This window comes from Xyrauchen texanus, chromosome 10 (genome assembly GCF_025860055.1).
Source record: "Xyrauchen texanus isolate HMW12.3.18 chromosome 10, RBS_HiC_50CHRs, whole genome shotgun sequence".
NCBI lineage: Eukaryota > Metazoa > Chordata > Actinopteri > Cypriniformes > Catostomidae > Xyrauchen > Xyrauchen texanus.
In genome coordinates this window covers 45618337-45753763 of record NC_068285.1, presented here as the reverse complement: position 1 = coordinate 45753763, position 135427 = coordinate 45618337, and the positions used below count along the sequence as shown (strand labels likewise).

Here is a 135427-nt window from a genome sequence, read left to right as displayed (position 1 = left end):
CAAACCGGCATATAGCATTTAGACCGGAATCAGTGTCTAGTGAAGAAGCAACTTCGATGTGCACTGCACGAATTGCTAAGCAAGTGAATATAACGCCATATTTCTTGACTAGGGTTCTTCTACGTTTAATCATGAATGGCCCAAAGTAATCTACACATACTCTGGTAAAAGGTAGATCATCTGGCAACACCCTGTCTGATGGTAAGTCTGCCATTATTTGTTTTCCTGTTGAGGAATGTAAACGACGATAATTAACACATCTTGCCAGCATTTTTCTGATTGCAGATTTTGCACCAGGTATCCAGTATTTTTGTTGCAGTGTTGAAATCATGTGATTTCTACCACCGTGTCCTGTTTTCTCATGAACATTCTGGAGGATTAAGTTGGTGACATGAAGATCCTTTGGTATAAGCATAGGTCGCTTACTTTCTTCTGGCATAGCAGCATTGCTAAGTCTTCCACCGACATGTAAAACTCCATTGTGCAACTTGGGGTTTAATCTGTAGATCGAACTGCCTCTCTTTGTTGCATGTCCACTTTGCAGTGCTGAAATCTCCTCAGTGAACTTCTCTCTTTGACAGTATTTCACTATTTCAAGCTCAGCCTCTTTCAAATCATCAACAGAAATGTTGCTTCCTTTCCATTTAGCTTTAAAATCTTGCATCTTTTTGTCCACAATCTGCTTGCTTTTACTTGAGTTGGTTAAAGTCTCTGCAGCAGTAAGAGTCTTTCTCTTTTGCACAAGTTCCAACAGCATGGTTTTCAATTTTAGCATCCACGCTACAATGCGCTGAAGCTTTATCCAAGAGGAGAAATGATTCATCAGTTGTCTAACTGAACTGTTATTGTGTTGGGCTTGTATTGAATTGACCAACACTGACCTCTTGATCTCTGTGTGGAACTCAGGATTTCTGATGAATTTTCTTTTCAAATTCAGAGCCCGTTGTTCAGCCATCACTCGATTATTTGGCATCTGAGTAGCCTTGTTCTTCAAAGGCAGGCACAAGCTGTAATGACCATCTACAAGTTTAGCTGACTCGGACATCATTTTCATAAATCGGTGGTCTTCCTTGGACATTTCCAGCTGATCATCCCTTTCTGCTTCAGGAAAATCCTGCTTGAATTGCTGTTGCCACAAGTCTTCTAATCTGGCTACTGATATGCGATTTACAGATACTTGAACATTCCTTCCTTTTCTTGTGACGTCATTACTGTTCCTGAGGGGTCCATTAACTGTCCAGCCCAACTTGGTTCTTACCGCAAAAGGTCCATTGTCTTTACTATTAATAACCTGCCAAGGCTCCATGACTTCAGGCACATTAGATCCTATTAGCAATCCGATTTCTGCTTTGATGCTAGGTAGACAAACCTCTTTAAGATATGGCCATCTCTCCAAATCCTTTTGCTGTGGAATGTTCCCCTTGTGAACTGGAATTGTTCTCTGTGTGAAAACATCTGGAAGTTGAATGAATGTATCACCATCTAGCCTACTAATCTCCAACCCAGACACTATGTGAGTTCTGACTTGTTTTTCATCCCCCATTGTTCTCAGAAGTATATCAGTCTTTCTTCCATTCACATTTGGTTCAGACATCAAAGCTTCAGTACAGAAAGTATCTGAACTACCTGGGTCGAGAAAGGCGTACGTTTTGACCAGATGCGTGCCTTTCATTGTCTTGACCTGTACAGGAACAATTGACAAAGTACAGTCATTCTCACAAAAATCTATGACTTCACTGTTGTCCTTTTCTGCACAAATGAATGCACTTGTAACAGACTGTCTATCACAGTTATCCATTCTATCTTCCTGAGGATGTGGAATTTCCTTTGGTTTCATATGCAGTATGGTTGGATGAGGCAAAGAACATTCACTGCAGCTAAGTCTTTCTTTGCATTGTTTACTCATGTGACCATGCTTTAAACAGCCAAAACACAAGCCCTTGCTTCGCAAAAAGTCAATTTTCTCCTGATGTGTCTTGCTTCTCAAACTTCTATAAGATTCCAGATTGTGTTGCAGTCCTTTACAAAGAAGACATGATTTTGTCTGGCTGCTTCGATGTTTATTTTGTGATCTTTGAACTGAAAGTCTCTCGTCATCTTCAACCTTTCTGTCAATTGGTACAGCACTAGTCGTGAAGACCCTTTTGTTACAGCCTTTTTGTAAGCACTTGCTTCTGCATGTAACTTATCTTGTCCTTTTGTTGTTGAACTATCCTTTATGTATCCAAACACTGGATGAAGAGAAATCTTTGCTTGCTTGCTAATGAAATCAACTAAATCTTTGAACTTCACTCTAGCATTTTGCTTCTCTTGTTTTTCACATGCCACAGATCACCATTTTTCTCTTAATTTGTATGGAAGTTTCACCACAATGGCTCTCAGATTTGCTGCGTTATCCATCTCTTCCATGTAAGTTATATCTGACATTGCATTGCAGCATCCTGACAGAAACAATGAAAAGGAGTGAAGTGCTTCTCCATCTTCTGGCTTGATAGAGGGCCAATGTAGAGCTTTGTTCATATATGCTACTGCAATCTGATACTCATTTCCAAAATGCTCTCTCAGAAGCTGCTTTGCCTTAAGATAGCCTTCAGCTGGGTTCATATGTAGACAACTACGAATCAATTCCTTCGGCTTTCCAATTGTGTACTGTTCCATGAAGTACAAACTGTCCTTATCATAATCAGTACGATCCTCAACACCATGTTCGAAGGCCCGAATGAACAGCTTATAATCAAGAGGATCTCCTTTGAAAATGGGTATGTCAGTTGAAGGAAGCATGGACATTTTTTGATGCTTCACTACGCACTCAGTGATATTGGCTTGCCGCTCCAGGGCATTACATAATGTATCAACTACGTCTCCCTGTCTACTTGAAGAAAGCTCCCTTGGGATGGATTTATTAGTTGACTGTGGCCATAGAGGTTGAAACACATTATCAAGCAGACTTTCTTGTTTCAGTTCATCTTCATGAGCTGTTATTCTACCTGACTCCAGATCTATTTCGTTGTGACATACAGATGAAGACCGACTGCTTTCATATTGCTTAATAACTTTCATTTTAATAAATTAAATGAAATAATCATTAATAAATCTTTCACATGAGGAGGCTCTTGGTTCAAACCATGTATGCTGGTCCTTTGCATAATCTTCATCAGACATAAATTCCTCAATAGCATGATTCAGCTGACAGAAATCTTTGTATTCAGTTTCTAATTTAGTTCGAACAGTGTCAAAATGTGCAGCATCATCCATTAATTGTTCAATTTCCTTAGATTTACTTGTGAGCTGAGCTAGTTTAGTTTTCCTTGATTGCACAAGTCTTTGCAACTTTTCTTCCTTTGCTTTCTCAGTCATTTTTACTGATCTTTTAGTACGAGTACAATCCTCAGTTTTCTTCATAATATCATCACTTATTTAAGCTCCAACATCAAATCAAGTCATTGTACTTATATTATTTATTGAACTGTTCAGTCACGTTTCATTTTTTACCTCAGAAATCTTCCTGGATTAAATAGCGCCGTTAGATCGCATGTAGATAATCGCGCACCTCAGAGGTAATCCTTGCACTTCCTTATCCGACGAAACTCCACCTGGCATACACTTCAAGATCCATTGTTCCTTAAAAACATCTATATATCTTCGTGTCAAACACGTCCTTATCCATCTGGAGTTAGTTTTCTTTACTAATGTGAGTGCGCATCATAAGAATTTCAGTCAACTCGCTCCGTGTCCAACAAAAAACAATTCACATGCACCGTTTTCTTCATGTAAATTCTTCCTTTAATCCAGACTCGTTAGTAAATCAAACAAAGAAAAGAAAGGAAACAAAATATAATCTTAAATCCTAAATATCACGGATGCGGTAAAGAAAACTGTGCGACTCCACTCGATTTCCTATAAAGGACGCATAATCACTTACAGTCGCAATTCTTAAAGGGCCAGTGCACAATTTTTACATAATAACATATTTCAATGTAAATATAGAGAATATTTATCTAATTAGTACACACAAAGAAAGAAAGTTACAATCAAAACACAAATATTCAAATATTGAAATGCAACACATAATATGCAATAATTGTCACTGAACAAAAGCAAAATTAGGCTCCTACAGTGCTCACATTGTTGTAATTAACTTGCGCGCTGTGTTTATGGGCGTGCACTGTTTTGTCCAACATTTAACGCTATAGATTGCCAACAGTGTTTGAGCCCCATCTGTTTAGGTGCACATTTGCCCTATAAACAGGTGAAACTTGAAAAATTAGAATATCGTGCAAAAGTTCATTCATTTCAGTAATTCAACTTAAAAGGTGAAACTAATATATTATATAGACTCATTACAAGCAAAGTAAGATATTTCAAGCCTTTATTTGATATCATTTTTATGATTATGGCTTACAGCTTATGAAAACCCCAAATTCAGAATCTCAGAAAATTAGAATATTGTGAAAAGGTTCAGTATTGTAGGCTCAAAGTGTCACACTCTAATCAGCTAATTAATCCAAAACACCTGCAAAGGGTTCCTGAGCCTTTAAATGGTCTCTCAGTCTGGTTCAGTTGAATTCACAATCATGGGGAAGACTGCTGACCTGACAGTTGTGCAGAAAACCATCACTGACACCCTCCACAAGGAGGGAAAGCCTCAAAAGGTAATTGCAAAAGAAGTTGGATGTTCTCAAAGTGCTGTATCAAAGCACATTAATAGAAAGTTAAGTGGAAGGGAAAAGTGTGGAAGAAAAAGGTGCACAAGCAGCAGGGATGACCGTAGCCTGGAGAGGATTGTCAGGAAAAGGCCATTCAAATGTGTGGGGAGCTTCACAAGGAGTGGACTGAGGCTGGAGTTACTGCATCAAGAGCCACCACACACAGACGGGTCCTGGACATGGGCTTCAAATGTCAAACGTCTTACCTGGGCTAAAGAAAAAAGAACTGGTCTGTTGCTCAGTGGTCCAAAGTCCTCTTTTCTGATGAGAGCAAATTTTGCATCTCATTTGGAAACCAAGGTCCCAGAGTCTGGAGGAAGAATGGAGAGGCACACAATCCAAGATGCTTGAAGTCCAGTGTGAAGTTTCCACAGTCTGTGTTGGTTTGGGGAGCCATGTCATCGGCTGGTGTTAGTCCACTGTGCTTTATTAAGTCCAGAGTCAATGCAGCCGTCTACGGGACATTTTAGAGCACTTCATGCTTCCTTCAGCAGACAAGCTTTATGGAGATGCTGACTTCATTTTCCAGCAGGACTTGGCACCTGCCCACACTGCCAAAAGTACCAAAACCTGGTTCAATGACCATGGTATTACTGTGCTTGATTGGCCATCAAACTTGCCTGACCTGAACCCCATAGAGAATCTATGGGGCATTGCTAAGAGAAAGATGAGAGACATGAGACCAAACAATGCAGAAGAGCTGAAGGCCGCTATTGAAGCATCTTGGTCTTCCATAACCCCTCAGCAGTGCCACAGGCTGATAGCATCCATGCCACGCCACATTGAGGCAGTAATTAATGCAAAAGGGGCCCAAACCAAGTACTGAGTACATATGCATGATTATACTTTTCAGAGGGCCGACATTTCTGTATTTAAAATCCTTTTTTTTATTGATTTCATGTAATATTCTAATTTTCTGAGATTCTGAATTTGGGGTTTTCATAAGCTGTAAGCCATAATCATAAAAATTATATCAAATAAAGGCTTGAAATATCTTACTTTGCTTGTAATGAGTCTATATAATATATTAGTTTCACCTTTTAAGTTGAATTACTGAAATTAATGAACTTTTGCACGATATTCAAATTTTTCGAGTTTCACCTGTAAGCTCCGGTACCATATCTTCAGAATTTTCATCCTTCTTGATCAGCCCTCTCTTCGCCATTGATGGACACCTTCCAGCAGATGGGATTTCCCTGCAGATGCATCAGGACATACTTCGCCTGACTCTCAGCACCTGCAGCGAAAGACTCACCCGCCCTCTCTAGTATTCTGGTGAAGAGTTTCTCCAGCTCATCACCGGCAAAGGGTTCTTGTGTGTACGTGTCTTTTTAAAGATCTCATATGGCAAGTGTTCCTGTGAGTGACACATCAGGCCAACATGAGAGCTGTGTTTGCTGCCTGGGCTGCACCCATGCCGTAGCACCTCTCATGGGGACAGACTGACCTCACTGTGACAATATGGGTCACACTCCAGCACCCTCCCGACTGCTTCCTCTTTGTAAATTCTCGAGGGACCACATGAGGAAGCTTGGTGGTGCCACAAGGTAGAGATGGAAGAACAAAAGGAGGATATCGTGCCGGCACAAGCCCCATGAGCCCCTTGATCTTCCCAAGCAGCGTCTTCACCAGTGCAGTACGCACGTGACAATCTCCAGCACACAGTGTTGTCATATTCGGCAGGTCTGACGATGGTAATGATGCCGTGTCCCTCGTAGCAACGGACATGGGAGAATGGTCTATGGAGAATGTTGCAGCCCCTCCCCCAGCATTGATACGAGCTACTCCGTTTCATTGCGCGGGCGGTTGAGGAGCTCAGCCTTGAGTGGTCGCCTCCTATCGAGCTGTATGAATGATTCCTGCACACCACCCACCGTCAAAAGACCGAGGTTCGGAAAGTACTGTCGTTCTTTCATGAGGTTCACACGGAGCTTACTGATACCTGGTGCATGCACTACTCTGCGCATACCCACATCAGAGTGGCTGCCGTCCGCAGGCATATTTTAATATCTTTGTACTGTGAGGCAAGTAGCGCTGTCAGTCCCCAGCAGGAAGAATCCCCCTATAAATATAGTGTTTATAGGAATCTAGAGCTCCTGCCTGTTCTATTATGTTTTGACTTTTTATTGCAACATTTCCTTGCATTGCTAGAATAGTGTGCGTACCTCGTAGTGGCTGCTCAGTGCACAAATTGTACCACATCACAGGCTGGTCTTGAGATTTGCGTTTGAGGGGACGACATATCAATTCAAAGTCCTTCCCTTCGGATTGTCTCTGGCCTCGTGCACATTCATGAAATGTGTCAATGCTCCGCTCGACCCTTTGAAGATGAACGGTATGCACATTCTGAATCACCTCGACAATTGGCTATTACTGGCCCGATCAGAGACTCTGCTATGTGAGCACAGAGACTTGATTCTTCACCATTTGAACAGTCAAGGTCTCTATATCTACTGGGCGAAAAGCACACTTTCTCCCAGCCAACAAATTACCTTTTTGGGAGTTTGACTCGACTTCGTGAGCATGCGTGTGCACCTCACGAGTGAGAACGTCTGGACCATTCATCATTGTCTGTCTCAGCTAAAACTGGGGAAAGCATTTCCACTGAAGTCTTTTCAGAAAATGCTGGCTTTATGGCAGCAGGTTCCGCCATCATTCGCATGGTTTTTTACACATGAGACCTCTCCAGTGCTGGCTGAAACACCACTTACCGCATCACACCTGGTGCCGGGGGCGCATGCGTGTCACCATGACTCACTGTCTGGCTGCTCTAGCACATGAACAGCTCCAAACCTTTATCAGCAAGGTGTTATGCTGGGTCAGGTTTTCAGACGGAAAGTGGTGACCATGGATACATCCAACACGGGTTGGGGCGCACTGTGCAATGGGTGCCTGGCTTTTGGCACTTGGACGGGTGCGAAACAGGCATGGCATAAACTCCATGGAAATGCTAGCCATCTTCTAGGCTGTGAAGGCTTTCCATTCTGACAGTGAATCATTACTTTCTGATTCAGTCAGACAATATGTCAGCTGTAGCGTACATAAATTGTCAGGGTGACACTCGATCGCTACCAATGATGAGCCTGGCACAACACCTCCTCATGTGGTGCATGTGCCATCTCCTTCCCCTGTGCACGACATATGTTCCAGGCCATCTGAACTGCGGAGCGGACATGCTGTCGCTTCATCCACAGAAGGTTCTGAGGATTTTTGGAAATACCGCTGAGGAGAGATCTGCTCTCTCAAATGCAGGGCATGATTAGGCATCCCCAGCCAGACCTGTGGAACCTTCACTTATGGCCTCTGAATGGAGCACAGCAAACAAGACAGAATAGGCTCAGTCTTTAACAAACACCATTTTGCAGGCAAGAGCGCCATCTACGAGTTGCCTCTATGCACAAAATAGGCGTGTGTTTGTGGATTGGTGCTCTTCATGCCGCAAAAACCCAGTGAATTGCTCAATAACGGAGATCCTTACATTCCTTCAAGAGTGATTAGATGCAGGTCTTAGTTTAAGGTCTGTGTAGCAACCATCTCGGCATTTCATGTCCCAGAGGCTGACTCTTCAATAGGCAGACATGATCTGTTCATAAAGTTCCTTAGGGGAGTGAGGCCCACCTCAACCTGCTATGCTTTCATCATGGGACATAAATCTGGTGCTGAGGGCGCTCACGAACCATTGGAATCTATTGAGTTTTATGTACTTTCTTTAAAGGTTACACTGCTGTTGGCTCTGACCTCAGTTAAATGGGTTAGTGATATACAGGCACTGTTGGTTAACATTTCATGTCTGGAATTCGGTCTGGGGCTTTCGAAAGCCACCATCAACCCAAAAAAAGCTACTTGCCTTTAGGGCTCAGATAGTCCATCTACAAGCTTTCTTTTCTCCACCGTTTAAGTCAGATGAGGAGCAGTTAGCGCATTTATTATGTCTTGTATGGGCATTACTCAAGTATGTGGAGCACACCTGCCAGCTTAAACTGTCTGATCAGCACTTTGTTTGTTATGGAGTATGCACAAAAGACATGTCTGTTTCCAAACAAAGGCTCTCTCACTGGATCATTGATGTGATCGCCGTAGCTTATGAATCACAGGGAGTTCGATACCCTATTGGCATAAAAGTGCATTCAACTAGAGGCATGGCCTCCTCATGGGCATGAACAAACGCTGTATCCCTACAGGATATATGCCTCACAGGAGGATGGTCTTCGCAGAACACGTTTGCGAGGTTTTATAACCTGTTCATTGCTTCACAAGTCTTCTCTGTCTAGAGAGCTTACTATTCCAACATCCAGCGGGCGAGCCCAAGCTCTTTATTATGGGAAGGATACCTGTTATCATTTTAATACAGCTGCCTGTGTAGGCTGCTCTCTAATTTACTCCCACTTGAAGTCACAAGCACTTCCAGTAGAATAAAGCCTCCCTTCTTACTTCTGGGTTAAATTATTCTTATTACTCATATAGATCCTCAGATTAAGATTAACTTCCTGTCTGGTTTTCAGCATGTGGAGGTATTCATTTTCATGCACTCTTGATGGGCCTGTGACCTTTTATACATATTGTTCTAAGTGTTCATACCCTGGTAAATCTTGGGGTATGATGCTACGTAGTGTGGCGTGAAGGGACTCCGTTCCTCAAAGTGTTTAACTGCAATGTTGAGTGAACTGAATCGATAGGGAACATCACAAGTTACACATGTAACCTCAGTTCCCTGAGATGAAGGGAACGAGACATTGCAAACTTGACCGCACTGCTACTTCAGAGTTTTGAGGTATGAGTGATGCGTTCTTGTCCCTCAGTCAGAAAATTCTGAAGAAATGGTGTTTCAGTGCCCACTTATATAGAGCAAATGTGCACCTAAAAGGGCATCATAATATTGGCGTTATGATACAAGTGCTTCAATTAGGTAATGGAAAGGAATTCCTCAAATCGTTTTGCTGCAATGTATCATTCCCTTCATCTAAGGGAACTGAGGTTGCATGTGTAACTGGAGATGTTTTCATTATCAGTTTGCAATAAAATGCATATTTATAGACGCAATAAAATGTGCTCACCCAAAATTAACTAACTTATGCTTTGGAGAAGAGTTCAAGAGTGAACTATGACATAGTCTTTCTAGCAAGTCAGTCAGACATCTTTGGAACTCTCCTGGGAGACTATTTCCAGTCATGCCAGTACAGCTCCTATCTACTTGAATGGAGAAAGACCAAAATCTTAAATATGGTTGGTCAAGATTACGATCAAAGAACATGTTTAAAATCAGGAATAAAATCTGGCAATACTGGTATCATTTATTGTGATTCTTTACCACATATATACACAAAAAAAAAGAAAAAAATTCCTGACTTGTATAGCTTATGTGCATGTGCATTCTAGAGTTGACTGACAGGTGATGTAAGTATCTAAAAGGTGAATGGCTCCTTTAATTGTAAGGTGGGACTTCCTTTTTACATCTGTTGACCATAGTGTGCTCAGAGCTGCTTGGTTGAGCGTTCCAATTTCTCCCATTAATTTTAGAATTGAAGTGGCCCATCTCTGCTAAATAATCTGTGACTGTGCCCAGATAAGCTTAAAAACGTGCGCTCCTCTGGAACCGGACCACTGATTGATGACCGCTGATGCTGTTGCATGTGTTGAATGGAGTTAAACTCACCACTGAGTTTTGCACAGAGAGAGTTACCGCAATTTCATTGATGTCATTTAGAGGGTCAGATAAAAGTGATTGACGAGCCTCATTGAATCACTGACTTACATGAAATAAAAACATTACATCATACTGGGAGATTCTGAGATGTGGTGGTATGCAAGAAAATCTCAAGTACTCTAAGTTAGTTCTCTAGGTACTGCGTATACCGATGAGTACCTGCCCACTTCAAGCACTGATTGAAAACTAAATATATGATAAGTCACTGATTAAGCATGTTCCTTTTCTGAATTAGGCTACATGTACTGTCATGCTGTTTGGAAACCTGTAGTATAAGAAGTGGTGGGACTTTACTGTCAATCACATGACTAAGTCATACAAAACTAACACACCATTGTCACTTCTCCAAACTTCCTCTTATTCCTTTTTCCTTCCTTTAGTCTTTTAACTTGACTTTGACTGTGTTATGTCTTAAAACTATTTAAGAAACATTATTATTTGGAACATACTGCTCACAGCACCACCAATGACTCAAACATTTCAATATTCTACACAAATTAATATTCTAGACCAGAATCTTTCACACACTGTAAATAAATTATAGAACATAGCATTTGATAGTTAATAATCAAAGTCGATGATGTTTATCTCTACTGAGTTGCACATGAGGAATGCTGATGGGTGGCTTTCTTGGAGAGCTGTAGTGCCAAACAAATCAGAGTCCTCTTATGAAACAAACACGTCAATACTTTGTAATATTATCTTGCACATAAGCACAAGAGCTGCTGACTAGTTTGACCGGTTTACCAAAGACCTGAAATGGTGATGAACTTGCACCTGTTTACATTTATCTTCAACAATTCACTGATGTCTGCTACGTTTACACCTCTCATCCACACTAGAACTCTCTCCATAATCACATACTTTGAAAACGGATTAATTTAAGAAACTGAAAATAGAGCACAGTGGATGATTAAATCCATTATCACATATTTGGATGTGTTAATCCAAAACACCACTTCTGTGTTTTCAGAACTTGAATTCCTAACCCAAACCCCATCGCCAAAAATAACCTTATAGTTCCACACCTTACCCTACTCCGAGCATAAATATAACCATGATATTCTTGTTGTCCACCCTGATGTGTAATACGAAAGAAAGCAAGACTTCCAGATTCTGAACATGCATAAGTGAAGCCCCTTCTTATGCTACATGTTTCCAAACAGCATGACAGTACATGTGGCCTAATTCAGAAAAGGAACAGGCTTAATCATATGTATGAAGTTCACCTTGTAGTATTGTGACGAATTCTCATGAGACTATACTGTCAAAGTTTATCTTCAGAAACTAGTTATTTTGATGCCTAAACTCATTTACATTTACATTTATGCATTTGGCAGACGCTTTTATCCAAAGCAACTTACAGTGCACTTATTACAGGGACAATCCCCCCAGAGCAACCTGGAGTTAAGTGCCTTGCTCAAGGGCCCAACAGTGGCATCTTGGTGGTGCTGGGGCTTGAACCCCCGACCTTCTGGTCAGTAACCCTGAGCCTCTACCACTGAACCACCACTGCCCCCAAACTCCCTCCCTTGGAACATTGTTTTGCAACATTTTTAACATTATTGCTAAAAAATCTAGTTTGCTATGGAGATAATTAATGGGATCACACCACTAGATTATTAATATACATGATCTATTTACCACACATATTTGTGGTAATTTCAAAGCTGCTGGAGTCCTTCAAGTTTCTAAATGAAACAACAGTTTAAGATTTATGATTATGAGTTAATTTATGAAAGAGATAAACAATCCTGCACAAAACAAAATATCATGTGATAACATCTAACTTGTTTTATTCAGGTTAAAAATATGATTTAACATCACTGAATCAACCTGAATACATTAGGAGTTCTACATGATAGCTGGCAGAATTTGATGTGTGGTTTAAGGATTATACCCAAAGTCTTCAACTGAAATGACTAATGCATTAAGAAACATTGGGGTACATCAATGGAATTCTGCAAGAATGTACTCACTAAACTTGGTTTATTTAAGGCTGATTTAATTATTCACCAAAACATAGAACTAGAAGATATCTGCAGTGTGAATTGAGAGATGCATATAGTACTTTAAGTCAAATCATTTTTATTTATCATAATACACGTATTTTCAAAGCATCTTATATTTACAGAAGATCATTTTGTAATGTCTGTAATTTTTTTAATAGGTAAATTGTTAATAGAATTCTGAATTTATAGATTTAACCAAAAAAAAAAACGTAATTGAGTCCATACATCCATTTTCTTCTGCTCATCCGGGTCAATGTCATGGTGATAGCAGACTCAGCAGGACAGCCCATACATCCTTTTCCTCAGTCACATCCTCCAGTTCCTGGGGATCCCAAGGTGTTCCCTGGCCAGCCAAGAGATATAATCTCTCCAGCATATTCTGCGTCTCTCCCGGGGTCTCTTTCCAGTTGGACATGCCAGGAACACTGCCCTAGGAAGGCATCAAGGAGGTATCCTGATTAGATGCCTGAACCAACTCAACTGGCTCAATTCAACACGGAGGAGCAGTGGCTCTACTCCAAGCCTCTCATGGATGTCTGAGCTCCTCACCCTATCTCTTAGGGTGAGCCCAGCCACCCTGCATAGAAAGCTAATTTTGTCTGCTTATATCTTATTCTCTTGGTCACTACTCAAAGCTCATAGGTGAGAGGCGGAACATTTATCGCGTTGTAAATTGAAAGATTCACCCACAGACTCCGCTCCCTCTTCACAACCATGGTTTGGCACAACGACCATATTACTGCCACCGCTGCACTGATCCGCCCATCTATCTCATGCTCCAGTTTACCCTCACTCATGAACAAGAACCCGAGATACTTCAACTGCTCCACTTGGGTAAACAGCTCACTCCCTAACTGGAGGGGACAATCCACCCTTTTCCAACAGAGAAACATGGCCTCAGATTAGGAGGGGCTGACTCTCATACCAATCGCTTCACGCTCAACCACAAACCGCTTCAGTGCACGCTGGAGATAACAGTCTGGCAATGCCATCAAGACAAGATCATCCACGAATGGCAGAGATGCAACCCTGAAGCCCCCAAACTGGACACACTCCAATCCTCGCCTGCACCTTGAAATCCTGTCCATGAATATAACAAACAGGATAGGTGGCATGCGACAGCCTTGGCGTAGTCCAACACCCACTGGGAACTTGACTTACTGCCGAGAATGCAGACACATCTCTCGCACCATTTGTCCAGGGACCAGATGGCACACATCGATGGCCCGGTACACCATACTCCATCAGTGACCTCCAACAAGACACACCGGGGGATGCGGTCATGAGACATTTTTGTCTACCTCAGTGACTTCAGGCACAGAAATGGGCCAAGACTCCTTTGAGTAATCTGTCCCTGCCTCCTCCATAGAGAATGTGTCAGTCTGGTTCAAATGTTCCTCACAGTGCTCTTTCCACCACCCGACTATAACGCCAGGCAAGGTTAGCGGTCCTCCATCCTGGCGAACTACAGCCTGTACAAAGTCTTGTCTCCCCTGCCTAAGCAGTCTAACAGAACCTCTTTGTGGTCGACCAAAAGTCCTTCTTCATTGCCTCCTCAAATTCTTCCCACACCCGAGTTTGTGCTTCTACAACCTACGCAGTCCTTCTGGCCTGATGGTACCTATCAGCTGAATCAGGAGTCTGAGTCCGAGTTTCATGGGCTAACCAATCCTGAAAGGCCTTCTCTTAAGCCTGATGGCTTTCTTCACTGCTTGTGTCCACCAGCTGGTTCTTGGGATGCCACCACAACAGGCACCAACATCGCTTCCATGATGGAGGCTTTAAACAGGGTCCATTCAGACTCCATGTTCACAGCCCCCTCGGGAATTGGGAAAAGCTCCTTCGGAGGTGGTAGTTAAAGATTTTCTGGAGAGAAGACTCTGTCAGATGTTCCCAATTCACCCTCACAATTCACTTATGCTTGCCAGTTCTGTCCGGCAACATGGTGTTAGTTATTTAAAATCCATGACTAGCACAGAAGTCCAAAAACAAAGCACTGCTCAGGTTCAGATCAGGCAGTTTTCCCAATCACTAACCTTCTGGTTTCTCCATTATTGCTAACATGGGCATTGAAGTCACCCAGAAGAACTATGGAGTCCCAGAGGGGACAACTTCCATGGCACCACTCATGGTCTCCAATATGGCTGTATACTCCAAACTGTGACATGGTAAAGAGGCACAGACTGCAGCTAGAGCCTTCCCTCTGCAACACAAAGTTGTACTGAGGCGACCCTCTAATCTACCAGGCTAAACTCCAAAATTGTGACATGCCCGCTTGGTGCCTCCCACTCTGGGCAACTCCAGAGAAGGAGAGTGTCCAACCCCCATCTAGGAGTATTGTCCCAGAGCCAGAAATGTGCGTTGAAGTGAGGCCAACTATATATAGTTGGTATTGGTCAACTTCCCATTCCCATTCTGGCTCCTTCCCCACCAGTGAGTTACATTCTATATACCAAAAGCCAGTTTTCATGGTGAAGGTCCAGTCTGCACAGGCCTACGCCTTTGTCTGCCACCTGTTGGGTATTGCACCTGTCCCCTATTTTCCTCTTTGCAGGTGGTGAGCCCACAAGGAGGTGACCAAATGTTGTTCTTACAGGGTGAGTGGCTGAGCCCTGTGGGTCAAAGCCCGGCCACAAGGCGCTCGCCTATGAGCTCCTCTCCCAGGCCTGGCTCCAGAAGAAGGCCCCGGTTTCCCTAATCCAAGCAAAGTGACTCTTCTGCTGCATGATGACCATATAATTGGGGGGGAGGTTGGATTGCTCTTTGTCTTGGTCGGGACCAATTTGCCAAGGGAGGCCCTACCAGGAGCTAATGCTCCAGACATTCTTTCACATTTTGAAAATGAAAGTGAATGAGGGAGAGTAAATGATAAAAGAACTTTAATTTGGGGATGAACTATAAATTTTGTTTAATGTCACCACAATGTATTTTTTAAATAGAGGGACAAGTAGGAGTAGAAATACATTTTGTGGTAATCATTGTGCTACAAATGCTGTCAATTGAGCTAACTGTACTTGTGAAAGTAAAACAATAAACATATGTTACTTATTTTATGTCTGACAAAAACTTAAAATTGATTGAGTTAATTCAATAAGGGTCAAACTTCCCATATTTTTTAAATTGCAGCTTTTGGATGTTTTGTGTTCTTTTTATGACAAGGTTCGTCACTGTGGGCAAGTAAGTCCCAACCTCCATGAATAAATGTGTCTGTCATATGTTTCACAGCCATTTCAAGATAGGGACAACAGTTAAAAGTGTTAAAACAGATTTAGCTTTTATGTTTATTTTGGGGAAAGGAAGAATGAATGCTATCATACAAAATGAATTAAAAAGAACAAAAGTTAACATTCAAAAATAAATGTTAACTTTAGAGAATTTAATCAAATTATTACACATTTTATAGTTTGTTTTATGTGTCAACACAAAACTGAAACCAAAACAAATGTGTTAGATAATGAATTCTGATTTAATGACCTATTCAAATTCTTTCTCTTTTGTTTCATAAAGCAAACACAATTATTTTGCTCATAATTTCTTCTGCAACTTCAATGTGAAGTCAGAACAGGAGCAAACTAGGATCTTCAATGAGACTGAGCCATGTGCACTAATAATATGGCCTATAATGATCCAAACTTTATACATTGACCCAGAGGAGACAACAGCAAAATTCTTCCTGATGTTTCTCCAACCTCCTGGTGAGATGCAAACTCAGTACAGACACTCTCTCTCTCTCTCTCTCTCTCTCTCTCTCTCTCTCTCTCTCTCTCTCTCTCTCTGTGTTAGATTCTATATGTGACAGTTTTTCAGTAATTGTCCACAGGATGTCTGCCAGTTAGGCTGACTGAGTATCCTAGTTAAAGGAATGTTGATGACATTGTGATGATGGTCTTGTGTGTCACAAAGATGCCTCAACCAATTAACAAAGACCTGTTTAGTCTTGGACAATGGATACATTTAGTATGGGTTGGGTATTTAAAGAAGCTTCAAGCAGATAACAGAGAGATTCAGACCACTCTGCAAGGTAAGCCTGACTCTTCAAAAATCACTTTCGTAAACTGTATTTTTGTCTTATAAAAAACATCTCAACATCTTTAAAACAAGACTTGTTTTAGATAATATATATTAAAATGTAGAATTTTTGGAAAAGTGAAATATTTCCAAAACTGCATCATATGATTCATTTGTTAAGGGTTTATGGAGTTTGTAAATTACTAATAATATGTTTGAACTTAATTTAAGATATTTAAAACAAGCCTTGATATCTTGAACAGATTTCCTTCTCAAGTAAAGGTTTTAAGGAGGTTTAGATATTGTACTGTAAAAAAAAAATAAGACAAAGAAACTTTGGAAATCATTCAGCAGTGTATACAAAGTCATTTGAAAATTACATTTGAACTCTGTTTGTTAAGAATGCTTTTAACTCTCTATTCCTTAAACTCCAGATGAAATTCCAGGTTTTCCATCTCTCGTCCTCTCTTCAAACCACAGTCGTCTTCTTGCTGGTGCTGCTGGTCCAGCCTCCCAGAGGTCTCATGCTCCCACACCACCCTGTAATGTACCTGCCCACGCTGGACAACCCTGAGTGGGAAGCTGCAATGCTCCAGCTGCAGGCTTCACTGGGGGCTCTATCAGACAGACCGGCGTCGGAGCTCCAGCCCTGGGCTCTGCTTCAGGAGCTGCGACCTGACGAGATCCTGGAGAGAGTGAAGGAGGAATTGGGCTGGCCACAGAGGGTGAAGGGACAGAAGAGAGAGGAGCTGGACCGGAGACCAATCGGGACATTCCCAGACAACCACATAGAAACTGTGGCGTATCCGGAGGGCATCGAAGAAGAGGGCGGAGAGAAGAGGAACGAGGCACTCACCTCCATCGCGGGCGGTTTGCAGGCATTCAATAGACAGAAAGGAGGATTCGGCTTCCGATTTGGCAGAAAGTGAAGGCGTGTGCGCGTGTGTGTGTGTATGTGTTACAGTACAAATGAATTGCTGCCTCTTTCGGGAGAAACTATTTTACGCTGATCTTTCAGTTTAAGCTTTAAAATTTGGTCATCAAATACCAGTTTTAACAGATAATAAACATTGTGTTCACCAAATGAAAAGAAGTTGCACATTTGTTTCTGCAAATAATGTTTAATTCATGGGAATAAATGCAGACCATAATCCATTTACCATTCAGTAATAAATGTAAAAAAATAAATAAAAAAAAACATATTTTGCAGTCCTCGCTTTTTTTTCAACAGAACATCATGTTCACTTCACATGCAGGTTAAAGGTGAATGAATGAATGAACGTTACATTTATATAGCGCTTTTCTGACCCTACGCTCACACTTAAGGTCTGTGCTGTTGGTCAGCGTCCATATGTGACGAGTTGGGGTGTGAGAATGTGTTGTGTTGGTCGCTAGTTGTTTCCTATTCGTAGCCAGAAAAATGTCATATTAAATTTTAAGCTCGATAAATGTTATTCTCTAAACAGTTACATACAAGTATAAATAAACATGTACAATGCATGTTTTTAAATCCAGACCATAATGAGTTTCGAAATTAAACATAAAATCTAAAATTGCCTATATGTACTAAGTCAAACAATACGATGATCAATGTGACAATGTTTGAACAGACTGAAACTCCAGAGATTTTTTTTAATGAATTATTGGAGAACAATAGGCTAAACAAGCAACATTAGAAGGTAATTAATAATACAGTGCAGTAATAATTAGCATATGAAATAATACATTGATAAATCAAATTTTAAATCTGATTAAATCTGTTTTTGACACTAAAATCTGCTAAAGGCGAATTTTGTCAATGTTTAGTAAAATAGTATAGGCCTACAGCCTAAATGACCGTAAAGCTGATAGACATTGACTAAAAGCATGAGGTCTTTAATAGATGATAATAAGGCTAATTGTTACCTAGCTTATATGTATGGAGGGCCAAATTCCTCAACATTTAATAATTAAATAAATATTTTGAAATAAAAAGAAATCATTAAATATATTATTAATTAATTGCATTATTAATAAAATATTTAAATAATTAAATAAACGAAATACATATAGTGAATTAATTACATGCAAAATTAAATAAATACATATTTAAATATATAAAAAAATACATGATGAACGACATTAATTTAAAACCATTTTCTTTTTAAGGCCCAAACATACTTCAAAGGTGTCCACAGCGGAGATGCTTCAACTAGCTATGGATGTCCAGTCATTTTGGACATGTTAAAAAAAGCTATCGCTTGTGGTCTGAGGTTTGTAACTGCTAGAGTGACGCAAGAGCGCACGTAAAGTATGAAGGGTTCATTTTATGATGCATGAGCTTTGTGTCTTTTCATTTTCAGGGTTATGTAATCGGCAGGGTTGAGTAGTAACGGAATACATGCAATAGGATTGCATATTTAAAATGCAAAATATAAGTAACTGTATTCCACTACAGTTACAATTTAAATAATTGGTAATTAGAATCGAGTTACATTCAAAAAGTAGGCTATTTTGATTACTGAAGAGATTACTTTGTATTTTATTGTAATTTGTTTCATTTAAAAACATTTATACATATAAATGTTGTGATCCAAAGTGCATTTGAACAGCGGTGAAACACTTTCTTATGATGTGTTACATTCATACGAGCAGACAGAGAAGTACGTTTGAAGTAAGTTTGGAGCAGAAGAAATAGAAATAAACCTTGTGTAAATTGTTAGCTTTAAGCTAAGCTAAAATGCTATTTCTAGCCATTTTACATGCACATGTTACCAGACACAATCATATTTATTTATTAAGAAAATTCACGTCATAATTTACTTTTCTAGTAAGATCTTTGATATTAGGGCAAAAATCATATTCTTGATAATAATTTTTGTATTGTTTCTCTGAAAAAATATCTAAAAATCCTTAAAACAAGATAATTATGATTGATCTAGTTTTAGAAACAACACTGCATAAGATATTTGGGTTTTTCAGAGAATGTATTTTTAACATGTGTATTTTGTTCTACTGTACTGACAGAATTTTTATAGTCATAACAAGTGAAAAAATCTACCAGTGCAGAAGAAGTAATCCAAAGTATTTAGAATACGTTACTGGCTTTGAGTAGTCTAACAGAATATGTTACAAATTACATTTTACAGCATGCATTCTGTAATCTGTAGTGGAATACATGGGATAATTTAACCCGATTTAATGATGCATTTAATTTACTCACTGTGTATTCAGCATGATTTTTTTTATATATTTAATGATAAATATAATAAATTCACTAAGTATTGAAATATTTATTTAATTATTTATTTATCCTAATGATAACCTACAGATAAATGTAAAAAAAAAAAAAGACGTTAACAACATGTGTATTAACATAATTTTAGTGTGATGAAATCGCCAACTGACCTTTTCTGTGTAAATGATAGCCAATTTTACAACTAACCCTAATCCTAAACTGCCATGAGGATGTGAACCCTAAAAACCTAAGAATTACTTAAAATATTACCATTTAAAGAACTTTGCAGCTCAAAATATACACACATTTTAAAAGAGGAATTATTTTAAGTGCTTTTATAAAATTATAAGCTTCAATTTCTGGCTTTAAACCCTCCAAAATTGCCCTCCATTGAGTAGGCAATTGCAAGAAAATACCAATTTTATTAATGTCATTCTACCCCCAAATCTATATTTAAATGGTAAATTACGTATTATTCATTAATAATTCCTTTAGAAAGCCTAAAGAGAAAGTTTCTTATTTTGTGCGAAAGTCTCAATACAAAAATGTAAATAAATCAGCATATTTAATATTTATGAGGTCCAGACGGAATTTGGTGATTTTGTTATTTATGTATTTTCTGCGCAGATATGAACATGATCATGTGAAACCCCTGACTACACTGTTCTCCTGGTGCTTACTGACGCTGCAGTGTCTGTTTTATCATTGGTTATTTAAAGAGGGAGGCGTTTGTGGATGTTAATTAATTTACCTGCAGAACTGGATTCAGTTCATCTGATCACCGTGTGCCCACTGGAGCGTCCACCGAAACGGCACCTGTTTCGAACAGCTTGAAATGACCATTTACACAGCTTTGTGTGGGGCAGTTCTGCTCTCTGCTGTTGTTTCTGTCCAGAGCGGTAAGTTTGCGATTATTTACACAATATGCGTATTTTATTAAACCGAAAGTAAAACAAATCTTGTCATTTTTTAATACATATCTCTACACGCTCACAACGGCGCTGATATCCTGAAATAAGGGTTCAAATGTTTTTCACTGAACGTTTATTCGGTGAGTTACTCGATACCTGTCGAAGTGTTTGGTTTGTCAGTGAGATGGTGCTGGTAAACAGGAACAGAAATACTTTCGATTTAGAAACTTCCTCGACATGTTTTGAGTGACACCATCTCACCTGATCTATTCATTAGTCTGCCTTAGTAAACTTGACATTGTTTCGTCAACATGAAGTGTTCAATTATTATTCTATTCTTGCGACTAGTAGTAAAATAATTTAATTATATATAATGGAGGGATTTTATGGCCGGATTGCGACGTGTAATCAAATAGTAATTATTATTTTTTTTTTTTAAACAAGGAATTTCTTTCATATTTATTTATCTATCATAATTAAGTCACAGTTCTATTGTTTATAATTAAAGGTGACTCAAATAAGATAGTCTGCCTGATTCTTCGAGTCTTACGTAATGTCGAACCTTTTTTTTTTTCTCGGAATGCTGAATAATGTCTTTCTGTAGGACAAAGAGTTTTAAATTCCTGAAATATTATCTTTAAATTCATTTAAATCTTCTACATGGAAGTTTTCTACTATTTATCTTACAACTTTTCGTAACTTGACCTTTTATGAATCACGGAAGGTAGGCTACAATACAGGTAGGTATAGCTGCAGGCCGGAGTCCTCCAAATGGGGGCGGGTTTACTCCAAATAAGGGGGCGTCACTTCTACTCACGGTTAAGGAAATGGTTTGGTTTGGAGCAAAGCCTGCAGCTATACCCTTCTCCGAAAATCGCAACCTCCAATGAAAAAAAATTATGAGAGTTTTTTTTTTTTTTTGTAAAATACATGTGTAACTAAATGTGGATTTTTAAAATGCCTGTATGGAAATTCATATACATTTTACTGGGATAAAGATATGTGTAAATATTTATGCATGTCGTTATTCAACTTAATTGTGAAAATATATAACATGGAATATTTGGTTCATGTTTTACATGAGAGGACAAAAAAAAAACTTGATCAAGGATGCCAAGAAATGTATTTGATAAAAATCAGTTGACAGCTGGGACAAGTAACTTTAGGTTACATATAACATGCTAAACTTAAATCTAATCATGTTACAGTTTAAAAGTAAATGCACTTTGTTCTTAACAGCGGAAGCAAACACCTACTACACAACTACCTTTTACTCAGTTGCCATACTGGCCAAATTTAACCCCTGTATACAAGTAAAGGAGCATAAATTAAAATAATTAACAGAACAGAAGTGAAACCAGCTAAAAATATGGTCGCCAGAGCGTCCTCTGTTTGCTGGGTACGGAAGTGAATGTGCATGTCACATCAGATGACTGGAGTGAGGTTTACTCATCCTGCACTATCACGTTCCAGCTGGCACCCACTACAAAGGCAAGGAGGGAAAAGCGTTAGCAACAGACATTAGCGCTAGCTAGTCAGTCTGGATAGCTAATCGGTTGTTGGTGTTCTCAACTGCTTGTGTATTTACAAGCTAGCTAGTCAAGTGTTTAAAGCATTAATCCTTGCTAAATAGAAAGAAAAATACCCACTGTTTTACACGTGATTTATTTAATTGGGTCATAGCATGCTGCAGTATAACCTGGTCAGAATTGTATGCTATTTGGGATTTTGCACTACATACATTTGTAATTATAGACATGTATAATTGTCTTTAATTGATTGCCTTACAATACGTAACTTTTTCAAAACAGTACTGTGGCAGTGCCATGGTAGAGTGATGGCATCAGTTGGTAATTTACCATAGATTATATCAGGTGCTCTGTCCAAAAACATGGTAACACATAGGCCCTTGTCCAAAAAAACATGGTAATACTTTACAGCAACTATTGAACTTTTCATAAGACTGCAAAGTAAAACATTCTGTTATATGATATAAATACATAAGACCTCATCATTAGGCCTGCATTTCCCCCGATAACAAATGTCAATTCTTTGAATTATAGCACATGGTTTTTTATATATATATATTTCGACTGTAATTCCACCAAATTCGTTTGCATTGAAAGAAAATGTAATGTTTGTTACTGAATTAAAGGGGTCAGTGTAAATATGTGATGGGTTTTGGAAGTACATGAATAAATTGTATATGTTGCATTGCAACTTTTTTTGGTACCATAAAAGGTTTAAGATGAGACTCTGATTTGACTCTTGGATTTATTACTGGTTGTTTGTTTGACAAAATGTAAATAAATATATTCCCTCACAGCAGGATTAGTTTTAAAACATCATTCAAACAAAATGTTTTAAAGTGTACTGGTTTGTATCCCATTTGCCTTTAACCTATATATTGAGTAAATGTCAACATTTGGCCAATTGTACATGTATTTTCGATACACAAAATACTGTATTTTATTTTGATAATTTTTTTCCAAACAGTATTTGGCATTTTACTTCTAGTAATGCCATCCAGTGGAATAAAATAAGACATTTTGCTCAATAATAAAGGACAGAGAACTGAAATTATATGTTTATCATAATATTGTAAACCGTTACAATGTTATTTACTAATTATTGCAATTATTCCTTAATTTTGGGGGTTATTTGTAAAATGAGACCATTTTGTTTATGAAATTAGTCCACTGTAAACAGAGAGCTTTTAAACTTGAGTGTGAAAATTCAGGCGGAGGTTAAATGCCTCTTCTGTGACCACTTGTGATCATATTTGGAGGGGAGGGACTCTGTTTCATGATGAAACCAATAACTATGTCCGTGTGTTACTGTATTTCATTAAAGTGCAACAATGTCAAAAAAGACAGTGCTGTTTCTCCCAGATGCAGCAGAAATGTAATCTAAGCACAAAATAAAAAGTTAGAGCAGTTTTCAGTTATTTTAAATGATAACCTGTATTAACCTGAGCTGCAGATTTTCGTGCTTCTCATATCCCTGAATGTTGATATCAGACACACAGAAGAACATCCGTGAAGTTCCCATGCTTGTGTTTGTATCCGCTTTTAAACTTTTTTCTGATCAGACGGTTATTTCCTTTTAAAGTGCTCTTCACCGGCAAAGTACAAACTCTTGTTTTATCGCAGCGGTTGAATGACAGGTGAGGAGAGGCGCTTCGCTGCTTCTGTGACACATTCAGGACGGATTAGCGTTTACACCTCAAATGTGATAGGGTTAGGGTTAAGCATTTTTGGCCACATACGTATTTGATTTTTTGTGATCCAATCACAGAATGTTTTAGACTCCATTTAGACTTGTATTTAGCGCTGACCACATGTGATCCGATCACCAAAAACACGTTTTAACACCAGGTGTAAACTGGGTCATGGGGAGGCCCTAACCTATATACAGTATAACACTTGAACTAAGAAAAACAGCTTCACAGTTTCTTTGATTTTCCAGACAAATGTGGAAAATAAAATAGCCTCGCTTTGTTTTATCTGAAAAGTTGCAATGCGCCTTTGCGGGGCCAGGTGCGGATTATGGCTAATGAGGGCCCTGGGGCCAGTTTGTTTTAGTGCCCCACTAGGCCAATTATCTTTAAAACTGAATGATCTTTTAAAGTTTCCCTAATGGAAGTGGTGCCCCTTTTTGGAGTTGGTGCATCCAGTTTTGAATAACCCACCTAATTTTGGCGATACAGTCCCCACTTTTAGGTCTCTGGACTGTAACTAGTCCTACTTGGAAAATGCGTCTTCTTTCTCTCTTTTGTTGTAATCCAAGGCTCTCTATATATATTTCTTCTACTTTTTGAAAGCTATGAAAGTGAAATAGTGCATGTTTTTCTTTTGCTTTTGGAGTAAACGGGTGAGCAAAATTTATATCAGCTGTAATCTCCAATTCACTGCTTTCAAGTTCAGCATGCTCGTTTACTTCCAGATTCCAAACCCAGATATGTGAAAAGGGTCCATTTAAGTCTCTATCAAATTACAAATGTGAGTGAATTTGTTATACAGATGCATTTCAATGGACAGGCCACAAAGAAATTATTTTGCTAATGTTTTGCAACGTTAAAATAATTACCGCTTTTTTGTGCATTCTTACATAACATTAAAAATAAATAACAAAATATCAATCTCCAGAGCACCAAGATATTAAAATGTTTGAAAACTATTAAACTGATTTTAAATGTTCTGCATGTTGACTGGTGCTAGTTACTCCAGTAAATATTTCTCAGAGGAGTTGGATTAAAAGTCACCTTCCACCTTTATCCACCTTACTTGAGAAATCCTGTTTTCTGAAAAGCACTGCATGAAATATCGTGAAAACCATTGGGTCAGGCTATATATAATGATGTGGATGTTTTACTGAGAAAGAAAATCCACAATGCTAAACGTTTATCTAAGTTCACTAAACTATAGGCTTTGGAAGAGTTTGGAGTAGAATGGTTAAGCCACAATCCTAACAGGAATCCACTATTAATGTTCTTTCCATTTATTTCTTTATAGCTGACAAACACTCCCTGTTCTACATATACACCGCTTTATCCAAACCCATGGATCTGCCAGGCATCTATGAGTTCACTGCGATGGGTCTACTGGATGACAGACAGATTGACTACTACAATAGTGAGCAACAGAAAAAGATTCCTAAACAGCACTGGATGGAAGAGAAAATGCAGCAGGATTACTGGGAAAAAGGCACTCAGTCCCGAAAGAGCAAAGAGCAGTGGTTTAGTGTCAATGTCAACATTCTGATAGACCGAATGAGACAAAATAAGACAGGTGAGGAACATCAAGGGATTTTAATGTACACAATCATATTCTCTGTTATTTGAATCATCAGACAAATATTTTCACTGGTCTCAATTTCAGATCTCCATGTTCTTCAGTGGAGACATGGTTGTGAAGTTGAGAATCAAGGAAATGACACGAAGTTTTCCAAAGGCATCGATGAGTACAGCTATGATGGAGTGAACTTCCTGTCTTTTGATGATAAACAATCTCAGTGGGTCGCTCCAGTTTTTGAAGCTCTCCAAACCAAGAGAAAATGGGATGACGTACCCATCCTAAACCAGTACACCAAGGGTTATCTGGAGAAAGAGTGTGTGGACTGGCTCAACCAGTTCAGAGAACATGGAGACCAGGAGCTCAAAAAGAGCTGTGAGTAAATCCAATTAAATTTAATAAAATATACTTTATTATAATTATACACATAGTTTTAAATATATGTAGCGGTTGTTGTAAAGAAACACCACAGGATAAAAAGAAGAGAAAAACAGCGGTCGATTGGGCGTATATAAAAAAGTACAAAAATGAAATGCTGAAAATAAAATACTGATAATGAAATACGGTAGAGGCCAATGTCAAAAGAAAATATAAACAGGGCATTAGTCTACCCATATGCTTCAGCATACATCACCTTAATACATGCTTACATCATTCACAGCATTTTATGCATTTTTAACCAGGCTGTAAGGGCATGTATAACAGTTTAAAACAGTAGAATTCTCATTAAACATGTTCACTAAACTGGAAAACACTCTGGGCTTTAAATCATTAAATAAGACATGATTCATTTTATATTCACACACCCAGATTTCACACGTGCACAAATGTGGTCAAAATCCACACATACAGTCCATATGCATCCCAAGTAATTCTCAAACGATGAACAAAACCAGGAGCTCTTCTGCACAACGTATGTTCTCACGTCTCTAACATGAGAGAGTGGCTAAAAGCGTGTCGCAAAAACTCATGTTCTTAAAGGGGCCACGAACAATTTATGACTAGAGTTAAATTACATGACATTTTTCCGCTTGGCTTCATATAATTCCATAAGATTCATAACAGTTATTTGAGTGTGGTGTACCAACTGAATGATGGATGCTGTTAAAATGTGAATTTACTCTACTCATCCTTGGTTTGTGAATGGACATTTGATTAGCAGCAGTTTTATTTTGATTTGACACAATGTCAACAGGCTGCTGACTGATTGTTCAATTGTTTCCTCTGCTCTCAGCACCACCAGAGGTTTATGCGTTTGCAAGGAAGTCTGTCAGTGACAAAAGCAAACTGAAACTCACCTGTCTGGCCACTGGCTTCTACCCCAAGGATGTGACATTGAAAATAAGGAAATATCGAACATCTCTGCCTGAAGATCAGATTGCTTCATCAGGAGTCTTACCAAACCATGATGGAACATTTCAGATAAGGAAGAGTGTGGAAATACTGGAGGAAGAAAAAGCAGATTATGATTGTTATGTGGCTCACAGATCCCTTGATGAACCCATTATCAACAAATGGGGTAATTAAATCTGATACACATAGAGACAGGATTATCACTTGATATTGATTAATTTAAAGAGCACCTCATTTTCACTGGCTGACATTTATTGTTTTTCTTTCCTTTCGTATCCAAAATGAATTCCAATTATAGATGGAAAGTGTGGTGACTGCAATCCAGTGACGGGCATGGGTGTTATCATTGTAGTGGTGATTGGAGCTGTGCTCGTATTGGTTATGATCCTTATAGTTTTCATCTTAAAGATGAAGGGCATTTGTGAGTAGTGGCTATTTACTCACACACATACGTTGGGTTTTATTCTTTAATAAATACAGACATTACTAATTTAATTAAAAGAAAATGAGAGAAGCCTCTGATTTATTATCATAAATGGCTAAATCTTACCAACATATGGACTCTGTTTATGCTGCTGTGTCTCTGATACCATATTAGTTTTATGTTTAAAAGAAACACTTGAGTGCAAAGAACAATAATAAAGAAACACCTTGTTTAAATCTCAAGTTCCCAGATCAGCTTCTCATCGGGACAAGAGGACCCCTATTGGACAAAATGAAGTATTGCCTCTGAATGCAGGTATCGGTTATCTTTAAATATACATTTAATTTCATAAAAATACGTGGTGTTGAAATACAATTTGTCACAGGGATTCAATGACAGGTTAAATGGTTATTGTGAGCAGACTCTGCTAAACACACAACATGGCTTTATTTGTGCAAATGAAATAATTTATTTGACACAAAGGGATTATACCATCCTTCATTTCAGTCAGGACCACTTTAAAACATCTTGTAATAATAAAGCATCCTAAATCTTACAACAGTCTCGCCCAATTCTCACAAATTGCTGCTTTCCTCAATTTTTACCTCTACTTTCATTCAGATGGAAGGATTTTTAAGGTATAAAGCCTAATTATGGCCCTTCTCTTCAGCTACTTGTTTCTCAGCAAGACGTGATGCAATCATGTGCTTAATTACATTTATGTTGTTGTTCTTGGCAGATACTTTTAACAAATACTGTTCTTAGATAGGTAGTGAAATGGCAGTTCACACAAAAGTGAACTTTCTCGGCCTCATACTCAAGCCCATATTAATTTTTCTCTTCTGTTAAGCTCAAAAAGGAGATGTTTAGCAGAATGGTAGTCTCAGTCACTAACATTCTATATGGTTGGCTAGAATAGAAGGGGTACCACTATTATGCACTGCATGCCACTGTGTGAAGGGTGCAGCTAAAAAATGAATGAATGGAGGAATTCAATCTGACATGTGTCTGTCAGCTGATTGCAGAACTTTTTGATTTGACCTGTCTGAACTGCCGTGTAGCACGTTATTCTTCTGTTTTACAGCAGGCCATGTGAATTCTACTGTGATACCTGTCGACAATGTAAATAAGCCTGAGGAGGGAGAGAGACTGCTTAAAGGTAACTACATGTTTTTATAAATGTCACTTATCAGGAAAATGCCTTTTGTTTTAGGTGGGACGATATGGTTATCTTATGATTCAATTCAATATACGATACGAGGCTCACAAAGAGTTATTCGTATACATTTATTGTAAGAAAAGACCACAAACAAATGAACCTTTAAAATGAGTTGGTTACATTCAGGCTGATCAGGTGTAGAACAAGCAACAGAACTGAACAGAACCTGTCTTGAAAACAGGGATTTTTATGTCTGACGGATCATGTCATTTATGATTGTGTGGACATAAAACAATAATGCAGATGTTCAAAATTTGCCTCGTTACAGTTCAGTCATTTATTTTTCGTTCTCAATATTTCATAATTAGAAATATATTGTCCCATCCCTAATTTATATATTATAATTCTATTATTATATTATAATTTATATGTATTTCCATTATGGAGATGAATGTCAGTTGTACACATCTCTTTACATGGACTGAAAGTGGAGAGAGAACCTTTCATTGTGCATCAATATCTCTCATGTAACTTTTGAATCCATATGTTTCCTGTCTAGTTGGATCAAAAGCAGGAAGTCAGGAGAGTGATTTGTCTGACTCTGGTAAACATGACCCTCATTTCAATATATTTCATGCTTAATTGAATATGGCAAATTATAAATGCATTATAGAGACAGTTTGACACTTTGTTTCTCCAACAGGAAAGGAGAGCAACTGCAGTGTATCCTCGATGGACAAAAAACCTGGTAACTATCATTTATATATGCCATTTACCAGGCTAAAGCACATTTATATTTGTTGATGAAATATCAAGTACACACTTTCTGACATGGAATTAAAACTTAAAATGTAATCAGATCTTTAATGTGATGCCCCTTGTTGGTCCTGGAACAGCATATGCTCTCAACCAATCAGATTTAAGGCTTTGGGTTGTGCTTTAAACAACATTGTACCAAACTATTTTTTCCTGCTGATTTTAAGGTTTGTTAAAGGAACTGTTCACCCCAAAAAATGACCCTCATGATATTCCAGATGTGTATGACTTTCTTTCTTCTGCAGAACACAAATGAAGATTTTTAGAAGAATATTTCAGCCTTTTGGTCCATACAATACAAGTGAATGGTGACTTTGAAGCTCCTAAAAGCACACAAAATCAGCATCAAATTAATCCATAGCACTCTAGTTGTAAAATCTGTATATTATGATGATTTTGTGTGCCTTTTGGAGCTTCAAAGTTTTGGTCACCATTCACTTGTATTGTATGGACCTACAGACATATCTCCCATCATATCTCTATTAATATATCTTAATTTGTGTTCCGTGGAAGAAAGTCATATACGTTTGGGATGGATGGATGGATGGATGGATGATGGATGGATAGAAGCCTTTATTGTCATTGCATCGAAATACAACAACATTTCTGAAACTGCTCAGCAGTGTTACAATATATACACACATGTAAACCACACAATCACATTCCATTCATAAACCTAAATGCAGCAGGTAAAACAAGAAAGTGCAAGTTAAGGGTTTCAAACAGTTATTGCACAGTCCACAGTGAGTGTCATAAATAATAGATAGATAGGTATCATATATAATGTCATATATAATAGATAGCCCTTAGTTTAGGGACTGGAGGGTTTTTGGATAGAAACTGTTCAAGAATCTGGCAGTGCACATTTTAATTGCCCTGAATCGCCTTCCAGAGTCCTTAACAATGTTTTTTGCTCTGGATAGGTAACGGTGTTTGCAATGTCCTGTAGTAAGGGAGGAGAGGGCAGCCAATGATGTTCTGTGCTGTGTTTATGACTCTCACTAGAGCTTTTTTGTCAGATTCTGAGCAGCCCCCATACCACACTGTGAGACAGTATGTTAAAACACTCTCTATAGCAGAGCAGTAGAAGGCCACTAGTAGCTTTGTACACAGATGTTTTATCTTTAGGACTCGCAGGAAGTGCATGTGCTGCTGTGCCTTTTGAATAGCAGCTGTCATGTTTGTGGACCATGAGAGACTGTCAGATATATGGATTCCCAGAAATGTAAAACTGCGAACTCTTTCCACACAGTCTATATATATAAAGATGGGAGGGGGCTCAGCTCTGCACTTCCTGAAGTCCAAGATGAGTTCTTTAGTTTTCTTTGTGTTTAGTGACAGATTGTTTTCGGAGCACCACAACATCAGTTTTCGGACCTCGTCATGATAGGCAGACTCATCGCCTCCAGAAATGAGTCCAATCACTGTAGTGTCATCTGCAAATTTTATAATGTGATTGGAGGAGTATGTGGAGATACAGTCATATGTATAGAGACAGTAGAATGGTGGACTCAGCACACATCCCTGTGGGGAACTGGTGCTAAGAGTGAGGGAGGAGGAGAGATGAGACCAAGCCTTACAGACTGAGGGCGGTTAGTGAGAAAATCCATAATCCAGGTGCACAGGTGAGCGGAGAGGCCCAAATGGAGGACTTTCCTGATGAGTATATCTGGTATGATAGTACTGAAAGCAGAACTATAATCAATGAAGTGCATCCGGACATAAGTCCCTGTGTGTTCCAGGTGCTCCAGAGCCTTGTGGGGGGCTGTGGCAATGGCATCTTCTGTTGACCTGTTGTCCCTGTAAGCAAATTGATGGGGGTCAAAAGTGGGAGGGAGGATAGCTTTAATATGCCTCAATACTAGTCTCTCTCTAGACACTTTGTGACAATAGAAGTAAGAGCAATGGGTCTGTAGACATTTAAACTGTCTACAGCAGGCTTCTTTGGGGCCCGGATGATAATGGCTGGTTTAAGGCAGGGTGGGACGATGGCTTGTGACAGGGACAGATTGAAAATATTTGTTAAGACAGCAGCAAGTTCGTAGGCACAAGCCCGGAGTACCTTTCCAAGCACTCCATCAGGGCCTGCAGCCTTTCTGGGATTCACTGACTTGAACACCTGTCTCACCTCCTGTACAGTCAGTGTCTGAGTTCCTGTATCACGAGGAGATGTGTGTTGGAGTGGAGACTTTGCCTCAAAACGTGCAAAGAAACAGTTTAGCTCCTCTGCCAGTGATGCGCTGGTGTTACAGCCAGTGGTGGCGCTGCCCTTGAAGTTTGTAATATGCTGCTCTCCCTGCCACACCCGCCTTGTGTTGTTTCTAGTAAAGTGGTCCTCTATCTTCCTCTTGTAGACCAGCTTAGCATTTTTGATGCCTCTTTTTAGGTTTGCTCTCACAGTACTGTAAAGAGCCCTGTCACCTGATTTGAAGGCCATATCACAAGCTCTCAGGAGAGGATAGACTTCTGACGCCATCCAGTGTTTCTGGTTTGGAAATACCCGGATGCGCTTCGCCTCAGTGAAGATGTCAGGACAGCTGGCAATATAGAACAGAACCGTTTGTGTATATTCTGCCAGGTCCTGGTGTTTAAATAAGTCCCATTCAGTCCTTTCAAAGCAATCTTATAGTTGGAATAGTGCTCCCTCAGGCCTGGTTTTGATAGTTTTTGTGGTTGCTTTATCTGTTTCCTGAGGGAGTATAACCTGGGACAAGGAACAGTGAGACATGGTCAGATAGGCCCAGATGTGGGAGGGTCACAGCTCTAGAGCCATGCTTGATATTTGAATACACGTGACCAAGTGTATTACTTTCTCCGGTGGCACATTTCACATGTTGTGAGAATTTTGGATGTACAGTCTTTAAACATGCCTGATTAAAGTCACCAGATATTATATGAACTCCATTAGGATAGGCCCTCTAATGTTTGCTAATAATACTGTGCAAGTAGATTTTAGATGACATAAAACAATAATGCAGATGTTTAAATTATGTTTAAATATAAAGAATTTGCCTCATTACATTTCGTCATTTATTTTTTGTTCTCAAGATTTCATAACTAGAAATATATTGTCCCATCCCTAATTTATATATTATAATTCTATTATTCTATTATAATTATATTATTTATATGCATTTCCATTATGGAGATGAATGTCGGGACTGAAAGTGGAGAGAGAACCTTTCATTGTGCATCAATATCTCTCATGTAACTTTTGAATCCATATGTTTCATGTCTAGATTTATCAAAAGCAGGAAGTCAGGAGAGTGATTTGTCTGACTCTGGTAAACATGACCCTCATTTAAATATATTTCATGCTTAATTTAATATGGCAAATTATAATGCATTATAGAGACAGTTTGACACTTTGTTTCTCCAACAGGAAAGGAGAGCAACTCCAGTGTATCCTCTATGGACAACAAAACTGGTAACTATCATTTATATATGCCATTTACCAGGCTAAAGCACATTTATATTTGTTGATGAAATATCAATTGCACACTTTCTGACATGGAATTAAAACTAAAAATGTAATCAGATCTTTAATGTGATGCTCCTTGTTGGTCCAGGAACAGCATATGCTCTCAACTGATTGAGATTCACTATTGCAGCAAATCCCTTGATTTCAGTGGTGCTGGTGTAGTTCAAGGACTTGAAGTTAAAGGGACGCTTCATCATGCACCCAAAAGATTTCATTATATTTTTCACTTTTGTTGCAACGCACACTGATGTCGGCGTCATGAAGTTTGGTGGTATTTGTCAACAATGCAAGCTCACAATCATAATATAATGAGATATTTTCTTGAAAAAACTGCATACTTATCTTTAATAGAGACTATTTTGATTCTTTGTTACCTCACATTGTTGTTTTACTCTTTGGGTCTGTGAAAGATTTCTTGATCGTAACTGCATTTACAACATTATGAAATTACTATGAGAGGTCTTCATTTTTTTTTTTTTTTTACATTGCTCTAAATTTATGCTAGTCTTTAAGAAAAGCTTAAACTTTTTAATTATGATTATTTGACTATTTGTAAAGTTATTATTTTCCATCAGCTATTTGTCAATTATTGTACAGAGGTATTGTTCCAAAATATTGTAAAAAATCGTTTGTGGACTCCTTTCCAAAAAACATTTATTTAGAAGTTATTGGTTTCTTAAAATTAAATTAACATGTTAGGATGACATCAGCATCGCATGTAAATGTCATTGTTATGACAGTTATTGTGAAAGTTTTCTGATATTAATCTGGTTCTGAAATGCTTTTGATGTCAATAAAGTTGAGTGGGATTTACTTTTTTTATTATTATTTATTTATTTTTTTTTTTACTTTTTTGTCTTTACTAAAAGTAACATTATAAATGCACACTCTGTCATGTTTATTTTGTTGATAGTCCCTTCATCGAGTGACCTCGTTTTACGACATCCACCCAGAGACAGATTACAAGAAGTTTGTTCTTTTTTATTATTGGTTAAAACTGTAAATATAAGTAGCTAGATTTCTACTTCATCCTCCATTTTGTGAAAACCGTTTCCTGTTATCTTACCGTTCAGACTTCGACGAAGAATCGACACAAGCATCGGTACATTTCTCACTGTCTAAAATACATTTCAGTCATGGACACAGGTGTCGTGATGAAGACTTTTGCTCTGATCAGTGTTTTTCTTCTTCCTGGGACTTTGCTGTCAGTTCAAGCAGGTAAATAAAATCTGCATTTGTCTGAGAACAAAAGTGAAAGTAAAACATTGCACTTCCTTTAAAATGTCTGTTAACGTCAAAACTGAACTTTGACGTAAATGTGTAATTATCTAAATTACACATTTAGATAAACTTTCAATGACATTAGTAATTATTTTTTATAAACACAAAAGTAAATATCGACAAATAACTTGGTGTTAAACATGGCAGAGACCTTTTGTTATTACCATCTGAGGTTAATCGGTCGTGTTTAGATGGTAACCCTCTCATGTTCTAATTTTTGAGCGTTCCTGTTGATGCTTCCGCCACACGCCTTTCATCTTATTAATGATAAAGAGCATTAAATATTTTGAGCTGTTGAACGCATTTGTGTGTGTAGCACTGTATCAAGTTCTGTTCTTTTTGTCGTGTTGTTAGGCTACAGGATTAACATTACCAGTTGTACTATGTCACAGTTACTGTTATGGTCTTTGTTACTCTTCCTGTCTTTTTCAAATAGCTTTTTTTGACGATGAAACACATTATTAATATTGTTATTATTATTATTAAGAGTCCTGCAATGATTACACGTACGTGCCTTGCATTACAATGGATTCAAAACAGACCTTTTAAAATAATATTTTACTGTGCATAAATATTAACATTGTAATACGTGTAATGTAGTTACGCCACTTCGCATCCTTGTGAGAGCGGCGAATGCGTCACCAGAATATGCGAGAAATTTGACATGAGAGGGTTACCATCTAGAGAATCTAGACACGAATTTTATTAATCATCCGCCATGGGTTTCAAATCGTTTTTATGTGTCAGCCGGATCATTAAGGCTCAAAAAACCCTTCATCAGCACCAAACCACAAATGTGCTCCTTTTAACTCATGCGCTGGATTTATTTTAAACAAGTCGATATTGTGTAAGAAAAACAGGCTCAGCAAAAATCGCAAGCCCCTTTGACGTTGTTTAATTATGTGCAGGATATTAATTATAGATATGTGACACTTTAAAGACAGAGATGGCACAGGAGACAGGATTCCCCACACAGGTGAGACTTTTAATTAACAAAAGACGGCTCGATGGCAGTAACACAGTTAACTTCACATTACACAAACGTGCACTTTATGGCTTGGTCTCTCTCTCCCTGGCTGTTGGTGGCATGGCTGTTTTTATGCAGCTCTCCCCATGCTCACTGAAATTAGACACAGGTGTTAAGACATAATCTCATTTAGGTGCAGGCGACCTTACTGCTTTCTCTCTCCGGACGGACGCTTGACCATGCCCCTGCTGCCACAATATACATTTTAATTTAAAATGCGAACTCCTGAGATTAACAGTCAAAATATAAGTAAATTTGTTTTATAACTAATTTATAATGGGTGATGACCCCCATAAGGCAGTATGGACCACCCATTTTAGTCAAAATAATAATTAGAGATCGACCATTAATTTGATTTTCCAATCTTTTTTTCCAATAGTCAAGCATTTTTCTTTTATCGGGTATAGTTTTTGTTATATCGGATACACCAATAACTGGCGCCATCTGATGGGAGTTTCTGAAATTACACTCAAGACGGCCATTGCAGCAGTGCATGTGAGAGGAAACAATACTGGACAAATTGCTTGAATTAATACAGTTGAAGTCAGAAGTTTACAAACACCTTAGCCAAATACATTTAAACACATTTTTTCACAATTCCTGACATTTAATTGTAGAAAATATTCTTTATCCTGTCTTTAGGATCACTTTTTTATTTTAAGAATGTGAAATGTTAGAATAACAGTAGAGAGAATGATTTTATTTCTTTCATCACATTCCCAGTGGGTCAGAAGTGCACATTCACTTTGTTAGTATTTGGTAGCATTGCCTTTGAATTGTTTAACATTTTGGGTAGCCTTCCACAAGTTGCTGGAAATTTGGTCCATTCAGAAATTTCTGAACCAGACTTGTGACGGTCTTCGAGTAAAAGTTTTGTGCATGGACGCTCATGGGGCAAAATACTTTTGTCACAATAAACGTGTCTAAAATAGCTTTGTGTCGGGTGACAACGAGAGCGTTGATGATATCTGCGTATCATTTGCTTCAAGTTACGCTGCAGATGTGCTGCTCAGTGTAAAACAAAAAATGACAGCTCCGTCAGCAGGTGTTTCAGTGGCAACTGCTATAGAGACCGATAAAACATTATTAATAATTCTGATGCCATTTGGGACGGACTCTTTAATCACAGCTATTTGTTTATGGTTTTTAACTTTCTTGAGAATGAATACTTTTCATCAGAGGATGTGAAATTATTTAGCCTATTATTAGGGGTCAAAAACCCCTATTGTTTCTGTTAGTATTCATCTTATTATTATTAGGGTCAAGCCCAGAAGGGCTAAAGACCCCTATTGTTTCTGTTAGTTTTCTTCTTCTTCTTCTTATTATTATTATAATTATTCTGCTGCTTCTTCTTCTGCTCTTGAGTCTATGGAAGCCCATAGAACTGCTTATGGGAAAGTTATGAAATTTGGCACACAGACAGAGGACAGTCTGATGTGTCATCATAGCAAAATTGGCATCTCTAGCTCAAACGCTCTTGCGCTACCAACTGCCCAAACTTGCACTCACATTTATGTTAATAACTTTTGAAGCGTGTCATGTGATTCCATGGCTCAAGACGATTCAATTGAGCCATGGAACAACGCCATTTTCCGGTCATGAAAATGTTTCGCCATTTAGAATTTTCTGAAAAACCTACTTTTTCGAACTCGCCCTAGGCCGTTGTCCGATTTCCACCAAAATTGTTATTCACAGAATTTTTATAAACCATACCGTTGTCGAATGGTGCTTTAACGAATTCGACAAAGAACGTGCAAAACTGAAATCTCAATTGAGTGATTGGGACGAAACTTGGTACATGTCATCACCATTAGGCTCTGAGGTTACAAACTTTTGCTTATAACTTCTGAACAGTTTGTCATAAAATCATAAAATTGGTCTCATAAGATTCAGTAGGAAATAGCGAGTCCAATGATAAGATAATGAAAAATTCCTATGTTGGCCATTTTGGACGTCGGCCATTTTGAATTTAGTCATAAAATGCTGTATTTTACGAACGTCTTGGCGTATTGTTACGAAACTCGGTATGTATCTTTGGCACCATGTTCTGTAGGGACTCACAAAGTTTCGGGAAAATGATAATGCTATTTCATAAAAATGCTAATAGCTATTGATTGCTTTTGCCTACTGTCATGAGTCTGGTCTTGATAGATTCCGTGGTTCATACCGAGAACAATGAAACCAATTATGTCATGATCGAGTAAACTTCCGCCATTTTTAAATGTTTTGAAAACCTACTTTTTCAAATTCCTTCTAGATTATTTGTATGTGAAAATTTATTCCCAGATTTTTTATAAACCTTACCGTTTTCGAATGGAGCTTCAACGAATTTGACAAAGAATGTGCAAAATTGAATTTGAGGCTGTATCTCTGCAATGCTTTGAGGGATTAGGATCGAAACTTGGTACGTGCCATCAACATTAGGCCGGTAACTTTTACACTCACTTGGATACTTGTCCTTTTTATAATTAGACTGATCCGGCTTGCGTTATGGTTGGCGGAAGCTTTCCATTCTTTAATGATTCTGTATAAATTTCTAACAAAAGTGGAGCCAGTTCTGTAGCATAAGATTAAAAAATTCAGTGGCAAAGCCATCTGGCCCCGGAGCCTTGCCTGTAGGCAAGGCCTTAATTACTTTGTCAAGCTCCTCCAAAGTTATATCAGAATCAAGAGAATGTTTTTGCTCAGTCATCAGTTTAGGGAGTTCTAATGGTTCCACAAAGTTTTAACATCTTCATCAGTAGATGAAGACGTGGAACTATAAAGATCATTATAGAATCGTTTAAAAGCATTATTAATATCATTGGCTGAGGTAAAAATTTCACCACCTGCAGATTTCACTGAGGGAATGGTAGAGAAAGACTCTCTGCTTTATATATCTGGGCCAATGTTTTCCTGCTTTGTCCCCCGACTCCTGAATAACCAAAACTCCACTTTCCTTGCCAAAATTGTGATATATCTGTATTTCAATCGGGTCAATTATATGAGGCCATCAGATGACATTCAGTGCCTCTGCACTTTTCATATTCCCTTCCAACTCCACAAGTTCTTGTGCTTTGTATTTTTTGGTGAATGAGGCATACTGTATGATCCGACCACCGCCTTAAGTGCCTACCAAGCCATGGCCACAGAAGATACTGAGGACCAGTTGGTCTCCATTTACACATTGATTTCAGTCTTTAACATTTGTTGGAAATCAGGATTTTGCAAAAGTATACATTAAAGCACCAACTATATGATTTATTTTTCTCTGTATGTGGCAGCACATCTGAACTCACCAGGGTATGATCTGAGACTAAGATGTTTCCAACTGAACAATCCACAACTTAGATATATAAAAATAATCTATTCTTGAATAAATCTTATGGACTGATGAAAAATGTTATCTGTAAGGTTATTACACATCCTGTGAACCGTCAATGTTGCTCTAGGGGGCTTACACACAGATTAAAGTCTCCTCCCAATATTATATCATGAGGGGTGCCAGCGACTTGCAACATCCCTTCAAGATCTATAAAATAGTCCTGATCATCAGCATTAGGTGTGTAAATATTAGTCAAAATCAACCTTTGCCCCTGAATTTCTGCTAAACCAATAATTCCAAAAACTCTTCCAAATTTATCATTGATCTGTTTGAGATATTTGAATTGTAGATGTTTATTTATCAACATAATGACTCCCATGCTTTTACTTGAGCCAGCACTGAAGAAAACATGTCCATATCTTCCCAAAGTTTCCAGCTTCCTGCAGGGAAAGATGAGTTTCTTGAAGACACTCTATATCATATTTCTTACATTTAAGAAAATAAATAACCATCCTTTTTTATGCGGTGCCCCAACCCATTCACATTACTTGTGGAGAGAGATAACACACTCATATTAACATTTGACATTTTCAAACATTTGCAAATTGTGCACATTAACCCTGCGCACGACAGCACCAACCGATGTCCATCCCTCTAAACTCAATAGGTCGAGAGCCCCCGTGACAACTTTGCTGTCGGATTGCTTCATTTTGCCTCACAAATTTGTGAGGCAAAATTACATAACAGAAAATACTTTGTAAAACTAACCCAGCCAATAGGCAGAATAAACACAAATAATGTGTAGAATCATGAAATGAAATGTCTCGAAGGTATGTTCCTGCATAAAACAAACTCCAGCCAAAATAAAGCCGTTCAGTTTCCTCGGACAGACATATGAATGTTCAGTGAGCCGGCTGTTTATGAGTGCAGCAGATGACGTAATCATTCCAATGTCCTGCAAAAATACTCACAAAACAAACTCCAGCCAACAGGAGGCATAAGCACAAGGAATGAACAGATTCATCCACAACTTTCCCGAAGGAGTGTTATTCCACAAAAAAAAACTCCAGCCACTAGGCGGAACCAGCACAAAAAGAAACAAACATGCATCCCAGTTCCTCACATGGTCAAATTCACTCGGAGGCTGCATAAAAATATATACCATGACTTACTGTTAGGAATTCCTTGTCTTGTTTCACTGTTGCCCTTTGTCTGCCACCTTTGCATTCCTTAGTTTTCACTTTTGTCTTTTGGTTAGCCTTTGTGTTCACTTGTCATTGTTTAGAACTACATTTCCCAGAATCCACCTGCCATCTTCACTGCCATTTTGTTCATTGTTTTCACCTGTATCTCATTCAGTCATCACTCACTGTGTATTTAAGCCCTGCTTTTTGTTCACCCCTTGTCGCTCGTTGAATGTTGTTGTTAGCCTGGTATGTGTTCCCTGCCCGTGTTTTCTAGTTTTATGTTTTATTTCCCATTGAGGGTTTTTCCTTTGTTCCGTGTTTTGTGTTTGCCTGTTTGTTTACTTAATAAAGTTGAACTGCGATTGATCCGCGATCTCCTCGCCTGCTTTGCTGCCTACATTCAGTAACAGAACGAACGACCAAACATGGATCCAGCGGTTCAGAAGCTTAGCTGTCAGCTGCTCAGCCTTAGTCAGGAAATCGTCCAGTGGAGGACCACATCCGCGATTTCCTCGCTGACATGCAAGTGCCACCGAATTCCCTGACTCGACCTGGTGGGGTTTTTCCGGCGAGCCTGAACAGTGCGCTCAAGGAGCGGTTGCCACAGGCAACACGCGGCTGGACGCTTCCACGCCGCTCGCGGAGGAGACTCTGCTGGCCTGCGGTTCACCGCTTACTGTGGGCGTCATCGAGGAGAACCCTGCCACTCTCCCTTCGCCCGTGGTTCGTCCCTTCACACCTACCACGGCCAACGAGCCAGCGTTGCCAGCATCGTCCACCCGGCGGAGGAGGAGAAGAGGAAAGGCTTCTGCTCCCCAGTCTCCGCCTGCCACGGTCAGCGAGCCAGAGCCCACGCCTGCCCCGGTCTGCGAGCCAGAGCCGTCGTCAGCCACGGTCAGCGAACCCAACCCAGCGCATACCACAGTCACCCAGCCAGTGCCTGTCACCTCAGAGGTCAGTGAGCCAGGGCCTGTCGCCTCGGTCGTCCTTGAGCCAGCGCCTGTAGCCTCGACCGTCCCTGAGCCAGCGCCTGTAGCCTCGACCGTCCCTGAGCCAGCGCCTGTAGCCTCGACCGCCCCTGAGCCAGCTCTGTAGCCTCGACCGCCACTGAGCCAGCCTGTAGCCTCGACCGCTCCCGGGCTAATGCCAATAGCCTGGACTGACCAAAAGCCAGCCAATGGTCATGCCCGTCCTAGAGCCTGCGCCCCTCGAGCCTCCCGAGCTTCCCAGAGCTCCGCCTTCCGAGCTTCCCAGAGCTCCGCCTGTCGAGCTTCCCAGAGCTCCGCCTTCTGAGCTTCCCAGAGCACCGCCCTCTGAGCTTTCCAGAGCTCCGCCTCCCGAGCTTTCCAGAGCTCCGCCTTCCGAGCTTCCTGAGCTTTCCAGAGCTCTGCCTTCCGAGCCTCCCGAGCTTTCCAGAGCTCCGCCTCCCGAGCTTTCCAGAGCTCCGCCTTCCGAGCTTCCTGAGCTTTCCAGAGCTCCGCCTTCCGAGCCTCCCGAGCTTTCCAGAGCTCCGCCTTCTGAGCTTCCTGAGCTTTCCAGAGCTCCGCCTCCCGAGCTTTCCAGAGCTCCGCCTCCCGAGCTTTCCAGAGCTCCGCCTTCTGAGCTTCCTGAGCTTTCCAGAGCTCCGCCTCCCGAGCTTTCCAGAGCTCCGCCTCCTGAGCTTTCCAGAGCTCCACCTTCTGAGCTTCCTGAGCTTTCCAGAGCTCCGCCTTCCGAGCCTCCCGAGCTTTCCAGAGCTCCGCCTTCCGAGCCTCCCAGGGCTCCTCTCGAACCTCCCAGTGCTCCGCCTCTCAAGCCTCTCGAGCCTCCCAGGGCTCCACCCCTCAAGTCTCTTGAGCCTCCCAGGGCTCCGCCTCTCAAGCCTCTCGAGCCTTCCAGGGCTCCGCCTCTCAAGTCTCCCGAGCCACCCAGGGCTCCTCCTCCCAAGCCTCCTAGGGCTCCGCCTCCCAGGGCTCCATCTCTCAAGTCTCTCGAGTCTGCCAGGGCTCCTCCTCCCGAGATTCCCAGGGCTCCACCTCTCGAGCCTCCCTCTGCTCCACCTCTCGAGCCTCCCTCTGCTCTGCATCCTGAGCCTCCCACGGCTCTGCCCCCTGAGCCTCCCGAGCTTTCCATGGTTCCTCCTCCCTCGGCTCTGCCTCCTGAGCCTCCCACTGCTCCGCCCCTGAGGCCTCCTGAGCCTCCAGAGCCTCCCTCAGCTCCGCCTCCAGAGCCTCCCTCAGCTGAGCCTCCCGAGCCTCCTACGGCTCCGCCTCCCGAGCCTCCTGCGGCTCCGCCTCCCGAGCCTCCTGCGGCTCCGCCCCCTGAGCCTCCCAAGCTTTCCATGGTTCCTCCTCCCTCGGCTCTGCCTCCTGAGCCTCCCACGGCTCCGCCCCCTGAGGTCTCTGAGCCTCCAGAGCCTCCCTCAGCTGAGCCTCCCTCGGCTCCGCCTCCCGAGCCTCCTGCGGCTCCGCCTCCCGAGCCTCCTACGGCTTCACCGCCAGAGCCTTCCAGGTCACTGCCTTTGTGGCCTCCTCCCAGGCCTCCTGACCCTGTTCCCGTCCTGTGGCCTTCCCCCAGGCCTCCTGACCCGGTCCCTGTCCTGTGGCCTCCTCCCAGGCCTCCTGACCCAGTGCCTGTCCTGTGGCCTCCTCCCAGGCCTCCTGACCCTGTTCCCGTCCTGTGGCCTCTTCCAAGGCCCCCTGACCCAGTCCCTGTCCTGTGGTCTCCTCCCAGACCTCCTGACCCAGTCCCTGTCCTGTGGCCTCCTCCCAGGCCTCCTGACCCAGTCCCTGTCCTGTGGCCTCTTCCCAGGCCCCCTGACCCAGTCCCTGTCCTGTGGCCTCCTCCCAGGCCTCCTGACCCAGTCCCTGTCCTGTGGCCTCCTCCCAGGCCTCCTGACCCAGTCCCTGTCCTGTGGCCTCCTCCCAGGCCTCCTGACCCAGTCCCTGTCCTGTGGCCTCCTCCCAGGCCTCCTGACCCTGTTCCTGTCCTGTGGCCTCCTCCCAGGCCTCCTGACCCTGTTCCCGTCCTGTGGCCTCTTCCAAGGCCCCCTGACCCAGTCCCTGTCCTGTGGTCTCCTCCCAGACCTCCTGACCCAGTCCCTGTCCTGTGGCCTCCTCCCAGGCCTCCTGACCCTGTTCCCGTCCTGTGGCCTCTTCCCAGGCCCCCTGACCCAGTCCCTGTCCTGTGGCCTCCTCCCAGGCCTCCTGACCCTGTTCCCGCCCTGTGGCCTCTTCCCAGGCCCCCTGACCCAGTCCCTGTCCTGTGGCCTCCTCCCAGGCCTCCTGACCCTGTTCCCTGCCCTGTGGCCTCTTCCCAGGCCCCCTGACCCAGTCCCTGTCCTGTGGCCTCCTCCCAGGCCTCCTGACCCTGTTCCTGTCCTGTGGCCTCCTCCCAGGCCCCCTGACCCAGTCCCTGTCCTGTGGCCTCCTCCCAGGCCTCCTGACCCAGTCCCTGTCCTGTGGCCTCCTCCCAGGTTCCCCAAACCTGTCCTTGCCCGGTGGCCAGCTCCCAGACCACCTGAACCTGTCCTTGCCCTTTGTGCCCCCTTGGACTTCCTGCCTGCCATCAGTGCCCCCTTGGACTTCCTGCCTGCCATCTGTGCCCCTTGGACTTCCTGCCTGCCATCTGTGCCCCTTGGACTTCCTGCCTGCCCTTTGTGCCCCCTTGGACTTCCTGTCTACCCTTCATTGCCCCTGGACTGCCTGTCTGCCCGTTGTTGCCCCCTTGGTCTGTCTGCCCACCACAAGCTCCCCCAGTCAATGGACATTTTTTGTTTTATGTTGATCGTCTGGAATCCGATCCTTGAGGGGGCTATGTTAGGAATTCCTTGTCTTGTTTCACTGTTGCCCTTTGTCTGCCACCTTTGCATTCCTTAGTTTTCACTTTTGTCTTTTGGTTAGCCTTCGTGTTCACTTGTCATTGTTTAGAACTACACTTCCCAGAATCCACCTGCCATCTTCACTGCCATTTTGTTCATTGTTTTCACCTGTATCTCATTCAGTCATCACTCACTGTGTATTTAAGCCCTGCTTTTTGTTCACCCCTTGTCGTTCGTTGAATGTTGTTGTTAGCCTGGTATGTGTTCCCTGCCCGTGTTTTCTAGTTTTATGTTTTATTTCCCCATTGAGGGTTTTTCCTTTGTTCCCGTGTTTTGTGTTTTGCCTGTTTGTTTACTTAATAAAGTTGAACTGCGATTGGATCCGCATCTCCTCGTCTGCTTCGCTGCCTCCATTCGTAACACTTACTCAGTCCATCAACTTTATAACAGACATCCTTTGAGTAGGCATGTAGATATTTTGCGGTCACCCATGTTGTCCATTCTCAATCTAGCCAAAAACTTCAGTGTAAATGCGATCTTACGTCAATGTAAAAGTCCCTTGGAGTGTCATTCCACAAAACAAATTCCAGCCGCTAGGCAGAACCAATAAAAAAAGAAACAAAAATGATGCCCATCTTCCTCAAACTGTCGAGTCAGTGAACAGTGATTTGATCCACTCACATGGGAAACACCCAATGGTTACTCACCCATTATGTAAGGCAATGCTTGCCAGGGCTCCATCTCTCAAGTCTCTCGAGTCTGCCAGGGCTCCTCCTCCCGAGATTCCCAGGGCTCCACCTCTCGAGCCTCCCTCTGCTCCACCTCTCGAGCCTCCCTCTGCTCTGCATCCTGAGCCTCCCACGGCTCTGCCCCCTGAGCCTCCCGAGCTTTCCATGGTTCCTCCTCCCTCGGCTCTGCCTCCTGAGCCTCCCACGGCTCCGCCCCCTGAGGCCTCTGAGCCTCCAGAGCCTCCCTCAGCTCCGCCTCCAGAGCCTCCCTCAGCTGAGCCTCCCGAGCCTCCTGCGGCTCCGCCTCCCGAGCCTCCTGCGGCTCCGCCTCCCGAGCCTCCTGCGGCTCCGCCCCCTGAGCCTCCCAAGCTTTCCATGGTTCCTCCTCCCTCGGCTCTGCCTCCTGAGCCTCCCACGGCTCCGCCCCCTGAGGTCTCTGAGCCTCCAGAGCCTCCCTCAGCTGACCCAGTCCCTGTCCTGTGGCCTCCTCCCAGGCCTCCTGACCCAGTCCCTGTCCTGTGGCCTCCTCCCAGGTTCCCCAAATCTGTCCTTGCCCGGTGGCCAGCTCCCAGACCACCTGAACCTGTCCTTGCCCTTTGTGCCCCCTTGGACTTCCTGCCTGCCATCAGTGCCCCCTTGGACTTCCTGCCTGCCATCTGTGCCCCCTTGGACTTCCTGCCTGCCATCTGTGCCCCCTTGGACTTCCTGCCTGCCCTTTGTGCCCCCTTGGACTTCCTGTCTACCCTTCGTTGCCCCCTGGACTGCCTGTCTGCCCGTTGTTGCCCCCCTTGGTCTGTCTGCCCACCACAAGCTCCCCCCCAGTCAATGGACATTTTTTGTTTTATGTTGATCGCCTGGAATCCGATCCTTGAGGGGGCTATGTTAGGAATTCCTTGTCTTGTTTCACTGTTGCCCTTTGTCTGCCACCTTTGCATTCCTTAGTTTTCACTTTTGTCTTTTGGTTAGCCTTCGTGTTCACTTGTCATTGTTTAGAACTACACTTCCCAGAATCCACCTGCCATCTTCACTGCCATTTTGTTCATTGTTTTCACCTGTATCTCATTCAGTCATCACTCACTGTGTATTTAAGCCCTGCTTTTTGTTCACCCCTTGTCGCTCGTTGAATGTTGTTGTTAGCCTGGTATGTGTTCCCTGCCCGTGTTTTCTAGTTTTATGTTTTATTTCCCCATTGAGGGTTTTTCCTTTGTTCCGTGTTTTGTGTTTTGCCTGTTTGTTTACTTAATAAAGTTGAACTGCGATTGGATCCGCGATCTCCTCGTCTGCTTCGCTGCCTCCATTCGTAACACTTACTCAGTCCATCAACTTTATAACAGACATCCTTTGAGTAGGCATGTAGATATTTTGCGGTCACCCATGTTGTCCATTCTCAATCTAGCCAAAAACTTCAGTGTAAATGCGATCTTACGTCAATGTAAAAGTCCCTTGGAGTGTCATTCCACAAAACAAATTCCAGCCGCTAGGCAGAACCAATAAAAAAAGAAACAAAAATGATGCCCATCTTCCTCAAACTGTCGAGTCAGTGAACAGTGATTTGATCCACTCACATGGGAAACACCCAATGGTTACTCACCCATTATGTAAGGCAATGCTTGTTTTGGGCACAAAAATACTTTGCGGCTGTACTTGGTGTCTTATGTGTCTTGGTGTCAGTTTTGCCGGAAACATCAATGCAAAATCTTCCATTGATGTAAGAGTTTCTTACATTCCTTGAACCATCGTATTTCTCTCTTGCCGAATTAGCAATGTCTGGGAACAAGAAAATATTGTGATTTTTCCAGGAAAGCTTTCCTTTGCTCCTCGCCTGGCGCAACACGAGATCTTTATCAGATGATCTCAGAAATCTGGCCAGAATTGATCAGGGCCTGTCTCCCTCAGCAGACCTACGAGCCTGGACTTTGTGAGCTTGCTCGATTTCCATCTTATGACCTTTTATGTCGAGCAGACACAGGAAGAGCTCATCTAAGAATTTCATATCACCATATCTCTGCCCTCCTCATGCTCAGGAACTCCAACAATTCGGATGTTATTCTTGCGGCTCCTATTCTTAAAATCTTCAAGCTTTTCAAGAACATGTTCCAAATCAACTTTGGTCATGGGTGGATTAGCAGATAATTCCTCTCTGATGACTCCAGATAATCGATCTGTTTCTCAACATCTGCCACTCTTGTAACCAACTCAGAGAATTTAGTTTCCATCACTGTAATTGACTGATGTATTACAGTCAGAGATCATCCAAGTCAGCAATAACCTTCGTCAGCATCACAAACATGTTGAAAAGTTCACGCAGAATTTCCCTGGCCGCACATTCCAAATCGAGTCCCCGGCCTGCGGGTCTGTCAGGGTTTTCATCTTGAAAACGTAAGTGTCTTTTAATATCTCCAGAGCCCAATGATTTTGACTTCTTTGCCATAATTAGCTCAAAGAGCAAATGTCTCACTGGGTGTATCAAATTCCACTGGATTATAACATGAAATTAATAAAAAATTTAGCAAAGTGCGAGAGCTCGCAGTCTACACGCCTGCTCCTTGCATGGCATCACGTGACCCTCCTCCGACTGATTTTTGATCAAACTATCTCGCCATCTGAAATACCAGAGTGCTCTCTGTGCACAAATCAGTGTTCATAGGCACGAGCCTCAACAATCAGCGGTGAGTTTAACAACACTAATTGGCATGTGCAACAGAATCCAGACATAATTAGTTTTCCATACCTGAGCATGCGTTTAATCTTTTCTGTAGATGGTTTAGTTACGCTGATTTGTTCATGATAGATTGCACTGTTTAGGTGAGCATTTGATGGTGTCTTTTTCAATCAAATGTATTTATGTAAAATTGTTTGGTTATGTGGAGTGCGGTCAAATCTACAGATGTAAAATGTTATCACCAAGCAGTTGTTACAGAAATGTTGTCTGCACATATGCACATTTTAGGCAACAAAAGCAATTGATTATGAAAACTGAACGTTCAAAGAAAATGCGCTGAAAAGATTGCTTTTATTCACTATACTTGAAGTGTTAAACGATCGTGTCTCATCTGTTCAAGGTCTGTAGGCCTTGGAAAAAATTATTATGTGAATCTGAACCTGCAAATATCCTGATCATATTTGGTTTTATACAGCTGTGAGTCAGCCATCTCAATCCCAAACAGCATCAACTCAGTTTGTTCTTTATTGCCAATGATTATCTGCACAAAATTCTGGCTCCTGCACTAGCTTTTGTGTGCAATTCACAATATTTGTTCCCTCACTGAATAGGATGATACTTTATAGAGACGTTTTTTTCCCACAAAAAGAAAATTTTATTTAAGTGCATTCTTAAGTAAACATGGCAGTTTATATGACTATTGTTTACATATGTGGGTTGATATTGTGACAGGGCTTTAGCATGTCTAAATGTTTCTCCACAGTTGTAATAATTTGTAAACAATAGTCCTAAAATGATACAGTGGGTACGGAAAGTATTCAGACCCCCTTCAATTTTTCACTCTTTGTTATATTGCAGCCATTTGCTAAAATCATTTAAGTTAATTTTTTTTCCTCATTATTGTACACACAGCACCCCATATTGACAGAAAAACACAGAATTGTTGACATTTTTGCACATTTATTAAAAAAGAAAAACTGAAATATCACATGGTCCTAAGTATTCAGACCCTTTGTTCAGTATTTAGTAGAAGCACCCTTTGACCTAATACAGCCATGAGTCTTTTTGGGAAAGATGCAACAAGTTTTTCACATCTGGATTTGGGTATCCTCTGCCATTCCTCCTTGCAGATCCTCTCCAGTTCTGTCAGGTTGGATGGTAAACGCTGGTGGACAGCCATTTTCAGGTCTCTCCAGAGATGCTCAATTGGGTTTAAGTCAGGGCTCTGGCTGGGCCATTCAAGAACAGTCATGGAGTTGTTGTGAAGCCACTCCTTCGCTATTTTAGCTGTGTGCTTAGGGTCATTGTCTTGTTGGAAGGTGAACCTTCGCCCAGTCTGAGGTCCAGAGCACTCTGGAGAAGGTTTTCGGCCCAGGATATCCCTGTACTTGGTCGCGATTCATCTTTCCCTCGATTGCAACCAGTCGCCCTGTCCCTGCAGCTGAAAAACACCCCCACAGCATGATGCTGCCACCACCATGCTTCACTGTTGAGACTGTATTGACAGGTGATGAGCAGTGCCTGGTTTTCTCCACACATACCGCTTAGAATTAAGGCCAAAAGTTCTATCTTGGTCTCATCAGACCAGAGAATCTTATTTATCACCATCTTGGAGTCCTTCAGGTGTTTTTTAGCAAACTCCATGCAGGCTTTCATGTGTCTTGCACTGAGGAGAGGCTTCCGCCGGGCCACTCTGCCATAAAGCCCCGACTGGTGGATGGCTGCAGTGATGGTTGACTTACTACAACTTTCTCCCATCTCCCGACTGCATCTCTGGAGCTCAGCCACAGTGATCTTTGGGTTCTTCTTTACCTCTCTCACCAAGGCTCTTCTCCCACGATAGCTCAGTTTGGCCGGACGGCCAGCTCTAGGAAGGGTTCTGGTCGCCCCAAACGTCTTCCATTTAAGGATTATGGAGGCCACTGTGCTCTTAAGAACCTTAAGGGCAGCAGAATTGTTTTTGTAACCTTGGCCAGATCTGTGCCTTGCCACAATTCTGTCTCTGAGCTCTTCAGGCAGTTCCTTTGACCTCATGATTCTCATTTGCTCTGACATGCACTGTGAGCTGTAAGGTCTTATATAGACAGGTGTGTGGCTTTCCTAATCAAGTCCAATCAGTATAATCAAACACAGCTGGACTCAATTGAAGGTGTAGAACCATCTCAAGGATGATCAGAAGAAATGGACAGCACCTGAGTTAAATATATGAGTGTCACAGCAAAGGGTCTGAATACTTAGGACCATGTGATATTTCAGTTTTTCTTTTTAATAAATGTGCAAAAATGTCAACAATTCTGTGTTTTTCTGTCAATATGGGGTGCTGTGTGTACAATAATGAGGAAAAAAATGAACTTAAATTATTTTAGCAAATGGCTGCAATATAACAAAGAGTGAAAAATTTAAGGGGGTCTGAATACTTTCCGTACCCACTGTAAATTGCATTTAAAATCATTAAAAATCAATTATTATTATGGGTTTTTTTTTTTCAAAGTAAAGTTGATCAAAAATGATTTATTAGTTGAGAGTCATGTTTGTTCTTCATGACCTTAAAACATTATAATTCAATATACAGTATACCCCGTGACTATTTTAAAATGAATTAATGCACATTATTAGTGTTTTTTAAGTAACATGTAACTTGGATGATAAATTCTATCATAAACTATTATAAAATCAGAAACAAATGTAACCCCTCCAAGTTTTCATCTGTATAATCTGGCTCCCACAAGAAAGTAGTTGAGAGCCCTTATTTACGTAATTAGAATACGATACATTTGTAAATAATTTACAATATTCAGGGCCCTACAGTGCCAGAGTTCAAACGAGTGCAGTCGCACGATATCATGCGAGTTAGCCAAATTTATTAAAGTCATATCGTCACCTTCCTAAAATAATGTCCTAAGTCATTTTTTCAGGTTTTTCAGAAAACAAAAATAACTGAACCAAATATCATGAGATGATTTAGGCAAAAAAAAAAAATGACTTAGTACATTATTTTAGGAAAGTGACGATATGAACCCTGAAGATTTCACCATCAGAGTATGTTGGGCACACCAGTAATGCCCAAAGATATGAATTTATTATTGCAGCCTACCATCAGAATAAATACTCCCTAATGCACCTTTCCTCATATGCCAAGTACCAAAAGAGGTGCGTTAGTTATTTTTGCATTGAAAACGCTGTTTTTTAGCTCTCACGTGGCTACGAGTGCTCTCCCTACTGCGGTAATGTTGATTTTATGTTTGACATTCTTTTATATTCAGAATTAAACCCATTTAACTCTCTGCATTGTTCACATAAAGAAGCCAAAACAACAGAGATATACATAAACAGATGTCCTTGATATACTGTACAGCACAAGGCTTACATTTCAAAACAGGTTTTTTTTTTCCAACCAATTTTATTAACTCAATAAAACACAAGACTCTATTTATGGAATATGCACTTATGTGTTTTATAAAGAATGTAGAAATCAATTATTTTTTTATTCTAATTCAAATCAAATCAAAATCAAATCAATTTATTGTCACACGACCATATACACAAGTGCAACAGTAGGTGAAAGTCTTGGGTGCAGTTCCGAGCAACATAACAGTCATGACAGTGATGAGACATATACCAATTACAATAAACAACATTTACACAACACAATTTACATATCTAATGTACACATTATTACACACAACACAATATACAAATAATAATATACAATGTACAGTATACAATAAAAATAATATATATATGTAATAAGGTTGTATAGTGGTTGTATTGACTTTCAGGCTTTTGGCTGATAGTCAGTTGCCAGTGTGTTGTTAAGAGAAATATTATTTATGACAGTCCAGTGTGAGATTAATAAAGTGCAGTGCTGAAATATGATGATCGTGAGAGATCAAGAGTTCAAAGTCTGATTGCTTGGGGGAAGAAGCTGTCATGTAGTTGGCTGGTGCGGGTCCTGATGCTGCGATACCGCCTGCCTGATGGTAGCAGTGTGAGCAGCCCATGGCTCGGGTGGCTGAAGTCTCTGATGAACCTCTGAGCTTTTTTTCACACACCACCTGGTATATATGTCCTGGAAGTAGGGAAGCTCACCTCTGATGATGTGTCTGGCTGTATGCACCACACTTTGCAGGTATATGAGGTTGCAATATTCCTTTCCCGGTATTCCTTTCCCGGGACAAAAAACAGTGGGGAGATGGGGAACAGTGTTGTGCATATCTAATCGAGCCTTCTTCGAAGCAGACCTGGAGGGAACAGGGAGTTCTGCATTCCACTTCAAAGGGCTGTGCTCATCAGGACCACTTTTGCTGCCGCCTGTTTCCGCATACGCTGCTTCCGTTTGGGCCACGGCTTGCCTTTCCTCGCCGGTGGCTCACTGGGGGCGCTGAGGCAGCGGGCAAGGGGCTGTGATACATTACACCGTTTCAGCATAAAGTGTCTCATAACCTGCAAGTTTTGCTGAGTCGCAACGTAATGCTCTGCAAACTTATCCACAGAGCTGCTGAAGAGGCCTGCTGGAGACACTGGAGCATCCAACAAAGCGACTTTTTCCTTATATATGTACACAAACACACACACACACACACACACACTCACCTAAAGGATTATTAGGAACACCTGTTCAATTTCTCATTAATGCAGTCTAATCAACCAATCACATGGCAGTTGCTTCAATGCATTTAGGGGTGTGGTCCTGGTCAAGACAATCTCCTGAACTCCAAACTGAATGTCAGAATGGGAAAGAAAGGTGATTTAAGCAATTTTGAGCGTGGCATGGTTGTTGGTGCCAGACGGGCCGGTCTGAGTATTTCACAATCTGCTCAGTTACTGGGATTTTCACGCACAACCATTTCTAGGGTTTACAAAGAATGGTGTGAAAAGGGAAAAACATCCAGTATGCGGCAGTCCTGTGGGCTGAAAATGCCTTGTTGATGCTAGAGGTCAGAGGAGAATGGGCCGACTGATTCAAGCTGATAGAAGAGCAACTTTGCCTGAAATAACCACTCGCTACAACCGAGGTATGCAGCAAAGCATTTGTGAAGCCACAACACGCACAACCTTGAGGCGGATGGGCTACAACAGCAGAAGACCCCACCGGGTACCACTCATCTCCACTACAAATAGGAAAAAGAGGCTACAATTTGCAAGAGCTCACCAAAATTGGACAGTTGAAGACTGGAAAAATGTTGCCTGGTCTGATGAGTCTCGATTTCTGTTGAGACATTCAGATGGTAGAGTAAGAATTTGGCGTAAACAGAATGAGAACATGGATCCATCATGCCTTGTTACCACTGTGCAGGCTGGTGGTGGTGGTGTAATGGTGTGGGGGATGTTTTCTTGGCACACTTTAGGCCCCTTAGTGCCAAGTGGGCATCGTTTAAATGCCATGGCCTACCTGAGCATTGTTTCTGACCATGTCCATCCCTTTATGGCCACCATGTACACATCCTCTGATGGCTACTTCCAGCAGGATAATGCACCATGTCACAAAGCTTGAATCATTTCAAATTGGTTTCTTGAACATGACAGTGAGTTCACTGTACTAAAATGGCCCCCACAGTCACCAGATCTCAACCCAATAGAGCATCTTTGGGATGTGGTGGAACAGGAGCTTCGTGCCCTGGATGTGCATCCCACAAATCTCCATCAACTGCAAGATGCTATCCTATCAATATGGGCCAACATTTCTAAAGAATGCTTTCAGCACCTTGTTGAATCAATGCCACGTAGAATTAAGGCAGTTCTGAAGGCGAAAGGGGGTCAAACACAGTATTCGTATGGTGTTCCTAATAATCCTTTAGGTGAGTGTATAACAGTATACAATGCTTATAATATATGATTATATTGATATAATTATATGATTTGATTGATAAGGATACACAACTCCTGCCGAAACGCTTCGGGGAATAAGGATGTTGAAGCGGCCCGGTCACTAGCAAAGCATCAAGCTGTAAGGCAGAGTAATGTTCGTCGGAGCACTGCAGCGAGTGGAAAGTCTTCTTGTTGCCATGAAGATCCCGCCCACTGACACGTGTAGTTGGTGGTGAAGCAGTAGAGGGCTTCTAGACAAGAGATGACTTGAAGGAAGAAAATTCGTAGAAATGGTGTTTGCGCACCTGCTTTTATAGCAGACATCTTTGCGACCTAAACCGGTGGGCTCAAACACCATAGCTATATATTTTAGAGAGGTTTCAAATAAGTTGTGTGGAAGGACACTCCCCATATCCATTAGCAAATGCAATGTCAAGTGTACTGAGTCGTAAAGGAACCATAAAATGTGAGATAACATTAAACAGTATTTAACTATACTAAATATAAAATATAAAATAATTAGCATTTCTCACAGTTATCAATAGTGTGTGAGGAGAGAGAGCACGCATCCATGGCGATGATATACTGTATGTGTAGACGTGTATATATAAGTAAAGGGGCTTCAAGGTAAAAAGGCTGGGAACCACTGGTCTGGTGCATATTTTCATAGAAAAGTTATAAAAAACAGCATATATATATATAGACACAGAATTGCTTCTTTGTGGTAGTTTATGTCATATACAGTCAAATATATTAACATTTTATAACTTTCATGAACAACCAATAAAGTTTTAATGTATTAAACAATACTTAATAGGCAAAACTGAAAATACAATAATGTAGTTATGAATGGCATGAAAGTTTGATTTAATAGATATAAATGTTCATGAAATCTCTACAATATATGTTTGTTAAAGGCAAATGGAGGTACAGTGTAAAGTGTCATCAATATATTTTTAGTTTATTAGTGACTTCATGGCTGATGTAGTTTGATGCTGCCTGCAAAGTTAATTTACAAAATGATCATTTGAAAAAGGTTTATCAGAGATGGTGTCCTTTGTCATATATCAAGCATCTTTTTGTTGATAAATTCAGTATCGATGTTTAGTGCCTGCTTGTCTATATGCATGCTCTGTTGTGATACATTAACAATTACACATAAAAAAAGATTACAAAACAATATTCCATGCAATTTAATGTACTGTCAGGCTATTTGTCCCATGTCTTTAAAAATGTAAATGCTGTTGCGAGGGAATGCAAAACAATTTCAGAAAATAGGTTCTCACCACATCCTCTCTGGGGTTCTGTACAAAAGTTCTTGGGCTAAATGCTATTCTTTTTTATAGCTTTTATTATCTAAAATTTCTCTCCAGTTTTTGTTTTTTTATCTTTGACATCTGTTTCCAGTTACATAAAATGAACATTGCCATCAGAAAACAAAAACATATTACAGATATGAAAAAATAGCTTTTTTGATAGTTGTAATTCAATAGTTGATATCAGGAATGGGCATTTATTGATGTTGTTTTTTATAATCTTTTTCCTAGTAAGAAGTTTATAGCAGATACAGTATGTGTATTTGGAATTCCAATGAGTATAAAGTACATTTTATCTGTAATTGTATTTTCAACAGTACTGAATGACAGATCATTGTGAAATCCAACTAATGAAAAGGCCGTTACATATTTAAAAAATTACTTTTTACAAATTGCATTTTTGGTATCAAATATACTATTTCCATGATGAATATAATTTTTTAATCAAGATTTCTTTTTTTGTAGTGTAGACAAACTAGTCCATTGTTGATCTCAAAAATTAGCATTTTATTGCAGAGAATTTTATTATATTGTAGAGTTATACTGTATAATTCATATCCTGCTCAACATTAAATGCCAAAAGGGCTTGTGATATAACTTGATCTTGGAGCAAAACGTGTTCTCAATGGCAAATTAGAGGTGTTTAACAAAAGTAAGCCTGTAGCTAATTTGCAGTTTTTGTGTGGTAGAATTGAATTATTATGGAAGCTCAGAAGTGTGAAATCACCTACGATCAAACCGAACCTGACACTATACATTTTGTTTTCTTCTATTTATTAGGAAATTATTCTTTCAAGTAACCACTACACACTGTTTTCTGAAAAGCACTGCATGAAATATCGTGAAAACCATTTGGTCAGGCTATACATAATGATGTGGATGTTTTACTGTGAAAGAAAATCCACAATGCTAAACGTTTATCTAAGTTCACTAAACTATAGGCTTTGGAAGAGTTTGGAGTAGAATGGTTAAGCCACAATCCTAACAGGAATCCTCTATTAATGTTCTTTACATTTATTTCTTTATAGCTGACAAACACTCCCTGTTCTACATATACACCGCTTTATCCAAACCCATGGATCTGCCAGGCATCTATGAGTTCACTGCGATGGGTCTACTGGATGACAGACAGATTGACTACTACAATAGTGAGCAACAGAAAAAGATTCCTAAACAGCACTGGATGGAAGAGAAAATGCAGCAGGATTACTGGGAAAAAGGCACTCAGTCCCGAAAGAGCAAAGAGCAGTGGTTTAGTGTCAATGTCAACATTCTGATAGACCGAATGAGACAAAATAAGACAGGTGAGGAACATCAAGGGATTTTAATGTACACAATCATATTCTCTGTTATTTGAATCATCAGACAAATATTTTCACTGGTCTCAATTTCAGATCTCCATGTTCTTCAGTGGAGACATGGTTGTGAAGTTGAGAAACAAGGAAATGACACGAAGTTTTTCAAAGGCATCGATGAGTACAGCTATGATGGAGTGAACTTCCTGTCTTTTGATGATAAACAATCTCAGTGGGTCGCTCCAGTTTTTGAAGCTCTCCAAACCAAGAGAAAATGGGATGACGTACCCATCCTAAACCAGTACACCAAGGGTTATCTGGAGAAAGAGTGTGTGGACTGGCTCAACAAGTTCAGAGAATATGGAGACCAGGAGCTCAAAAAGAGCTGTGAGTAAATCCAATTAAATTTAATAAAATATACTTTATTATAATTATACACATAGTTTTAAATATATGTAGCCGGTTGTTGTAAAGAAACAGCACAGGATAAAAAGAAGAGAAAAAACAGCGGTCGATTGGGCCGTATATAAAAAAAGTTAAAAAATGAAATGCGAAAATGAAATACGATAATGAAATACGGTAGAGGCCAATGTCAAAAGAAAATATAAACAGGGCATTAGTCTACCCATATGCTTCAGCATACATCACCTTAATACATGCTTACATCATTCACAGCATTTTATGCATTTTTAACCAGGCTGTAAGGGCATGTATAACAGTTTAAAACAGTAGAATTCTCATTAAACATGTTCACTAAACTGGAAAACACTCTGGGCTATAAATCATTAAATAAGACATGATTCATTTTATATTCACACACCCAGATTTCACACGTGCACAAATGTGGTCAAAATCCACACATACAGTCCATATGCATCCCAAGTAATTCTCAAACGATGAACAAAACCAGGAGCTCTTCTGCACAACATATGTTCTCACGTCTCTAACATGAGAGAGTGGCGAAAAGCGCGCGTCGCAAAACTCATGTTCTTAAAGGGGCCACTGAACAATTTATGACTAGAGTTAAATTACATGACATTTTTCCGCTTGGCTTCATATAATTCCATAAGATTCATAACAGTTATTTGAGTGTGGTGTACCAACTGAATGATGGATGCTGTTAAAATGTGAATTTACTCTACTCATCCTTGGTTTGTGAATGGACATTTGATTAGCAGCAGTTTTATTTTGATTTGACACAATGTCAACAGGCTGCTGACTGACTGTTCAATTGTTTCCTCTGCTCTCAGCACCACCAGAGGTTTATGCGTTTGCAAGGAAGTCTGTCAGTGACAAAAGCAAACTGAAACTCACCTGTCTGGCCACTGGCTTCTACCCCAAGGATGTGACATTGAAAATAAGGAAATATCGAACATCTCTGCCTGAAGATCAGATTGCTTCATCAGGAGTCTTACCAAACCATGATGGAACATTTCAGATAAGGAAGAGTGTGGAAATACTGGAGGAAGAAAAAGCAGATTATGATTGTTATGTGGCTCACAGATCCCTTGATGAACCCATTATCAACAAATGGGGTAATTAAATCTGATACACATAGAGACAGGATTATCACTTGATATTGATTAATTTAAAGAGCACCTCATTTTCACTGGCTGACATTTATTGTTTTTCTTTCCTTTCGTTTCTGAAATGAATTCCAATTATAGATGGAAAGTGTGGTGACTGCAATCCAGTGACGGGCATGGGTGTTATCATTGTAGTGGTGATTGGAGCTGTGCTCGTATTGGTTATGATCCTTATAGTTTACATCTTAAAGATGAAGGGCATTTGTGAGTAGTGGCTATTTACTCACACACATACTTTGGGTTTTATACTTTAACTAATAGAGACATTACCCCTTTAATTAAAAGAAAATGAGAGAAGCCTCTGATTTATTATCATAAATGGCTAAATCTTACCAGCATATGGACTCTGTTTATGCTGCTGTGTCTCTGATGCCATATTAGTTTTATGTTTAAAAGAAACACTTGAGTGCAAAGAACAATAATAAAGAAACACCTTGTTTAAATCTGTCATTCCCTCAAGTTCCCAGATCAGCTTCTCATCGGGACAAGAGGACCCCTATTGGACAAAATGAAGTATTGCCTCTGAATGCAGGTATCAGCTATCTTTAAATATACATTTCATTTCATAAAAATAAGTGGTGTTGAAATACAATTTGTCACAGGGATTCAATGACAGGTTAAATGGTTATTGTGAGCAGACTCTGCTAAACACACATCATGGCTTTATTTGTGCAAATGAAATAATTTATTTGACATAAAGGGGAATACCAGTGGAATACAATTCCTTCATTTCAGTCAGGACCACTTTAAAACATCTTGTAATAATAAAGCATCCAAAAATTCAACAGTCTCGCCTAAATCTCACAGGGGGGCTGCTTTCCTCAATTTGTACCTCTACTTTCATTCAGATGGAAGAATTTTTAATGTATAAAGCCTAATTATGGCCCTTCTCTTCAGCTACTTGTTTCTCAGCAAGACGTGATGCAATCATGTGCTTAATTACATTTATGATGTTGTTCTTGGCAGATACTTTTAACAAATACTGTTCTTAAATAGGTAGTGAAATGGCAGTTCACACAAAAGTGAACATTCTCTGCCTCATACTCCATATTAATTTTCCTCTTCTGTTAAGCTCAAAAAGGAGATGTTTAGCAGAATGGTAGTCTCAGTCACTAACATTCTATATGGTTGGCTAGAATAGAAGGGGTACCACTATTATGCACTGCATGCCACTGTGTGAAGGGTGCAGCTAAAAAATGAATGAATGGAGGAATTCAATCTGACGTGTGTCTGTCAGCTGATTGCAGAACTTTTTGATTTGACCTGTCTGAACTGCCGTGTAGCACGTTATTCTTCTGTTTTACAGCAGGCCATGTGAATTCTACTGTGATACCTGTCGACAATGTAAATAAGCCTGAGGAGGGAGAGAGACTGCTTAAAGGTAACTACATGTTTTTATAAATGTCACTTATCAGGAAAATGCCTTTTGTATTGGGGTGAGACGATATGGTTCTCTTATGATTCAATATACGATACGAGGTTCACAAAGAGTTATTCGTATACATTTATTATAAGAAAAGACCACAAACAAATTAACCTTTAAAATGAGTTGGTTACATTCAGGCTGATCAGGTGTAGAAAACAGGGTTCCCCTTCTGTCGCTCTCTTACGTTGTGTCAGAGAACGACACTAGGGGTCTCTCTTGAGCGCCGATATTCACCTCTGTACTATGAAAAAAGGCCAATGAGAGTTGGCAGCCAGTATTTGCATGTCCCGCCCCCGGACATACGGGTATTTAAGCGGCGCAAATACGGGAGTTCATTCAGAAAATTTCTTCGGAGCCGATGGTCGTGTTTGCAGTCTGCTGCGTTACTACACACCGAGTTCCTGCTATCCTCTGCTGCATGCTGTTGGATTCTGCGGCGCACAACAGTGGCTTTCTCCTGGTTGCACGGCTGTGCACTTCCTGCCCCTGAGCGCATCGACAGTTGCAGATAGAAAGATCTCTCACGAGTCTTTCATTCATAAAAGAGTGATTTTATTTAAAAGAGTAATTTCCTCTAAAAGAGCAAAAACACAGCGGCGTTGAACGTCCTTTTCAGGACGCGTCTTTTTAAAGATGCCTTTCCGCCCCTGTGTTGTTTCTGGATGCGGTAGAGTACTCTCCGCTTCCGACGGCCACAGGCGTTGTCTCGTGTGTCTGGGCAGCGATCACACCGAGGCTGCGTTTGTGGATGGTTCATGTTCTCATTGCGAGAACATGACCATGACTACGTTAGCGGTCACGGCTTGCTTACAACCGTAAGCAAGCCACTCCAGCCGCCCCGCGTCGCTCCTTCTTCCCACGGGATTGAGGACGATGCTGCTGGCGATGGAGGTGATTTGGGGATGGCAGCGGGTGCAGCTCCGCCGGTACGCCCCTCGGACCACCCGCGCCCCAGCACGCTCGTTGACTCCCGTCCCGCTCAAGGTGGCGGCGACTCGCCTCACAGCCAGTCTGCCTACCCTCTTGCGATGGAAGCAGATGAGTTTTCCGCGACATCGGAGGGCGTGGGCTCTGACGCTGAGGGCTCCTCTGGGCTGCCGCCTCGGGCTTGCACGCCCAGCAGGAGGCCGACGCGCAGATGTCCGATATGCTTTCCGGGCAGCCAATAGCGTGGGCCTGGATTGGAACCCTCCATCCTCCCCGCAGCCATCACGGCTAGACGATTGGTTTTTGGGTGTGGGCGCGCTCACAGCCTCGCCCCCAGTACCTTTCTTCCCGGAGGTGCATGATGAGCTGACGTCTTCGTGGAGAGCACCCCTCTCCACTCGTCGTGCCACCTGCTCATCCGCCCTCGCCACCCTGGACGGCGGAGCGCCACGGGTACACGGAGATCCCCAGGTGGATAGAGCTGTTGCGATCCATCTATGCCCGGAAGCACTACCACCTGGCGGGGCCGCCCTGTACTCCCTTCCCGGTCCTGTAGAGCAACATCCTCGCTCACCGCGAAGGCCTACAGCGCTACCGGACGCGCCGCTTCCGCCCTGCATGCCATGGCTCTCCTGCAGGTCCACCAAGCCAAGGCACTCTGCAACATGCACAGGGGTGGCCCTGATCCCGACACGCTGCAGGAACTGCGCTCAGCGACCGACCTCGCCCTGAGAGCGACGAAGGTCACAGCGCAGGCACTCGGGCAGGCGATGGCCACTCTGGTGGTCCAGGAACGTCAGCAATGGCTGGACTTGGTTGAGATGCGTGAAGCCGACAAGACTCGCTTCCTCAACGCCCCTGTCTCCCAGTTCGGCCTCTTCGGCGACACCGTGGAGGACTTTGCCCAGCAGTTCTCCCTGGTGAAGAAGCAGACGGAGGCCATTTCTCACATCATGCCGCGCCGCAAGCCTGCCGCCACGGCCCAGGCCCCATCTGCTCGCCGAGGGCGTCCTCCTGCGGCCAGAAGACCTTCTGCTCCGCCCCAACCTGGGCCCAGCTCTCAGCCCCAGCGTCGAGCAAACCGCAGGAAGCGTACGCCCCTGCCTCACGGACCCCGTCGAGGACCCGGAAGGCTCCCAAACGTCCCTGAGACAGCGGACCCAGAGGACGAGAAGTTAGCTCCGGAGATGGTGAGACCGCTCCGTCCCCGGTGGAGGGCGGGAGGAGAATCTTGTGTTTTTTCATTTGCCGCACCCCCTGACGGGGGCTGCGGTACCCAAATTCTCAATAAAAGAGCTATTTCCTTTACCTCTGGGTCACATGGCCCGCAAATGCCGTTCTCACGGCACTTGTGTTTCAGGCCTCAACAGTCCCGGCGCCCAGGATGCGGTGCTCCCGCCCTCAGCCCCACGACTGTTCCCCGGCCGGCCGGTTCAGACGAGTCCAGAGGACGCCGACATCAGACCTTCTCCTCTGTCACGAACCGGAACAAGGTAAGTGCTTTGAGCTTATTCTCAGCACCAGAGCCTCGGGACGCCACAGAGCCTCCCGACGCCGCGTTACCTGTTCCGCACCGCTGCGAAGCCCCGCCGGGTACGTCCAAAATACTTGTCCCCTTGGTGCCCCTAGCACAGAGCGCAGAGGCATGGCTTTCTCTGCCCAGCTCGTCACGCTGGCTGCACCGGACCATTCGACTCGGTTACGCAATTCAGTTTGCCAGGTCTCCACCCCCTTCCTGGGCGTTCGTTCCTCCGCAGTGCACGCCGAACATGCCCTCTCCCTGCGCTGAGGAAATCGCCTCCCTTCTAATCAAGGACGCGATAGAGCCTGTCCCTCCAACCGAAACGAAGAAGGGTTTCTACAGCCCTTACTCGTTGTACCCAAGAATGGCGGTGGCATACGACCGATCTTGGACCTGCGAGTTTTCAATCGGACCCTGTCCAAACTCCCGTTCAAAATGCTCACCCAGAAACAAATTCTATCTGGCGTTCAGCATCTAGATTGGTTCGCAGCGGTAGACCTGAAGGATGCGTACTTTCACGTCTCAATTCGCCCTCGACACCGACCCTTTCTACGGTTCGCGATTCGACGGCCAGGCGTATCAGTACAAGGTCCTCCCCTTCGGCCTGTCTCTGTCCCCTCGCGTCTTCACGAAGGTCGCAGAGGCGGCTCTTGCCCCGCTATGAGGAGCGGGCATATGCATACTCAATTACCTCAACGATTGGCTCATTCTGGCCCCCTCGCAGGAATTACTATGCGCACACAGAGACCAGGTGCTCGAGCACCTCCGCCGCTTGGGGCTTCAGGTCAACTGGGAGAAGAGCAAGCTCACCCCAGTCCAGAGCATCTCTTTTCTCGGTTTGGAGTTAGACTCAGTCTCAATGACAGCACGTCTCTCCAACGAACGTGTTGAGTCAGTGCTGGAATGCCTCGCTTCCTTCAAGCTCGGCACCGTGGTCCCGTTGAAACGTTTCCAACAGCTCCTGGGGCATATGGCATCCTCCGCGGCGGTCGCGCCACTGGGGTTGATGCATATGAGACCACTTCAGCATTGGCTCCAGACTCGAGTCCCGAGACGAGCATGGCGCCACGGCATGCACGGCGTGGAAATTACCACTGCCTGCCTCCAAACCTTCAAACCCTGGACAGACCTCTGCTTTCTTCGGGCAGGGGTACCCTTGCAGCAGGTGTCCCGTCGCGTTCTGGTTACAACCGACGCCTCAAATTGGGTTGGGCGCCGTGTGCAATGGGCGCGAGCCGCAGGCCGGTGGAACCAAGGCCGCTGCGCTGGCACATCAACTGCCTAGAGCTGCTGGCCGTTCGTCTTGCCCTGAAGAAATTTCTTCCGATGATTCGTGGCAAACATGTCCTGGTCAGGACAGACAGCACCACGGTGGTGGCTTACATAAACCGCCAAGGCGGAGTACGCTCCTCCCACATGTCACAGCTCGCCCGTCGTCTCCTCCTTTGGAGTCGCTGCGCGCCACTCACATCCCCGGCAACCGCAATGTGATAGCGGACGCACTGTCAAGACAAACCTTGCCTGGCTTGAGAGTGGAGGCTCCACCCCCAATCGGTCCAGCTGATTTGGGAAAGGTTCGGCAAGGCCCAGGTAGACCTGTTTGCCTCCCAGGAAACCTCCCACTGTCCACTCTGGTATGCCCTCACAGAGGCTCCCCTGGGGACAGATGCTCTGGCTCACAGCTGGCCCGTGGGGCTGCGCAAGTACGCTTTTCCCCCAGTGAGCCTTCTTGCACAGGTGCTATGCAAGGTCAGGGAGGACAAGGAGCAAGTCACTCTGGTGGCCCCCTACTGGCCCAACCGGACGTGGTTTTCGGATCTCACGCTCCTTATGACAGCCCCTCCCTGGCAAATTCCCTGAGGAAGGACCTTCTTTCTCAGGGACGGGCACGCTCTGGCACCCGCGCCCAGGCCTCTGGAAACTCCACGTCTGGTCCCTGGACGGGACGCGGAGGGTCTAGCCGACCTACATTTAGCCGTCATAGACACTATTAACCAAGCCAGAGCCCCTTCGACCAGGCATCTTTACGCCCTGAAGTGGCGTCTGTTCGCGAACTGGTGTTCTTCCCGAGCCGAAGACCCGCAGAAGTGCGCAGTTAGGTCAGTGCTCGTGTTTCTTCAGGAGAGGCTGGAGAGGAGGCTGTCCCCTCCACCCTCAAGGTGTATGTTGCTGCTATCGCGGCCCACCATGACACGGTAGACGGCAAGTCTCTTGGCAAGCACGACTTAATCGTCAGGTTCCTAAAAGGTGCCCGGAGGATGATTCCCTCCCGGCCTAACCTATTTCCCTCCTGGGATCTCTCGGTCGTCCTGAGGGGACTCCGGAGACCCCCCTTCGAGCCGCTTGACTCAGTTGGACTCGGCCCTCTCTCTCAAGACTGCCCTGCTGATCGCGCTCACCTCCATCAAGAGGGTCGGGGACCTGCATGCGCTCTCTGTTAGCGACACCTGCCTGGAGTTCGGTCCGGCAGACACTTTCGTGATCCTAAGACCGCGACCGGGCTACGTGCCCAAGGTTCCTACCACACCCTTCAGGGATCAGGTGGTGAACCTGCAAGCGCTGCCCCGGGAGGAGGCAGACCCAGCCCTCTCACTGCTGTGTCCGGTACGTGCCTTACATATTTACCTGGACCGCACACAGAGCACCAGACGCTCTGAGCAGCTCTTCGTCTGCTTTGGGGGACAGCAGAAAGGGAACGCTGTCTCCAAGCAGAGACTTGCCCACTGGGTTGTCGATGCCATTTCCTGGCTTATCACACCCAGGCCGTGCCCCCCTTTGCGGGTCCGAGCCCACTCCACCAGGAGTGTTACGTCCTCATGGGCACTGGCTAGGGGCACTGCCCTAGCAGACATTTGTAGAGCTGCGGGCTGGGCAACACCTAACACTTTTGCGAGATTCTACAATCTCCGAGTTGAGTCAGTTTCGTCCCGTGTTCTCTCAGGTACCGAGCCCGTAGAACTCGGTGACACGCCGACGATCTGACCGGGTGGATCGCTTGCACCCAGCGCCTTCCCCTAACCAGGGGAAACAGTGCGCCTTCTTCCCAGGAGATCCCAGGCTTGGGACACTGGTTGGCTCCTCCCCTAGCCCTTGCGGGTCGCAGTTCTCGTGGAGGGACTCGCCGACCCAAACCACTGCGGGTACCGCTAGCTACCCTGTACTGGTATAGGGGCCCCACAGGTAAGGCCTCCTGCTCGGACTCCCCTGTGTGTAAAACCACGGTTCTGTCCCCTCACGTGAGTTGACGCCGTGTTTCCCTTAGGCAGTCACAGCTGCCTCAGGTGCCGTGCTGTATGCTCCCCCCTCTCTGAGGCTGGTGCTACCACCGCACTACTGTTCCGCATAAGGCCTAGGTATAGGCCATGCGATGTATGTGCCACTCAAATTTGCCTCCCCTCCGGGTAGGTGTGGCCTCCGCAGGGTCTTCCCCGCCCTACCAAGGGCTAAGACCCCCTTCCCTCAATGCGTGTAAGGGCCCCGGCCGTAGTTGCTCTATGCGAGAAACATAGAGAGAAAAGAGGCCCAGCCAGGCTGGCCCGTTCCCATGTTGGCGGCCGTCACCTTGTTCCCTCCTCCGGGGTAACGATAAGGAATCCTGATGGCTTAAATGGGGCATTGGGGAAGGGTACGGCTGATACAGTTGGTCGTTCTGCAGGTAGGAATACCTGCTCGCTCCTGTATCAGCGGATCACGTACACTGCTCAGCGCATGGCGCTTTTTAAGTGGACCCCTAGTGTCGTTCTCTGACACAACGTAAGAGAGCGACAGAAGGGGAACGTCTAGGTTACGTATGTAACCTCAGTTCCCCGATGGAGGGAACGAGACGTTGTGTCCCCCTTGCCACGTCGCTGAGCCGAGCCCCTGTTGTGGCCGGACCATTTCCGGCTCCTCAGAAAAATCCTGAATGAACTCCCGTATTTGCGCCGCTTAAATACCCGTATGTCCGGGGGCGGGACATGCAAATACTGGCTGCCAACTCTCATTGGCCTTTTTTCATAGTACAGAGGTGAATATCGGCGCTCAAGAGAGACCCCTAGTGTCGTTCTCTGACACAACGTCTCGTTCCCTCCATTGGGGAACTGAGGTTACATACGTAACCTAGATGATTTTTATGTCTGACGGATCATGTCATTTATGATTGTGTGGACATAAAACAATAATGCAGATGTTTAAATTATGTTTAAATGTCAAAATTTGCCTCGTTACAGTTTGTCATTTATTTTTCGTTCTCAATATTTCATAATTAGAAATATATTGTCCCATCCCTAATTTATATATTCTAATTATATTATTATAGTATTATTATTATATTATAATGTATATGTATTTCCATTATGGAGATGAATGTCAGTTGTACACATCTCTTTACATGGACTGAAAGTGGAGAGAGAACCTTTCATTGTGCATCAATATCTCTCATGTAACTTTTGAATCCATATGTTTCATGTCTAGATGGATCAAAAGCAGGAAGTCAGGAGAGCGATTTGTCTGACTCTGGTAAACATGACCCTCATTTAAATATATTTCATGCTTAATATAATATGGCAAATTATAAATACATTATAGAGACAGTTTGACACTTTGTTTCTCCAACAGGAAATGGGAGCAACTGCAGTGAATTCTCTATGGACAACAAAACTGTCAATCATTTATGACATTTTTCCACTGCACATTACAGTTCGACTCACTTTACGTTTCTGAACTTGCTTTTCCACTGCTGTTTAGTGCCACCTCAACGTGGGTGGGATTATAGTCTGATCGTCATAGTTGCGCCGCTTCCACTGCCGTGACATCATCTTAAACGTGACACAAAACAATAAACAATAACACGACCGCTAGCTGTTAGCTACTAGCTCATTGTGCTGTATAAAGCAGTTGTTGCATGGTGATTTTACACAAGTGTAACAGTTAAATTGGCCTTGTAGTTTTAGAAGGAAGCTTCCAGTAGCTGGTCAACTAAATAAAGTGAAGTTTTCAAGCAGAGTATAGAGTTAACATACCATTCTCTTTTTACTTTTTGCTACACTGTTGGTAGGTCTGGTGGTAGCCTTTTGCGGCCAACAGAGACACTTCCTGAAAGACATTTTTGTTTTGTTCGTTGCTAATGAGAGGAACGTCTGCACCTTGTTTATTGACCATGGCGTGGTTTTGCATACAGCCATTTCTTTTTACAATTCGAAAGTCACGCGAACAAATTATACTGTTATCGCTGTTGGTAACTTTAAAACTAGCGGGTTGATGTCACGTGTCCCAAATCCAGTGATGCTGGTAGTGACTATTCTCACTGACCATTCCGTGATCTGCAGGATTTTGACGTCACATTTAGTATCGGCTCTGTTTGCTTGGAACCTCAAAAGAGGTAGTACTAAAAAATCAGGTACCAGGTACTATCCACAGTGGAAAACACCCAAAAAGCAAGCATAGACGAGTCGAGTTGTACCATGAACAGCATATGCTCTCAACCAATCAGATTTAAGGCTTCGGGTTGTGCTTTAAATAACATTGTACCAACCTGTATTTTTCCTGCTGATTTTAAGGGTAATTAAAGGAACTGTTCACCCAAAAAAAATTACAATGCTGTCATCATTTACTCACCCTCATGATATTCCAGATGTGTATGACTTTCTTTCTTCTGCAGAACACAAATGAAGATATTTAGAAGAATATTTCAGCTCTTTTAGTCCATACAATACAAGTGAATGGTGACTTTGAAGCTCCAAAAAGGACACAAAATCATCCTAAATGTAATCCATAGGACTTCAGTGGTAAAATCAATATCTTAAAAAGTGATAAGATTGGGTGAGAAACAGACCAAAGATTTATAGTGAAAAAGGATTTCTATTTTGGTCTGTTTCTCCACACCTATCATATCACTTCTGAATATATTGATTTTACCTCTGGAGTCCAATGGATTACTTTTATGATGATTTTGTGTGCTTTTTGGAGCTTCAAAGTTTTGCTCACCATTAACTTGCATTGTATGGACCTACAGACATCATTTCTCTATTAAATATCTTAATTTGTGTTCCGTGGAGAAATACAAGTTTGAGATGTAAATGATGAGAGAATTATCATTTTTGGGTGATCTATTCTTTTAGGTTTACACATGCGCTCGTCCTTCTACGAATTGAGTGACTTCAGAAGACATGACAACATTTCCGTTAAGGAACATACAGTTGTAAACATAACGAATGTCTAGGTTAGTATTGTAACCTCGTTCCCTGATGGAGGGAATGAGACATTGTGTCGAAGAAGCGATATTAGGGGTCTCTCTTGAGAGCCTCGATCATCTCTGAACTTGAGAAAAGGCCAATGAGAAATTGGCAGACAGAATTTGCATGTCCCGCCCCGGACATATGGATATAAAGGGAGGGAAATGAGTCTGTCCAATCAGGATTTTGCCCTGAGGAGCCGAGAATGAGGTTCGGCCATAACAGTGTTCAGCGCCGTTGCCGGGAGGACACAACATCTCGTTGCCTCCATCAGGGAACGGAGGTTACAATAGTAACCTAGACGTTCCCCGAATGTCGCTCACTTCGACGTTGTGCCGAAGAAGCGACACTAGGGGTCCATATTTAATCACGCCATGCGCTGAACTGTGTACGTGCGCTGCTGAAGCAGGTACGGGCAGGCAGTTGCGTGCCAAAGCGACAGGCCGCATCAGACTGCATGTACCCTTCCCCCCCCCATTAAATCATCATAACCTTCTGGTTCCCTACACCCCGAAGGGGGAGAACAAGGCGACGTGCCAAGCATGGGAGCAAGCCGCACCTTTTCTCTCTCTATGTTTCTCGCATAGAGTCAAAGTGACTGGGGCTTAACGCTATCACACGTGTTGGGGAAGGCGTTCTTTTCCAATTCCTATTCTTTCAGGGGGAAAAGACCCTGTGGAGACCACACCTGCCCAGGCTGGGGTAGGTAAATAGTGGTGAAATACATCACATGGGTTTTCAGGCCACATGTGGAGAATGGTGCGGTGGTAGATCCTACCTATTGAGAGGGAGGAGTTGCTACAAACATGGCGACCAGGGGGCAGCGGGGACTACCCAAGGGAGACGCAGGTCCGCTCGCAAGAGGGACCATACCGCGGAAATACACACGGGGATTAATCCACACGGGGGCCCTTCCTGTGCAGCACTTATTCCAGTACAGAGTAGTTTCAGTACTCATAGTGGGTCTGGTCGGGAAATTCCTCCGCTGAATTTGCGGACCAGAGGGCTAGGGAGGAGTCATCCAGGGAGCCGAGTTAGTGGGATCTCCTGGGATAAAAGCGCACGTGATCGCCTCAGTGGAGGGGAAAGGTTCTAGGTGCAAGCGGTACACCCAGTCAGTTGTTCTGCGTTACCGAGTTCTACCGGCTCGGACCTGAGAAAACACTGTTGTAAAATCTCGTAAAGGTATTGGGTGTTGGGTGCTGCTCTACATATATCTGCTAGGGAGGTGCCATTGGCCAGTGCCCACGAGGATGCCACACTTCTCGTAGAGTGTGTTCGAACCCTTAAGGGGGCGGGCATGGCTTGAGTGTGATAGGCCAATGCTATGGTATCAACGACCCAGTGGGAAAGCCTCTGTTTGGAGACAGCATTCCTTTTCCGCTGTCCACCAAAGCAGACAAATGAGCTGCTCAGAACATTTAAAGCTCTGCATCCACATAAGTACGCAAAGCGCACACCGGACACAGCGACGAAAAAGGCTGGGGCTGCCTCCTCCCGGGGTAGCTTCGCTTGCAGGTTCACTACTTGGTCCCTGAAGGGGGTCTTAGGAACCTTGGGCATGTAGCCCGGTCACGGTCTTAGGACGACATGGGTGTCTGCCAGACCGAACTCCAGGCAGGTGTCACTGACAGAGAACGCTTGCAGGTCCCCAAACCTCTTGATGGAGGTGAGCGCAATCAGGAAGGCCGTCTTCAATGAGAGGGCCTCAAGCTCAACTGAGTCAAGAGGCTCGAAGGGGGGTCTCTGAAGGCCGAGAGGACCACCGAGAGATCCGAGGAGGGGAACAGGCTTGGCTGGGGAAGATTCAACCTCCGGTGCCTCTAAGGAACCTGATAATCAAGTCGTGATTACCCAAGGACTTGCCGTCCACTCCAACCTCTCTTGCAGGGATGAAAGTACTGACCGAACTGCGCATCTCTGCGGGTCTTCAGACTGGGAAGAACACCAATTTGTGAACAAGCGCCACTTTGGGGCGTAAAGTTGCCTGGTAGAGGGCGCTCTGGTTATGTTGATTGTGTCTACGATGGCAGGTGACAGGTCAATTAGAACTTCCGCATTCCATCAGGGGCCAGACGTGGAGTTTCCAGAGGTCTGGGCGCAGATGCCAGAGTGTGCACCGTCCTTGAGAAAGAAGGTCCTTCCTCAGGGGAATTCGCAAGGAAGGGGCTGTCGCGAGGAGCACGAGGTCCGAGTGGGCCAGTAGGGGGCCACCAGAATAACTTGTTTCTCGTCCTCCCTGACCTTGCACAGCACCCGTTGCAACCGCACACCTGTGCGCGTCTGTCCCGAGGGGAGCTTACGTTAGGGAGTACCAGAGCGGGCAGTGGGACGTCTCTTGGGAAGTAAACAATTATTAGTGGCGACAGCCTAACAGTGAATCTACAGATGCAGAAAAGATCAGCCCCTCTTAAGTAACAGCGTCATGGAAGTTTGGTGGTATTTGTCAACAATGCAAGCTCACAATCATAATATAACGTCTCATTCCCTCCATCAGGGAATGGCGGTTACAACTGTAACATGACGTTTTTCTTACTCTGCTCTAAATGTATTCTAGTCTTTAAGAAAAGCTTAACATTTTGTATTATTCTTATTATTTGACTATATTTGGAAAGTAATTATTTCCCTTCAGCTATTTCTCAAATATTGTACAGAGGTATTGTTCCAAAATATTGTGAAAAATCGTTTGAGGGTTCATTCCTAAAAACGTATTCTTTTTAGAAGTTATTGGTTTCTTAAAATGAAATAAACATGGATGATATCAGCATCGCACGTACATGTCATTGTTGTGACAGTTATTATGAAAGTTTTCTGATATTAATCTGTTCTGAAATGCTTTTGATGTCAATAAAGTCGAGTTGGATTTACTTGTTTGCTTTGATAAATGGAAACTAAAAGTAACATGACAAATGCACTCTCTGTCATGTTTATGTTGTTGATATTCCCTTCATCGAGTGACGTCATTTTACAACATCCACCTAAAGACAGATTACTAGAAGTCTGTTCTTTTTTCCTTATTGGCTAAAACTATAAATACAGAGGTGGGTAAGAACGTGTTTCATTTACTCTATTACATTTACTTGAGTAACTTTTTGGGAGAAAATTAACTTTTAGAGTTGGTTTAAAAGTGGGTTATTTTTACTCTCACTCAATTAAATTTCTAATTATAATTTTTCTACTTTTACTTCTTTAAAATACAGGTGAAACTCGAAAAATTAGAATATCGTGCAAAAGTTCATTCATTTCAGTAATTCAACTTAAAAGGTGAAACTAATATATTATATAGACTCATTACAAGCAAAGTAAGATATTTCAAGCCTTTATTTGATATAATTTTGATGATTATGGCTTACAGCTTATGAAAACCCCAAATTTAGAATCTCAGAAAATTAGAATATTGTGAAAAGGTTCAGTATTGTAGGCTCAAAGTGTCACACTCTAATCAGCTAAACACCTGCAAAGGGTTCCTGAGCCTTTAAATGGTCTCTCAGTCTGGTTCAGTTGAATTCACAATCATGGGGAAGACTGCTGACCTGACAGTTGTGCAGAAAACCATCATTGACACTCTCCACAAGGAGGGAAAGCCTCAAAAGGTAATTGCAAAAGAAGTTGGATGTTCTCAAAGTGCTATATCAAAGCACATTAATAGAAAGTTAAGTGGAAGGGAAAAGTGTGGAAGAAAAAGGTGCACAAGCAGCAGGGATGACCGTAGCCTGGAGAGGATTGTCAGGAAAAGGCCATTCAAATGTGTGGGGAGCTTCACAAGGATTGGACTGAGGCTGGAGTTACTGCATCAAGAGCTACCACACACAGACGGGTCCTGGACATGGGCTTCAAATGTCAAACGTCTTACCTGGGCTAAAGAAAAAAAGAACTGGTCTGTTGCTCAGTGGTCCAAAGTCCTCTTTTCTGATGAGAGCAAATTTTGCATCTCATTTGGAAACCAAGGTCCCAGAGTCTGGAGGAAGAATGGAGAGGCACACAATCCAAGATGCTTGAAGTCCAGTGTGAAGTTTCCACAGTCTGTGTTGGTTTGGGGAGCCATGTCATTGGCTGGTGTTGGTCCACTGTGCTTTATTAAGTCCAGAGTCAACGCAGCTGTCTGCTGGGACATTTTAGAGCACTTCATGCTTCCTTCAGCAGACAAGCTTTATGGAGATGCTGACTTCATTTTCCAGCAGGACTTGACACCTGCCCACACTGCCAAAAGTACCAAAACCTGGTTCAATGACCATGGTATTACTGTGCTTGATTGGCCAGCAAACTCGCATGAACTGAACCCCATAGAGAATCTATGGGGCATTGCCAAGAGAAAGATGAGAGACATGAGACCAAACACTGCAGAAGAGCTGAAGGCCACTATTGAAGCATCTTGGTCTTCCATAACACCTCAGCAGTGCCACAGGCTGATAGCATCCATGCCACGCCTCATTGAGGCAGTAATTAATGCAAAAGGGGCCCAAACCAAGTACTGAGTACATATGCATGATTATACTTTTCATAGGGCCGACATTTCTGTATTTAAAATCCTTTTTTTTTATTGATTTCATGTAATATTCTAATTTTCTGAGATTCTGAATTTGGGGTTTTCATAAGCTGTAAGCCATAATCATCAAAATTATATCAAATAAAGGCTTGAAATATCTTACTTTGCTTGTAATGAGTCTATATAATATATTAGTTTCACCTTTTAAGTTGAATTACTGAAATGAATGAACTTTTGCACAATATTCTAATTTTTCGAGTTTCACCTGTATGTGGTGTTACTGTTGTTACATTACTGGGTTTAATTTGGATTAATGTGTAATTTATTGAGAGATTATTGAATGGGATTTTACAAGAGCGGAAATACACAGCTGCGTGTGATGTTTGTTGACTTTTCTCTACAAGAAACATATTTTGGCAGCATATCAATTATAAATCCTGGGGGAAAGTACATGAATTAAAGACAGATATTAAGATCTTAAAATAGGCTATATCCTCAGAATAACTGGAACCCAAAGCAATAACATCATACAGAACTAGTGTGTGCTCCTTTTTTCTGTTTTATCCTAACTGTAATACACATAACAGCAAGGCCTAAAGCCTCTGACACCTTGTCATTTTGCTCTCTTTATCTAATGTACCTGTAGATGGTATGGCCCTAGACCTGCTGGTGTTGTGCTGATCAGGGTCTGAAAAAAGAAATATGTCAAGATTGAAAAAGTAAAGGGCATAGCATTAATATAGATCCCCTACATCACAATAAGGCTCAATCCATGGGCAGAATAGCTCAGGGCTTAGCTTTTATAGCTGTATATTTGTATTTTTTGTTTGACTTTTTCCCAAGAAAATGTGAGTATCAGAGATACTTCCTGCATTCTGGTGAATTTTGAATGCATTTGAATCAGAATGTAACCTATGAACAGCAAATCAATTTTTTTAACAAATATTCTTGGAAAAAAGTAGCTATCCTCGAATTGGTTGTGGTAATGTAAATGTTTGTAATATTTTGTACCTGCATGTAGGAACCTCATCCTGTAAATAATAGCAATAAAAACTTCTTTCAAAATAATATTAAGTATGCCAGTAGAAAAAGGCCTTTTTAATATGATCATATTGTATTACAGTTAGGCCTAATATTTGTATCATATTTGCTTGATAGTCCCTTACAGTGAGTTCCTAAAATTAACGTATCACATATGTTATTCTCTCATCACTGGGAATACTCAGTATTAATAAACTGTGGCAGATACTGTAGAAATTCACTGGCATCAACCATAAACAGCGGCATATGCCATTTATATTCAGTGGCACCAGCCACAAACAGCAGCACCTGCTGTAAAGTCAACATTGTTTTCTCGTGATCATGACTTAATTTTTTTCATGATCTCGACATAACAAAAAGTTGTTTTCAATAAGGCTATCTGGAGGCAACAGCTAAACTGTTGCATAATGGATGACCGAATACATCATTCCCCGTCTGTCGCTCACTTCGACGTTGTGTCTCTGATCTATGAGAAAAGGCCAATGAGAAACGCGCCTGGGATGTTTGTGTAAACAAGATCAAGCGCGTTCGCCCCTCTCGTTGCAAAGTCCACATACTAATGGAATTAGGGAGCACTGTCTTGAGATTCGCATGGTTGAAATCTCCGGCGACAATAAACAGTCCATCAGGGAGAGCGTTCTGCAGTTCGCTCATAGCCCCATACAGTTCACAGAGCGCTTCCTTCGCGTTAGCGTTAAAATAAAAGTGGTGAATTCCCGTGGTAAATAAAAAGGTCTGCATTTAACAGTCACAAGCTCCACCAGAGATGAGCAGTAACTAGAGACTAGCATAGAGTTCTTGCACCATTCCGTGTTGATGTAAACACACAAGCCACCACCGTGAGTCTTACCGCACAGAGCTGCATTTCTGTCGGCACGAAACGAGGTGAGCCTGTCTAGCTGAATGGCGGCATCCGGAACTGTCGCTGAGCCACGTCTCCGTGAAAACAAAGACGCAGGCGTCCCTAAGCTCTGCGTATTCTGCTGGAGTCAGATGTAGTCCAGTTTATTGTCCAGGGAGCAAACATTTGAGAGCAGGATAGACGGGAGAGCCGGCCGGCTAGGGTTTGTTTTTAGCCTAGCATGGATCTCTGCCCTCTTGGCACGCTTTCGCTTCCTCGCGCACCACTTACGACGTCCCCACCTCAGGCGATGCCGAGGACTGGAGGCCTGGTCTCCGCAGCAAGCTGAGTTTGCGTAGCAACTCCCGCAGGTCATCATGCAGCTTGGTTGTTGCATGAATCTTATATTTTAGCAGTGTCTAACGATGGTAGACACAAACACCGGTTGCTCCGATGTCCATGTGCCATAAAAGTCAGGCAAAGTGACAAAATAGCACCATTTTGGATCCGGAGTGGCCGCTGCACGCTACCGCGCCGCCATCTTGAATCTAATCCAAGACTTACTCCAAGACTTGCTCTTACTCAAGTAATTATTTATGTTAGTACTTTTACTTCTACTTGAGTAATTATGTTTTTGAAGTAATTGTACTTTTACTTGAGTACAGTTTTTGTCTACTCTACCCACCTCTGTGTAAATATAAATAGCTATATTTCTACTTCATCCTCCATTTTGTCCAAGCCTTTTCCTGTTATCTTGACGTTCAGACTTCGACGAAGAAGTGACACAAGCATCGGTACATTTCTCACTGTCTAAAATACATTTCAGTCATGGACACAGGTGTCGTGATGAAGACTTTTGCTCTGATCAGTGTTTTTCTTCTTCCTGGGACTTTGCTGTCAGTTCAAGCAGGTAAATAAAATCTGCATTTGTCTGAGAACAAAAGTGAAAGTAAAAAATTGCACTTCCTTTAAAATGTCTGTTAACGTCAAAACTGAACTTTGTTACATTACACATTTAGATAAACCATCAATGACATTTGTGTTTATTAAGAACATAAAGAATATTTACTAAAAAGTAAATATTGATGTATAACTTGGTGTTAAACCTGGCAGAGGCCTTTTGTTATTACCAACTGATGTTAATCGGTCGTGTTTAGAAGGTAACCCTCTCATGTTCTAATGTTTGTTCATGCGTGTTCCCGTTGATGCTTCCGCCACATGCCTTTCATTTTATTAATGATATAGAGATTTAATTATTTTTAGTTGATGAATGCATTTGTGTGTATGGCACTTGTTACGTTCTCCTATCCGTCTAGGGGTCGAAAGGAGAGGTAAGGAAGAGACAAAAAAAAAGAAAGGCGAGAACACACTTCAAACCTCTGTCCCAGAGTGAAGACAACACCAGAGGATATCAACAAAAGGATTTTATTTACAAAAAAAAGAAGGACAGAACATACATTGTCAGGGAGCAATGGCTCAGGGGTGAGCAAGGCCTAACATAACAAAGAAAACAACCCACTGACTAAGTTTGGGAGGAGTCCTAACTAACCTAAGAAAGGTTAACCAAAAAGAAATAAACAACACCAAACTTCCCTCAACTCCCTTGCTATGCAGAAACAAGGACAAACAGAGTTCAAAGAAAAAGGCACTCACCCCCTACAGCTCCCCTCACAACAATAACTACTAAACAGGTTAGCAATCACACAATAACTTTAACTTCTGCCTAGTATTTAGCTGAAATGAGCTCAGGATCTCATTAACACAAGTCAGTGACTCTCAGTTAGCCACAGCTAACTCTCAACTACAGTGTCTAAATCAGAAACTAGCCCAATTTAACACCAGTGTTCAATCTAGAGCAGCGGAGAAGTGTGTCTCCCTCTGCAAACACTGGACGGCAACCTTATACTCTCCGTCTCAGGCACACTCACAAACGAGTGACAGGTGCTGATGATTAGGCCTGAGAGCGAGTAGAGAGAGAAGGAGAGACAGCAAGCAAAACAAACACAGGGCATACAACCACGCCCACACTTTCAGAAATAAAGTAAATCAAAGGTTCAGAAGAAGATACTTATATTACTATAAGTAAATGAATAAATAAATAAATGAATACGTCCTTGGACATAACACCCCCTCCATTAAGAATACAGACCAGGAACCACAGTAGTATCTACTTACATATTCTTTCAAGCTTTTAGACTTAAAACCACACACCCCCTAAATCTCCATCTCCCCAGTTCTTGAAAGGGCATCATCCACAATGTTATCAGTGCCCTTGATATGCTGAATATGGATATTGTAGTCCTGTAACTTGAGGGCCCAGCGCAGCAAACGCTGGTTAGAAGAGGACATGTTAAAGAGAAAGGTCAAAGGGTTATGGTCTGTATACACCGTTATTGGAACTGCACTGCTCCCAAGATACACTTCGAAATGCTGCAGGGCCCACAATAAGGCCAAGGCTTCCTTCTCAATGGTGCTGTATGATTTCTGATGTTTCAAGAACTTTCGGGAGAAGTAGGACACAGGGTGTTCAACACAGTGAGCATCCTCCTGGATCAGCACAGCTCCAGCACCAGAAGCGCTGGCATCCACTTGCAGCTTAAAAGGTAGTTCAAAGTTAGGTGCCGTCAGGACAGGAGCATTACATAGGAGATCTTTTGCAGCTTCAAAAGCTCTGTCACATTCACAATTCCATTTAAAAACTCTTGAGGTACTTAGCAAGTCTGTGAGGGGAGCAACTACCGATGAAAAGTTCTTGCAGAAGCCCCGGTAGTATCCTGACATCCCCAAGAATCGTCGAAGTTCACGTTTGTTGCAGGGTTTAGAAAAGCTTAGAATGGCTTCGACCTTAGCTTCCACTGGTTTGACAAAACCATGGCCCACCTTCTTCCCCAGGTAGGTCACCGTGGCTTTTCCTACCTCACATTTTGCAAGGTTCAAAGTTAGTGAAGCACGTGCTAGTCTGTCAAAGACCATCTTCAATGTTCCAACGTGGTCTTCCCATGTTTTGTTATAGACCACAATGTCATCAATATATACATCACAGTTAGGAACATCTTCAAGCACAATTTGCATCAGCCTCTGAAATGTGGCTGGGGCATTTCGCATCCCAAAGGCGAGGACGGAATATTGTAGGAAGTAGTCTGTTGTGGCAAAAGCAGAGATTTCTGAGGCACGGGCGGACAGGGGCACTTGCCAGTAGCCTTTCAGCAGGTCCAGCTTTGAAACAAATGTAGCTGACCCCACTCTATCCACGCAATCCTCCATACGGGGGAGTGGAAAAGAGTCCGGTTTTGTTACTGCGTTGACTTTGCGGAAATCTGTGCAGAAACGAAAAGTGCCATTGGCCTTTGGGACCAGTAAACAGGGAGAACTCCACGGACCTTGGCTATGTTGGGCCAGGTCATGCCGTAGCATATATTCAACTTCTGTTTTCATTAAGTTATGCTTGGTTGGATTAACCCGGTAAGGATGCTGTTTAATGGGTTTAGCTTGCCCAACATCAATGTCATGTTCCAGAACTGAAGTTCTGCCTGGGACATCGGAGAACAGGGATGGGTAATGATGCATCAACCTAATAGCTTGCGTGATCTGCTCAGGGTTTAGATGGGCAAGAAAAGAAGGCAAATCTTTCAACACATCAGAGTTTTACAATCTTCCACCAGTTTGTACCCTGGCTTGCATGGTCTCTTCTACATCTGACATATTACCCGTCACTGTCACAGGTAGCGCAGGGCTAGGTGGAGAAACAGGCTTTGAGTTACACACAAATCTTTTCAACATATTAATGTGACATACTCTAGTCTTCCTTCTCCTGTCAGGGGTACTGATCACATAGTCTGTATCACTGAGTTTCTCTTTCACCTGATATGGGCCTGCAAATTTGGCTTGTAAAGCTGAACCAGGTTCAGGCAGAAGTACAAGAACTTCATCATTTGGTTGGAAACTACGAGAGACACTTCTCTTATCATAGCGTTTCTTCATCTTTGACTGAGTTACAATCAAATGTTCCAGAGCAAGATTGCGTGCCTGGTGCAACCGCTCCCAAAATGAACTAACATACTCAAGGATCGTCACTGGCACAGCATCCTTTGCTAGTAATTGTTCATTTAACACTTTTAGAGGCCCACGCACCGTGTGTCCGAATACAAGATCTGCCGGACTAAAACCAAGTGACTCCTGCTCCGCTTCTCTAATAGCAAACATTAAAAATGGCAAAGCCTCAGCCCAGTCTTTCCCACTTGAGAGACAGTAGGTACACAACATTGTTTTGAGCGTCTGATGGAATCTTTCCTTAGCGCCTTGTGATTGTGGGTGATATGCGCTTGAGAGTACATGCTTAATTCCCAGCTGATCTAATGTCTGAGTGAATAGTCTTGATGTAAAATTTGTGCCCTGATCAGTTTGCAAGACTCTAGGGAAACCAAAGGTGGTACAGAACTTGATCAGTTCGCGGATAATTACAGGAGCCTTGATAGAGCGCAGGGGGATAGCTTCGGGGAATCTTGTGGCTGTACACATAATGGTTAGAATGTACTCATGTCCCGATTTTGACTTGAGTAGCGGACCTACACAGTCGATCAACAAACGTTCAAATGGTTCTTGCATAACAGGTATGGGGTGTAAAGGAGCAATGGGAAGCTTCTGGTTTGGCTTACCAGCTAACTGGCAAGCAACGCACGAGCGGCAGAAATTAGACACGGCCGATTTTAACCCAGGCCAGAAAAAGTAGCGAGACACACGTCGAAATGTCTTTGTGACACCCAAATGGCCAGAGAGCACATGCTCATGAGCAATTTTCAAAACCTGCTCCCTATACGGTTGAGGCAGAATAATCTGGAAAACCTCGTTAAGGGCAGTATGGGCTTTTGGCCTCCATCTCCGCATTAAAACTTGATTGTCCCAGAAATACACTACCTTACCATTGGATTTCTTTTTGAGATCTACGATAGACTCAATGCACCTGGTTAACGAGGGGTCTGTTTTCTGAGCAGCCGCTAACCGATCTCTGCCTACCCCTAAGACAGGATTCATCTCTGGCTCAGTGTCTACCTTACGGTTTTCGTCCACATCAACCTTTTCTGATGTTAAGTCATGATCATTAGAACTGTTCAAAAAGGTTTCAGAGAGGTCAAGTACGTCTCTGAATTTTCGTGCCTGGGCACGCGTCACTGCGCATGCAGGAAATACAGCGGAAAAGCATTGTGCTACTTTTGAACAATTACTTGGATTCGGTTCACTAATTACCACCGGCCGCGGGAAAACATCTCCACCAGCAAGATCGTTTCCCAAGATAAGATCCACTCCGTCGACGGGTAACCGTGAACAAACCCCAAGTCTCACAGGACCTGTAACCAAATCTGACTTTAAGTACAGGTCATGTAGGGGGAGGCTGAGACATTGCATTCCGATCCCTCGTATCAAAACGTCGGCACCCGCATAATTAGACAGCGAAGGCAATAGTCCTTCATGAATAAGTGACTGGGCTGACCCAGTGTCTCTCAAAATCTTTACTGACTTCCCTTCAGAGTGAAATGACTGAGACACTGTGCCATCCAGTAGAAATAGTTGATACCCACAAGTAACAGTGGTGGAATTATCGGCGTCACCTAACGTGTGCACCAAAGCTGCACTTTTTGGACGTGACGCAGCAACTTTTTGTTTCCAAGCCCTACAATCGGAAATTAGGTGATTTGGGTCAAGGCCAGATTCTTCTCTCGAGCTAAACTGTCATCAGGTAAAGGCACTAGATTACGTCTCACCGTGGTGAACACATTCCTATGCGTTAGTGCAAATTCGTCAGCTAACACGGCCGCATCAATAAGAGACGTCACTTTTTGGTCATTTAAATGTACCTCTACACTTTCAGGTACACAATTCTTGAACTCCTCAAGTAAAATTAACTCCTGAAGATGTTCAAGAGTAGCAATTCGACTAGAAAAACACCACTTTTCAAAAAGTGTGCGTTTTTCTCGCGCAAACTCGACGTACGTTTGTTTGGCAGTTTTAGCATGGGAGCGGAATTTCTGTCTGTACGCCTCTGGCACTAACTCATAAGCCCTCAAAACAGCAGCTTTGACGGTGTCATAGTCAAGAGACTGTTCAAGTGGTAAAGCAGAGGAGACTTCCTGGGCTTTCCCAGAGAGACTGCACTGCAAAAACAGGGCCCAGATATCTTTTGGCCAACTCAATTTTGTGGCTATCCGTTCAAACGTGACAAAGTATGCGTCCGCTTCGCTCTCTCTAAACGGTGGAACAAGCTTGAGATACCTACTGACATCAAAGTTTGCATTAGCTTCAGCTGCATGCAAACTCTGAGGGCCAGCAGATGACGAGCTACTAGGAGAAGTTCGCGACCGAGGAAAAGGAATAGGTCTATCCTTCAGTTCCGGACCTTCTACTTCTAACTGACGTAGTTTTAAATCGCGATCAGTCTCTGCTTCTATGACACGCAGATTAATGAGTAACGTTTCGCGCTCCTCTTGCTTGATACGGAGATCTAACTCTTTCATTTTAATTGCCACTACCGGATCGAAAGAAGCTACTGCAGGAGGGCCCTCGTCCGACAAAGCTCCCAATGCTACGTCAGGCGAAACCTCCTCCATAGCAGTGTCTTCTGGTAAAATCCCAGTTTCCACAAGCCTATCACGCAACTCTTGCTTAATAATTCTTTTCGCTGCCTCCCTAGGGACACTAATGTTAAAAAAGTCAGCTATCAACAATAAATCGACTTTTCTACAACGTTCAAAAGCCTCTGTGTTAGGCTGGAGAGTAAATGCAATCAAATCAAACTCCATCTACTACAGTTTCCTTACCCACCAAAAAACTGCCAAACAGCACAAAAAAGAAGATTACCCCACATAGATGAGTTTCTTTCCAAATTAGTTTAAACGAAGAGACGAGCCCCCACTTGTTACGTTCTCCTATCCGTCTAGGGGTCGAAAGAAGAGGTAACGAAGAGACAAAAAAAAAAGAAAGGCGAGAACACACTTCAAACCTCTGTCCCAGAGTGAAGACAACACCAGAGGATATCAACAAAAGGATTTTATTTACAAAAAAAAGAAAATAAGACAGAATATACATTGTCAGGGAGCAATGGCTCAGGGGTGAGCAAGGCCTAACATAACAAAGAAAACAACCCACTGACTAAGTTTGGGAGGAGTCCTAACTAACCTAAGAAAGGTTAACCAAAAAGAAATAAACAACACCAAACTTCCCTCAACTCCCTTGCTATGCAGAAACAAGGACAAACAGAGTTCAAAGAAAAAGGCACTCACCCCTACAGCTCCCCTCACAACAATAACTACTAAACAGTTTAGCAATCACACAATAACTTTAACTTCTGCCTAGTATTTAGCTGAAATGAGCTCAGGATCTCATTAACACAAGTCAGTGACTCTCAGTTAGCCACAGCTAACTCTCAACTACAGTGTCTAAATCAGAAACTAGCCCAATTTAACACCAGTGTTCAATCTAGAGCAGCGGAGAAGTGCGTCTCCCTCTGCAAACACTGGACGGCAACCTTATACTCTCCGTCTCAGGCACACTCACAAACGAGTGACAGGTGCTGATGATTAGGCCTGAGAGCGAGTAGAGAGAGAAGGAGAGACAGCAAGCAAAACAAACACAGGGCACACAACCACGCCCACACTTTCAGAAATAAAGTAAATCAAAGGTTCAGAAGAAGATACTTATATTACTATAAGTAATTAAATAAATAAATAAATGAATACATCCTTAGACGTAACACACTGTATCAAGTTCTGTTCTTTTTGTTGTGTTGTTAGTACAACTGGTAATGTTAATCCTGTAGCCTAGTTACTGTTATGGTCTTTGTTACTCTTCCTGTCTTTGTAACATGTTTCAAATAGCTTTTTTTCTAGATGATGAAGAAACACATTAATATTAATATTATTATTATTATCAGTAATAGTCTTGCAATGAAAATTGAATATGTACTTGCCCTGCATTACAAAAAAAATGAATAATTTACTGTGCATAACCTAATTAATATACGTGAGTTACGCCACTGCGCATCCTTGTGAGAGCAGCGAATGCGTCACCAGCCAATACCCACCCAATAAAAACGGTCTATTAGGCAGTTCAGTGTTCAGTGACCCACCATCGGATTATAGTGAGCCACCTGGAACACCATTTCCTGGCGGCTCCGCGGTATTAAGAGCTGGGTTGTATCCTCCATTGTTTGAGCGTTCTGCATCACTCTATAGGCTACAACCACTCGTATATAATTGCTAAAAAGTTATATGAAAGTTCGACATCCAGTTTCTGACCATCGATCACTTTCACTTGGTCAAAAGCGTGCTTGAGTGTTTCATCTCTCGACTGCTCCAAAGGGAAATCTCCTTCAGGAAATCCCCTGAGGACGGGAGGGGTCACAAACCACTCGCCCCCTCGCGTTATCCTGACGTGGAGCTGATAAAGACGGCCCTGCTCCGCTTCCCCTGCCAGAGCATCGCACATTTCACACCTCGTCACTTTTGTGCAGGCACACACATGGGGAGGGGAGAGGAGGGATCTTCCTCATGGGGAGGGAGCCGTTGAGGGAACACAAACGGGCGGTTGGTCTTCCCCAGCTTCAGGGTTCGGAAGAGCTGACGGTACTGCTCCGGACTCTGACCCACCCGCTGCAGGATGGCCATCAATTCCATGCCACATATATTTGCAAAAATATAAAGTATTGCAAAATAAAATAAAGTTTTGCAAAAGAAAAAAAGTATTGAGAAAAAAAATAAATAAATAAGTGTATTTATATATTTTTAAATATGGAGTTTACATTTTTTTTTAGAAGACAACATACTATGGTATAGACAATTATAATCTATAAAATAAACAAGAATCAATCAATAGTCAAATCAATTGAGAGAGAAAAAACTGCAGATGCTGGCTATGTTAGCGAGTATGGCTAATAAATCCACCGCTTTAACTGATCTCTAACTTCTTTCTCTGAAACAAATGCTGTTAAAAGCACATTTAATGCTAATTAAATAAAAGGAAACAATCAACTTTATATACCTGAGATCCACCTGCATGCCTGTGCTCAGCCATGATGTTTGATCCGTGTCTAAAGCTAATGACATAACTTCCAGGGAGGCATCACTGAGCCTGTTGTACACGTCCCAATCCCCTGACTCCACCCCCACGTCAAAACAGTGCCATAAAGTGAAACGCAGAGAAAAGTGAAGCGCAAAGGTATTACGAGCTCACACATGATGGAAATGCAGATTAAAAGGAGCATTGCAAAATAATTAGTAGGCATTGCAAAGAAAAAGATATGTGGCAAAATCATTGCTGCCTAAAAATCTGTTGCAGAGATAAAAAAGGATAAAAGATCTTTAGATTCTTTTACAACAGTCATTGATTTTTGCAATTAATTACATCTTGGTTTTTGCTATATTTTATTTATATTTTGCGATACTTTATTTTACGTTTGTGATAATTTTTGTTTAAAAAAGATTTTTTTTTCTTTTGCATAACTTTATATTTTTGCAAATATATGTGGCATGGAATTGATCCCATACAGGAGGCAGTTGTTGGGCAGTGAGCTGGGGTTACCCGGACAGCAACAGGAGGAGCCTAGCCACCCACTGATCACGTGGCCAGCCCCAAATCCCTGCAAACCTCTAAAACAGGTCAATGAAGGCGCCCCATCTTCAGGAGAGTGGGTGGGGGCAGGAGCTGCGGCTGTCCGGGGTCGTGGCTTTCTCCTAGCCAAGGAGGCTCTTGATTGCATGCCGGTCCTCTGCTTTAGCCCGCAAGATCTCAAAGAACCGGTGATCCTGGTTCTGCTCAATCAGGGCTTGCTGATGGTTCTGATGCAGGCTGGCGAGAGACTGGAGGATCTCGTCAGCTGGGAGGGCTCCATGGGACATACTTTGACTTTCCCGAATTTCAGAATCAGTGTGACACTTTAAAGACAGAGATGGCACAGGAGACAGTATTCTCCACGCAGGTGAGACTTTTAATTAACAAAAGACGGCTCGATGGCAACACAACACAGTTAACTTCACATTACACAAACGTGCCCTGTTTCCCCAGCTGGTGGCATGGCTGTTTTTATGCAGCTCTCCCCATTCTCACTGAAATTAGACACAGGTGTTAGACATAATCTCACTCAGGTGCAAGTGCCCTTAACGCTTTCTCCCTTCCGGATGGGCGCTTGATCATGCCCCTGCTGCCACAAGATACATTTTAATTTAAAATGTGAACACCTGAGATCAGCAATGGAATTATAAGTAAAAGTGCTAATTTTTTATATACGTGATAAGTATACTTTATTTGTAAAAATGTTTATTCTTGATTTCAAAAGTACAAGGCCATTAGAGGACAGAAAATAGGGCTGTCACAATTAAGAAATTAGTTTTTTGGTGAGGCTCAGTGACGCTCTGAGTTTAGTGTAGGGAATTGTGTTATTTTAGGAACGGTGCATATAGATTTTTGCAACTGGTGTTTTTTAACTTGCTAGGACCCCACTGAATACAAAACAACCTGTTTCCAATTTTTTTTCTTCATTTTTAGTGCCAAAATTCAAGATGGCAGACAATATATGCAGAAAATCACAGAAAATAAAATATATAGTCTTTTCACTTCTGTAAAGGCTTTAAAATGGTAAACTTTTTGATGAATGTATTCCTAATAAGGCAGACAAGTGAGACACAGACTATTTTCAAAATATTTATTGGATAATTAGCCAAAAAATTGGAAAAAATGAAAAAAAAAAATCTGCATTTTGTTTCATTATTGAAGAGTTCAACAAAACAGTCAGTCATTGTCACTCAAGTGTTTATCATATTCTTTTCTCCTCTGACCCTTTCATTAACATAAGTTTCAAGTGCTTTTGCACCTCGTAACTCTGTGTCCAAAATATCATGCTGCACTGCTGTTGGCATTATTTGCTTGGTGACAAAGTTAACCAATTTCATTTCAGATGCATCATCATTCTCTGGTGGGCTGAAAGGGTTTGTGATGCTCAACACATGTTTCACATTTTTACTGCTTTTTCCTGAAGTGTATTTCTGTATAAAGAATGTTGATGATGTTTGTTTCTTGTGGGACCGGTTATATTAAGCATTCGCTCTGTCTCACCAGCCAGTCTAGCCAGTACCGGGGAACTCAGGCAGTACTTCAACAGGCCCTGATTGTCAGTGGTTAAGCCCGAAATGGCACCCTCTCCTTTGTGAATCTTGTTCACATGCTCTTGAGCATGATCAGGTCCAATGGATGTGAAGGGAATAGGGTTCGTACTAACAACAAAGTCACCACTCTTGAGATCTTGCCAAATTGAAGGCTGTCTTCTTTCCAGGTGATACATATGTGCAATGTACTCAGGAATATTCTGGGCATAATCATGCCTGTTGTAGGCAAAAAAGTAAATGCACATCCTTTCCAGTGAAGCCAGGTGCAAGAGCCAGTTCTGACTGCGAATACTTCGTATGAAGTGGAGTAGGTTGCTGATCTGTCTCATGTACATACGAGCCCACTGGTACATTGGATTCTTTTCATTGTTGTGATCAAATTGTTCCAACATTTCCATCAAGTTCAGATCAGATACCATTTCAACCAGTTTACAATGAACTTGAGGAACATCTTCACCACTTTGAACAGTTTTTCTGACTTCCTCTAGCACAGGTGACAATTTACGACGCAACGCTGGGTGATGTTCATAGAAGGCCTCAAACCATAAGTCAAATAGAACTTGTAGAATGACTTGGTGAGCTTCCAATGCTCTATTGTAGTGTTTACCATTCAGTATTTGGCTTACTGTAACACTACTGTACAGACCAGATTGAACCCAGGCTTCATCCAGACCACTGCCCTCAAGGGTTGCACCAAGACACCGTAAAGCACAGAGTACTACATGGAAAGGACCTGGATGTGGTATGATGTTAGCTTGGAACTGCAGATCCAGGAAAATTATTATTAGGTTATATGAAGGAAACTTTTAATCAGTCAATGTAATTTTCCGGGTATGCCAATAAATAAGCATAATGGTGGTTATACACCCAGCATTGGTTGATAATCATGATAATTCATGTTACCCATGGTAATATTTATTACCTAAGTCATTCAATTAATTAGAAAATGTATGTATATAATGATATACCTAACATATATCCATTTGAAATGTTTAAAAAGGCGATTATTTGCAATTTTGGGTGATATATACGCCATCTTCGATTTTGGGCCTGTGCAGCCCGGGAAAAAATCGAAACAGGTAGTTTTGCAAACTATAGGGTCTGAAGAAGTCAAAAAACATAATTTGCAAAAATCTATATGAAATGTTCCAAACACTTTATTTTGCTACATATGGCCCTGCACTAGTTCAGCCTAATGACAAACAAAACGTGCCGTTGATGGCATTTATGTATTCACAAAAAATTCCCTAAACTATGGTTTTACTTTTGATTAACCATGGTAAATCTTGTGGTTACTACGGTTTTACTGCAGATACCATGGTATTACATATTATTACATAAAAAACACTGATGATTTTTATTACCATACCTTTTATTTTCCTGTATTAGCACTATAGTTTTACTAAGAATATTGTGTATGGTTACTATAGTAAAACCATGGTAAATGTGTTTCGATGGTATGCAAAACTATTTAGAGGACATGCAAAAATATATATTGCGAGGGAACGCAAACTATTGCAAGGGCAATCAAAACTTATTGTGAGCATCGAGGGGGAGGGGGGGTGTCTACATAAGGCAGTTTTATTCAAAATAATAATTAGAGATCTACTGATATTTGGATTTTCCCTTTTTTTTTTCCAATAATCAAGCATTTTTCTTTTATCGGATATAGTTTTTGTTATATCGGATACACCAATAACTGGCGCCATCTGATGGGAGTTTCTGAAATTACACTCAAGACGGCCATTGCAGCAGTGCATGTGAGAGGAAACAATACTGGACAAATTGCTTGAATTAATACAGTTGAAGTCAGAAGTTTACAAACACCTTAGCCAAATACATTTAAACACATTTTTTCACAATTCCTGACATTTAAGACAACTTTCCCTGTGTTAGGTCAATAAGGATCACTATTTTATTTTAAGAATGTGAAATGTCAGAATAATAGTAGTGAGAATTATTTATTTCAGCTTTTATTACTTTCAACACATTCCCAGTTGGTCAGAAGTGCACATTCACTTTGTTGGTATTTGGTAGGATTGCCTTTTAATTGTTTAACTTGGGTCAAACATTTTGGGTAGCCTTACACAAGATTCTTCAGTTGCTGAAATTTGGCCCATTCCTCTAGACAGAACTGGTGTAACTTATTCAGGTTTGTAGGCCTTGCATGCACATGCTTTTTCAGTACTGCCCACAAATTCAGACTGAGGTCAGGGCTTTGTGATGGCCACTCCAATACCTTGAGTTTGTTGTCCTTAAGCCATTTTGCCACAAATTTGGAGGTATGTTTAGGGGTCATTGTCCATTTGTAAGACGCATTTGTGACCAAGTTTTAACTTCATGGCTGAGGTCTTAAGCTGTTGTTTCAATTTAGCCACATACATTTCCTTCCTCATGATGTCATCTATTTTGTGAAGTGCACCGGTCCCTCCTGCAGCAAAGCATCCCCACATCTTGATGCTGCCACCCCCATGCTTCATGGTTGGCATGGTGTTCTTCGGCTTGCAAGCCTCACCCTTTTTCCTCCAAACCTAACAATGATCATTATGGCCAAACAGTTACATTTTTTGTTTCATCGACCAGAGAAAATGTCTCCAAAAAGTAAGATCTTTGTCCCGTGTGCACTTACAAACTGTAGTCTGGCTTTTTTATGGCGGTTTTGGAGCAGTGGCTTCTTTCTTGCTGAGCAACCTTTAAGGTGATGTCGATATAGGACTCGTTTTACTGTGGATATAGATACTTGTCAACCTGTTTCCTCCAGCAACTTCACAAGGTACTTTGCTGTTGTTCAGGGATTGATTTGTACTTTTCTTACCAAACTATGTTCATCTCTAGGATACAGAATGTGTCTCCTTCCTGAGCGATATGATGGCTGCATGGTCCCATGGTGTTTGTACAAATGAACATAGTACCTTCAGGTATATGAAAATTTCTCCTAAGGATGAACCAGACTTGTGAAGGTCCACAATTATTTTTTCTGAGGTCTTGGCTGATTTTTTTGATTTTCACATGATGTCAAGCTAAGAGGATCTGAGTCTGAAGGTAAGCCTTAAAATACATCCACAGGTATACCTCCAATTGACTCCAATTAGCCAGAAGCTAATTGGCTAATTTCATAAAGGCTTGACATAATTGTCTGTAATTTTAGTGCTAACTTATTGGCATGTGATTAATATAACATTTTTGCACATTTTTCTCTGTGGAATATTTTCTCTGTAAAATAAAGATTAAATAAATTAAATTAATAAAAAACAATTTTGAATATTGGTTATCGGATATGTAAACATACAAATAATCAGTATTGTATCGGTTAAAAAAAATCAATATCGTTTGATCTCTAATAATAATGACAAATACCATTTAATTTACATCAGGGGCCGGTTGCATAAAACTGTTTTAGACTAGTCTTACTAGTTAGTCTTAATTTTTTCAGTCAGTTGCATAAAAACTTAGATCAGTCTAATTTAAGACCAAAATGTAAGACAGCACACCTCAGGCTAACGTTTGTTTACATTCCATTTTGCCATTGTCAGCTGAGCCAGTGGGGGCTGAAAGGGGCTTGAGTTGAGACTTGGTTGAAGACTTTGACTTTAAAAATGTTAACAAAATGTTGTGTTTTTAATTATTTGGGTTAAATCACTAAATGTGTTCATTAGAATACATTTTGAAGCACTGTAGTCCTCTAATAAGCAAATATTCTCAGCAAATAAAAACTGTATTGAGCGTCCACTGTCGGCCATTTTTTTTAAGCTGTTCAGTGTCTTATTTTTCCCACAATGCAATGCAAATTAGACAGTTTTACTAAAGACAACTGTGAGCTTGTTTTGTGCAACAGGCTTTCTATGGCGTCTTTAGCTAGTCAAACTAATTGTTAGATGCAGAAGTTAATGGCTATGTTTATGCAACCGGCCCCAGGGCTTGTCAACTGGCTGCCAGGGGGCCAAATATGCCCCGATAATCATCTATGTCTGTCCCTCCAACTGCTATTTTATTGATTACATCCACACAGAACAATAAACACATAAAATGTGGAATAATTTATATGAATTAAACTCCTCCCCCCAAACCCCCCTACCTTACACAAACAAACATTACAGTGACCTCTTACAATTATAACAAAAAAATTAGAAACAAACTAAATAATAAAAATATATACTTTCAAACAAGAGTGCACATACACATCAAACTAAAATGTTTAAATCTCTCTCCACTGCCCCTCCCTGAGAACCCTCCAAAAAATCTAAATATCTACCCCACTTCCTATTAAACAAATCCAACTTTCCCAACCTTCTATGAATCACCTTCTTGAATGTGTCCAACATATCACACATAAATGCTTGAATTTTCAACCAAAATTCCTGTATTTTAAGACATTCCCAAAAAACATGAGTTGTGTCCCCGTCTTCTGTTTGGAATCACCAGCAGGTGGGCATGTCTTTAAGATCAAGTCTATACAATCTAGAGGGGGTCCAATACAATCGATTCAAAATCTTAAATTGAATCTATAGATGTAGACTTGATGTTTTTTAGAATCTTTGCCCACACCCCCTTCTCCAATACCAAGTATAAATCTGTCTCCCATATCCTTGGAAGTTAAAACTCCATCTCCCAGACTCTGAATTAACAAGGTGTAGTACACCTATAAAGCAGTAATCACGACTTCTAGAGTATCTTCTAGGTGGTGTAGTGGTCTAAGCACATAACTGGTAATCTGGTAATCAGAAGGATGCTGGTTCGATCCCCACAGCCACCACCATTGTGTCCTTGAGCAAGGCACTTAACTCCAGGTTGCTCCAGGGGGATTGTCCCTGTAATAAGGGCTCTGTAAGTCGGTTTGGATAAAAGCGTCTGCCAAATGCATAAATGTAAATGTAAATCTTCCCTTTTAGGGGTGTATGCCACTTCCAAAAATAGTACAGAGCAGATGGCACACCTGTAAATACCTGAAGAACTTAAAATCTAGGAATCCTGAAATGTTGGGCCAAACTTTCAAACAATCTCAACACTCCGTTCTCATATAGGTCACCAAGCATATTAACACCCCTCACAATCCACTCCAACCAGCAGAAAGGGGACTCACCAATACGCAACTTTGGGTTTAGCCAAATGCTCGAGGCAACATTTAAATAAATGTCTGAATGAATCACTCTGGACACTTTTGTCCATAGTGCATGCAGATGCGAGATAACAGGGTGCGACTTAACTTCTCCGGTTAGTTTAATAGAAAGGCTTTATAATAGTAAAATAAGGGCAAGAACTTTCTGTTCAATTCCAAACCAGGGAGGGGCTCTCTCCAAGTGACCAATTCGATAAATGTCTGAGACGGAATGCATAATAATAAAACTAAATGTTGGGAAGGCCTAGCCCACCTTTGTCAACCGGCCTATGTATTATATTGAAATGTAACCTGGGATGCTTTCCATTCAAAATTAAGGACTTCCTATGCTATCAAATTGCTTGAAATAAGAGAGGGGGACATCTACAAGGAGAGACTATAGTAGATAGAGTTGAATTTTGGAATACAATTAATTTGAATAACATTAACCTTCCCAATCATTGTTAAATGTAATGAAGACCACCTACCCACATCACTCGAAAACCTTTTTATTAAAGGGTCAAAATTAACTGAATAAATCACATAAATTTGCTAGGAATAAAATACCCAAATAATTAATGCCTGTCATATTCCCTGTTGTCTTTTGTTTTTGTACTTTTATGTTGAAATTCTTGTTTTGTTTCTGTTTCCTGTTAGTTTTGTAGTCCTTTGTTGTTTTATTCCTTGATTGGTTCTCCCTGATTATTTCTCATTCCCCAATTGTTTCCCCAGGTGTTCCTCGTTCCCTTGTTTGTTCCCTTGTGTGCCTTCCATGGCTCAATCTCCAGAGCCTTCCACGGCTCCGGCTCCCGCGGCTCCACCTCAAAAATCTTCTCCTCCCGCGGCTCAGCCCCCAGAGCCTTCCACGGCCTCGCCTGCTCCCCCAGAGACTATTCCTCACGCAGCTCCGCCCGCTCCCACAGAGACCATTCCTCATGCAGTCCCTGTCCTGTGGCCGCCTCCCAGGCCTCCTGACCCAGTCCCTGTCCTGTGGCCGCATCCCAGGCCTCCTGACCCTGTCCTATGGCCACCTCCCAGGCCCCCTGACCCAGTCCCTGTCCTTTTTAAGAATCAGACTGATCTGGGCTTGCGTCATGGTTGGCGGTAGCTTTCCATTCTTTAATGATTCTGTATAAACTTCGAACAAAAGTGGAGCCTGTTTTGTAGCATACAATTTAAAAAATGCAGCGGCAAAGCCATCTGGCCCCAGAGGCTTGACTCTAGGCAAGGCCTTAATTACCTCACCAAGCTCCTCCAATGTTATATCAGAATCAAGAGAATTTGTTTTCTCAGTTGTCAGTTTAGGGAGTTCTAATGGTTCCACAAAGTTTTAATATCTTCATCAGTAGATGACGACGTGGAACTATAAAGATCATGATAGAATTTTTTATAGGCATTATTAATATCAATGGCTGAGGTAAAAATTTCACCAACTGCAGATTTCACTGAGGGAATGGTAGAGAAAGATTCCCTCTGCTTTATATATCTAGCCAAAAGTTTTCCTGCTTTGTCCCCCAACTCAAAGTATGACTGTCATGCCCTGAATAACCAAAACTCCACTTTCTGCGACAAAATAGTATTATTATCTACTAGATATAATACTATTTTGGTGCAGAAATTGGAGTTTTGGTGAATAGTATTTAAACCGGGTCAAGTCTCTGAGGCCATCAGACGACATTCGGCACTTCAGCTCTGCCTCTGTACTTTTAATATTTCCTTCCAAATCCACAAGTTCTCGTGCTTTGCCTTTTTTGGTGAAAGATGCATACTGTATGGTCCGACCACTAAGAACCACCTTAAGTGCCTCCCAAGCCACGGCCGCAGAAGATACTGAGGACCAGTTGGTCTCCATATACACATTGATTTCAGTCTTTAACATTTGTTGGAAATCAGGATTTTGCAAAAGGAATACATTAAGGTGCCAACTATATGATTTATTTTTCTCCGTATGTGGCAGCACCTCCAAACTCACCAGGGGATGAGTCTAAGATGTTTCCAACTGAACAATCAACAACAGATGAAATGAGGGATAAAATATATATATATATATATATATATATATATATATATATATATATATATAATGCATACTAATGAGCCACAAATCGAAATATGAGGTCAATTTGTAAACATGCTAAGGTGATAAATATGCATGCAAATTTCACCTATTCAATATATAATGACGCATCGAAAATGATTTGAGGGCAATTGACAAGTAAGCTGATAAATGGGCGACGCTGTTATGATCATTGTATGGAGAGCTATAAAGTAGCCACAGATTGCCTGGAGCTCACTCACTCGGGGTAGAGCCAAGAGGCCAATATTATGAGAGAACCCCCAGAGCCAACATCTTATGCCAAGGACAATATTACGTCCATTTTGAGCAGCAAGTGTTTGATTGATACAGAAATGTGGCAAAACATACGAAAGTACACTGATGCGGAAGTTTGGCGGAATAATGCTGAAAAGATAAAACTGACAGATGAACTAAATGCATTTGTTGGTCTCATCTATTTGAAAGGTTTTACAGGAGGCAAAAGCATGAGATTGGGTCACTTTTGGGTCTAATGAATTTGGACACTCTTTTTTTTCAAAGAGACAATGTTGCGACAGAAATTCCGAGATATCATGCTGTGCTTTGATGACAAGAACACGAGAGCTGCCCGCTTTGTGACAGATAGATTTGCCATGATATCTGAGATATTTGACACATTTGTGAAAAACAGCATTGCTTCATACATGCCCAGTAAGAACATAACAGTTGATGAACAACTGTTCCCTACCTAGGCGCGCTGTAGTTTCACACAGTATGGCCAATAAACAGGACAAATTTGGTATAAAATCCTGGGTGGCCGCTAATGTTGAAACAAAATACATGCTGAACGCACACTAGGGAAAGACGACAGTAGGCCGGCTGGTCAGCAGTTATGGGACAACGTTGTCGAGCCTTACCTGGGAAATGGAAGAAATGTAATGACAAACAATCTTTTAGCAAACAAAACCACCATTGAGATGCCCCCATGTATACAGGCACAGTCTGTCGGTTGAGTATACCGCACATAGAATACATAAATAGCTCTAATATAGGTTTTGTTTCTCTTTTTTTTTCATTTATTTTTTTTATCTGTTTATTTTTTTATTCGGGTAGAATATATTTGTATTTTATCTCACGTATTATAGCAGAATGTGTAGTATAATGGAAAATGTATATATTTTTGTAGTCTATATCCCTTTTTACTAAATATTTACTATTTACCAAAAACAATTTAAAGCTTCGCCTCCATTTTTACAGTTGTTTTTTAAGTTCAATTAATGGTAAAAATGCAGCCTCTCTCATGACTTTATTGTAAACTATACACACAAAACAAGGACACTTATGGCACTTTTCCACTGCATATTACAGTTCGACTCGCCTCAACTCTACTCGCTTTAGTTTTCCGAGCTTGCATTTCAACTGCAGTTTAGTGCCACCTCAACGTGGGTGGGATTATAGGCTGATCGTCATAGTTGCGCCACCTCTACTGCTGTGACATCATCTTAAACACGACACAAACTGATCAAAACAATAACACAACCGCTAGCTGTTAGCTACTAGCTGATTGTGCTGCATAAAGCAGTTTTTACATGGTGATTTTACACAAGTTTAAGTTAAATTGGCCTGGTTGTGTTAGAATCAATCTTCCAGTAGCTGGTCAACTAAATAAAGTGAAGTTTTCAAGCAGAGTATAGAGTTAACATAAAAAACTATACCATCCTCCATCGTGGATCAACACCAGTCCAGGGCCTCCCAGTGCTCGCTGGTTTAGATGGCGTCCATTTGGTCGAACCACTTGCACTTTTCCTTGATGGTTCTGTAGTAACTTTTAAGCTTAAAATTTTCCCTACACTGTTGATAGGTCCGGGGGTAGCCGTGTGCGGCCAACAGCTGAGACACTTCCTGAGAGACTTTTTCGTTTCGCTCATCGCTAGCGAGTGGACCGTCTGCACCTCGTTTATTGACCACGGCGTGGTTTTGCGCACAGCCATTTCTTTTTTCACAATTCGTAAGTCTCGTGAACAAATGATACTGCTATCGCTGTTGCTAACTTTAATACTAGCGGGTTGTTGTCGCTTGTCGGAAATCCAGTGACGCTGGTAGTGACGATTCTCCCTGACCAATCAGTGATCTGCAGGATTTTTGACGTCACATTTTAGTATCGGCTCAGTTCACTTGGAACCTCAACCGAGGTGGTATTGAAATCCAGGTACCAGGTATTATCCACAGTGGAAAACCCCAAAAATGCGAGTTGAGTCGAGTTGTACCGTGTAGTGGAAAAGCCCCATTATACACCATGTGCCGTTTTCACAATGGAGTCAATGTGTGTCTCCCACTTCATGTCCTGAGAGTTGGTAGTGCCCATGAACCTGAATGACCCACATTCCATTGTGTGCATGTCGGAGAGGGGGTTGGGGTGATGGAAATGTATATGGTGGAGTTACAAACATCTCAACATAAAGAGAACCAATAGCTTAGTTGACAGTAAAATATACAGAATGCTGTTTGGCTTAAACTCTGCATATCAGGTCACCTCAATGTTTGTAAACCATATGGATGGATTTTTATGTAATTTTAACCTCTGAAATGTACTGGTTATTTTGGGGTAAATTGCTTTTCTCACAATTTTTATAACACAAGCATTCATACATAAATACATTCTCCTATAGCTTCTTTCACACCTTCACCATTTTCAAACTAATGAACTACAAATACTAAGCTGATAATTCTGCGTACACATTTTAAATTTTAAAATCACTATTTTATCCAATAAAACAAATGTGGGTACATGCGTCCATGGGCTGTCAAAAGAATATGTTGAGAGCATATCACAAACGTGATTGTATCATGGTAGGTTGGATCACACTGCACAAAAATGTCTCCCATCCGCTCGTCGATATTTAGACCTCTTGGCGTATAAACACGGAAGTGGACTCTTCTAGCTACAGGCCTTTGATCACAACGTAATTTATGCCAAACGTGAACAAAATTATACAAACTAAATATACGACGAGCATATCCTAAAATAAAGCATTTATAGGACAACTTTTTTTTTTATAAACACGAAATCTGTTCAAAAACAAACTGGACTTAATTGCGCACACACAAAAAAATTATTATCATTAATATATATCATTATATCATAATAATAATTATAATAATAAGATAATAATGACTTCTTAAATATTCTGAAATGTAAATGCAAACAGAATAAATCTGGACATAAAGAATAACATTTATTTGATGAAAATAATTTTTGAAAGACTGAAAATACATGAATGGTATTTTATTATTAATTGATTATTAATTACAGTCAAGGTAATGACAGATTACATGTACATGTAAACAAATGCACAGAAAAGAAAGCTTTTATTTCATCTTATTTCCATGTAAATACGTGTTAAGATGTCGAGAATTCAACGATTTAATTACGAATAACATCCATCCATCCATCCATCCATCCATCGTCAACCGCTTATCCTGTGATTACGAATAACAGCAAAATTTTATTATTATTTTTACTATATACACTACAATTATTATCGATTATATTATTATAATTTCTTTTGCAAGACAAAGCACACCTTTGCTAAAAAGGAATATAAATGATAATTCATTAATAATTCGAACAGATAACAGATTCAATTCTATTGTATAAAACAGAAGTTAACGCAAATAAATGAGCAGAAGTTGTGAAAGATTTCTCAGTGCTCAAGAAAAAAGTTTCCATGATGAAATTGTAATATTTACTCAATCATATTTTGGCTTGTATAATGGTGATAGATATTCATATCACCCTCGCACTCCTCCAGCTACAACCCTTGGATCACAATGTAATTTATGCCAAACGAGAACGAAATTATACAAACTAAATATAGGAGCATATCCTAAAATAAGTATAAGACAATGCTACCAGGACAAATAGGTCTGGATCAACCGTAGACAGAATGTCGATAAATTCAATCTATAAGTATTTATATTTATCCGGTCCTACTCGACCCGCTCTGTATGGGAATCGAACCGGCGTGGGAGGCGGGTACGCTAACAAGGAGGCTAAAGGCTACAGCCTCTAGCATCAGTGCACAACTTGAGGTCAGGAGAGTGAGGATTACAAAATGCACAGCTATGTACCAGCTGGCTCCCGTTACATGTAGGCCTACTGCTATCTCGCAGTGACATTTTTAAGACCAATCCATTGGCAAGAGGCGCCATCTAGCGACCATTATGTGTCAGTAGCAGTGTCCCTGTCTGAAGACTATGCGGTCTTCTGACCCCTCCTTAATCACATTAAGAGTAGGTTACAGTAGTTCCGTGTTAATCTGTTAATGTGTTCATCTGTTTGATACATTTTAATTCTTTATTTATTTACCAATATAATGATAATTATATTGCTTTTACTTGAGCCAGCACTAAAGAAAATATGTTCACCCCATATCTTCCCAAATTTTCTAGCCTCCTGCCAGGAAAAATGATTTTCTTGAAGAAACACTATATCATATTTCTTACGTTTAAGAAAAGAAATAACCATCCTTTTTTTATGGGGTGCCCCAACCCATTCACATTCCACGTGGAGAGAGATAACACACTCATATTAACATTTGACATTTTGATATAATTGAAAACATTTATTGTGTGCAAAAATAGAACTATAAAGACCACATTTCAGCATTTGTGCAACAATAAAACCCAAAACTTCCCCCTGAACAAAACAAACAGAAAAAAGAAAAATGTGCGCATTAACCCTGCACTAATTTGTGAGGCAAAATACACAAATAATGTGTAGATTCATTCACAGAACTGTCTCCAAGGTATGTTCCTGCATAAAACAAACTCCAGCTGATATAAAGCCGTTCAGTTTCCTCGGACAGACATATGAATGTTCAGTGAGCCGGCTGTTTGTGAGTGCAGCAGATGACGTAATCATTCCAATGTCCTGCAAAAATACTCACAAAACAAACTCCAACCGCTAGGCGGAACCAGCACAAAAAGAAACAAAACATTCATCCCGGTTCCTCGGATGGTCAAGAGTCAAATTCAATCGGAGGCTGCATGAAAATATATACCATGACTTTTGTGTAGGCAAGTTTATATTTTTCGGTCACCCATAGTCCCTTGGAGTGTCATTCCACAAAACAATCTCCAGCCACTAGGCGGAACCAATACAAAAAGAAACAAAAATGATGCCCATCTTCCTCAAACTGTCGAGACAGTGAACAGCGATTTGATCCACTCACATGGGAAACACCCAATGGTTACTCACCCATTGTTTTTATGTAAGGCAATGCTTGTTTTGGGCACAAAAATACTTTGTGGCCGTCCTTGGTGTCTTATTCTCAGTTTTGCCGGAAACATCAATGCAAAATCTTCCGTTGATGTAAGAGTTTCTTACATTCCTTGAACCATCGCATTTCTCTCTTGTCGAATTAGCAATATCTGGGAACAAGAAAATATTGTGATTCTTCCAAGAAGGCTTTCCTTTGCTCCTCGCCTGGCGCAACACGAGATCTTTATCAGGTGATCTCAGAAATCTGGCCAGAATCTGCTGTCTCTCTCAGCATATCGACGAGTATTGTAGTTCCTGCCTAATTTGTGAAAAATCACTCAAGGTTTTGACGCCAGAAGAAAATACTTTATTATCAGAGATAACAAGCCGAGTTGCCCCTGCAGAAACAACTGAAGCATCTCTGGGTTAGTGTTCACTTAAATACATATCCTTTACCAAGGTTTGGATAATACATTTCAAACATGTCTCCATTATCCATCATCCTATTCTTTGACTCCAGTCTGATTATTTTAAGAAGTGGACAGGAGACACCTTTGGAAGAGCCTCACCATGTATTCTCTCAATAGTCATGAGAGCACATATGTGAGGCTATTCCTGTTCCTGCATGGGCCTCTACACACACACACAGTAAAATACCTGCTTGACCATCAGAAATAATTGTAGAATAAAATGGCATTGATTATACTTGATTAATGTATACTTGACTTGATAAAAATACACCACACAAGCCGGGACTCTGTGAGCTTGCTCGATTTCCAGCTTATGGCCTGTTATGTCGAGCAGACTCGGGAAGTCCCCGGCCTGCGGTTCTGTCAGGGCTTTCATCTTGAACACGTAAGTGTCTTTTAATATCTCCAGAGCCCGATGATTTAGAATTCTTTGCCATAATTCGCTCAAAGAGCAAATGTGTCACTAGGTGTATCAAATTCCACTGGATTATAATATGTTAGATAAATTAGCAAAGTGCGCAGAGTTCGCAGTCTACACGTCTGCTCCTCGCATGGCATCACGTGACCCTCCTCGGACTGATTTTTTATCAAACTGTCTCGCCATCTGAAATATCAGAGTGCTCTCTGTGCACAAATCAGTGTTCATAGGCACAAGCCTCAACAATCAGCGGTGAGTTTAACAACATTAATTGGCATGTGCAACAGAATCCAGACATAATTAGTTGTCCATACCTGAGCATGCGTTTAAGCCTTTCTGGAGATAGTTTAGTTATGCTGATTTGTTAAAGATAGATTGCACTGTTTAGGTGAGCATTTGATGGTGTCTTTTTCATCCATCCATCCATCTTCAACCGCTTATCCGAAGTCAGGTCGCGGGGGCAGCTGCTCCAGCAGGGGGCCCCAAACTTCCCTATCCCGAGCCACATTAACCAGCTCTGACTGGGGGACCCCGAGGCGTTCCCAGGCCAGTGAGAAGTGTGATACCCCTGTAGTTGGCACACACTCTCTGATCCCCCTTTTTGAAGAGGGGAACCACCACCCCGTTCTGCCACTCCTTAGGCACTGTCCCAGATTTCCACGCAATGTTGAAGAGGCGTGTCATCCATGACACCCCCTCCACATCCAAAGCTTTCAGCATTTCTGGTCGGATCTCATCAATCCCCGGGGCTTTGCCACTGCGGAGTTGTTTGTCTACCTCAGTGACCTCCCCCAGGGAAATAGAATCTGATCCCCCATCAGCCTCCGGCTCTGCCTCTACCATAGAGGGCGTTTTGGGATTTAGAATTTCTTCAAAGTGTTCCTTCCACCGCCCAATAACCTCCTCGGTTGAGGTCAACAGCGTCCCATCTTTGCTGTATACAGCTTGGATGGTTCCCCGTTTCCCCCTCCTAAGGTGGCGGATGGTTTTCCAGAAGCACTTTGGTGCGGACCGAAAGTCCTTCTCCATGGCTTCTCCGAACTTTTCCCACACCCACTGCTTTGCCTCCCTCACGGCTGAGGCAGCAGCCCTTCGGGCCTGTCGGCACCTTGCAACTGCCTCCGGAGACATCTGGGACAACAAATCCCGGAAGGCCTCTTTCTTCAGTCGGACGGCTTCCCTGACCACCAGTTCAAGGCATCCACCATGGTGTTCGAGGGTTACCACCCCTTGCGGCACCTAAAACCTTGCGGCCGCAGCTCTCCACCGCGGCTTTGGCAATGGAAGCTTTGAACATTGCCCACTCCGGTTCAATGTCCCCAACCTCCGCAGGGATGCCTGAAAAGCTCCGCCGGAGGTGTGAGTTGAAGATCTCGCGGACAGGGACCTCCAAACGTTCCCAGTTCACCCACACTACTCGCTTGGGCTTTCCAGGTCTGTCCAGAGACTTTCCCCACCCCCTGACCCAACTCACCACCAGATGGTGATCGGTTCACAGCTCTGCCCCTCTCTTCACCCGAGTGTCCAAAACATATGGCCTCAGATCTGACGACACGATTACAAAATCGATCATCGACCTTCGGCCTAGGGTGCTCTGGTACCACGTACACTTATGAGCATCCTTATGTTCGAACATGGTGTTAGTTATAGATAATCCATGACTAGCACAGAAGTCTAATAACAAACATCCACTTGAGTTCAGATTAGGGAGGCCGTTCCTCCCAATCACGCCTTTCCAGGTGTCCTTGTCATTTCCCACGTGTGCGTTGAAGTCACCCAGCATCACTATGGAGTCCCCTACTGGGGCCCTATTCAGGACTCCATTCAGGGTCTCCAAGAAGGCCGAATACTCTGAACTGCTGTTCGGTGCATATGCACAGACAACAGTCAGAGTTCCCCCCCCCACAACCCGTAGGCGTAGGGAGGCGACCCTCTCGTCCACCGGGGTAAACTCCAACGTAGTGGCCTCAGCCGGGGGCTCGTGAGTATCCCCACACCTGCCTGTCACCTCACACCCTGGGAAACTCCAGAGAAGAAAAGCAATCGATTAACGTTCAAATAAAATGCGCTGAAAAGATTGGTTTTATTCACTATTCTTGAAGTGGTCAAACGATCGTGTCTCATCTGTTCAAGGTCTGTAGGCCTAGGAAAAAATGATTATATGAATCTGAACCTGCAAATATCCTGATCATATTTGGTTCTATACATTTACATTTACATTTAAGCATTTGGCAGACGCTTTTATCCAAAGCGACTTACAGTGCACTTTTACATTGACAATCTCCCCGGAGCAACCTGGAGTTAAGTGCCTTACTCAAGGACACAATGGTGGTGGCTATGGGGATCAGCTGTGAGTCAGCCATCTCAATCCCAAACAGCATCATTCCCCAATGATTATCTGTACAAAAATTTGGCTCCTGCACTAGCTTTTGTGTGCAAATTCACAATATTTGTTCCCTCACTGAATAGGATGATACTTTATAGAGACTTTTTTTTGCCCCAAAAAGAAAATTAAATTTAAGTGCATTCTTAAGTAAACATGGCAGTTTATATGACTATTGTTTACATATGTTGGTTGATATTGTGACAGGGCTTTAGCATGTCTAAATGTTTCTCCACAGTTGTAATAATTTGTAAACAATAGTCCTAAAATGATAAATAGCATTTATAATAATTAAAAATCAATTATTATTATGGTTTTTTTTTTCAAAGTAAAGTTGATCAAAAATGATTTATTAGTTGAGAGTCATGTTTGTTCTTCAGCCAGATCCAGACCTTAAAAAAATTATAATTCAATATACAGTATACCCTGTGACTATTTTAAAATGCATAAATCCACATTATTAGTGTTTTTTTTTTAAGTAACATGTAACTTGGATGATAAATTCTATCATAAACTATTATAAAATCAGAAACAAATGTAACCCCGCCAAGTTTTCATCTGTATAATCTGGCCCCCACAAGAAAGTAGTTGAGAGCCCTGATTTACGTAGTTAGAATACGATACATTTGTAAATAATTTACAATATTCAGGGCCCTACAGCACCAGTGTTTTACTCGCATTTGGAGTTAAAATTGGAAATTTTGTGCAAATATGGACAACTATTAAGGCACACCAACCCGATCTCATGAAAAGTCGACATAATTTAAGAGTTGGCAACTTTGTATGGTACTTCATCATGTGCAAATTTCCAGATGTCTAATGCGGAATTAAGCATGAGTTCCGAGCACGAGGCGTTAAGGACATACTTATTAATATTATGCCTTTACCCAAACCCCTTATCTAAACTTAACCAATCAGTAGAGTGTGAAAACATGATAGTAAGATGTTGTGTGTGACAGAAGCAAGTAATTAGTAAGTAAATAGTGAAAGTCATAGGAATTCAAACGAGTGCAGTCGCACGATATCATACGAATTAGCCAAATTTAGAAAAGTCATATCATCACCTTCCTAAAATAATGCCCCAAGTAATTTTTTCAGGTTTTTCAGAAAACACAAATAACTGAACCAAATATCATGAGATGATTTAGGCAAAAAAAAATATGTTTGTCAAAAAATGACTGATTATTTTCGGAAGGTGACGATATGAACCCTGAAGATTTCACCATCAGAGTATGTTGGGCACACCAGTAATGCCCAAAGATATGAATTTATTATTGCAGCCTACCATCAGAATAAATACTCCCTAATGCACCTTTCCTCATATACCAAGTACCAAAAGAGGTGCGTTAGTTATTTTTGCATTGAAAACGCTGTTTTTTAGCTCTCACGTGGCTACGAGTGCTCTCCCTACTGCGGTAATGTTGATTTTATGTTTGACATTCTTTTATATTCAGAATTAAACCCATTTAACTCTCTGCATTGTTCACATAAAGAAGCCAAAACAACAGAGATATACATAAACAGATGTCCTTGATATACTGTACAGCACAAGGCTTACATTTCAAAACAGGTTTCTTTTTTCCAACCAATTTTATTAACTCAAATCTTTTAAACAAATTAACCATTTGAAGTTATGACATCACACCAATTTTAAAATACTTAGAAAAATATTCCTTTTATGACACAATACTCTATTTATGGAATATGCACTTATGTGTTTTATAAAGAATGTAGAAATCAATTTTATTTATTTTTTTATTCTAATTCAAATCAAATCAAAATCAAATCAATTTTGTTGTCAATCAACTGTATACACAAGTGCAAAAGTAGGTGAAAGTCTTGTGTGCAGTTCCGAGTAACATAGCAGTCATGACAGTGATGAGACATATACCAATTACAATAAACAACATATTTACACAACACAATTTACAAATCAAATGTACACATAATTACACACAACACAATATACAAATAATAATATGCCTTTGGAGCAGACCCGGAGGGAACAGGGAGCTCTGCATTCCACTTCAAAGGGCTGTGCCCATCAGGACCACTTTTGCTGCCGCCGGTTTCCGCATACGCTGCTTCCGTTTGGGCCACGGCTTGCCTTTCCTCGCCGGTGGCTCACTGGGGGCGCTGAGGCAGCGGGCAAGGGGCTGTGATACATTACACCGTTTCAGCATAAAGTGTCTCATAACCTGCAAGTTTTGCTGAGTCGCAACGTAATGCTCTGCGAACTTATCCACAGAGCTGCTGAAGAGGCCTGCTGGAGACACTGGAGCATCCAACAGAGCGACTTTTACCATATATATATATATATATATGTACACACACACACACACACACACACACACACACACACACACACACACACACACACACACACACACACATATAACAGTATACAATGCTTATAATATATGATTATATTGATATAATTATATGATTTGATTGATAAGGATACACAACTCCTGCCGAAACGCTTCGGGGAATAAGGATGTTGAAGCGGCCCGGTCACTAGCGAAGCATCAAGCTGTAAGGCAGAGTAATGTTCGTCGGAGCACTGCAGCAAGTGGAAAGTCTTCTTGTTGCCATGAAGATCCCGCCCACTGACACGTGTAGTTGGTGGTGAAGCAGTAGAGGGCTTCTAGACAAGAGATGAATCACTGACTTGAAGGAAGAAAATTCGGAGAAATGGTGTTTGCGCACCTGCTTTTATAGCAGACATCTTTGCGACCTAAACCGGGGGGCTCAAACACCATAGCTATATATTTTAGAGAGGTTTCAAATAAGTTGTGTGGAAGGACACTCCCCATATCCATTAGCAAATGCAATGTCAAGTGTACTGAGTCGTAAAGGAACCATAAAATGTGAGATAACATTAAACAGTATTTAACTATACTAAATATAAAATATAAAATAATTAGCATTTCTCACAGTTATCAATAGTGTGTGAGGAGAGAGAGCACGCATCCATGGCGATGATATACTGTATGTGTAGACGTGTATATATAAGTAAAGGGGGCTTCAAGGTAAAAAGGCTGGGAACCACTGGTCTGGTGCATATTTTCATAGAAAAGTTATAAAAAAACAGCATATATATATATAGACACAGAATTGCTTCTTTGTGGTAGTTTATGTCATATACAGTCAAATATATTAACATTTTATAACTTTCATGAACAACCAATAAAGTTTTAATGTATTAAACAATACTTAATAGGCAAAACTGAAAATACAATAATGTAGTTATGAATGGCATGAAAGTTTGATTTAATAGATATAAATGTTCATGAAATCTCTACAATATATGTTTGTTAAAGGCAAATGGAGGTACAGTGTAAAGTGTCATCAATATATTTTTAGTTTATTAGTGACTTCATGGCTGATGTAGTTTGATGCTGCCTGCAAAGTTAATTTACAAAATGATCATTTGAAAAAGGTTTATCAGAGATGGTGTCCTTTGTCATATATCAAGCATCTTTTTGTTGATAAATTCAGTATCGATGTTTAGTGCCTGCTTGTCTATATGCATGCTCTGTTGTGATACATTAACAATTACACATAAAAAAAAGATTACAAAACAATATTCCATGCAATTTAATGTACTGTCAGGCTATTTGTCCCATGTCTTTAAAAATGTAAATGCGAGGGAATGCAAAACAATTTCAGAAAATAGGTTCTCACCACATCCTCTCTGGGGTTCTGTACAAAAGTTCTTGGGCTAAATGCTATTCTTTTTTATAGCTTTTATTATCTAAAATTTCTCTCCAGTTTTTGTTTTTTTATCTTTGACATCTGTTTCCAGTTACATAAAATGAATATTGCCATCAGAAAACAAAAACATATTACAGATATGAAAAAATAGCTTTTTTGATAGTTGTAATTCAATAGTTGATATCAGGAATGGGCATTTATTGATGTTGTTTTTTTATAATTTTTTTTTTATAATCTTTTTCCTAGTAAGAAGTTTATAGCAGATACAGTATGTGTATTTGGAATTCCAATGAGTATAAAGTACATTTTATCTGTAATTGTATTTTCAACAGTACTGAATGACAGATCATTGTGAAATCTAACTAATGAAAAGGCCGTTACATATTTAAAAAAATTACTTTTTACAAATTGCATTTTTGATATCAAATATACTATTTCCATGATGAATATAATTTTTTAATCAAGATTTTTTTTTTCTAGTGTAGACAAACCAGTCCATTGTTGATCTCAAAAATTAGCATTTTATTGCAGAGAATTTTATTATATTGTAGATTTATACTGTATAATTCATATCCTGCTCAACATTAAATGCCAAAAGGGCTTGCGATATAACTTGATCTTGGAGCAAAACGTGTTCTCAATGGCAAATTAGAGGTGTTTAACAAAAGTAAGCCTGTAGCTAATTTGCAGTTTTTGTGTGGTAGAATTGAATTATTATGGAAGCTCAGAAGTGTGAAATCACCTACGATCAAACCGAACCTGACACTATACATTTTGTTTTCTTCCATTATTAGGAAATTATTCTTTCAAGTAACCACTACACACTGTTTTCTGAAAAATACTGTATCAAATATCGTGAAAACCATTTGGTCAGGCTATACATAATGATGTGGATGTTTTACTGAGAAAGAAAATCCACAATGCTAAACGTTTATCTAAGTTCACTAAACTATAGGCTTTGGAAGAGTTTGGAGTAGAATGGTTAAGCCACAATCCTAACAGGAATCCACTATTAATGTTCTTTCCATTTATTTCTTTATAGCTGACAAACACTCCCTGTTCTACATATACACCGCTTTATCCAAACCCATGGATCTGCCAGGCATCTATGAGTTCACTGCGATGGGTCTACTGGATGACAGACAGATTGACTACTACAATAGTGAGCAACAGAAAAAGATTCCTAAACAGCACTGGATGGAAGAGAAAATGCAGCAGGATTACTGGGAAAAAGGCACTCAGTCCCGAAAGAGCAAAGAGCAGTGGTTTAGTGTCAGTGTCAACATTCTGATAGACCGAATGAGACAAAATAAGACAGGTGAGGAACATCAAGGGATTTTAATGTACACAATCATATTCTCTGTTATTTGAATCATCAGACAAATATTTTCACTGGTCTCAATTTCAGATGTCCATGTTTTTCAGTGGAGACATGGTTGTGAAGTTGAGAAACAAGGAAATGACACAAAGTTTTCCAAAGGCAATCTCGGTGGATCGCTCCAGTTTTTGAAGCTGTCCAAACCAAGAGAAAATGGGATGGCGTACCCATCCTAAACCAGTACACCAAGGGTTATCTGGAGAAAGAGTGTGTGGACTGGCTCAACAAGTTCAGAGAATATGGAGACCAGGAGCTCAAAAAGAGCTGTGAGTAAATCCAATTAAATTTAATAAAATATACTTTATTATAATTATACACATATTTTTAAATATATGTAGCCGGTTGTTGTAAAGAAACAGCACAGGATAAAAAGAAGAGAAAAAACAGCGGTCGATTGGGCCGTATATAAAAAAAGTACAAAAATGAAATGCGAAAATAAAATACGATAATGAAATACGGTAGAGGCCAATGTCAAAAGAAAATATAAACAGGGCATTAGTCTACCCATATGCTTCAGCATACATCACCTTAATACATGCTTACATCATTCACAGCATTTTATGCATTTTTAACCAGGCTGTAAGGGCATGTATAACAGTTTAAAACAGTAGAATTCTCATTAAACTTGTTCACTAAACTGGAAAACACTCTGGGCTTTAAATCATTAAATAAGACATGATTCATTTTATATTCACACACCCAGATTTCACACGTGCACAAATGTGGTCAAAATCCACACATACAGTCCATATGCATCCCAAGTAATTCTCAAACGATGAACAAAACCAGGAGCTCTTCTGCACAACGTATGTTCTCACGTCTCTAACATGAGAGAGTGGCGAAAAGCGCGTGTCGCAAAACTCATGTTCTTAAAGGGGCCACGAACAATTTATGACTAGAGTTAAATTACATGACATTTTTCCGCTTGGCTTCATATAATTCCATAAGATTCATAACAGTTATTTGAGTGTGGTGTACCAACTGAATGATGGATGCTGTTAAAATGTGAATTTACTCTACTCATCCTTGGTTTGTGAATGGACATTTGATTAGCAGCAGTTTTATTTTGATTTGACACAATGTCAACAGGCTGCTGACTGATTGTTCAATTGTTTCCTCTGCTCTCAGCACCACCAGAGGTTTATGCGTTTGCAAGGAAGTCTGTCAGTGACAAAAGCAAACTGAAACTCACCTGTCTGGCCACTGGCTTCTACCCCAAGGATGTGACATTGAAAATAAGGAAATATCGAACATCTCTGCCTGAAGATCAGATTGCTTCATCAGGAGTCTTACCAAACCATGATGGAACATTTCAGATAAGGAAGAGTGTGGAAATACTGGATAAAGAAGAAGCAGATTATGATTGTTATGTGGCTCACAGATCCCTTGATGAACCCATTATCAACAAATGGGGTAATTAAATCTGATACACATAGAGGCAGGATTATCACTTGATATTGATTAATTTAAAGAGCACCTCATTTTCACTGGCTGACATTTATGGAAAGTGTGGCAACTGCGCTCCAGTGACGGGCATGGGTGTTATCATTGGAGTGGTGATTGGAGTTGTGTTCGTATTGGTTATTGCCCTTATAGGTCTTTACATCTTAAAGATGAAAGGCATTTGTGAGTAGTGGCTATTTACTCACACACATACTTTGGGTTTTATACTTTAACTAATAGAGACATTACCCCTTTAATTAAAAGAAAATGAGAGAAGCCTCTGATTTATTATCATAAATGGCTAAATCTTACCAGCATATGGACTCTGTTTATGCTGCTGTGTCTCTGATACCATATTAGTTTTATGTTTAAAAGAAACACTTGAGTGCAAAGAACAATAATAAAGAAACACCTTGTTTAAATCTGTCATTCCCTCAAGTTCCCAGATCAGCTCATCGGGACAAGAGGACCCCTATTGAACAAAATGAAGTATTGCCTCTGAATGCAGGTATCAGCTATCTTTAAATATACATTTAATTTCATAAAAATAAGTGGTGTTGAAATACAATTTGTCACAGGGATTCAATGACAGGTTAAATGGTTATTGTGAGCAGACTCTGCTAAACACACATCATGGCTTTATTTGTGTAAATGAAATAATTTATTTGACACAAAGGGGAATACCAGTGGAATACAAATTCAAAAAGTAACAAAGTCAGATGTGTTCAGACACACCATAAACACACAGCAATGATTTAAACAATAACCACATTTATCTGTCAAGCTTCATTTCAGTCAAGACCACTTTAAAACATCTTGTAATAATAAAGCATCCTACATTTTACAACAGTCTCGCCTAAATCTCACAGGGGGGCTGCTTTACTCAATTTGTACCTCTACTTTCATTCAGATGGAAGAATTTTTAATGTATAAAGCCTAATTATGGCCCTTCTCTTCAGCTACTTGTTTCTCAGCAAGACGTGATGCAATCATGTGCTTAATTACATTTATGTTGTTGTTCTTGGCAGATACTTTTAACAAATACTGTTCTTAGATAGGTAGTGAAATGGCAGTTCACCCAAAAGTGAACTTTCTCGGCCTCATACTCAAGCCCATATTAATTTTCCTCTTCTTTTAAGCTCAAAAAGGAGATGTTTAGCAGAATGGTAGTCTCAGTCACTAACATTCTATATTCTATATGGTTGGCTAGAATTGAAGGGGTACCACTATTATGCACTGCATGCCACTGTGTGAAGGGTGCAGCTAAAAAAAATAATGAATGGAGGAATTCAATCTGACGTGTGTCTTAAAGCTGATTGCAGAACTTTTTGATTTGACCTGTCTGAACTGCCGTGTAGCACGTTATTCTTCTGTTTTACAGCAGGCCATGTGAATTCTACTGTGATACCTGTCGACAATGTAAATAAGCCTGAGGAGGGAGAGAGACTGCTTAAAGGTAACTACATGTTTTTATAAATGTCACTTATCAGGAAAATGCCTTTTGTTTTAGGTGGGACGATATGGTTATCTTATGATTCAATTCAATATACGATACGAGGTTCACAAAGAGTTATTCGTATACATTTATTGTAAGAAAAGACCACAAACAAATTAACCTTTAAAATGAGTTGGTTACATTCAGGCTGATCAGGTGTAGAACAAGCAACAGAACTGAACAGAACCTGTCTTGAAAACAGGGATTTTTATGTCTGACGGATCATGTCATTTATGATTGTGTGGACATAAAACAATAATGCAGATGTTTAAATTATGTTTAAATGTCAAAATTTGCCTCATTACAGTTCTCAATATTTCATAATTAGAAATATATTGTCCCATCCCTAATTTATATATTATAATTCTATTATTATATTATAATTTATATGTATTTCCATTATGGAAATGAATGTCAGTTGTACACATCTCTTTACATGGACTGAAAGTGGAGAGAGAACCTTTCATTGTGCATCAATATCTCTCATGTAACTTTTGAATCCATATGTTTCATGTCTAGATGGATCAAAAGCAGGAAGTCAGGAGAGCGATTTGTCTGACTCTGGTAAGCATGACCCTCATTTAAATATATTTCATGCTTAATTTAATATGGCAAATTATAATACATTATAGAGACAGTTTGACTCTTTGTTTCTCCAACAGGAAATGGGAGCAACTCCAGTGAATTCTCTATGGACAACAAAACTGTCAATCATTTATGACATTTTTCCACTGCACATTACAGTTCGACTCACTTTACGTTTCTGAACTTGCTTTTCCACTGCTGTTTAGTTCCACCTCAACGTGGGTGGGATTATAGTCTGATCGTCATAGTTGCGCCACTTCCACTGCCGTGACATCATCTTAAACGTGACACAAAACAATAAACAATTACACGACCGCTAGCTGTTAGCTACTAGCTCATTGTGCTGCATAAAGCAGTTGTTGCATGGTGATTTTACACAAGTGTAACAGTTAAATTGGCCTGGTTGTTTTAGAAGCAAGCTTCAAGTAGTGTAGTATATTTTTTATCAAGTTAATCAGGAGTAATCGATGAAAACATGGTTTATTTATACCACAGTTATGTCTGAGGGGCAAACATGCAGTTTACTGTATGTAAAGGCCTGTGACGTGATGAATATGTGCTCACATAGGTTTGACTATTTGACTGTGTGTGCAGAAACATAAATAGCATTACTTAGGGGGGAGAATTGATCTCTTCCAAAGGACATTCTGTTACTTCTTAATATGGTCAAGACCAGAGTCAATGAAGAGCATGATAGATAATGCATGTAAGCCCCACCTTGTTTGAGGAGGTGTATTTAAGTAAAACCAAACCAAAGATGCTTCAGTTGTTGTTGTTGTTGTTGTTGTTGTTACTGTGGTTTCACTGTAGGCAACTCGGCTTTATTGTGTGATAATAAAGTCTATTCTTCTGAAATTTAAACCCCAAAGATGCTGAGTGATTTTTCACAAAATTGGCATGAAAAACTACAACAATTGGCGCCCGAACAGGGACAGAAGAGAGCAGAGTCTTTACATCACAGGCTGGCTGGGAAGGCGAACACAAACACGGTGGCCACCATTAGGAGGTAAGCATATTTTGCTTATAAACGTTTGTGTTACTTGCCAGTTCAGCCTGTGGTGGTAAGAACGCTCAAAAAGCTCTTCTAAACCAATAAAAAAGGAAAATAAGAATAAATAAAGGGTTTTGATTCCAGAAGAAATAATTGCATGCAATCATCTGTAAATTTTTGTTAATTGTTTTGTGTGTATAAAACCTGTAGGAACGGGTCACTCAAGAGGAGTGTGTGTGTATAAAACCTGTAGGAACGGGTCACTCAAGAGGAGTGTGTGTGTATAAAACCTGTAGGAACGGGTCACTCAAGAGGAGTGTGTGTTTGTGTGTATAAAACCTGTAGGAACGGGTCACTCAAGAGGACTGTGTGTTTGTGTGTATAAAACCTGTAGGAACGGGTCACTCAAGAGGAGTGTGTGTTTGTGTGTATAAAACCTGTAGGAACGGGTCACTCAAGAGGAGTGTGTGTTTGTGTGTATAAAACCTGTAGGAACGGGTCACTCAAGAGGAGTGTGTGTTTGTGTGTATAAACCTGTAGGAACGGGTCACTCAAGAGGAGTGGTAGAATAGTTGCGTTCTAGAATTATTTTGTGTTATTGTGAGCTCTGTGTTTATAAAGGCCTTGTGTTTGTAAAAAGTGTGGTCATTTCTGTGGTTTGTGAGAGTATCTGTATTTGTGTTTGAAAGTGTGTAAAGAGCAAGTGTGTATGGACGTGTATGACTGAGTACAGACATAAGCCCAGTACAAAGATTGGACTGAAAGCCTGTCTTGAGAAACTTTGGAATAATTAACTTTGTTAAAATATAGAAAACTAAAAATGTTCCAAAATATCAGCCTGTGCTGCATAAATGGTAAGGGGTATATATGCAATTTACAGCAGAGAAAATATATTTGGGCTATTTTCAACCTTCCATCAATATATGGAGGCAGAGAAGAGCTGATATAACAGGAAGAAAAGGCACCTAATAAATATTCTGGTTGTAAAGTGGAGATAAAACCAATGATAAAGATATATAGATAGAAATATACATTTAATATAGATGTAAAAACAAAATTAGGAAAAAAGAAATCAAAAAGTTAACTTACAACTGGCTGGAAAACATTTAGTCTTGGCTGTTCTTAGTCTAGCAGCTGTTGATTGGAATGGGCTAGAACATAACTCCTAAACTAGACTGTAGCATAGAAATGTATTTGACTTCATGCAGATAATCTATACATTCAAGAGATATTGTAGGGTGTGTGACCAAGTTAGAGAGACTCAGCTTTGCTGCGTAGACAGAAAGTTAACTCTTAGCTTGTGAGGTTTTTTTTAGACTAGCAGCTGAAAAATATGACAGGCCTCTGAACTACTCAGTCACAGAAGACAAGTGAACTTCATACAGAGAAGTCAAAAGATATCTGTGCTTAAAGTTTAACCTTTAAAGCACAGGGACAAGTAACAATAAAACATTTGAAATTGAAATTAAAAAAATGAAACAACTGTAAAGTAATTAAAATCAGTTTAAAAAATCAAAAATAGTTAGGAGAAAAATAAAATAATAAATAAAGAGAATAAGAATTAAAGCTTTAAGTCCAGTGTATTGCATTAAACTGAAGTCAACTAAGTAATTGGAATTTAAACAAAGGTTGTATTTAAGATAAGTGTTGTTATATTACATAAGGTAAAACTCCAGTGGAAAGCGTAAAATCTAGAAGTCCACTGTGTAACATCTCAAAGAAATGAGAAAGCAAAATAAATAAATAATAAAGTGACGTGAATGAACTTTGTGTATTAAAAAGTAAAGGTGAAAGAAATTGGGAAAATTGTTTCAAAATATTGCCGTTGAAGATTAGTGTAGAAAGAAATACATTTAAAAAATAAAAGATTAATTTATTCTCTAGATGTATTGATTTATCTAAATTAAGGGTGCTAAAATAAATTTTCATTTTTATATGCCAAGTAAAAATGAAGAAGGAACAAGTGGAGAAATAAAAACTAAAATCTAGATGAAAACTGATCCTAAAAAGTAAATTGACAAACAGATAGGAAATGTATTCATGTATGGGGTATAATAATTCATATATTAGAAGAAGATAAGGAAAATGATTTAGAAAGACATTTAGATTAAGCGGTTAAAAAATAAATAAATAAAAAGATAAGAGTAAAAACTAAGAACAGGAAAAATAAAAAGAATAAAGTAAGAGCTATATCCAGAAAGTTTAAAATTCACTGAGAAATATGAGGCAGGCCAGAAAAGCTGAGGCATGCAGAGGAGGGTAAAATGACAGGATACTTTTTAAAAAATACCTCCCTATGTGACCCCAAAGGTCAGCTCCCAAAGGTCAGCTCCAAATACTTTAGATAGAATGTGTATGGTATTTCTCTTAGTGAGGCCAGTAGTTATCAAAGCCACAGAAACTGGGAAAGGGAGATTAAAAAGAAGGATTTTGAAATTGGAATATGAAAAGTAAATCTTAAATGTGAAAATTTCACATTCATGTGTCTGTTTTATGTTCTGTCTAGTCCAATAAGAGAGAATAACATTTTTAACAATATTAAATTAAACTATAATGTCCTGATATATACATTTGAAAACCCATGATTATATGTTTTATTTTTGATGTGTTTAAATATGTCTGGAGAACAATGTACATGTGTGTGCAACTTTATTGGTGTAAACTTGATCAACCAACAAAAATAAGACAGATAGTGTTTATTATTTTTGTTAGAAAATGTCTGATTGGAGAGATTGAGTAACACCTGATAGTGAACAGAGAGGTTAAACCCGGTGTCTCTCATAATGTCTCTAGTCAAACACAGGGGCCCCCAAATTTAGAAAAAAGAGATAGCAGATTCTTTTGAGATTAGACATTTTTCTTTTATTTCTTTTGAGATTAGACATTTTTCTTTTATTTCTTGTTTTATATATACAGTGTAGGCATTGGTTGATCATGGGTACACTGAAAGTTGTCACTGAGACTAGAATTAAAGAAAATAAATTTAAGAATAATTTAAATCATTGCATGTTCTCTACGTTTCAAATTTACTCAGAGAAGTTTTTTCTTGGGTTTGGTATATGACCAGTCATGACAGATAGAATTAAAATAAGTCCCAATATGTGGTGTATTTGATTGACAAAATATTGATAATGCTAAGGAAAAATTGGAGATTGGTATTAGGTGAAACCCATAGAGAAACATTAGGATTAAATTGAATATCATAAATAATTTGATGTAATGTGTCTATTCTGTGTGAAATTGATGCTAACCATGTTTTACTCTCTCTGTTGTCAGCATTGTGTAAGTCATTTCAATAACTCATTCTGGAACCAGTCTCTCAACATTGCTGGGCCAGATGATTTATTGAAGAAGCTTATGTTACAGGAGACAGTCCGGAGAAAAGGAAAAAGACTGAGAAATACAGTATGTGGGCTGTTATATGATTGGCCCTCTTACTATCATGAATGCTGGTAATCATTACTGAATTGACATTTCAATTATGGATTCAAATTTCTCTTGATAAGTTGATTTCAGTCATATATAACTAATTGGATGTTTGATTCTCCAAATGCCATCCATGGGTGCAATATCCATGTCGAAATTGTTCTGAGGGTCTAAATTTAAATCCAGCATCTAATTGCGAATTTGTTGATGTGAAGGTTAAATATAAAAACTTAATGGCAAAGTAAGAGTAACATATTGGATTGTTTACTCCCCTAAATTTTCCAAAGACTACCCTCACTTTAAAGAAAAAGCTTAATCAGTACTGCAAGGAGTTAATTGTCTATTTCTAGTAAGCTATTTTTTATTTTAAGTTAAATCCATGAAAAAACTGTTTTAAAGGTATACAGTTTATGCACAGTGACATCTGTCTCTGCTATTTAACTGAATAATTGATCATGAAATGCTGATAAGTATAAGACGATAATAACTGAAAAATCATATTATTAATGGATGATAACATTAGAATATAAACAATGAGACTTGTAAAAAATTCAAAGGACATAATGTATTTTACTGATCAATTATTGCAAAACACAAGATATATGTCTGAACTTCCATTGTGCCACTTTACTATTTTATTTTGTTTAGAATCTTCAAGTTATTTTCTGTTAATTTAAAAAGGTAATTTATGTTGGTTTATTTGACATAATGAAAATTCCTTCTCCTGAGAAAGAGTAAGAAAAGAGAGAAAGTAATCATAAGAGAGTTTATTGATTTAAAACGAAAACTTAAATTTCTCAATGGTCTGAATACAAATGCGCATTAATTTTATTGTGCGAGGAGGGAAGGGATAAGACAAGTAGAAATTCTAGAAGTTTTCTTGAAGATGGTTTACAATGGCAAAGGTTGAAAGCAGATAATATAATAAAATATATTTGATTATATCATTTTATTAAATTACATTTATCACTATTCTCACTGTTGTAGAATTACAAATGTGTTATTGTGATTTTCTAAGAAAAAAAAAGGAATAACTGTAACAACAGTGTGAAGGAGTGCAATCTCTCTCTCAAAATTCTTTCCCTCTCGCTCTCAGTTTAAGTTTTTAAGTGGGCTAAAACCATATCACTAAATTGTTTTATTTTCTTTTGATTTTATTTTCTTTTACATGGAAAATGATGTGATTTGACAATAATGTTAGATACAGTAATATGAAGGAAAGGTTCAAACAGCTTTCCTCATCATGATTAAAGATTTGTTATTTTCAGAGGGCAATTTGAAGTGAAGTGTTCATACTAACGATAAGAGATTTGGTTGAATGTACTTCTGGAAAATAAATGTGGGTTCTAAAACTACTTAGAAATTATTAAATGAAAGTGATGATTTAAATTAAGCATCTTAGAAGCTTGACAGAGGCGATCATGTATTTTGATTTGTTCTGAAGGTTAGTCTTCACCAAGAGACAAGGTCTTTTGTGACCTTTGCCAAAGGAAAAAACATAGCAGCTTGAATGGAAATTAGTGAACTGTAAATGAGTTCAATTGTTGCATTTTACTTTTCATTTGGACAATATCAATAGATTGTTGAACTTTGAATAATGAATAACCATGTTTTGGACTGTCTCAATGTTTGAGCAGTTGTAGATGGCTCCATTGGCTGTGATGGTTCTCAGGTGATGCTCCCTGAAACAAGGGAAAATGTTTGTTTCCAGATACCAAATTATTAAAGATTGGATAATAAGACTGAGCGGTACCGAGACCAGAGACAAGAGATGATGACCCAATAATGGGTAAAATTCTCCAGTGGCAAGAGGTGACGACCCAATGACGGGTAAAGACTCTCCAATTGCAAAATGAGAGCTGCCTAAGACAGGGCGCCACCGCCCTGGAAACATGCCCAAGAAGGGTGAACTGGGTTTAAGGAAGTGGATGGATGCTTTAAGGAAAGAAGCATCAAAAGGGAGGTCTAGAAGAAACCTGCCAGAAGTTGTGAGTTCCACTCAACCTGACAGTGTCTTAATAACCGCTTTATGAAAATATTTTATCACAGCGATGAATAACAAGCATTCTATCACTGTGTTGTCAGGGGATCACACCCTGTGTAGAAGACCAATTATAGATTGATTTTGGAGGTAAAGCTTTGAGAACCGTTACATACAAAGAAGTGCCTAAATTATTAACGAAGTATTAAGCAAACCTGGGATTGTTTGCAGGATGAAGAATTACTATTGGAAAATTATTTTTGTTTATGCTGTTATTGAACTCATGTACATTTTAATAATAATGAAGAATGGAAAAGAATATATGGTGGTGACTAAAAATTAACATGACCTGATTGCCAAAAGAAATGGGGTGCACAATTAACTAAAATTAATATAATATCTGGATAACAACATTGTGGAAGGAATAAGATTCTGTTGTGTGTTACCATTGGTAAAATCATCTTGGATTCGAGCAACAGTAAAGCAGATGACTTTGATTGATGTGAATGGCCCAATGCAATGGCAACTACCCTGAATGGACAGAAAGACCAAGTTGGGAGGAAATTGATTCCTTCAATGAATATATAAGAAGATATGAAGAACCACGCCCTGGGTGTAAGTGCTGGTTAACCTCTCCCCAAAGGGTGATCCTCTACGATGCGCAAAGCATCTGGGTTGAAGACATCTACACTACAAGCAAGAACTCTTAAAATTAGGATGAATATTTTGTTTAATGCAATCTACATAACTGTGACAACCAAAAACAAGACCAAACCAGGAGCACGTACATGCTTAAATATGTTAATTTGTGACTATAGAAAGTCACAGAGGAGGGAATATGTAGTATATTTTTTATCAAGTTAATCAGGAGTAATCGATGAAAACATGGTTTATTTATACCACAGTTATGTCTGAGGGGCAAACATGCAGTTTACTGTATGTAAAGGCCTGTGACGTGATGAATATGTGCTCACATAGGTTTGACTATTTGACTGTGTGTGCAGAAACATAAATAGCATTACTTAGGGGGGAGAATTGATCTCTTCCAAAGGACATTCTGTTACTTCTTAATATGGTCAAGACCAGAGTCAATGAAGAGCATGATAGATAATGCATGTAAGCCCCACCTTGTTTGAGGAGGTGTATTTAAGTAAAACCAAACCAAAGATGCTTCAGTTGTTGTTGTTGTTGTTGTTGTTGTTACTGTGGTTTCACTGTAGGCAACTCGGCTTTATTGTGTGATAATAAAGTCTATTCTTCTGAAATTTAAACCCCAAAGATGCTGAGTGATTTTTCACAAAATTGGCATGAAAAACTACAACAGTAGCTGGTCAACTAAATAAAGTGAAGTTTTCAAGTAGAGTATAGAGTTAACATACCATTCTCCATCGTGGACTCGGAGTTCAGGGCACTCTCCCTCCCATTGCTTGCCGGTTTAGATAGCGTACATTTGATTGAACCACTTCCACTTTTCCTTGATGGTTCTGTAGTCACTTTTACAGTTTTTTTTTTTTTACTTTTTGCTAGACTGTTGGTAGGTCTAGTGGTAGCCTTGTGCGGCCAACAGAGACACTTTCTGTTTCATTTGTTGCTAATGAGAGGAACGTCTGCATCTTGTTTATTGACCACGGTATGGTTTTGCATACAGCCATTTCTTTTTACAATTCGAAAGTCACGTGAACAAATGATACTGTTATCGCTGTTAGTAACTTTAAAACTAGCGGGTTGATGTCATGTGTCGCAAATCCAGTGATGCTGGTAGTGACTATTCTCACTGACCAATCCGTGATCTGCAGGATTTTTACGTCACATTTAGTATCGGCTCTGCTTGCTTGGAACCTCAACAGAGGAAGTATTAAAAAAATCTGGTACCAGGTACTATCCACAGTGGAAAACACGAGTCGAGTTGTACCATGCAGTGAAAACCCCCCATTAGATATGCCATTTACCAGGCTAAAGCACATTTATATTTGTTGATGAAATATCAAGTACACACTTTCTGATATGGAATTAAAACTTAAAATGTAATCAGATTACAATAGTAACCTAGACGTGTCCTGGAAAATCATGATGAATCTCTCTAAGTTGTAAGAAAACTCTCGGAGTCTTGAGTTCCAGATGCCAAAGTTGTAGTTTATTGAACACCAACAAACATGAGACCGGTCAGCTGTCCGTTCTGACTCATTATCCTAAGTTCTCAGTTATATACCTTTTTGTTATCTCTGACCCACGAGGTCACTGCCTTGTCTCTTTCCCACCAATATGTTCTACGTCCTTTGTTAATTAAATATTGGTGGGAGATCCCTCGCCTATCTATTAAAAAGAAAAAGAAACATGTATCTTTGGTAGCCTCTCATATCTTGACCTCGTGTTACAGTTCATGGACAGAGTACATCAACTCATAAAAACATTTGCGTAAGAGACAAACAGCCATGTCCTCATCACATACTTTTTACAATGAGGCGGCCTTGTTTGCTCATACACATTATCATTTGACTAATGAAAGAAAACACCAGCTGCAAAGATATCATACATTCAGCTCATTAGAACAAGACACCATTCATATAATAACTGATTAAAAGATACATGCCAGCACAAAGGAAACGCACCAACGACTCACATCAGAATACTATTGATTAACAGAAACACATTTTGTTTTTGAAGAAATACACCTGTTTTTCAAGGTTATATACCATAGACGTTCCCCGTATGTCGTTCACTTCGACGTTGTGCCGAAGAAGCGACACTAGGGGTCCATATTTAATCACGCCATGCGCTGAACTTTGTACGTGCGCTGCTGAAGCAGGTGCGGGCAGGCAGTTGCGTGCCAAAGCGACAGGCCGCATCAGACTGCATGTACCCTTCCCCCAACGCCCCATAAAATCATCATAACCTTCTGGTTCCCTACATCCCGAAGGGGGAGAACAAGGCGATGTGCCAAGCATGGGAGCAAGCCGCACCTTTTCTCTCTCTATGTTTCTCGCATAGAGTCAAAGTGACTGGGGCCATCTTAACGCTATCACACGCATCGGGGAAGGCATTCTTTTCCAATTCCTATTCTTTCAGGGGGAAAAGACCCTGCGGAGACCACACCTGCCCAGGCTGGGGTAGGTAAAGAGTGGTGAAATACATCACATGGGTTTTCAGGCCACATGTGGAGAATGGTGCGGTGGTAGATCCTACCTATTGAGAGGGAGGAGTTGTTACAAACATGGCGGCCAGCGGGGACTGCCCAAGGGAGACGCGGGTCCGCTCGCAAGGGGACCGTACCGCGTAAATACACACAGAGGGATTAATCCACACAGGGGCCCTTCCTGTGCAGCACTTATTCAAGTACAGAGTTGTTTTCAGTACTAGTGGGTCTGGTCAGGAAATTCCTCCGCTGAATTTGCGGACCAGAGGGCTAAGGAGGAGTCATCCAGGGAGCTGAGTTAGTGGGATCTCCTGGGATAAAAGCGCACAGTGGAGGGGAAAGGTGCTAAGTGAAAGCGGTACACCCGGTCAGGTGTTTCCGCGTTACCGAGCTCTACCGGCTCGGACCTGAGAAAATATGGTTGTAAAATCTCGTAAAGGTATTGGGTGTAGGGCGCTGCTCTGCATATATCTGCTAGGGAGGTGCCATTGGCCAGTGCCCACGAGGATGCCACACTTATTGTAGAATGTGTTCGAACCCTTAAGGGGGCGGGCGCGGCCTGAGTGTGATAGGCCAATGCTATGGTATCAACGACCCAGTGGGAAAGCCTCTGTTTGGAGACAGCATTCCCTTTCCGCTGTCCACCAAAGCAGACAAAAGAGCTGCTCAGAACATTTAACGCTCTGCATGCGGTCCACATAAGTACGCAAAGCGCACACCGGACACAGCGACGAAAAAGGCTGGGGCTGCCTCCTCCCGGGGCAGCTTCACTTGCAGGTTCACTACTTGGTCATTGAAGGGGATCTTAGGAACCTTGGGCACGTAGCCCGGTCACAGTCTTAGGACGACATGGGTGTCTGCTGGACCGAACTCCAGGCAGGTGTCACTGACAGAGAACGCTTGCAGGTCCCCAACCCTCTTGATGGAGGTGAGAGCGATCAGGTGCGCCAAGGAGAGGGCCTCAAGCTCATCTGAGTCAAGCGGCTCGAAGGGGGGGTCTCTGAAGGCCCGAGAGGACCACTGAGAGATCCAAGGAGGGGAACAGGCTTTGCCGGGGAGGATTCAACCTCCGGCACCTCTAAGGAACCTGATAATCAAGTCATGATTACCGAAGGACTTGCCGTCCACTCCAACCTCTCTTGCAGGGATGAAAGTACTGACCAAACTGCGCATCTCTGCAGGTCTTCAGACCGGGAAGAACACCAATTTGCGAACAAGCACCACTTTGGGGTGTAAAGTTGCCTGGTAGAGGGAGCTCTGGCTATGTTGATCGTGTCTACGACGGCAGGTGACAGGCCAATTAGAACTTCCGCATTCACCAGAATAACTTGTTCCTCGTCCTCCCTGACCTTGCACAGCATCTGTTGCAACCGCACACCTGTGTGCCAGCGCGTCTGTCCCGAGGGGAGCTTACGTTAGGGAGTACCAAAGCGGGCAGTGGGAGGTCTCTTGGGAAGCAAACAATTATTAGTGAATTAGTGGGAGGAACCTCCGTAGGGCAAGAAATACAGCCAGCAACTCTAGGCAGTTGACGTGCCAACACAGTGGGGGTCCTTTCCAGGAGCCAACGGCTGCGTACCCATTGCACACGGCGCCCCAACCTAGGCAGCTGAGGTGCCTGAGCACCTGGTCCCTGTGAGCGCATAGTAACTCTCGGGAGTGGGCCAGGATGATCCAGTCCTTGAGGTAGTTGAGTATGCGGAAGCCCACTTCACCTGGCGGGGCAAGGGCTTCCTCTGCGACCTTCATGAGAACGCAAGGGGACAGAGACATGCCGAAGGGGAGGACCTTGTACTGATACGCCTGGCCGTCGAACGCGAATCTAAGAAAGGGTCGATGTCGAGGCAAGATAGAGATGTGGACCTTCAGGTCTACCGTTGCATAAAGGAAATTGCTCTATTATTGAGAATGTGAGAACTAACTGAAGGTTCTCCTCCCGGGCCTACACCGGCGTGGTCTGCTTGCCAGCTCTGGAGCAAACATCCCGCTCCCTGGGTCATCCGTCTCAGGAACGCTTGGGAGCCTTCTGGGTCCTCGAGGATGTTCGGGAGACATGGGGCCTGCACTTCTTGTGGGGCGCTCGACGCAGGGGCTGAGAGCTGGGCCCAGGTTGAAGCGGAGCTGCCTGATGATTGGAAGCCGCAGAGGGAAGCCCTTGGCGGGGCTTGATGTGGCCTCCGTCTGTTTTTTCACCGCTGAGAACTGCTGGGCGAAGTTCAATGAAGATCAATGGTGTCGCCGTATACACCGAGCTGGGAGACAGGGGCGTTTGAGAAAGCGTGCTTTGTCTCGTTGAACGCAGTTCCTGCAGGACATCAGGAACAGGACTACCCAAGTGCAGATCTTCAAGTGCCTTGGCCTGACGGATTGCAGGGGGGCCATGGCATGCAGGGCGGAGACAGCTAGGAGCTGCTCCACCGCCAAGGGTAGTGAGAGCGGAGGAGCGAGGAAGAGTAGCAATAAAAGGTGCCCTTTATGGCTTCGCCAACTCGTCATGCAACTCCAGGAAGAAAGGAACCATGAGGGGGGGACGGATGATCCAATCCCGCCCCACACTCACGCCGTTCAGGGCAAGCATACCGGGCATCTGCGCGTCAGGCTCACACTGGACGAGCAGACCCGGAGGTGGTAGCCCAGTTGATTCATCAGCATCAGACACCACTGTGACGGTCTCCGATGCAGCGGCGAAATCATCATCCAGCTCGCAGGGTCTGAGGGAGTAAACACACTGGCCGTGAGGCGAGCCGCTCTCACCTCGAACCCAAGTAGAAGCAAACGAGTGTGCTGGGGAGTGGGTGGTTCGTGGGGATTTACCCGGCGAAACCAAGCCCGCTTTACACCCCAAAACGCCTTCATCGACAGCCGCACCAGCCCCAATCACGTAGGAAGGAGGCACGGCGCGGGGGGTGGCTGAAGTGGCTTTCTCTCGTGAGGAAAGAAAGCCGCGACCGCAACGTTGCCATGGCTATGTTCTCGCACCGAGAACATGAACCATTCATAAAATTCTGCCTGCGTTTGATCGCAGCCAAGGCACACGAGGCAGCTCTTATGACCGTCAGAAGTGGAGAGAAATTCGACCGCATCCAGGAACTACACTAATTCTGAATGGACAGATGCATTTCCCTCCCTTTATACCCGTATGTCTGGGAGCGGGACATGCAAATTCTGTCTGCCAATTTCTCATTGGCCTTTTCTCAAGTTCAGAGATGCGCGAGGCTCTCAAGAGAGACCCCTAGTGTCGCTTCTTCGACACAACGGAGAACTAGAGGAGAGGATTGAGATTCACTATTGCCGCAAAAGCTTGATTTCAGTGGTGCTGGTGGACTTGAAGGAAAAGGGACGCTTCATTGAGCAACCAAAACATTTCATTATATTTTTTACTTTTGTTGCAAAGAGAATTTCATGAAGTGGTGCTTATAAAACACATCCCAAATTGTGTTTTATAAGCTCTAGCAAAGATATGTTGTGATTGTTTAGTTATATACTGTACATTTATATGTGTATATTGTTTGAGCATTTATCATAAAGAAATCCTAATTACAATGAAAGTCCAATTATATTAAGTAAATAAAATACATATTTATGACTGTTTTTCAGGGGTGACAGCCTAACAGTGAATCTACAGATGCAGAAAAGATCAACCCCTCTTAAGTAACAGCGTCATGGAAGTTTGGTGGTAGGCCTATTTGTCAACAATGCAAGCTCACAATCATAATGATATTTTTCTTGAAAGAAAAAAAAACAACAAAAAAAAACTCTGTACAATGCCTACCTATCTTTAATAGAGACTATTTTGATTCTTTTTGTTACCTCACATATGAAATGACTATGAGAGTTGTTCATTTTTTTACATTGCTCTAAATTTATGCTAGTCTTTAAGAAAAGCTTAAACATTTTAATTATTATTATTTGACTATTTGGAAAGTAATTATTTTCCAACAGCTATTTGTCAATTATTGTACAGAAGAATTGTTCCAAAATATAGTAAAAACCCGTTTGTGGACTCCTTTCCAAAAAACATTTATTTAGAAGTTATTGGTTTCTTAAAACTAAATTAACATGTAAGGATGACATCAGCCCAGATAGCAAAAAATGTCCTCACGGCTTCGTTTTGCCGCCGTCCCCAAGCTGTCGGCTATAGGTGCGTCTCACTGGCGGGTATGAAGCGTTTGCCGCCAAATTCGTCACGCCCATTTTCCAGATAGCAAAAAATGTCCGCACGGCTTCGTTTTGCCGCCGTCCCCAAGCTGTCGGCTATAGGTGCGTTCAGACGGCGGGCCGCCCGCTTCATTTTCTCTGGCGGTTGCCTCGCGGCAATCGACCGCGGCCGACGGCGGCAAGCCGCTTTGAAATACGAGGACAGCTTAGACTCTCAAAATCGACCAGCCATGTTGGCTATTATTATTTTTGCTCCAAAGCCATTAGGGTTTATAACAGATTCTTGACTCTTGATTCCATGATAAGGTAAGGTTTAGGAAATGACATTTAAATTACTTTGAAACTCTGAAGTGATTATACAGTAATATATGTAAAATATATTGAATTATTTATACACAGGTGAAAATTGTTTACATTTATTTGATTGATGCACATTGAGACAGGCACCAATAAACCAAAAATAATTTCTTTTTGTAAAACTTACTTGGCAATAAATATCTTTCTGATTCTGATTAGGTTTTAAAATAGATATTTAATACAGGGTATGAACAATTTAGCAGAATAAATTGATGAAGTTAGACTTTTCACCAATGCCTGTATCAGTGAACAGTGAAAGACCTGCAACATGGCCAAAATATCAGGTAGCCTATACTTTAATTATTTTTTATTAATTTGCAACCATGGTGATATCTATCATAAACATGAAAATCCCTGTTTTGACGTGAAGGATAAACTCAATGAAAAAGCGAAATTATCCTCTGGTTTCACATTTGCGCAGAAATTTCGTTTATGTCTACATTTTTTCCAACCTCGAATTTTTTTGTTATTTTACCTTTTACAGGTTTTGCAATTTGACCCGTACAAATGTTTAAGAAAGTGTTAAAGTCCCTGTAAAGGTAATACAAAAAATCTAAACACATTATAAATGTTAAAAATGTATTGCTAAAACACATGACAAAGACTGAACAGTGAAGTTCCGCTGTCGCCAAATCTGTTTCCGGTTTACTTGCGCGTCGCCCAAAATGTCTGTTTTTACTCGACGTCTCCAGAATGTTCGAAAATACTGGCGTCAGCGATGTTCATCGCATTGTTGATGCCTGGTCCCCTGCTCCGACAAGCAAGAGGGACAAGGGCTTTAAACTCTACATATCGAGTTATCTGCACAACTACAAGGGTAAGTATTTTAATCTAATGTGGTGTGCCGGCAGATAGCGGCTAAGCTAGTTCGCCACGTGTTCATTTTTAATGTAACGTTAGTATAGAAGCTTGTTTTTTCTTAGTTTTAAAGCAGACTGTTAGTTAATTTTTGTGATAATTGTGATATAAATTATATTAACTTGGTCTCCTCTCAGTTTCTAATAAAGATCAGGACACCGGTGAAGTCACTGTCAGGGCATTGTGTTACAGGTCCATGAGAAAATCAGATAAACCTCACAGTTGAGTGTATGGTGAAGCTAGAATTAATAAGACCGCAGTTATAGGCTTGTTACTTTAATAGCCCGATGTTCCTGGGGACTCGGCTAAGGTTATTCATGATTAATGTAACTCAAATGAAAACAGTTATTGTAGGCAGGTAAGTTTCCCTAGCTGGTCCCCTCTGTGTAAAATGCGTTCTTATTCAAGTTTTCAACTCAGTCATTCGTTTAAGATGCAATCTTGTGTAACAATGAAATAAGCAGCAAATTGTATATGAAATAATTGAGATCTTTGGTATCAAGGAATGTGCAGGTATAATATACATTTTGACATTCAACTTACACATGACAACAAGTGGGAATAAATATAATTAACAGCAGAAAATCTGGCTGTAGAGAACACGGCCAATCAGAATGTCTGGAGAGGTTGGGGACTTCTGGGCTAAGAATCACCGGTTTTCCCCGACCTCCAGAATGAGGCAGTGCAAATTGGCATATCTTCAGTGATTCCTCGTGCGCCTGTATAAAAGGACAAACCATCCCATATTCATCCAAGGAGCTGCCCTCAAAGCAGGGTCACGAGAAAAAAAAAAAAAAGAGCAATTTCCACAGTGAACAGTGTGGATTGGGTGAGTGTAGTCTGACACTTTTAGCAGGCTTTTTTAGGGGTCTTGATGTTACTGACTGCAGGATAAAGAAAGTGTTCCAGTTGTCAGTGATGCTGGGGTGTCAGTAGTCAGCCTAGGTTTAAGGGGTCGGCTGTGGGTCCCTCTCAGCTGTGCGGCGCCTTTTTCCACCTTCATGTTCAGATGCTCCTTTCAGGTAACGCGTAACGTTAACCTGGATCGCCTCATCAGTGGCATCCTGTGTTGCCGGGTTCTTCCGGATGGCTCCTGTAGAAAATAAAGATCTGTCATTCCATTTGAATGGCATAAGGTCATACACATGTACTTAAATATAAAAAAATATCCAACTTACTTTGAACAATGGTCTTCAGGAACATGTCTCTAAAACATGCTTTATCCCCTACACCAGTCCAGGTTGTATTGATGGAAAGGTGATTAGAGAAGATACTCTGAAGCATTCAGCCACACGGTTGTCTTTAGGTCCCTCCCACATTTGATTGCCAAAAACCGAAGCTGAAAATACAAAAAAACATGTTACAAATTACATTTCTCTGAAGCTTCTCATAAATTTAAAATGTGACAGGCTGTGGATTCAGACTGTAGAATATGCAGTGTACGATCTTAATTGTACTTTTTAGATTACCCTATACCGTTATAAACGAAATCGGCACACTTACAAATCGTTGCTGGAGCTCTTTATCCTGCCTCAAACTGTTGTCAAGCAACGCCAAATGTTCCTGGGTGTCTAGGGGGGAGTAACACATCCCCTGTCAGGGATAACTCTCCAACAGACACATTGGCACTGAAACGTTGCAGCATAGCATTTTGTCGTCCATGCTACGCACAACATCGCCAAACTCCAAGACGTCGCGGCATTAGGGTTTGATCTGCACCTACAGGGGTTCCCAGAATAAAAGAATAAAGTAGTCAGTCCTGGACCTTCAAATACTAAACTATGACATTTATATCTAGGTCTACTACATGTACAGGTGGCCCCAGTGGGAATTAAACCAACAACCAAAGGTGTTGTTTGCAAGTTGTTCCCGATTGCCCAGTGCGAGCAAATGTCTTCAACATTGTCCCAACTTGCTTCACCTGCTCTTGAAGCGAGCCGCTGTCATCTGGGAAGTAACAATATATTGATTAGCAATACACTAAATATAATAGTAATATAATATAACCACAATTATCATACCAGTAACTTTCCCTGTAATTTCTATCCACAGTATGTTATGCATGGCATACAAGTTCATAATGAAGAACCCTTATGATAACATCAATTTCATTTTTTTTCTTTGAAGCAGAATATTTGTTTGTAGAAGGGAGGAAAAAGAAAATGAAATATTGGTATACAGATTTTGGTTGATATATCATACTGTACAGTGAAATGTGCTATTGTTATATCCCTACTCACCTGAAGGACGGATAGATCAGGCAAATCTCCAGTCAGGCCTTTGTAGAGTGTGTGCTCCTGCATATCCACAGGTATTTTAATTCAAACATGCAACATATTGTAATAAATCTACAATATTCAGCCTTTACCTTACACCCTCGGTTGTTGCTCTACACTTATTATATTAAACACTTATTTATATAGCTTGCTCACTGTATAATCATGATAGCCTAATACTTATAACACAAGATTGCATCTTAAACGAATGACTGAGTTGAAAACTTGAATAAGAACGCATTTTACACAGAGGGGACCAGCTAGGGAAACTTACCTGCCTACAATAACTGTTTTCATTTGATTTGAGTTACATTAAACATGAATAACCTTAGCCGAGTCCCCAGGAACATCGGGCTATTAAAGTAACAAGCCTATAACTGCGGTCTTATTAATTCTAGCTTCACCATACACTCAAACTGTGAGGTTTATCTGCCTTTACTTACATTGCTCTGTACATAATATACTGTTTTTTGTTCTTTATATACAGATTGAATTAGATTTGCACTACGTGTGTGTATGTGGGTATGTATGAAGGTGAGTGTATGTACGTATATGTATAATTTTTTTATTTTGTGTTCTTTTTTGTTTTTAATTACCTATGTCTTGCTGCTGTTTTTTGGTATTGTTTGTATTGTTGTTGACTGATAGCTCCTGTCACCTAGACAAATTCCTTGTATGTGTAAGCATACTTGGCAATAAAGCTGATTCTGATTTTCTCATGGACCTGTAACACAATGCCCTGACAGTGACTTCACCGGTGTCCTGATCTTTATTAGAAACTGAGAGGAGACCAAGTTAATATAATTTATATCACAATTATCACAAAAATTAACAAACAGTCTGCTTTAAAACTAAGAAAAAACAAGCTTCTATACTAACGTTACATTAAAAATGAACACGTGGCGAACTAGCTTAGCCGCTATCTGCCGGCACACCACATTAGATTAAAATACTTACCCTTGTAGTTGTGCAGATAACTCGATATGTAGAGTTTAAAGCCCTTGTCCCTCTTGCTTGTCGGAGCAGTGTCACGAACCCCTTTCCTCTGCCCCATCTCAGCTTCCTCACACACGCACACTATCTCCCGTCTCGCACACAGGCACTCCGCGAGCGTGCTCGCTTCCCGCTCCCTCGCTCCGCCTCCTGAGCTTGAACGCTCTTTTTCCTCCATCGGGCTTCCACGCCCGGTTTTGCTTTTACGAGCTCTCGCCAGTAAGCGATCTCCCCTCTGGCGCACTCGGCTCTTCAGCCTGAACATTATGACCACTTGCACTCACGCGCTTCCTATCTTCACACATTGTTTACACCTGCACTCACGCGCTTCTTGTCCCCACACATTAGGTACACCTGCACTCGTCTCGTCACCTGTCATTGTCTACACCTGCACTCGCCCCTATAAATACACTATCCCTCCGTTTGAATCCCGTTGGTTATTGTATTTAGATTCCCGTGTTTTGACCCTCGCTAGTCGCGTCTAGTTTTGACTTCCCCACTCTTGATTACCCTCGTAGCTTGCCAACTCCCTATTCCTCTCGTTTCCCTGTCTTTCGCTCCCGCTTATCCCGTCTTGTCTTGTCCATAGTTGTTAACTGTTTTCCCCACTTCGACCCCCGCTATCGTTCACCTCCCTCACTAGATCTACCCCTTGTTCATCTCTTTGATTCCCGGCTCTTGACCCTACGCTTCCCACGACTACTCTTCATTGGATTTGCCCCTTGTATGTACTTTTGCCTGCCTGCAAATAAACGCAGTTTTTGACTTACATTGTGACTGTCTCAACTTGTGTGCGTTACAAAATAACCAACCTCACCGTTGACAGTCACAATGCCCCGCGCTAAGGAGTCGCACAGCTCACTAGAGCGGAAGTGCACGTCACATTCAGCGCGCGGAGCTACAGTGTGGAGAGATGACCACGCGCTCACGGCCCAGGGGCAGCAGGTATGCGCTATTTCTGATTTTTTTTACCCGGTTTCACCTGTGTCTGCCCCTGAGCCCGTTTATGCATGTCTGACGCCGTGAACTCTCCACCCCGGAGAGGTTTTATGGCTCTTCCGACGCAGACCAAGGGGTTTCTATGCAAGGCAGCGACATTATGGACCCAGCGGCCCAACTCGTGGGTTTGCGTCAGGGAGCCAAACCGTGGAGGCTTATATTATGGATTTTTGTGTCCTGGCGTACCAGGTGAAATTTAATGAGGTGGCTCTGAAGACCATTTTTCAATGTGGTCTGAATGAGCCAACCTCATCATTAATGCCTGGGGTCGCTGTCCCCTTAACCTGGCTCAGTTTATTGACCTCGCCCTACTGTACTCTGGTTCCTCGTTCACTGTGGGGGAGGCAGACACTGAACCAGCGCTCCACACCAAGACCCCCGTCTCGAAGCCTGACACGGCCCCCGTCTCGAAGCCTGACACGGCCCCCGTCTCGAAGCCTGACACGGCCCCAGTCCCTAAGCCTGACACGGCCCCAGTCCCTAAGCCTGACACGGCCCCAGTCACGAGGCCTGTCACGGCCCCAGCCTCGAAGCCTGGCACGGCCAGCGAGTCAACGCCCATGCCCGCCACGGCCAACGAGCCAGCGCCCATGCCCGCCACGGCCAACGAGCCAGCGCCCATGCCCGCCACGGCCAACGAGCCAGCGCCCATGCCCGCCACGGCCAACGAGCCAGCGCCCATGTCTGCCACGGTCAGCGAGCCAGGGCCTGTAGCCTCGACCGTCCTCATGGCCACGTCCCCTGTTGGCCGAAGACGTAAGAGAAGGAAGAGGGCCCCTTCTCCCCAGTCTCGTCTGGTGCTCAAGACCTCTGCTCTGCCCTCAGAGTCTTCCACGGCTCTGCAGACCTCTGCTCCGCCCTCAGAGTCTCCCACGGCTCTGCAGACCTCTGCTCCGCCCTCAGAGTCTCCCACAGCTCTGCAGACCTCTGCTCCGCCCTCAGAGTCTCCCACGGCTCTGCAGACCTCTGCTCCGCCCTCAGAGTCTCCCACGGCTCTGCCGGGTTCTGCTCCGCCCTCAGAGTCTCCCACGGCTCTGCCGGGTTCTGCTCGCCCCTCTGAGCCCTCCCGGGCTCCGCCTCACGAGTCTCCAAGGGCCCCTCACGAGCCTCCTAGGGCTCCTCCTCACGAGCCTCCCAGAGCTCTACCCCTCAAGTCCCTCAGGGCTCCACCCTTCAAGCCTCTCACGGCTTCGCCTCTCGAGTCTCTCAAGGCTCCATCCCTCGAGTCTTTCATGGCTCCACCCCTCAAGCCTCTCATGGCTTCGCCTCTCGAGTCTCTCAAGGCTCCATCCCTCGAGTCTTTCATGGCGCCACCCCTCAAGCCTCTCACGGCTTCGCCTCTCGAGTCTCTCAAGGCTCCATCCCTCGAGTCTTTCATGGCTCCACCCCTCAAGCCTCTCACGGCTTCGCCTCTCGAGTCTCTCAAGGCTCCATCCCTCGAGTCTTTCATGGCTCCACCCCTCAAGCTCGAGTCTTTCATGGCTCCGCCTCTCGAGTCTTTCATGGCTCCACCCCTCAAGCCTCTCACGGCTTCGCCTCTCGAGTCTCTCAGGGCTCCATCCCTCGAGTCTTTCATGGCTCCACCCCTCAAGCCTCTCACGGCTTCGCCTCTCGAGTCTTTCAGGGCTCCATCCCTAGAGTCTTTCATGGCTCCACCCCTCAAGCCTCTCACGGCTCTGCCTCTCGAGTCTCTCAGGGCTCCTCCGCCTCTCAGGGCGTCCCCTCTCGAGTCTCTCAGGGCTCCTCCGCCTCTCAGGGCTCCGCCCCTCGAGTCTCTCAGGGCTCCTCCCCCTCTCAAGCCTCTCAGGGCTCCCCCTCTCGAGTCTTTCAGGGCTCCTCCTCCTCTCAAGCCTCTCAGGGCTTCGTCTCTCGAGTCTTTCAAGGCTCCCCCCCTCAAGCCTCTCGAGCCTCCCAGGGCTCCCCCTCCAGAGCCTCCTACGGCTCCACCTCCCGAGCCTCCCAGGGCTCGGCCACTAGAGGCTCCTATGGCTCTGCCTCCCGAGCCTCCTCACGGCTCCCCTCCAGAGCCTCCTACGGCTCCACCTCCCGAGCCTCCCAGGGCTTGGCCACTAGAGGCTCCTATGGCTCTGCCTCCCGAGCCTCCTACGGCTCCCCCTCCAGAGCCTCCTACGGCTCCACCTCCCGAGCCTCTCATGGCTCTGCTCCCAAAGACTCCAGAGCTTCCTAAGGCTTCGCCTCTTGAGCCTTCCACGGCTCCACCACCCGAGCCTCCTACAGCTCTGCTCCCTAAGACTCCAGAGCCTTCTAGAGATTCAGCCTCTCGAGCCTCCCTACTGGCTCCGCCTCTCGAGCCTCCTACGGCTCCACCTCCCGAGCCTCTCATGGCTCTGCTCCCAAAGACTCCAGAGCTTCCTAAGGCTCCGCCTCTTGAGCCTTCCACGGCTCCACCACCCGAGCCTCCTACAGCTCTGCTCCCTAAGACTCCAGAGCCTTCTAGAGATTCAGCCTCTGGAGCCTCCTGCGGCTCCGCCTCTAAAGCCTCCCTTGGCTCCACCTCCAGAGCCTACCAGGGCTTCACTCCTGGAGCCTTCTACGGCGCCACCACCCACGGCGTCACCTCCCTCGGCTCTGCCTCCAGAGCCTTCCAGGGCTTCACCTCTGGAGCCTCCTACGGCGCCACCTCCATGGGCTCCACTTCCAGAGCCTTCCAGGCCTTAGCCCCTAAAGCCCCCCTTGGCTCCACCTCCAGAGCCTTCCAGGCCCTCAGCCCCTAAAGCCTCCTTCGGCTCCACCTCCGGAGCCTTCCAGGCCTTAGCCCCTAAAGCCTCCTTCGGCTCCACCTCCAGAGCCCACCAGGGCCTCGCCCCTGGGGCCTCCTGCGACTCCACCTCCCTCGGCTCCGTCTCCTGAGCCTTCCTCGGCCCCGTCTCCTGAGCCTCCCTCGGCGCCGCCTCTTGGTCTCTCAATTCCCGCCTGCCGAGTCTCTCACAGCTCCGCCTTCCAAGGCTCAGTCTCCCAAGTCCTCCACGACTCCGCCTTTCACGGCTCCGCCCCTGAAACCTTTCCTCACTGGGTCTTGCCTGCTCCCCTTGTTACCGTTCCTCTACCTGTCCTGTGGCCTCTTCCCTGGCCTCCGGACCCTATTCCTGTCCGGTGGTCACCTTCCAGACCCCGGACCCAGTCCCTGTCCTCCAGTCTCCTTCCAGACCTCCTGACCCAGTCTCTGCCCTAAGGCTGCCCCCCAGATCTCCCGACCACCCGCCTGTCCACTATGTTCCCCTTGACCTTGCATTGAACTGCCCATTTGACCCCCATGGACTGTTTCATTTTTCCTTTATGCCTTCTGTCCCCATATGGTTTGTGTGTTTTGTGTGTTTCTGTTCCCCGCGAGCTCACACGCTCGTTCTGTTCCCCGTGAGCTCACACGCTCGTTCTGTTCCCCCGAGCTCACACGCTCGTTCTGTTCTATCGCGCTCCACGCAACCCAGCGTGGCCGTCAGGAGCCGTCCTTTTCAGAGGGGGGAGTACTGTCACGAACCCCTTTCCTCTGCCCCATCTCAGCTTCCTCACACACGCACACTATCTCCCGTCTCGCACACAGGCACTCATGGCGTGCTCGCTTCCGCTCCTCGCTCCGCCCCCTGAACGCGAACGCTCTTTTTCCTCCATCGGGCTTCCACGCCCGGTTTTGCTTTTACGAGCTCTCGCTCAGTAACGATCTCCCCTCTGGCGCACTCGGCTCTTCAGCCTGAACATTATGACCACTTGCACTCACGCGCTTCCTATCTTCACACATTGTTTACACCTGCACTCACGCGCTTCTTGTCCCCACACATTAGGTACACCTGCACTCGTCTCGATCACCTGTCATTGTCTACACCTGCACTCGCCCCTATAAATACACTATCCTTCCGTTTGAATCCCGTTGGTTATTGTATTTAGATTCCCGTGTTTTGACCCTCGCTAGTCGCGTCTAGTTTTGACTTCCCCACTCTTGATTACCCTCGTAGCTTGCCAACTCCCTATTCCTCTCGTTTCCCTGTCTTTCGCTCCCGCTTATCCCGTCTTGTCTTGTCCATAGTTGTTAACTGTTTTCCCCACTTCGACCCCCGCTATCGTTCACCTCCCTCACTAGATCTACCCCCTTGTTCATCTCTTTGATTCCCCGGCTCTTGACCCTACGCTTCCCACGACTACTCTTCATTGGATTTGCCCCTTGTATGTACTTTTGCCTGCCTGCAAATAAACGCAGTTTTTGACTTACATTGTGACTGTCTCAACTTGTGTGCGTTACAAGCAGGGGACCAGGCATCAACAATGCGATGAACATCGCTGACGCGTATTTTCGGAAGATTCTGGAGACGTCGAGTAAAAACAGACATTTTGGGCGACGCGCAAGTAAACCGGAAACAGATTTGGCGACAGCGGAACTTCACTGTTCAGTCTTCGTCATGTGTTTTAGCAATACATTTTTAACATTTATAATGCGTTTAGATTTTTTTTATTACCTTTACAGGGACTTTAACACTTTCTTAAACATTTGTACAGGTCAAATTGCAAAACCTGTAAAAGGTAAAATAACAAACAAAATCGAGGTTGGAAAAAATGTAGACATAAACGAAATTTCTGCGCAACTGTGAAACCAGAGGATAATTTCGCTTTTTCATTGAGTTTATCCTTCACGTCAAAACAGGGATTTTCATGTTTATGATAGATATCACCATGGTTGCAAATTAATAAAAAATAATTAAAGTATTGGCTACCCGATATTTTGGCCATGTTGCAGATGTCTTTCACTGTTCACTGATACAGGCATTGGTGAAAAGTCTAACTTCATCAATTTATTCTCCTAAATTGTTCATACCATGAATTAAATATCTATTTTAAAACCTAATCAGAATCAGAAAGATATTTATTGCCAAGTAAGTTTTACAAAAAGGAATTATTTTTGGTTTATTGGTGCATGTCTCAATGTGCATCAATCAAATAAATGTAAACAATTTTCAACTGTGCATAAATAATTCAATATATTTTACATATATTACTGTATAATCGCTTCAGAGTTTCAAAGTAATTTAAATGTCATTTCCTAAACCTTACCTTATCATGGAATCAAGAGTCAAGAATCTGTTATAAACCCTAATGGCTTTGGAGCAAAAAATAATAATAGCCAACATGGCTGGTCGATTTTGAGAGTCTAAGCTGTCCTCGTATTTCAAAGCGGCTTGCCGCCGGCCGGCCGCGGTCGATTGCCGCGAGGCAACCGCCAGAGAAAATGAAGCGGGCGGCCCGCCGTCTGAACGCACCTATAGCCGACAGCTTGGGGACGGCGGCAAAACGAAGCCGTGCGGACATTTTTTGCTATCTGGGAAATGGGCGTGACGAATTCGGCGGCAAACGCTTCATCCCCGCCAGTGAGACGCACCTATAGCCGACAGCTTGGGGACGGCGGCAAAACGAAGCCGTGCGGACATTTTTTGCTATCTGGGTTGTTATGACAGTTATTGTGAACGTTTTCTGATATTAATCTGTTCTGAAATGCTTTTGATGTCAATAAAGTTTTAATCTGTTCTGAAATGCTTTTGATGTCAATAAAGTTGAGTTGAATTTACGTTTTTGTTTTTATTTTTACTTTTTTGAATCTACTAACATTATAAATGCACTCTCTGTCATGTTGTTGACGGTCTCTTCATCGAGTGACCTCGTTTTACGACATCCACCCAGGCAGATTACAAGAAGTTTGTTCTTTTTTGTTATTGGTTAAAACTGTTAAAAAGAAGAGCTAGGTTTCTACTTCATACTCCATTTTGTCCAAACCGTTTCTTGACGTTCAGACTTCGACGAAGAATCGACACAAGCATCGGTACATTTCTCACTGTCTAAAATACATTTCAGTCATGGACACAGGTGTCGTGATGAAGACTTTTGCTCTGATCAGTGTTTTTCTTCTTCCTGACTTTGCTGTCAGTTCAAGCAGGTAAATAAAATCTGCATTTGTCTGAGAACAAAAGTGAAAGTAAAACATTGCACTTCCTTTAAAATGTCTGTTAACGTCAAAACTTAACTTTGTTACATTACACATGTAGATAAACTTTCAATGACATTTGTGTTTATTAAGAACATAAAGAATATTTACTAAAAAGTAAATATCGATGAATAACTTGGTGTTAAACATGGCAGAGACCTTTTGTTATTACCATCTGAGGTTAATCGGTCGTGTTTAGATGGTAACCCTCTCATGTTCTAATTTTTGAGCGTTCCTGTTGATGCTTCCGCCACACGCCTTTCATCTTATTAATGATAAAGAGCATTAAATATTTTTAGTTGATGAATGCATTTGTGTGTGTAGCACTGTATCAAGTTCTGTTCTTTTTGTCGTGTTGTTAGTACAACTGGTAATGTTAATCCTGTAGCCTATGTCACAGTTACTGTTATGGTCTTTACTCTTCCTGTCTTTGTAACCTGTTTCAAATAGCTTTTTTTTTTTTCTAGATGATGATGAAACTCATTATTAATATTGTTATTATTATTAAGAGTCCTGCAATGTTTACACGTACGTGCCCTGCATTACAATGGATTCAAAACAGACCTTTTAAAATAATCTTTTACTGTGCATAAATATAACATTGTAATCTACGTGTAATATAGAGATTGCTAATGTGATGTCATCGTGACGTATTACCAGTGGTGAACGCAAAGCATTTTGGGAATCCGCGGCACAAACAGAAGGCGCCAGACTTGATTGCATGGAGGGAAGAACGCAGTGTTCAAGGTACCGTCTACCTGCTGTGTTATAAACTGCAATAGTCGTTCTCACGATAGAAGTGGCATAAAGCTTAAGAACGGAAAATCCTTTTATCGTGTTCCAGCTTGGAAAAATAATAGTACAAGCCATGTTTCAGAGGTGACAAAAAGGCGACGAATGGCATGGATAGCAGCAGTAAGGAGGCCCAAGATTACCTTTGATAACACTCCACCACACATGATGGTGTGTTCAAAGCATTTTCACAAAGGTAAGTTACAATTACTCTCTGTAAATGTTTTATTGTGGGCAAATAACCAGCGTGTTTTGTTTGATTTAACCAGACCATTAGATTTGACGTTAAGCCAATGTTAACTGTTAACTAGCATGAAATGGCTAGAAAATTAGCTGAAGTTACCAATGTACTAAAGCGTAACGTTAATCAGTTTTAAATGTTGTACATCTAGGCTACATAGCAATTTATTTGGTGACTGACTGTGTTTGCAGGCTAACCTGCCTATGAAATGTTGGAGTGTAATCCTGACTGGGCCCCTTCTCTGTACCTCGGCCATACTGAGGTCAAAGCTACGAACACAGACCGGTTCAAGTGGTTTAGGAGAAGAGCGACGAGTTCACAACAACAGCAACCCCCATCGCTAGGCACTGACAACACTGGTCCTGAGGCTGAGTTGGAAGCTCACATGAATCAACCTCTATCGCCAGGCACTGACCACACTGGTCCTGAGGCTGAGTTGGAAGCTCACATGAATCAACCTCCATCGCCAGGCACTGACCACACTGGTCCTGAGTTGGATAATGCAGCACCTTTATACCCAGGTAAATAGTAAAAGAATACAATATATGTTGCCCCCTGTGTATATCTAATCTGGATTAATTTGGAATAAAGGTTGTGATATGACACAATGTATTTTTATTGTTACTGTCAGACAACACTACACCTGCAACCAGTAAAAAGCAGAACACCGAGAACTGTGGCTTTCTTCAGAAGCTCTCGCCTGGAGACCTAGTGTTAGCGGACCGTGGATTTGATATTAAAGAAAGTGTTGCCCTTGTGGGTGCTACACTGA

At 41.9% G+C, this 135427-nt stretch overlaps 4 protein-coding genes, 1 long non-coding RNA gene and 1 pseudogene across 8 annotated transcripts in view; all 6 read left to right on the top strand.

Annotated features, from left to right (window-relative positions):
* Positions 1–16864: 16864 nt before the first annotated feature.
* On the top strand, positions 16865–17383 carry qrfp (pyroglutamylated RFamide peptide). The gene has a single exon (XM_052135575.1). The coding sequence runs from the start codon at positions 16865–16867 to the stop codon at positions 17357–17359; it is 495 nt and encodes a 164-aa protein (XP_051991535.1). The 3' UTR covers positions 17360–17383.
* A 3023-nt stretch (positions 17384–20406) lies between these two features.
* LOC127650234 (zinc-alpha-2-glycoprotein-like) lies at positions 20407–33419 on the top strand. Of its 2 annotated transcripts, XM_052135540.1 has the most exons (12): positions 20407–20546; positions 25073–25348; positions 25439–25726; positions 26586–26870; positions 27003–27125; positions 27372–27443; positions 28213–28287; positions 28847–28891; positions 28991–29035; positions 32343–32387; positions 32486–32530; positions 32673–33419. In XM_052135540.1, the coding sequence occupies exons 1-12, from the start codon at positions 20483–20485 to the stop codon at positions 32693–32695; spliced, it is 1386 nt and encodes a 461-aa protein (XP_051991500.1). In that variant the 5' UTR covers positions 20407–20482; the 3' UTR covers positions 32696–33419. The 2 variants fall into 2 exon arrangements, with proteins under 2 accessions (XP_051991500.1, XP_051991501.1); XM_052135541.1 differs by lacking the exons at positions 28991–29035; positions 32343–32387.
* A 191-nt stretch (positions 33420–33610) lies between these two features.
* Positions 33611–69531, top strand: LOC127650236 (zinc-alpha-2-glycoprotein-like). The gene is made up of 9 exons (XM_052135543.1): positions 33611–33802; positions 54725–55000; positions 55091–55378; positions 56242–56526; positions 56659–56781; positions 57038–57109; positions 57884–57958; positions 64905–64949; positions 65049–69531. The coding sequence occupies exons 1-9, from the start codon at positions 33721–33723 to the stop codon at positions 65105–65107; spliced, it is 1305 nt and encodes a 434-aa protein (XP_051991503.1). The 5' UTR covers positions 33611–33720; the 3' UTR covers positions 65108–69531.
* Positions 69532–73780: 4249 nt separating this feature from the next.
* On the top strand, positions 73781–106575 carry LOC127650124 (class I histocompatibility antigen, F10 alpha chain-like; annotated as a pseudogene).
* A 288-nt stretch (positions 106576–106863) lies between these two features.
* LOC127650270 (uncharacterized) lies at positions 106864–108447 on the top strand. Its single transcript, XR_007971417.1, has 3 exons — positions 106864–106892; positions 107766–107840; positions 108399–108447. It is a non-coding gene; the product is annotated as an uncharacterized LOC127650270 (long non-coding RNA).
* A 24968-nt stretch (positions 108448–133415) lies between these two features.
* The window catches only part of LOC127650252 (uncharacterized), a 2384-nt gene continuing 372 nt past the window's right edge, over positions 133416–135427 (top strand). The window contains exons 1-5 of one of the 3 annotated variants that reach the window (XM_052135570.1): positions 133416–133574; positions 134246–134369; positions 134500–134610; positions 134847–135176; positions 135287–135427. The exon at positions 135287–135427 is cut by the window's right edge and continues 372 nt beyond it. In XM_052135570.1, coding sequence (XP_051991530.1) covers positions 134864–135176; positions 135287–135427 — 454 coding nt within the window. In that variant the 5' untranslated portion in view covers positions 133416–133574; positions 134246–134369; positions 134500–134610; positions 134847–134863. Of the gene's footprint in view, positions 134370–134466; positions 134611–134846; positions 135177–135286 lie in introns of all 3 variants that reach the window. The other 2 variants (XM_052135568.1, XM_052135569.1) reach the window with 2 other exon arrangements.

Excerpts from the sequence above, each read along its gene's own strand:
- LOC127650236 (XM_052135543.1), top strand. The coding sequence starts at position 33,721 with ATGGACACAGGTGTCGTGATGAAGACTTTTGCTCTGATCAGTGTTTTT. Across the intron at positions 56,527-56,658 it reads ACCCATTATCAACAAATGGG|ATGGAAAGTGTGGTGACTGC; the intron begins GTAATTAAATCT and ends TTCCAATTATAG. Across the intron at positions 56,782-57,037 it reads CTTAAAGATGAAGGGCATTT|TTCCCAGATCAGCTTCTCAT; the intron begins GTGAGTAGTGGC and ends CATTCCCTCAAG.
- LOC127650234 (XM_052135540.1), top strand. The coding sequence starts at position 20,483 with ATGACCATTTACACAGCTTTGTGTGGGGCAGTTCTGCTCTCTGCTGTT. Across the intron at positions 27,126-27,371 it reads CTTAAAGATGAAGGGCATTT|TTCCCAGATCAGCTTCTCAT; the intron begins GTGAGTAGTGGC and ends TTAAATCTCAAG. Across the intron at positions 32,388-32,485 it reads GAGTGATTTGTCTGACTCTG|GAAAGGAGAGCAACTCCAGT; the intron begins GTAAACATGACC and ends TTTCTCCAACAG.
- qrfp (XM_052135575.1), top strand. The coding sequence starts at position 16,865 with ATGAAATTCCAGGTTTTCCATCTCTCGTCCTCTCTTCAAACCACAGTC.